This window comes from Mauremys mutica, chromosome 3 (assembly GCF_020497125.1).
Source record: "Mauremys mutica isolate MM-2020 ecotype Southern chromosome 3, ASM2049712v1, whole genome shotgun sequence".
Taxonomy (NCBI): Eukaryota; Metazoa; Chordata; order Testudines; family Geoemydidae; genus Mauremys; species Mauremys mutica.
Window position 1 is genome coordinate 5,853,476 of NC_059074.1, and position 141,654 is coordinate 5,995,129.

Here is a 141,654-nt window from a genome sequence, read left to right on the forward strand (position 1 = left end):
CTCTGTATCCAGAGTGCTCCCAGCTGATCCACCCAGACACCTGAGCAGCTGCTCTCCCCGGTGCTACAGGCGCATTCAACTTCTCCAACAAAGAGCAGCAGCACTGGAAGTAAAACTCCCACGCTGACGCGTGCCCTGGGTTGTGTATCCGGGGAGCCTAGACACGGCTGTTCTCATCTCCCAGGGGCATTGCTTGACACCAGCCTGGCCGCCTCCCTACTGGCACAGCTGGCGGAGCAGAAGAGGATCCTTGCCCTGAGGAACTGCAGGATCCCCTTCCTACCATCCTTTTCTCAGCCAATGTACCTCTAGTCTAGTCTTTACCTTCAGTGGAACCAAACAGGGCAGATCAATGGACTTCAATGGGTGTTAGGTACCTACATGCAAGTTAGACATCTACGTACCTTCAAGGATCTGGGCCATAGTGCCTCTCCAGGGAAGGCACGCAGGTCCTTTAAGAATGAGGCATGCCGGGAGCTGTCTCTCTGGGGTATAAAGCCCAGGCTTTGGTGGAGGAAAGGCTTGAAGTGAGTGGCTGACTTTTTCGTCTCACTTGGGATGCCTTCATCTTCTGTCCTTCACGGGACCTGCCCAGCGGGAATCTCATCTGTGAGACACAGCTGTGTGGGGGTGAGAGCTCAGATGCCATAGTGATGAGGGCCACCGTAGTACCCGGAAGGCAAGAGACTGCCAGGGTGCTGGCATTGCTGCTGGAGAGTTTAAGCCCAGTTCTAGCTAAAGCACGTCCGTGGGAGCGAGGGAGGGTGCTGCTGGGAATCCCTGCCCTGCAAAATAGCATTCGCAGGTGCTCCGGAGTCCTTGAGCCAGACAGCACCCGAGGGCAGGGGTGAGCTGCAGCGGGTTCGCACGGGTTCGCGGGAACCCGTTGTTAAATTTAGCAGCCATTTTAGAACCGCTTGTTAAGGGCTGCTAAATTTAACAAAAGTTCCCGCCCACTCCTCTCCTGCTCCGCCCCCTTCTCCTCCCCCTCCCCTGCTTCCCGCGAATCAGATGTTCGCGGGAAGCCTGAACAAGCAGCATGGAGGCAGCCAGCAGGTAAGCTGGGGCGCGGAGGGGGAGGGGAGGTGCGGCTGGCTCAGCAGCTCCCGGTCCCAGACCGCGGCTCCCTCCAGCCCAGTGCCGGCCCGGGGAGTCGGGCCCCACAGCTGCCGCCGAGCGGCCAGGCCCCGGTGCCGGCCCGGGGAGTCGGGCTGAGCGGCCGGGCCCCGGTGCCGGCCCGGCCCAGGGAGTCGGGCCCCGGTGCCGGCCCGGCCCGGGGAGTCGGGCCCTGTGGCTGGGCCCCGGTGCCGGCCCGGCCCGGGGAGTCGGGCCCCGCGGCGCCGGTCGTGGTCCTGGCAGAGTGGACCCAGTCCCCAGGCAGTGTGGTAAGGGGGCAGGGAGGGGGTGGGTTGTGGGGGGGTGGATAGGGGTCAGGGCAGTCAGAGGGCAGGGAACAGGGGGATTGAATGGGGGCAAGGGTCCCGGGGAGCAGTCAGGAAAGAGCAGGGTTGGATGAGGTGGTGGGGGCACTCAGGGACAGAGAGAAGGGGTAGTTGTATGGGGTAGGGGTTCTGGGGGGCCATTGAGAATTAGAGGAGGGGTTGGGTGGGGCGGCAAGGGGCAGTCAGGGGACAGGGAAGGGGGGGATGGGTCAGGGGTCTCGGAGTGTGTGTGTTAAGGAACATGAGGGGTTGGATGGGGCACGACCCCCCCCCACGGAGGGGGGGAAGGAGGGAACCCGTTGTTAAAATTTTGGAGGGAGGAGGGAACCCGTTGTTAAAAATTTGGCAGCTCATCACTGCCCGAGGGTGATGTTAACGTGACAGTCACAATGGTGGGAAGACCTGGAACATCACCAGCCCTTCCTGGTCCCTGGGGATGTTTTGCAAAGTTCATGTGCTAGCCTGCTGTGCGTGTGAGCTTCCCAAAGAAACATGCTCCTGCTTCTAAAAACGAGACTGCGCATCCTTACAGCATGTGCTTGTGGGCAGAGGCTGTCCTCTACGTTGTCCAGGGTAACGGATGTGCAGCTCGGCCTGCCACATCCAATTGTTTATAAAAGTCAGCCGAGGTTTGGAGCTGAACTGGGATTGTTTAGGTGGAGAGAACTGTGCGCAGGGTTCTGCAGGGCTCCTGGGAGAGGTCCGGGTTGGCATGACACTGAGGCAGAGGGGAGGAAAGGGTTATACTGTAGTTGAAATTACCAAAATGCATTTCAATTGGTTAATGCTAATGGGATGAGCCAGACAGTGCTTCTTGGACATTGCTTATCTGCAGGACACATGGACTGGAAGGAGCGAGCTTCACCCTCACGGACGCCATCCCAGCCTCCCCCGGGATTCACCATGGCACTCTGGGTCATCCTGGTTCTGAAAGGCACCCTGGGAGGGAAGCAGATGACATGCCGCAGGCTCCAGCTAAATCCCAACCCCCTAGGATGCGAGATTTGGGTTCCTGCCGTCAGCCCCTCCCTCGTTTGTTATTTTCCTTCCCGCCTTTTCCCCCGTCTCTCTCTTTTTGCCTTCTGTGTAACAAGAGTCTGGCTCATCCCGCCAAGGCAACTCCACCTTTTGCAACTGCGCTGTGAGCCCGTGACCAGCCGGGCCGCTAAAGGCAATGCCGTAAACAGCCCGAGAGCGGTACACGTTTGCAGGGCCTTGGCGTGGCTGGCGTGATCAGGCCTGTGCCTGTGTTTTTCCAGCAGCGAGATTGCAAGTGAGAGTGACAGACGCTGCATTTTCCCTCTTTGCTTTCCTTTTCTCTCACTCTTTGGGTGCGTTTGTCTTAAGAAAAGCGGCTCAAACTTCAGCAAGAACAGCTTCAGACCATCGCCACTCACTTCTCGTTTTTAACTCACAAAGGAAAGGTAATACCATCGAAAAGGCTGTTAAGCGGGTGACTTTCCCTATGGGTTTTTTTTTTAATTCTCTACGCTAGCAAAGGTGGGCTCCCAAGAAGTGAAACGTTTCCAAAACACGCTGGAGATTTTAAAGGCACGAGGGGAAGCACTGTGACCCCTTTTAGATCTTCTTTTAGATCTTCTCCCCACATTTTCCCCCTTTTAGATCTTCTCCCCACTTGCTGCAAAGCTCCTTTGCTGTGACCTGGGTCAGACAGTTCCCGTGGTGTGGTGCTGTCTCTGCACACAGCTCCTGGGTAACCCTGGTGCTCGTGTGCATCTCCTCAGTGAGCCATTAACATTGTTTGGCCTTGTTACTCTTGCACCTGAAAGGCTGCTTGGGGGTGTTTTCACCCTCACGGCGTGTTTCAGTAACACCTACATAGCCAGCTTCATAACTTCCCAGACGGCGATAGCACATGCAATCCAACGAGGTATTCATGTCCAGCAGACCAAGACTTTTACAATGACAGCTCACAAGACACACTGTGTACAGAACATAACCTAATGACATGACAGTGGTGAATAGTGGGGTGTCAGGGTGTCACAGGCAGGAACTGTCCTTTTCGTGGGTGGCACATGAACCGCCTCTTCGGAGAAGCTGGCCTGCCGGCCTCCTGCCATCCGCCTGAGGCCCTGCCCCTTCCGCCCCCCTTGCTTGCCAGAACCCGGAGCCCCCCACCACGGCAGGAGAAGCTGTGGCCACACCAGCCCAATCCCCGGGCCGCTGTCCGGCCCACCCCAGCTGCGCCAGCCAGCCCAACCCCCGGGTCACCAGCCAGCCACGAGTCACCCCAGCCCGCTGGCCGAGCCCCAGCTCCAGGCCGCTGGCCAGAGCTGAGCCTCCACTGGCTTCAGGGGAGAGAGGCAGCCTTGGGGTGGAGAGTAGGTGGGGCCACACCTGGGTTAGGAGAGGTTTAGCCTCCCTGGCCTTTGATACTCACTGCCCATGGTCCTTTTGTTCTGTGTTTATACAGCTCCTAGCACACCAGGGTCCTGGTCCACAATTGCAGCTCCTTGGCACGAGGGTAATAGGAATAATACCCAATAATAAAAGTGAGCAGAGTCTCACTGCCTGCAAGAAAGGGAAGGAAATAAATCCTGCCAGTCTCGCACATTCACGAATAAAGAAACCTGAGCCCGTATCGCTCCATTTCCTGTTCTCTAAGGCTTGGCAATGAGGCACTAATGCCGCTGCTTGCCTGTCTCTGCAGCCTGGGGAGAGACAGGGCTGACTGACAGGCCAGCGCCACTCACACTGACACAAATGATCACACGGTGCCGTAGAACTGAGCTTTCCTTTTGTATTTTAGAAGACCCTGGGAATTACCAGCTGGGAACAAATCAATGGGCCATCTCGTCTGCTAGCTCCTGGCCTATAATAAAGGTTTCAAAGAAAGTTATTGACCCCCTCACCCTGCCCCATAAAACAAAACTAATTATGGACCGGGAAGGGAAATTTCTTCCTGTCCACCAGCTGTGTTTGCCCTGAAGCATGGGAGTGAAAAGCCCTTGTGAATTTATCCTCACTAGAGTAATTGCAGATGCTGTTTGGGCCTGCTCCACTGGCTGATCCAATGTTTCTATTGATTTCAGCGGACTTTAAATGAGGCCCCGTATGAACGAGAAGAGCAGCCAGTCTCTTATTGTGCTTTGAATTTTACTAATTTAGGTCTGAGGCCTACAACAGGATCCATGCAGAGCCCTGCACCCATGCAGAACCCCAGTGGGGTAGTTCAGAAAGTTGCATTATGGGTAAGTGTTTCTTTTTGGGAGACCACCCAAGAATTAAGTAGCAAAATCACGAGGCTTTAGGTGCAAATGTCCCCTTGCTATGAAGCCCATCCTGGCATTCCTGGTGCCTGGAGGGGATGGTTCTATGGTCTGTCCCTCTGAATTCCCTGGAACTCAAATTCAGCATCCCATCAAGGTCAGCTCAGCTTTTCCTCCGGTCCAGGGACAAGGCATTTCACAGGTAACCGGTCTCCCACATGGCGGAGTAGCAGGGGTTCAACCTGGATCTTTTAGCACAGGCTTCTGCCCCTTGAGCTAAAGGACTAACGCCACTGGCTGGCAGGAGAGTGTTATTCTCCGAGTGCTGCAGCTGCTGGCAGGAGATGTGATAGACACTTGGCCAGTATGTTACACATGCCCTGCATTCCATGTTTATCCCATGGGGTGGGCATTAAGGGTCCAACACAAGGCGTCACACCAGGGTTAGGAGGAAGTAGTACTCTCCCAAGCCCGGCCCACAAACCAAGCCCCATCCACTAGAACATATATTGTGCAGAGCTTCATAATGTTAAGATGAGTTCCTGTCTGCATCCTATAGAACTTGCCCATACCGGTATTGCCCTGGCCTCTTCTTTTGTCATTCAGTGTTGAACACATTCTAAGACAATATGCATTTCCTCACCTTTTGGGGGCGAAGCCAGACTTTAAGGCACCTGCTCCCCTACATGGTGTAAACTTTGTTTGTGCCAATCAGAAACGAACACAAACAGGTTTTGGGCCCCGTCCCCTATGACACTTCTATGATGTCATTGTGAGTACTTTATGGCCTGCCTGCCATGTGCAGGCAGGGAGAGGAGAAAGAAAACGAATCCTGTGTATACCCGTGTATTCTGTGTATACCCGTGTATCCTGTGTATACCTGTAACCGAGCCTGATCACCTCGAAGCCTCTCTCTCAGCTCACGTGTTTCAAATAGAGCTTCTACGTTTGCCGGTCGTTATGCGTTGGTTTGTATTTGTAAGTATCAGTTATTACTAAATGCTGCATCTTTGTTTATAAATATTGTTAGTAGATATTTTAGTCATTGTGTGTTTTAAGTTTCAGTAACTCTATTAGCTAATCATACGCTGCTCCCTTACCCCTTGTAATTATCCCCAATAAAACTTTTAAATTGATTAAGTTTAGTGTGTGTGTGTGTGTCTGCAGTTTGCATCGTGACCCACACTCTCCTTGCATCCCTTACCAATATAGTCTGTTGCCACGTGCAGCCTGGTAAATAACAGGCCTGCATTTTCTTTCGCCCCTGCGAGCCCATGGCAATCCACATGGCGTCACGAACAGGATGCAAGGGAGTTGGGCCATGCCCGTGGCATGCTGCAGACCGCGCAGATTATGAAACTGAACAGTTCCAATATTTGCAGTTTCACCTTTTTACTAGCCAAAATTCGACTAATCCAAAAATAGAATGGATCTGTTCCCTTGGCTCGGGCAAAACTCTAAAAGGCTATACTGTGCCTTTAACCCTGGCAGATACTCTGAGGCTGTTTCCACCGTCCTGTTTAGCATGATATGCAAGGCCCTTGATCTGTGCTCTGTCCTCCACGGGGGCACAATGTTTGCAGCTAAACAGGCAGCCCCAGGCTCTCCTAAAGATGATAATGAGGAGAAGACAGAAAAGGTAGAGCCCATCACTACCGCCCCCCCAAGTCCCTCTCAGAAAATTTTGCCACCCTCATATGAAGCTCCTAAAACTCCTCTGTATCCAGCTCTGCCAATGAATCTAAAACTGTAGCAGAAGCTTTGCCTATTGCGATAACTAACCTCGATGGAGTTAATCTTTCTTGGCTCAGGTCTCCCTACGTTCCTAGGTTGCTCTTCACCCCCTCTTCCCCCCCTCCGCCTCTCCTCACTTCGGCTCTCTCTTTTTGTTTTAAAAGTTAAAAGTTATAGTTTTTACAGAAACCTCCAAAAAATAAAGCAATTGAAAACAGAACAAAACAAGAAACAAAAAGAAAACAAGGTAAAAACTTTAAATACGGTAAATTAATTATTTTAACCCTCCAGGAATGCAACAGCTGGAATTACCTAACTTTCTTGAAGATATGGTTGCCTAGCAACAGAAGTGCACTCTTTGCTTCTTATTCTAACCACTAACTAATATTTGTAACATGGGCTTTTCTTATTTCCATATAGCAGAGTTTTAAAATAATGTTAAATATAAAGTAATGCAAAATTCCTTGTTACCGAATTAATACAATACATTTGGCAAATACTAATATATTTTTATCAAATTTATGCTACAAGTTTTAAATAAGGTAATAATTTGTTTATTCAAATGTTTAACCCTTTTACTTTTTATTTTTGGTTGTGTTATTTTGTATAAATATGAATAGAATTTTGGCGCCATTTGTTTTTAATTGTAAGTTTGTCCTGTATGTCATGTGTGTGTGTTGTGTCTATGTTGTGTGTGTCATGTGACTATTTTTTTTTTCAAAAAATTATTTTTATTTTGTTGCAACAAAAGTCAATTTTATACCCTTTAAAAAATATATATATATATATAAGATGTGGTACCACACTATTTTAAAATCATGGTTGGGGTGTAATCATAGTATATTAACACCAATTTTTTGTGCAAAGTTCAAAAAGGTTTCAGTTACAAATATATGTACATATATTTCTGCCTCAACAAATAATGCAATTGCAAACAAAGAAATTCTCTTTTATCAATCACAGTTTTGTTTTTTAATTTTTTTTTTAATTTGTTATTCAAAAAAAATGTAAGGGGAAACCTCAACATTAAGGTAAAGATAATATTAACAAATGTCAATTTCTTGTTTGGGCTTTTTATAAACTTGTTTGCACTTTTAATTATAGTTATAAGAATGTCATAACCAAAATGTTTTAAAATAACAATTTATGCATAAAGCTAACCAAACAATTTCAACAGGTTTCCACCTTTGGCTCCCAAACATAACAAAAAAGCATCATAAAAGTATACCCTCAAATACCCTCAAAGTATTTGCATGTATCTGTATTTAAAATTTATTTTGGTTTAATTTTATAGTTGGTTTGTATTTGTTATACTGCTCTCCCTCACAACATCCTTGCCCACAGAGCCCTTAGGAGAGGGTGGACTACAAACTTGGTTTGCCGCCTACTGGGTGCAGGAGGTCAGCGGAAACCAGTCCCTGTCAGCGCTGAGTCCAGAAGATTGTCTTGTTTGCTCCACTCAGTTCTCACCTAAATATCCATTACCCTTTCAATTTGTACCAATAGTTTATAATTTTTCTTCATTTAATATATCTAGTGTAAATTGTTCTTCCCCCTATGTGCAGTGGGCTGCTTTTACTGTTTGTAATAATTGTTCTTCACAATTTAATTCTTATGTGTTTCCAGTTCTTAATGCTTCAGGTCAAAGTGATCATAGCTTTCCTTTAATTGAGAGTATTAAAGTTCCAGCATCTCATTGTTGGGTTTTTGTTGGCAATAGTTTAACCCCAGCCCCTACTTAGGTTGGTACTTATTCTAATTGTTCTATGTGGAGTTTCTCTTATGCTAATACCTCCCTAACTTAACCCACTCTTTTTGGACAGCAGCTTCCTTCCTCGCCTCCTCTATTGTTAGTTTTAACCCTGTTGGTTATATGATGTTACGTGATCAAGTGCTGTTTCAATCCCTTGCTATTGAAATGCTTGCTAATACTACAGGCAAGGGCCTCTTCTTAATTAATCAGCACTAAATACATTAATGATTCAATATTTGTTACAATCTTCCTCATTTTGTACTAAATTTGCTGAAGTATATCCCAACTTTGCTGATAAATGCTGCGTTTCTTTGCCTTCTTTTTCTCCTAATTTGTCCTCAATTGTTAAAGACCTGCAAACGTTGAGCTCTACTGTCAGAGAGTCAAGAGAGTCCTTCCAGTTTTGGTCATGGCTCAATTGGCTTGGCCTTGCGCCCTACAAATCCTATTTCCAATCCCTGTTTGTGTCCCTTCTGGTTGGGCTTGCTCTTCTCTGTCTTGGATGTGCCTTCATTAAAGCCTGCATTCACAAGTTTGTTGCCTCGGCCTATATCGCTTCCACCCCCGAAGCGCATCCCCTCGTAGGTGGGAATGAGGAGTCGGACACGGAAGTTTAGGTTTTCGGCCAAACTATTTCGGCCAGGGCACGGGGGCATGTTAAGATGAGTTCCTGTCTGCATCCTGTAAAACTTGCCCATACCGGTATTGCCCTGGCCTCTTCTTTTGTCATTCAGTGTTGAACGCATTCTAAGACAATATGCATTTCCTCACCTTTTGGGGGCGAAGCCAGACTTTAAGGCACCTGCTCCCCTACATGGTGTAAACTTTGTTTGTGTCAATCAGAAACGAACACAAACAGGTTTTGGGCCCCGTCCCCTATGACACTTCTATGATGTCATTGTGGGTACTTTATGGCCTGCCTGCCATGTGCAGGCAGGGAGAGGAGAAAGAAAACGAATCCTGTGTATACCCGTGTATTCTGTGTATACCCGTTTATCCTGTGTATACCCGTGTGTCCTGTGTATACCTGTAACCGAGCCTGATCACCTCGAAGCCTCTCTCTCAGCTCACGTGTTTCAAATAGAGCTTCTACGTTTGCCGGTCGTTATGCGTTGGTTTGTATTTGTAAGTATCAGTTATTACTAAATGCTGCATCTTTGTTTATAAATATTGTTAGTAGATATTTTAGTCATTGTGTGTTTTAAGTTTCAGTAACTCTATTAGCTAATCATACGCTGCTCCCTTACCCCTTGTAATTATCCCCAATAAAACTTTTAAATTGATTAAGTTTAGTGTGTGTGTGTGTGTCTGCAGTTTGCATCGTGACCCACACTCTCCTTGCATCCCTTACCAATATAGTCTGTTGCCACGTGCAGCCTGGTAAATAACAGGCCTGCATTTTCTTTCGCCCCTGCGAGTCCGTGGCAATCCACACATAAGAGGATGGCCCCCTCTTCCTTTTCACAGGCTCTGTGTGCAGTGACATCTGGTTATCATCACCCACTGCTTTCTTGCATGCTTCGACCGGCAGTGACATGCTGACATGAACATGCTCCTCAGACGTTCCTAGATCTTCAGGCCACCAGGGGCCAGTATTCCCAGCCAGTCTGACCTCCTGCAAAGCACGGGCCACAGACCTCGGGCTGTGACTTCTGGACCAAACCCAGAACTTCTGTTTCAGCGAGAGCAGATCCTATAGAAAGACCCGTCCCATCTGGATTGTAAAGACGTTAAATGATGGGGAATTCACCCCATCCCTGGATAAGTTCTTCCATCGGTTAATTATGCAGACTTTAAAAATAATGGCACCTTATTTCTAGTCTGAATTTATCAAACTCCAGCTTCCAGCCCCCGGACCTTGGTCTGTCTTTGGTCACTACCTCCAAGAGCCTTCTCCTATCAGAAATCTTCTCTCCATTTACACTGATCGACTTTAAGGCCAGAAGGGACCAGGTCTAGATATTCCTTAATCTCCACCCCATCCTCAATGCATTGCAGTCCCACTTCTTCTTCTCTTGTTTTCTTTTTATTTATATGGCTACAGAACCTTTTACTATTGGTTTTAATTTCCTTTGCAAGGTCCAACTCTGCGTAGCTTTGGGCAGTTCTCACTTTACGCCTACACTTTTTGAACTCTAAGAGGTAACTTTCCTTGCTGATCCTTCCCGTTTTCCATTCCGTGTAGGCTTTCTGCTTTCTCTTCATCACCTCTTTGAGATGCTTGATCATCCAGTTTGGTCTGCAACACGTCCCTATACATTTAACCCCCTTGCTTGGGATGCAGGTTTCACAGAGCTTCTGTAACTTTGACTTTAAGTAATTCAAAGCCTCCTCCACATTCAGATCCTTGAGTTCTTCAGTCCAGTCCACTTCCCTGACTAGTTCCCTTAATTTTTTTAAGTTTGCCCTTCTGAAATCAAGGACCCTAGCTGCAGATCTATTTTTGTTTATCCTTCCATTAAGTTTTAACTGAATTAGCTCATGATCACTCGAACCAAGGTTGTCCCCTACAACAAGTTTTTCTATGAGGTCCTCACTACTCACCAATACCAAATCTAAAACGGCCTCACCTCTTGTTGGTTCGGTGACTGTCTGGTGAAGAAATCTGTCAGCTTATCACATCTAGGAAAATCTGGATCCTACTATTATTAGTAGCACTTGTCTCCAATCTATAGCTGGGAAATTGAAGTCTCCCATAATCACACAATTCCCAGTAGCATTTCTTTAATTAAAGACATTAAAGAGGTCTCTTTCCATACCCAGATTGGATCCTGGGGGTCTGCAGCAGACCCTCAGCACTGTCCCCGTGCAGCCTCTGGTGGATTTCTTCCCCAAAGTGATTTTGACCCAAACAGATTCTGTTTTATTCATTCCATCACATCTCATTTCTTTGCAGTCTGATGCATCATTAACACACAATGCTGCTGCACCACCTTTACCTGTAGTTCTGTCTTTCCTGAACAGCACGGACCCTTCAATACCTGCACTCCAGTTGTGACTCCAGTTCCACCATGTTTCTGTTATCCCTAAATATCTGGTTTCACTTCCTGCACCAGGAATTCTAGCTCCCCCATTTTGTTACCCAGGCTCCTTGCATTGGTGAGCAGACTTCTCAGTTGTTTCTGCTGGGCTTTGCCCGGACTCCTCCCCGATTAGGTCCAGTCATTCCACTGCCAGTATCTCGCACCAGCCTGTTAGTGTCACTGGTATTGGCACTACCTTTCCTCTTGTCCATTCGCCTACCCTCTGCTGGGCCTTTCCCCACTGCTGGGCCCTCTCTGACTTGATTTGCCTCCTGCTCACTATTAGAATCAGCCGTGGAGATTACACGAGCATCTCCCAACCATCTCCTCCTAGTTCAAAGCTCTTTTAATCAGTTGTGCCAACCTCCATCTCAGAAGTCGATTTCCCCCCCGACTCAGGTGGAGTCCATCCCAAGGGAACAGTTCTCTGTCCGTGACTGCCTCCCCGTAGTCACACATCCCAAACCCCTCCTGATAGCACCACTACCTGAGCCATCTGTTGATCATCTTAATCTTGTCTTGCCTTCATTAGCCTCCTCCAGGGACAGGTAAAATCCCACTGATGATCACCTGAGCCTCCATTTCTTTAAGCATCTTCCCCAGCCTGGCATAGGCTCCCTTGATGCCTTCCAGCGAGAATCTAGCCGTATCGTTTGTTCCCACGTGAAGGACAATCAGTGGATTCTTTCCCACTCCCATTAGGATCCTCTTCAGCCTCAGGTCCACATCTCGTATCTTAGCTCCTGGCAGACAGCACAGCCCTCTGTTCTCCGGGTCAGCTCTGGTGACAGGCCCGTCCATTCTTCTTAGGAGAGTCCTCAGTCACATAGACCTGCCTCTCCCTGGTGGTGGTGCAATTCTCCAGCCTTCTTCCTGTAGTTTTTGGCTGCAAGTCTTCTTATCCTTTGTTCTCCCTTGCCATCTTCTGTGAGTCATCCGCTGTTCTCCTGGGGCTCCGAACTGTGGCTATCTCCATTGACTCTACCCCTCTTCTTACAGGACTGGCCACTCTTCTCTTCTTCCTGGCCCTCACACCTTCCGTTACAGCCTGCTGTGCCCTTTCGTCATTCTCCAGCTCAGCAAACCTGTTCCTGAGCTCTATGCATCCCTCACTGACAGGTCTTGTCCTCTGCCTGGTTCTCGTAGACACATGCTTCCTCTGGCCACTTTCTTCGCCAAGCAGTCCATCTCCCAGTTCTCCAGTCCAGCTTGCAGCTGAGAGTCTTGACTTTTCCCTTTTGCCTCCTCTCATCTTCTCTCCATCATCCGCTCAAATCCCCTTTGAAATTCAGCCTAGTTCCCACTTGCATCTCCAGGCCTCGGATCTTCTCTTCCACCAGCTCTAGCAGGTGGCACTTCATGCAACCGAAGCTCTTTTCAGGTACCCGCTCCAGGCTCATGTACATCTTGTAGATGCCGCATCCGGTCATCTTCCTTGTCTCTTCCATTCCTTGGGTCACTACCACTACTGCCTCTGTATCTGTCATAACCTTCCCACCTAAGCTCCTGTCAGGAAAAACACAGGCTCACACAAAACAAAAACAGAACGCCACACCCTTTCCTCCAAGGTGGTCATTAGACTTCAGAGTTAACAAGCCATCAAGTTGAATGGGGGTTTTCAATCACTCTCAGAGAGAGACTGTCCCCTCTAGCTCTTCAGATAGTGAAGTCCTCAGTGGGAGCTGCGACAAAGATGTACCTGTGCCTGGATTTACAGTAAGTCCAGCACTTCTCTGAAATGAATGGGAGTCTTTCCATTGGCTTCAAGGGTTTTAGATCAGGTCCTGTTGACATCAATGGATAGAATCCTATTTGTTTCACTGAGCCCAGGATCAGTCCCTTTGTTTCTGGTGGGTGAATGACTTACAGCAAGACGGTGTATTTATAGCAGCCAACCCATCAGTTTTTAATTAAAATTCCATTTTCTTGTGCTCCAGATGTCATGAATAATGCTGCTCTCGGTGTTCTGTTTGCTTTTTAAAGAGGCACTAAATGTTCTGGGGGATTTTTTTTCCCTGCGCAACAGGTCGATTCTCTTTATGTGAGTGAGGCATGCGGTGAGTTTTGTTTGGAAAGGAAGAACCCGGAATGTGGCTCTGTTCGTTGCTGACCCCTGGCCCCATCCAGACAACAGCGTGTTCTCACAGGTGTCGCTCGTCCAATCCAAAGAGGAGGAGCACGAAGATTTCAGAGCAGGAAATCAGATCAGAAAACCACGCCATTTCCCAGAGCTAAATCGAGTTGGCTGGAGAGGCCATTGAATTACAGGGCCCGGTGGTGGCCGAAAATAACCAACAGGGGCTGCCGCCTGCATGCTGAGCTGGAACGTGGTTTGAAGTTTGCACCGAGCCTAGGGAATGCTGGGATTGTGGGGGTGGCAGGAAAGAGGAATTCTGAGATGGTGGGGGTCACTCGCTACTTTATTTATTCCTACTGCTACCCCTTGCCGTAGCCGTCTGCTTTGCTCTGTCCGGCTCAGTGGCTATCAACCTTTCCCACACCCACGGACCTGGGAGCTCGCCGGCACCTCCCTCCAATTCAGCAATAGACAGGAACATGGGCATTGCCCCAAGGTCCAGCCAGTCCAGTGTCCTGTTTCCAATGCTAGCCAGACGCTAGTGTTTAGTTATAACCCCACTGGATACTCTTGTCTTCCCACCCGGTCAGCTCCACCCAGTCCCGCTCATCAGTAGCCTTCGCTTGGGATCCGTCACCAGCTTGCTGCCCGCCTGACAAGCCAATCTGAATGCTTCTTCCCAAGATGCTGCCGCCAACACTTCTCTGAAATCCAGATCTGCTGCTGACCCTTCAGCCACGAACGGTGCAGAATCTCTGCCGGGAAATGACCAGGTTTGCCTGGCAGGCTTTGTTCATTATAAACCCACCCCACTGGAAGGGCTCTTTCGGGTTGATCCTCGCTTTCCAACAAGCCCCTAAGGCCTCGCTCATGCTCACATCGGTTTAGTTAAAGCTGCTTTTAAACTGATTTAGTTAAACTCAGAGGTACAAGGTGGGGGAGGTAATATCTGCTATTGGGCCAGCTTCTGTGGGTGCTTTCAAGCTTACCCAGCGCTCTGCTTCCTGTCTGTGTGGCTCAAAGGCTTGTCTATCTCACCCAAAGAAGCTGACCCACCTTGTCTCTGTAATATCCTGGGACCAACACAGCTACAACGACGGGTCACTTGCTGGAAGATTCTCTGCACCTTGAGGTCTTCAAACCACAATTTGAGGACTTCAATAGCTCAGACATAGGTTAGGGGTTTGTTACAGGAGTGGGTGGGTGAGATTCTGTGGCCTGTGCTGTGCAGGAGGTCAGACTAGATGATCATAATGGTCCCTTCTGACCTTAAAGTCTGTGATTCGATGACCAACACTTCAAACATCAATTAGTTAAACTCATGCAGGTCTGTGCTGGATGTTTAGTCCCCTGGTATCTCGGCCCAGACAGACAGTATCTGAGTACCAGGACGTGGGGGTTACTTCTTTTGCAGAATGTGCTATAGGAACATCCCTTTGGATCTTCTCTGAATGACTCTGCTGTGTAACTCTTGCCAAGCAATGCCTCACTAGGGCAGCGTTAAGGACGAGGCCTCATTGTCAGACTTCATTGATGATCTGCAACAGAGAAGCAAGAGCGCTACCGACCCAGTCAAAGGAACTCGTGGGACGGCTTTGAGATTACACCTCAGGCAGTGATGGATAGTGCAGCCTTGTGGTTATGGCACCAGACTTGGACTCAGAAAATCTCTTTTTCACTTTCTCTTAGGGCTTTAGACTGCTGCCCATCACCATCTGGGTGACGTCCATGTAAAATGACTAGCAACAGCAAAGTCCTGAGTGGACTTTGTGGAGTCTCTGGCTCTTCTGCCTCTGCCCCGACTGTCCCTTTAAGGAAAGAGGAATTGGGCTGGATGGGGTCCCAGTTATTCCCTTCCAAGTTGCCCCAACCATACAAAAACTCTGGGGCTAGCAGGGGCAGATGCAGAGAGAGAAGTGGTCCTGGGTTAGAAATGAGTCTCAGCAAGAAGAGGTGACCATTTCTTTAAGACCCCCGGGGCAAGGAACTTTGCAGAGAAGTCTGGGGGGGGGCAGGGGCTCCCCTCCAGTCAGTCCCCCCACCCAATCAGACCAACCCCTGGAGCATACGTAAGCCCCCCTACTCTCACTGAGACGGAAAGGGGTGACCTCGGTTCTTCTGTCCAGGCTGGGAGGTGGAGTCAGAGGCCATCCCACCCAGGAGGAACACGGGGCGGCGGAAGTACCTTTGGTATTCACATAAGAATATAACACAAGAACATCAGAACGGCCACACTGGGTCAGACCAAGGGTCCATCTAGCCCAGTATCCTGTTTGCCGACAGTGGCCAATGCCAGGTGCCCCAGAGGGAGTGAACCTAACAGGTAATGATCAAGTGATCTCTCTCCTGCCATCCATCTCCACCCTCTGACGAACAGAGGCTAGGGACACCATTCCTCACCCATCCTGGCTAATAGCCATTAACGGACTTTACCTCCATGAATTTATCCAGTTCTCTTTTAAACACTGTTATAGTCCAGCCTTCACAACCTCCTCAGGTAAGGAGTTCCACAAGTTGACTGCGCTGTGTGAAGAAGAACTTCCTTTTATTTGTTTTAAACCAGCTGCCCACTCATTTCATTTGGTGACCCCTAGTTCTTGTGTTATGGGAACAAGTAAATAACTTTTACTTATCCACTTTCTCCACATCACTCATGATTTTATATACCTCTATCATATCCCCCCTTTGTCTCCTCTTTTCCAAGCTGAAAAGTCCTAGCCTCTTTAATCTCTCCTCATATGGGACCCGTTCCAAACCCCTAATTATATTAGTTGCCCTTCTCTGAACCTTTTCTAGTGCCAGTATATCTTTTTTGAGGTGAGGAGACCACATCTGTACGCAGTATTCGAGATGTGGGCGTACCATGGATTTATATAAGGGCAATAAGATATTTTCTGTCTTATTCTCTATCCCCTTTTTAATGATTCCTAACAGCCTGTTTGCTTTTTTGACCACCTCTGCACACTGCGTGGACATCTTCAGAGAACCATCCACGATGACTCCTAGATCTTTTTCCTGACTCGTTGTATGTATAGTTGGGGTTATTTTTTCCAATGTGCATTACTTTACATTTATCCACATTAAATTTCATTTGCAATTTTGTTGCCCACTTAGTTTTGTGAGATCTTTTTGAAGTTCTTCACAGTCTGCTTTGGTCTTAACTATCTTGAGCAGTTTAGTATCATCTGCAAACTTTGCTACCTCACTGTTTACCCCTTTCTCCAAATCATTTATGAGTAAGTTGAATAGGATTGGTCCTAGGACTCACCCTTGGGGAACACCACTGGTTACCCCTCTCCATTCTGAGAATTTACCATTTATTCCTACCCTTTGTTCCCTGTCTTTAAACCAGTTCTCAGTCCATGAAAGGACCTTCCCTTTTATCCCATGACAGCTTAATTTATGTAAGAGCCTTTAGTGAGGGACCTTGTCAAAGGCTTTCTGGAAATCTAAGTACACTATGTCCACCGGATCCCCCTTGTCCACGTGTTTGTTGACCCCTTCAAAGAACTCTAATAGATTAGTAAGACACGATCTGTTGTCACTGGGTCGAGCCACATGTCCCGCCCACCGCATTTTGCTGAGCCTGATTTCAACAACAACATCTCTCACTCCAGACCGCTGCCTAATTATTTCATTGGGGATGTGATCGCGGAGCGAAATGCCCAAAAATGTTCATTCCATCGCCTTCTGTGTGACAGACGGTTGATGTTCTTCAGTCTTCACCAGCGACCATGTTTCGCTGCCATATAGCATCGCTGGAAGCACGGTTGAGTTAAAAAGATTCGCACGAGTTGTTTGATCATCAATACTATTTTGAAATATAGGCACAGATACTATGTAAGGAGTTGAGGACGTATACCGAAAATATTCTTCAAGTCTGCATGAAGGTCACCAGCAAAGGTGACAAACAGGTTTTCTGTCACACGGGAGACGTCCATCCATCTACCTGTTTACATGTAAATTGACTATTGTCTGATTCGCCATGCTTGAACTGACTGCAAATGAAGGAGCGTGAGGACTTCAGAAAGAAACTAACAGGATGAGAAAAGCAGCTGGGGGGAAGCCCTTTGTGGAGAGTACGTCAACGGCTTGCTTGAGTATATTTGGGGGGACGAAAGGGAGACCCAGGCAGCCTTCACAGAGGAAGAAAAAAGGGGAGAGATTTTGCTTAATGAAAAAGGGCTCTCAGCCAAGAGAACTGTGGGTGAGATAAGCTTCCTTAGACCAGAGCGTGACTTGTTAGTTAAGTCTGGTGTCTAGAAAGCCTGGTCTGATTTTGTTCACATGCAGCCATTTGTTTCCAATATCCCCATTCACTATCCCTGGGTTCTCCAGTCTTTGATAATACACCTGTTCTTTTCACTCTCAACCTATCTCAGTGCTGTGGTGTGAGGCAACGTGCTGGTGCGGACTTGGCTCTTAGAAGCTGGTGTGTCCGTTTCTGTTGGGATCAGCAGGCCTGGCAGTTCCGTGAGTGTCCAGTGGAGAAGGACTGGGGGCCTGGTGGGTGCCTGTTGCTGCCTGTACAGAGGGTGAGGCCTGGAGGGCAGTGCTTATGCTGCCAGAGGCTCTGGTTTCAGGGAGATAGTCCACAGCAGGCACAGACAAGCCTGCTTCATGTTAAGGGAGGTGACTCCTGGGGAGTGTCACAACCACTTTAACCAATGGGGACTGTGCCTTCAGTAGAAGGTGGAGCCAACGCTGACCAGCTTTTCTCCTCTCCAACCAGCATCATTTCGGTCCTTTCCTGGCTTCTGCTTGAGCCATCTGCTCTTTAGCCAGGAGCCAGTCTCCCCTCGGCAGTCTGACATTTGGGGAGCAGCAGACAGTGAGCCGTCGAGTTGAGTGTCATCAGCATCCTGTGGGCAGGGAAGCCCTTGGCATCTCAGGCTCTCTCCCTGTGGCCTCACATAGACATTGAAGAGCAGCGGGACAGCATGGAGCCACGTGGGGGCTGGTGAGAGCCTTGGGCACGGAGGAGCAGATACCCATCGTCACTCATTGAGTTCTGCTAGAGGGGCCCCTGTAACACTGGGCCACTTACTCCTGCTGTGCCATGGAGGCGGGTTAGCTGGGCCTTGTCGTGTACCGTCAACGGCTGCAGAGAGGCCCAGCAGTGGGAGCAGGGCGATCTCACCTGTGTCCACGGCTGTAAGGAGTTCGGGTTTTAGTGCCACTAGGGCGGTCTCTGCGCTGTGCCCTGGTCTGGCCCCTGGCTGTGAGGCAGGATGTTGGCTGCTGTCACATGTTATTGGCACTTAGTGGTTGCTACTTTCTCAATTATTTTGCACAGGAGTAAGAGGCTTGAGATAGGCCAGTAGTCGGAGAGGTCTTCAGGGAGATCTGGGTTTGATTCCTGGCTCTGCCACAGACTTCCTGGATGACCTTGGGCAAGTCACTTAATCTCTCTGGGCCTCAGTTCCAGGTCTGTAATACAGTGATAATGCTTCCCTACCTCCCAGCAGTGGTGTGAGTTGCTCAGATACTAAGGTGTCTGGGGCCATGCAGGTACCTAGAGAGGAGGCCCGAGGCGGGAGAGAAAACACTTTCTCTATCTTGCCACTCAGATTTCTCTCCAGGGGTCTTGCTACTCAGTTACTCCTCATGGTGCCAGGTGTGCCCAGGTGAAACCGTGCCACTCTGGAGCCAGCTGTGCCACAGAGACTGCGCCTGCTCAGATGCTCACAGTACCAGTTTGCACATGCTGGGCTGCCCGTGCATACGCTGGGCGTGCTGGGCTGCCACAGGTGCTGGGTGCCCACAGACGGAAACCCCCAGGGCTGCGGCCGGCATATCCCCATGAACACCCCATCGATTCCAGCCGCTTCCTCTTCTGCGCCATGGGGAATGCAGAGCCCGTGGCTGCGCTGCTGCCCTGGTGCAGACACAGAACTCCGCCTCCATAATTCCGGGACGAAAGGTCTGTTCTGATCACTATTCTGCCTAAACGCCACCGCGGCCGCCCCCTTTCCGAAGCAGCCTTGTTCTCTTTGCTGGGCCCGCGTCCTGTTTGCAGAGAAACACACGCCTGGCCTGGCGATCCTTGCAGTTTTCTGGCAGGCTCTCTGTGCTCAGCTGTTCCCTGAAAAGACAGCGATGTAAATAGCCCATCCAGGAAACATGAAGCTCCCAGGACCTGCCAACTACCTGGGCATAAAATAGGCAGCTGGCCCTGGCCAGAGATTGAAAATAACCAGCTGCTGTTTTGACTTTCCCTGCTCTAGCCAAAGCTCATAAGCTAAGCAGGGTCAGGCTGGTTCAGAACATGGATGGGAGAGCTCCTGGGGCTTCTGGAAAAGGGGGAGCTGGCCCTCCCAGGGAATGCCGCAGTGTGCAGTGCTATAGGAGGGAAGTCTTTCAAATGCGACCACCTCTGGTCAGTGAGATCCAGATCCTTATGGAGTCACTGGGCGTTAGGTGCACGTATCCCTTGGAACAGTGGTTCTTAACCTTTACTGCAGCCCGCACCCCTTTGGGTCTCAGAAAATGTTCTCACCCCCCTTATCAAAAATTGTTGCTGTAGGTCAGTTCATTACACCTGGATATATCATAACTATAGACTGGAAGAGATGGAATTGTATCTTTATTTTAATTTTGCAGTTAAAATGTACCGCCGTAGTCGTTGAAACATGTATAATGTTAATAAATACATGGGTTTGATTAAACAAAGTAGTTGTACTTACGTGCCTGTGCTTACTTTGTGTTTTCGATGATTTACCTTCTAAAAAAATCTTGCATGTCTCGCACCCCCAGAAAGGGCATCTCGCACCCCCGGGGGGGCGTGATCCCCCCATTAAGAACTGCTGCCTTAGAAGATTTGGGCTCATGGCCCTTTTAATTGGGATAGGGGGTGTTAAATGTGGGGTGCTGGCCACGTTCCAGCTCAGAGAATGACATTCTGCCACTTTCCACACCCCCTGCCGTTCTAACTCCTCACCTCCTGTCCGGCGGCGTTGCTGTGGGCCGTGCAACAGCTGCTGTGTCCCACCCCAGCTGCAGTGGCTGCACCTCGGAGGTGGCTGAGCTGGCCGGGCCGGGTCTGGTGTTGTGAGGCCCTGTGGGCTGAGAAGGGCAGGAGCCGTGCGTGGCACGCCCTTGATGGGGATTGCCCGTCTGCAACGTGGTTATAATGGGGAGATCGTCCTGGTTCACCCCTGAATCAGGCCCCTCTGGATTTCCCAGCCCACTCTCTGGCTCTAGCATGAGTGTCGGGGCCTCAGGACAGGGGCTGCCTTGAACTGTGTTTCCTCGGTGTCTCTCTCGACTCCCCTCCCTCACCGGCCATCGTCACATGGGCGACTCCCCAACCTGCTCTGCCCTGCGGACCCCTCTCCCTCTGGCCAGACCCACCGCCTGGCCTGTCTCCCTGACGTCTCTGCCAGCCTGGCCCACACTGAACTCCTCCACTTCCCTTCCCGGCTGGGAGCCTGGCAAATCCTTGTGCCGCCCCCCAAGCCAGATCCAAATGCTGCCCCATCTTCCTTTGTGACAATGCTAAGATCTGCTCTGCTCTGTTCCATACCCATTGCTATCCCAGCCTCATCAATGTGGTGTCTGGATGCCTTCCTGCCGTGCCCTGAGTGACATGACTGACACTTGTCCTGGGTGGTCCTCTATTGCCCCCACTCCGTCCCCAAGCTGCTGAGAAATAGGGCAGACACACCCCAAAGCTGGTGGGTGTTCTTCTATAAGATATACCCAACCAGCACCAAAAGTAAACTTCTGTCACTGCACTGGCTAACAAGAAGTCAGAAATGCAGCCCCCTTAGGTATTCCAGTCCTGAATTCAACATCCAGACACTAAACCTGATGATGAGGGGTTATTTACAACCAATTTCATCAATCAAAGGGTTCTTCTGATCCCAAAAGACCAGCCACAAAGCCAGGTCAATACATAACTCAGATCTTACCCAATAATCACGCTGTTGCCAATCCTTTAGTATCTAATAACTAAAGGTTTATTTATAAAAAGAAAGAAAGGTGAGAGTTTAAATGAAAAGAATCAAATACACACAATTAATGGCAAAGTTCTTGGATCAGGCTTGAAGCAGCGATGAAATAAACTGCTGGCTTGTTAAATCTCTGGTTGCTTCCAAAGGATCTGGAAGGTCTTCAGGCCCTTGATTAGATGGTCCCATTAGTATAAATCCATAATCCAGAGATCAGAGCAGGAAAGAGGCAAAATGGAGATTTTTCCAGGGCCTTTTATAGCATCTGCCCTGTGGAGGGAAACCCATTGTTCTAGCTTGTGGAAAATTACAGGTAACAAGATGGCGTTTGGGGTCACATGGACTAGTCACATGCCCTTGCATGCTTCGCTGAGCCATATTCTAGTTAGAATGTCCACAGCTCATCAGGTGTGGCCAGGCGTCTTCCGCGGCCCATTGTGAGTTACGTGTTCGTTGATGGGCCATGCAGCTTGAATAGTCCCTTCACAACGTGCTGGCTAAATACCTTGTGGGTGTTACCCAGAAGCAAACGCATTTGAAATCCAGGTATAGAGCCAATCTCCATAACTTTAGATTAAAATGATGCATGCATACCAATAGAATAATCATATTCAGCAAATCATAACTTTCCCATTGACACCTCAGGCCTTGTCTACACTACAGGACTATTTCGAATCTACTTAATTCGAATTTGTGGATTCGACCTTATGAAGTCGAATTTGTGTATCCATACTAAATACACTAATTCGAACTTCTGAGTCCACATTAACGGGGCCGGCGTCGACTTTCGAAGCGCTGCACTGTGGGAAGCTATCCCACAGTTCCCGCAGTCCCCGCTGCCCATTGGAATGCTGGGTAGAGCCCCCAATGCCTGCTGGGGGAAAAAATGTGTCGAGGGTGGTTTTGGGTAACTGTCGTCATTGAACCGTCAATCACGCCCTCACTCCCTCCCTCCCTGAAAGCGCCTGCGGGCAATCTGTTCGTGCACTTTTCTGGTCAGTGACAGCGTGGACGCCACAGCACTGCAAGCATGGAGCCCGCTGCGATCCTCGCCGTTTTCTCCTCCTCGCACTTTATCGTCCACCTCTTCCACATTCAGCTGCTGAGAAATTGGGCTACTTTTCAATGGTTCTGCAAGCACTGGGGGACCATAGGGGACGTTTTACCAACATGAACGTCGTATGGCCGGGCAAGGTTCCTGATGCGTGTGTTCTCAGGAACTGTGGGCTGCTCAGACGCCTGCTGGAAGGTAGTTTCTTCCCGTACCACGAAATAACTGTTGTGGATGTGCATTTGCCTATAGTGATCCTCGGTGACCCAGCCTGCCCGCTAATGCACTTGCTCATGAAGCCCTATACAGGCGCCTGGGACAGCGACAAGGAACTCTTTAAATACCAGCGAGCAGCGTGACCTGTGACTGTTCAGTTTCTTTACAGAGAAGCTGAACCTGCCCCTGTTTCTTTACCCAGTTACTGTTGACTCTCCTCTTCGGTTAAATACCCCGTTCTCCCCGTTTCCTCCACTTCCAAGACACGTGTAAAAATAAAATACATGTCACACTGTTACTGAGGAGAGGTTTCTTTATTCATGACTTTTCGTTAAAGGGTCGAAACTGGAACGCAGACTGCGGTGGGTAGGGTGTGCGCTGATGTAAAGACCGCCTCTAAACTCAAGGAATGACAGGCTCCTGCTCCTACAGCGGTCCGCATTGCCGGACTGCTTGTTTCAACGGAGCCTGCCATCCCTCCTTTTTGGGATTCTGTGTGCGGGCGGCTATGTGGCCTTGTGGCGGAGGAGGACGGATACAGATTCCTCTGCTGCGTGACTCAGCGGTCCACGACAAGGACCGCTGTATAAGATCTGTACCTGCCCTCCCCCGCTAAAAAGTCACATCCCCACCGCCCACACAGAACCTGGAAACCACCTCCCATACCGACCACGGTGCCTGCTGACTGCACTGTGTGTGTTACCCGCTGCTGATCCGGCCCCCGTGTCTGTACCCTGCGAAAGGTGCCTGTCCTATGCAATTAGCAACGCACTTCCCCACGCACCCCATTCAAACACAGTCTTCAGTGAAGAAACATGACGGAAACAGTACTTAACAGCAAAGTATTTTTATTACTTAAGTACACAGTTATGGGATGGGACTGGGATTGGGACTTGTTTGAGTCCGGAAGGGAAGGACTTATGCAAATGTAGGGTAGGAGAGCTTTTGGTTACTTGAGCACTCTGCTGGGGTGCAGTGACAGTATTCACGGCCCAGGGCGGGCATCCTCCTGGTTATTTGAGGTGAGGGGGGAATGTGACTTTGTGGCGGGGGAGGGCAGTTGCAGAGATACTGCCGGGGGCTCTGTCCTGCAGCGGTCCTGCAGAACATACACAAGTCGCCGGAGCGTGTCCGTTTGCTCCCTCAGTAGTACAAGCATTGCTTGAGTCGCCTGCTTGTGTTCCTCACGCCACCTCTCCTCCCATTCACTGTGTGAGCGCTGGTACAGAGAGACTTTCTCCCTCCACTGCCTCTGCTGGTCCGCCTCGGCTAGGTAGCAGCCCACACATTCATCGAAAATCGTGTCCCTTGTCTTTTTCTTTCGCCGCCTAATCTTCGCCAGCCTCTGCGAGGTGGATGCTGTGGCAGGTCTGGAGACAGTGGAAGCTGTGAGATGGGAAACAGTTAGTTAATTCCTTGCAATGATACTTTTTTGCGAACAATTAACTGAGTCTAGGCTGTCTCTGTGAATTTTTTGTTGAGACCCCTGTGCCTGCTGTTGCACAAATCATTTGCGCGGTGGATTCTGGGTACATGTCGCCAGTCATTCCTTCCTCCGGGAAAGCAATGGCAGACAATCATTTCGATCACGTTTTCCATGAAATGCCCTGGCACACGCCATAGCGTGGCAACAATGGACCCTATTTTGCCTTTTGTATATGTCACCGTATGTGTACTGGATGCCGCTGACAGAGGCGGACCAGCAGCGCTACACAGCAGCATGCTTATGCTTTTGCATGACAGCAGCGATGGTTACCAGGCATACTGCACCGTCTACCATACCATGAACTGGTAAGAAGACGGTAATAAGATGGTCATGGTTACCTGTCCTTTTGCACTGCGCCATTTGGTGCTGTCATAAGTGCCCCTGGTCGATCAGCCAGGGCGCAAAAGCAAAATTTGGGAATGACTCCCCGAGTCAATCCCTCCTTTTTGGGTATCTAAAAATAGAATCAGTCCTGCCTAGATTATGGGCAAGTGTACTAGAGAACCACTGTATCATACAACCAGAGACCACAGCTGCTCTCTGTCCAATCCTGCATAAATTTTGAGCTGAACGCTATTCACAGGGTGTGCTCCTGAAACAACCCCAGCTGTTCATTCCGTTCTTCCCCCAGCCTTCCTGGGTTCCAATACCATTGTCCCCCCACTTGTGTGATGAAGTAATATAGAATGCATGAATAAGACACAGGTAGTCGTTTGTGAGAAATGAGTGGAAGGAAGCCTCCAGCTGCAATGATAGTCCAGAGATGACATTAAGGGGTGTGGAGGAGGGAGCCACTCATCCCTCTGCTAGTCCAGGGGCAATTGAATCTTTTCTTTACAATGAAGGGTGGGGGCTGATGGAGCTCAGCCCCCTGTTGCAATGATGAGGACGGTTACCAGCCATACTGCACCATCTACCATGAAAAATTAGCAACAGGCGGCCTTGACCGACCTGTTCCAAGCAAGTTGGTACGGTCGTTATGGTTACCAGTCCTTTTGCACTGCCCCATGTGCCAATAGGCTGATGATGAGGATGGATTTCCATCTTATTGTACCATCAGCCATCCATAGCGTGGGGGGAGCAAGGATGTTGGTGTTGAGTGCTGCACCATCGCGTCTATCTGCAGCATTCAGTACAGATACGGTGACATGTAAAAGAGTCAACAGAGGATTGTTTTCCCTTTAACTTCTGGGGGTCGGGGGGCTGCGTAAATTGCCGAGCTATGCCCCGACCCACCGCGGACACTGTGTTTGACCCTAGAAGCATTTGGAGATCAGCCAAGAATGCAAATGCTTTTCGGAGACAGCAGGAACTGTGGGATACCTTGCGTCCTCGTTCCCCCTCCCTCCATGAGCGTCCATTTGATTCTTTGGCTTTCCGTTACGCTCGTCACGCAGCTGCGTGCTGAGTCTGTGCTATGCCGTCTGTCCGTTTATTTATTAAAAATACTTTGGACCAGGCGTAACGTAACATTTCTTCCCCTACTTAGATGCAGGAGTCTCCGAGCGAGATCACCGTGAGGACGGGCACTGAAGGAGATAGAGAGCGCATGCTGCGTGAAATCTAGCACGAACCACGGACCTATGCAGCCGTGCTCTGGGAGGCAGTGCTCCCTGAATACCGCGTGAAAGCCTCGCGCGGAAAAGTGTGCTACCACGGAGCACCCAATAAGGCAGCTCTCCCCAGGAACCTCCTGCTGATGCTTATCGATTAACGGCAGGAGAGCTTCGTGGCATTCTCCCAGGAGGATTTCTGTTCTATCACCATATATACAGAGACCTCCTTTTCACACACTTCAGATTCCTGTTATATTAAGAATAAAAGTTAACATGGTTAAAGCACTTACCGACAGATCCTACCCCTGATTCAGGATCCGGGTTCCTGGCCGGGGAGGGTTGGTAGGGGATCTCCGTGACGGTGATGAATAGATCCTGGCTGTCAGGGAAACCAGCGTTGTAAGCGCTATCGCCTGCCTCGTCCTCCACAAACCCTTCCTCATCTTCCCCGTCCGTGAACATCGTCGAGGAACTGTCCGTCGACACTGTCCCATCATCAGAGTCCATGGTCACTGGTGGGGCAGTGGTGGCAGGCTCCATAGCGTCCGTTGGCCGCTTTGATTTTTTGGTAGGCTTGTCTGGGGTCCTTGATTTTCACGCGGCGCTGCGTTGCATCCCGGCTGTATCCTCTGTCTGGATCATGGCTTTGGAGACCTTCTCGTAGGTCTTTGCATTCCGTTCGTTGGAGCGCAGCTCCGAAAGCACAGACTCCTCGCCCCACACACCGATCAGATCGAAGAGTTCCCGGTCAGTCTATGCCGGGTCCCTCTTTCTATTCAGAGATTACATGAACTCCTCTGCTGGAGAGCTCTGCATTGCTGCCGGTGCTGCGGAGCTCGCCCCGATGTGCAACCAGAACGTCAGATTCAAACCGCCCAGACAGGAAAATGAATTCAAATTTTCGCGAGTCATTTCCTCTGTGGCTGGGCAGAGAATCCAAGCTCGGGCTGCTGTCCAGAGCGTCAACAGAGTGGTGCACTGTGGGATAGCTCCCGGAGCTACTAAGTTCGATTTCCATCCACACCTAGCCTAATTCGAGCTAGCCATGTCGAATTTAGCGTTACTCCACCTGCCGGGGTGGAGTACCAAATTCGAACTAAAGAGCCCTCTAGTTCGAATTAAATGGCTTCCTGGTGTGGACGGTTGAGCGGTTAGTTCGAATTAACGCTGCTAAATTCGAATTAAAGTCCTAGTGTAGACCAGGCCTCACTTGACACACTTCGAACAAGTCTTGGTGCGAGGGTATAACCGTGGTAGCAACAGTGATCCGCATGGTCATATTTTAACCATATAAAGTCATAGGGGGTTGGCATAACTATACAACCCTCCTGTGTACAGTACTATCAAATCCCTCCTGGCCAGACACACCAAAATCCTTTTACCTGTAAAGGGTTAAGAAGCTCAGGTCACCTGGCTGACACCTGACCCAAAGGACCAATAAGGGGAGAAGATACTTTCAAATCTTGGGGGTGGGGGAGAAGGCTTTTGTTTGTGTTCTTTGTTTTGGGGGTTGTTCGCTCTTGGGAGAAGAGGGACCGGACATCAATCCAAGCTCTCCAAATCTTTCTGAACCAGTCGCTCATATTTCAAACTTGTAAGTAACAGCCAGGCCAGGTGTGTTAGTTTATCTTTGTTTTCTCAACTTGTGAATGTTCCCTTTGCTAGAGGGAGGTTTGTCCTTGTTTTGTTGTAACTTTGAACTAAGGCTAGAGGGGGTTCCTCTGGCTCTTTGAATCTGATTCCCCTGTGACGTTATTTTCCATCCTGATTTTACAGAGATGATTTTTACCTTTTCCTTTTAATAAAATCCTTCTTTTAAGAACCTGACTGATTTTTCCATTGTCCAAAGACTCAGGGGTTTGGGTCTTTGATCACTTTGTAACCAATTGGATATTATTCTCAAGCCTCCCCAGGAAAGGGGGTGTAAGGGCTTGGGGGGATATTTTGGGGGAAGAGGAACTCCAAGTGCTCCTTTCCCTGGTTCTTGTTAAATCACTTGGTGGTGGCAGCGTACCAGGTTTAACCTAAGCTGGTAGAAATAAGCTTAGGGGGCTTTCATGCAGGTCCCCAGATCTGTACCCTAGAGTTCAGAGTGGGGAAGGAACCCTGACAGGGGTTCTTTGGCGCTCTGCATTTTGTCTTGTTTTCCTGGCGGCTGCGCTCTGTGCGATGGACACGCCTGGGGCTCGGAGTGGAAGGTGGGGAGGTCAGGATGGTCCTTAGTTCCTGGGGAAGTTTGTTCCACGGGCTCGGACCAGCCGCCGAGGAAGTTGTGCCCAGCTGAACTTTCCCCAGATGGCAGAAAGCTCCCTGAGGCCTGAGAAGTGGAACTGTCACCCACAGCCGCCTCTGGACGCTCCGGTCTCTTTTCGGTACCCGGAGCATCATCAGAGCCGTCTGCATTCTTGTCCCTAACTGCGCCTCTCCCCCGGCTGCGCCGCCCACCATGTCCGCTCCTCCCTCCGCGCTGCCCCTGGGACACGGAGCGCCACGCCTGCCCTTCTGCCAGTGCCTTGGGGCGACGGCTGCCTTGCAATCGCTGCTCGGCAAATGCTTGGAAACGGGGCATGCATCAAAGGCCATGTTGCCCAGTGGCCGGGGCCCTGGACTAGGGTTCAGGAGCACTGGGTTCTGTTCCTGCCCCTGCAATGATCTCTGACGTGACTCCCCTGTCGGTGCCCGTTTCCCCGCCTACCCTTTGTCTGTGCCGCCCGTGAGTTCCCCAGGACAGCGAGTGTCTCTCAGGATGCGTCTGGGCAGTGCCCAGAACAATGGGGGCCCGTGACTCGGTGGTGCGACTGGGCGACACATAACAATAACAGGGACCCAACCCGAGACACCTGGGGGTTGATTTTTCCCAGGTGCCCAGAGCCAACGATGTCAAACCAAGTCAGCGGGGGCTACGGATGCTCAGAAATCCCAAGACGGGCACTGAGAGGTCCAAACTCCATGGTGCCTTTAAAAGCACCAGGGCTCCGATCCTCAACAGTATAGCGACACCGAACTCCCTCTAAACGATGTACCTTAGCGCCCTGTGTTTGACGTGCAGTGTGGATGACACGAGAGGGATTCATTGCGGCCAGATCTTATAGACTTCCACGTTCCTGCAGCTGCCTGGTAACATTATCCCTCTCTTGAGCAAAACCTAGGGTAACTAGGGGGCCATCTGCTATATTCCAAGAGTCATGGGCTACTTTACTTCTGCCCGCTTGCTTAAGCCAATGTCTTGCAGGGTGCAGGCCTGCGGGTTCCTTGTGTTACTGCTAAGAACAATAAAAGACGAAGCTGGCTCTATGGGCCACAAGTCCCCCCCCCCTCCTGCCCCCCGCCCCCATCCCCCTACCTTGGCACTCCTTGGCCTAGAAACCGCATGAGCAGCTCACAACTGGAGTTCGTGTGGGTGTGTTAAAAGTGGCACCAGCTAACCCGGGCATTCCCGCTGTACACTCTGCTTGCATTTCTGCACACGTCCTGGTGCCTCAGGGACTGTTACTCTAAACACCTGCTCCCCACTTGAGAGGTGTAAGGCCAAGGTCTTCACCACTTGTGCTCATTAAAAACCCCATGGCTCATTTCCTCAGAGCAGTGGTGCATTAACCCCAGTGTCTTGGCTTAATTCCACTGTGACCAATTGCATTCTGCCTCTCTACACTGCACCTGCAGTTTCAGCTGGACACAGGAGTCTTTTTCACTTCCATTCCTGAACTGTTCCTGCTTGCGGTTAAACAGCTGCTGTGTTTCTCCCCAGAGGTGGCTGCATTTCCAGGGGCAAGCAAACTGATTTCTGCCTGTTTGTGGCGAAAAGCACTTTGGCATCTGTTGGGAAGCAATGGAAGCGGATAAGCATCATTAAGGAGTCTTGCGCGTTGCTAATCAGCATGGCCCTTGGTAATGAGAATGGCATTGCCTATTCATGTTCAGTGTGAGTTGTGATTCATGGATTGAAACTGCCTGATGCTGGCACAGCTCACCTGGGATAAAGAGCTTGAGGAACAGTGCAGCAGAGTGGGAGGAAGAGGAACATTTGGGGGGGAATAAATTGCCTTGCTTGAGTGCAAATACATTTGTGGCTTTCAAGCTGCAGCCGTACCTGGATCTGGATTGGGAGCACTGTGCTGGCTGGCACTGCAATTCGGAGGGCTCCCGCACATCAGTCACGCACATCTGGGCTGGGACAGGCAGGTGTTCTGAGCAGGAATGACAGGACGGGGAGACTCTGCAAAGCTCTACGAGCTGCTGTGCAAAATCTTGGGTGGGAACAATGTTTGCAATCACAGCAGATCAAACGCACTTTGTTCCATGGGGGTGGGGCAGGCAGGCTAGGGACTGGGAGGGGAGCTGGTGGCTGGGATTGGGGGTGGATGTAGGTGATGGAGGGGGAAGCTTTCTGAGCAGACCCCTCACTTGCACCCTTCCGCCTGTGTGAACCCCTCCAACCCTGAGCCTACCTGAGCACCTCAGTGGCTGAACCAGCCCCCATCTCCTCTCCCACCCGTTTGGAGCACCAACAGGAGATCGGGACCAGCACCTGGCGCAAACGCCGGCGGGAGATTTTGCTGAGCCCCTGCTCCTTGCTCCCCCTTAACCCAAAATGCTGAGTCGCCGGAGCTCCGTGCCCTGCTCTCTGACCATGGGCCCATGGACACTGACGGGCATTTGGCCCGAGCGGGGAGCTAGAGCGAGGCCCCGGGAGGTAGGTTTTAGAGCTGGGTAAACTGAGGCCCAAGATGGTTGTGGCCACACGGGGACTCAGTGGCAGAGTCGGGCTCAGACTCATGCAGCCCCTGGCTTGACCCCACGCAGGGCACATGCTGGAATTCCTGTCTCGTTCCCTTCCAGGGCTGCCGGGGGGTCGGCGTTTCCCCCTTGCTCTGCCCTGGGCCACAGCCTCCTCTTAGACAGCAACAGGAGCAGGGACCCCCCAGCCCTGCAAGGTGTAAACCAGATCAGCTGCTCCTGGCTCTCCACAGCTGGGTCCCCTGATTGCACTGACGGCGTCTGCAGTCCTAAGGCCTCAGCCAGTCCCACCAGGCAGGAAAAGGGGAGGTGTTGGCAGAGCTGTAGGGGGCGGGGGAAGCCCAGGACTGGGATAGCAGGGGGCTGTGGGTCAGGATTGGGGGGCGTTGGCAGAGCTGTAGGCGGTGGGGGAAGCCCAGGACTGGGGCAGCAGGGGGCTGTGGGTCAGGATTGGGGGGCGTTGGCAGAGCTGTAGGGGGTGGGGGAAGCCCAGGGCTGGGATAGCTGGGGGCTGTGGGTCAGGGTTGGGGGGCGTTGGCAGAGCTGTAGGTGGTGGGGGAAGCCCAGGACTGGGATAGCAGGGGGCTGTGGGTCAGGGTTGGGAGGCATTGGCAGAGCTGTGGGGGGCGGGGGAAGCCCAGGACTGGGGCAGCAGGGGCTGTGGGTCAGGATAGGGGGGCGTTGGCAGAGCTGTAGGGGGCGGGGGAAGCCCAGGACTGGGGCAGCCGGGGGCTGTGGGTCAGGGCAGAGCTGTAGGCGGTGGGGGAAGCCCAGGACTGGGGCAGCAGGGGGCTGTGGGTCAGGATTGGGGGGCGTTGGCAGAGCTGTAGGGGGCGGGGGAAGCCCAGGACTGGGAAAGCAGGGGGCTGTGGGTCAGGATAGGGGGGCGTTGGCAGAGCTGTAGGGGGCGGGGGAAGCCCAGGACTGGGGCAGCAGGGGGCTGTGGGTCAGGATAGGGGGGCGTTGGCAGAGCTGTAGGGGGCGGGGGAAGCCCAGGACTGGGGCAGCAGGGGGCTGTGGGTCAGGATTCGGGGGCGTTGGCAGAGCTGTAGGCGGTGGGGGAAGCCCAAGACTGGGGCAGCAGGGGGCTGTGGGTCAGGATTGGGGGGCGTTGGCAGAGCTGTAGGGGGCGGGGGAAGCCCAGGACTGGGAAAGCAGGGGGCTGTGGGTCAGGATAGGGGGCGTTGGCAGAGCTGTAGGGGGCGGGGGAAGCCCAGGACTGGGGCAGCAGGGGGCTGTGGGTCAGGATTGGGGGGCGTTGGCAGAGCTGTAGGGGGCGGGGGAAGCCAGGGACTGGGATAGCAGCAGCTGTGGGTCAGGATTGGGGGGCGTCGGCAGAGCTGTAGGGGGTGGGGGAAGCCCAGGACTGGGATAGCAGGAGCTGTGGGTCAGGCTGGGGGGGGGTTGGCAGAGCTGTAGGGGGTGGGGGAAGCCCAGGACTGGGATAGCAGCAGCTGTGGGTCAGGATTGGGGGGCGTTGGCAGAGCTGTAGGGGGCGGGGGAAGCCTGGGACTGGGATAGCAGCAGCTGTGGGTCAGGATTGGGGGGCGTTGGCAGAGCGGTAGGGGGTGGGGGAAGCCCAGGGCTGGGATAGCAGGGGGCTGTGGGTCAGGATTGGGGGGCGTTGGCAGAGCTGTGGGGGCGGGGGAAGCCCACGACTGGGGCAGCAGGGGGCTGTGGGTCAGGATTGGGGGGCGATGGCAGAGCTGTAGGGGGCGGGGGAAGCCCAGGACTGGGGCAACAGGGGGCTGTGGGTCGGGATTGGGGGGTGTCGGCAGAGCTGTAGGGGGCGGGGGAAGCCCAGGACTGGGGCAGCAGGGGGCTGTGGGTCAGGGTTGGGGGGCGTTGGCAGAGCTGTAGGGGGCGGGGGAAGCCCAGGGCTGGGATAGCAGGGGGCTGTGGGTCAGGGTTGGGGGGCGTTGGCAGAGCGGTAGGGGGCGGGGGAAGCCCAGGACTGGGATAGCAGGGGGCTGTGGGTCAGGGTTGGGGGGCGTTGGCAGAGCTGTAGGGGGCGGGGGAAGCCCAGGACTGGGGCAGCAGTGGCTGTGGGTCAGGATTCGGGGGCGTTGGCAGAGCAGTAGGGGGCGGGGGAAGCCCAGGGCTGGGGCAGCAGGGGGGCTGTGGGTCAGGGTTGGGGGGCGTTGGCAGAGCTGTAGGGGGCGGGGGAAGCCCAGGACTGGGATAGCAGGGGGCTGTGGGTCAGGGTTGGGGGGCGTTGGCAGAGCTGTAGGGGGCGGGGGAAGCCCAGGGCTGGGATAGCAGGGGGCTGTGGGTCAGGATTGGGGGGCCTCGGCAGAGCTGTAGGGGGCGGGGGAAGCCCAGGGCTGGGATAGCAGGGGGCTGTGGGTCAGGGTTGGGGGGCATAGGCAGAGCTGTAGGGGGCGGGGGAAGCCCAGGACTGGGGCAGCAGGGGGCTGTGGGTCAGGGTTGGGGGGCGTTGGCAGAGCTGTAGGGGGTGGGGGAAGCCCAGGGCTGGGATAGCAGGGGGCTGTGGGTCAGGGTTGGGGGGCGTTGGCAGAGCTGTAGGGGGCGGGGGAAGCCCAGGGCTGGGATAGCAGGGGGCTGTGGGTCAGGGTGGGGGGGCGTTGGCAGAGCTGTAGGGGGCGGGGGAAGCCCAGGGCTGGGATAGCAGGGGGCTGTGGGTCAGGGTTGGGGGGCGTTGGCAGAGCTGTAGGGGGCGGGGGAAGCCCAGGACTGGGATAGCAGGGGGCTGTGGGTCCGGTTTGGGGGGCGTTGGCAGAGCTGTAGGGGGCGGGGGAAGCCCAGGGCTGGGATAGCAGGGGGCTGTGGGTCAGGGTGGGGGGGCGTTGGCAGAGCTGTAGGGGGCGGGGGAAGCCCAGGGCTGGGATAGCAGGGGGCTGTGGGTCAGGGTTGGGGGGCGTTGGCAGAGCTGTAGGGGGCGGGGGAAGCCCAGGGCTGGGGCAGCAGGGGGGCTGGGGGGCTGTGGGTCAGACCTGAGTTGTGTCATGCAGAAGCCTGGCTTGATGGCGTCTAAGCCCCATCAGGTTCTGATTTAGCTCGTGAAGAGACTATTTGCCGCGAACACGAGGCTGGACTCCCTCCGCTCACGGGGCTGAGACGTCCCAGCAGCGGCCTTGCACTGGCCATTCATTACATGGTGCCCGAGGAACAGAACCCAGCAGAGCCTGAGGTCGGCCTGCCCAGCACCATAACTCTGCCTGTGGGCTTGCGCTGCCTTGTGCCGTATGGAGCAGGATCCTAAACACCTGCATCCTGACCCACCCTGAGGATGGGCCCGGTCTGAAGAAACATAGAGATCTCAATATGCCGAGGACCATGGAAGTACCTAGATGGAGAGAGAAATAGATTAAACGCAGGCAGTGTCTGTTCAAAATATCAGACCCGGTTCTGACATTTGGGATAGTTCATTTCCTTGTTTCATTGCAGCAGCTACATCTACAAAATTATTTCAGTCTGAAAGAGAGAGACCAAGGCAGAAGGTATTTAGGTGACTAACTCCTCGTATCTACATACTTTTGAGAATCTGGGTCAAACTGGCTCCTGGTGACAATGCTTAGTGTCTAATCAGAACTGCACCACAGCTGACAATAAGCATCTCTCCAAGATCTAGCATCTACACAGTCAGATAAATAACAGTGTCTGTAATAGCATTACCTTGTGACTCCCGGTAATGTTACACCACTGTGCTCAGAAGATAAGAAATTACCATCAGCTCCAGCTGTTCACTCAGCTTTAGCGCCCTGCAATAAGAATAGGAGCTTGCATGCCTTATGTTTATGAGTACTTTCTATCCCAAAGGAACTCTAGACTGGGACTCAGGAGACCTGGGTTTGATCCCTGACTCAGCCACTGGCCTGCTGTGTGAGCTCAGGCAAGTCACTTTACCACTCTGTGCCTCAGTTTCCCCATCTGCAAAATGGGGATATTATTCTGACCTCCTTTGTAGAGTGCTTTGAGCTCTATGGATGTACAGTGCTGTGTAAGAGCTAGATGCTATTCATGCAGCTCACACTCAAATGAGCAGTCGTACCTATGTGTGCCTCAGTTTCCCCTCTATGCTGCATTGTTACCCAGTGGGTGGGAAAGGACTGTTTGCTTTCAGGGCAGGCTAAGACAGGTGTGACTGGCACGTAGCTGTCTGGGACTAAGGGGGGTCATTGGAAAAGGACAGCTGAGGCCGACCCCACAGCAATGGAGAATCCATGAAGATGAGGGCAAGTCCAATCACCAAGCAACCAATGGCCATAGATTGCTCCACCTGTCTGCAGGAAGCCGAGCAGCGTGTCCCCAGCTGGAGAACAAAGGACTGGGAAGGCGGGAGGTGGGGGGAGAAGCGTTGGCTGCTGGAAAGAGTCAGGGCTCCCACCTTGCATGTGGTCAGGAGGTCAGATGGACGGAGAGATGGAGCTCGAACCAGGGGGTTCCCGGCAGCTTGGCTGGGTCTGGGTCACCAGCACAGACAAGGCTTTGGCCGTCAGTTCTCTGACTACCCAAAGCACTGCCTGGGCTGCGTGCCAGTTAACGGACAGTCCCTGAGGAGCAGACATGGCTCCGTCAGGGCTCTGCCTCAGTGGGGGACGTACAGCGGAGCTCACGGGGTGAAGCAGGGGTGCTGAAGGGCCCGAGGTCCCACCTAAGGAGGCGGTGAAGCCACGTGCTTAGCCTGGAGGAAGAGAGAGACCCCTGGAGTCTGCCAGGCTGGAGACGTTCCTCCTCTGAGCCTGCAGCTCCCCTGCGTCCCCCCGTGGGTTCCCCTGATGGAGACTTGGCCGCTCTGCAGGGACTAACGCACCTCGCCCCGCATTTGCAGTGCCCCTCGCCCTGCATGGTCCACGCAGCCAGGTATGTTTGCTATGGGGACAGCCGCGTGGCTTCCTGCAGAGAGGTGGCTGGGGCGTGCCAGGGAGCCGGGCGTGCCAGGAAGTGGGTTTGGGCAGCGTGGGCGCGGAGGCAGAGAGCGGAGGTGGCCTTAGCTGTTGGTTTCCTTGGCCCAGTTCTGCTCTCACTTGCCGCGGTGTAAATCAGCCGCGGTTCCCTCCAACTAACTCCAGATGTACCGTGCTGTGGCTCAGAGCCGAATCTGGCCCCTTGGGTTTTGGTGACTGTGCTGGTGACACTGAGCATCTGAGCAATCCTAACTCTAAGCTAGCAACCTGGGGGGGATTTCCCAGGCAGAGGTGACTGGGGGGCAAGCAGGGTCTCGTGCCCCCCCCACCCCAGATTTCTCCCAGGGTTTTTGTTTTTATTTATTTATTTATTTTTGCAGAGAGTTTCGCCCGCAGAACCTTGAAATTGCCTCTGGCCCCACGTGTTTGGCTACGTACCTGCATGGACCCTGGTCATTATTCACTTGGCCAGTGACCATCACTGATCAGCACGACCCTCCCCATGCCCTCGAAGAGCCCCCAGCCCCGGCCCCCTACAGAGCTGCCCCTCAATCTCCCAGTGCCCCTCATTCATAGCCCACCCTGCCCCCAAATTCTCCACCCTGCTGTGCCCTTCTCCCCAAGGCTCAGCATCATCCCCTCCCACATGCCCGTTCCTGCCCCCTCAGCCCCACAGCTCAGCCCCGTTCCCTGCACCTCCACATCCCGCTATGCCCCCTCCCCCGTGGGCTCCCTGGAGCGCTGCTGCCTGATGCACCAGCCGCAGCACTGGGCCTTCCCCCACAATCCTCCATCCGTCCCCAGTGACCCCACACAGACCCCCTCCCCCACTGCCCAGTCACCCCCACTGGTCTCCTCTGTCAGTGGTTTCTCTGACACGGCTAGGGAGGGGGAAAACACCTGGCAGAAAATGCAAGTGGCCACGAACCCCCGTTCCCCATCGTGCCCCGACTGGCTCCTCCCAGCCTCCCCCCGGGGCCTCGGGCAGCTTGGCACAAGGTAGAGCAGCCTGCAGGCGACCCTGATTTGCACCATGTGGCAGAGTCGGCCCTGGGCTGCCGGCAGAAGAGCATTGAGGCAGCTCCAAGCCCCTGTCCCTGGCTTGCCGGACCCAGCAGGGTGTGGGGAGGGGAAATTCAATCCTTAAAGTGAGACACCAGGATTTTTGGAGCTGCTTCAAGGGCACCCGTTGCTATGGAGCCGCTACCAGCCCCTCCGTCGGCTCCCTGAGATGGGCCTGGCTCCCGGCCAAGTGTCTCTGCCATCGGCACCACCCCAGCCCGCTCCGCTCTGCTCTGCGCAGAGAGCCAGCCTGCTCCTGGCGGGGCCGTGACAGATGGGCCGCGAGGAGCTTAAGGCCGGGCCGGGAGTGGGTTTAATGCTGTTACAGGGCTGCTGACGATCGCACGGGAGAGGCCTGATCCCTCTCTCCCTGGCAGGCTCAGCTGGCCTGGAAGTGTGTCCCCCCACGTGCCCCGAACCCCGGCCTGGCACAGGGGCCTCGGCCTTAGCCCGCAGGAGCTGGGAGGTGGCCCCCAGGTCTATATGCAGCTCTTCTGCCCAGTGCAGTTGGCAGCAGCAAGGGCCGGGTTCAAATCTCATGGGGATCCCCTTAAATGTTGCAAGCACGCTGGTTCGAGCCCCAACCCAGAAACCGGGGAAAGACCTAGACACCTCTTCTGGGGTCAGGGCTTCCCCTCTGCCACACACACCGTGTCTGGCCAGGAAACAATGGCACCTCAGTAAGGGGGAAAGGGACACTGCCCTAACTTGGGAAAACTCAGCACCAATAAAACCGCCAGTGACCCCCCCATGCCTCAGTTTCCCCAGCTGTGGGTGTGAATGTCTGATGGACAAATATCCCTTTAACACCCCACTCCCCCCACCCCACCCACTGCACTCATGGGGCATGCTGGGGCATGCTGCGTGGCTTCCATGAACAGCCCCCGGCTGCCACCTCTGTCCTGCCCCTCGCCACACTGCTGCCCCTCCCCATAAGAACATAAGAACGGCTGTACCGGGTCAGACCAAAGGTCCATCTAGCCCAATCCTGCCTACCGACAGTGGCCAATGCCAGGTGCCCCAGAGGGAGTGAACCTAACAGGTAATGATCAAGTGATCTCTCTCCTGCCATCCATCTCCATCCTCTGACAAACAGAGGCTAGGGACACCATTCTTACCCATCCTGGCTAATAGCCATTTATGGTCTTAGCCACCATGAATTTATCCAGTTCTCTTTTAAACATTGATGCCAGGTGGGTGATTTCAGCTCTGGCACTGCCAGGCGAAGGGTCCGCAGCCCCAGGTCTCTAGCCCCATTGTCACACTCTAGGGAGAACAGCATTGGGTGACCCCTGTGCTTACACAAAACCTAACCAGAGAGTCCACACTGGGACCATGCCTTTGAAACATGCAAACCAGGTCTGAGTCTTTCTGTCTCTCCCTCCAGTTCACCAATAGACAGCGGCAGAAAGCGCCCTTGTCATGCGTGCCCCTCGATGTAGGGAGCAGATCAGGGGCATGGCCAGTGTGTGCTGCACTGCAGCTGTTCTCTGCTTCTCAGTGGCTGTGAGAGGCAGAGCGTACATTAGAGCAGCTGTGAGGCTGCTCTAAAATACACCAGGGGCCAAGCAGGGTCTTGAATTGTTCTAGAGTACAGAGACAGCCAGGATGACTCATAATAATACCTAGCTCTGATACAGCACTTTTCATCTGTAGATCTCAGAGGGAGGTTGGTATCATTACTGCCAATTTACAAATAGGGAAACTGAGGCACAGGAAGGGATGTGACTTGCTGAAGGTCACCCAGCAGCAGAGGTGGGAATAGATCACAGGAGGGTGGTTATTTGGCCTCTGTTTTTGGCACTGGTGCAACTGCTGCTGGAATCCTGTGTCAGTGCCGGTGCCCCACCGCTCAAGAAGGATGTTGATACATTGGAGAGGGGTCAGAGAAGAGCCATGAGAATGATTAAAGGATTAGAGACCTGCCTTGTAGTGACAGACTCATGGAGCTCAACCCTTTTAGCTTTACATGAAGAAGGTGGAGTGGTGGCTTGATCCCAGTTTATCTGCACCTACGAACACATGATAATAAAGCGCTGTTCAATCCAGCAGACAAAGATCTAACAAGCTCCAATAGCTGGAAGTTGAAGCTAGACAAATTCAGACTGAAAATTAGCCAGGCTGGGCAGGGATGGTGTCTCGAGCCTCTGTTTGCCAGAAGCTGGGAATGGGCGACAGGGGATGGATCACTTGATGATTCCCTGTTCTGTTCATTCCCTCTGGGGCACCTGGCATTAGCCACTGTCGGTAGACAGGATACTGGTCTAGATGGACCCTTGAGCAGACCCAGTGTGTCCGTTCTTAAAATAAGGGGCAAATATTTAACAGGGAGGATAATTAACCATTGGAGCAATTTACCAAGGGACATGGTGGATCCTCCATCCCCGAAACTTTTTAAATAAAGACGGGATGTTTTTTTCTAAAAGATCTGCTCTGGTTCAAACTGGAATTAATTCCAGGGCAGCCCATGGCCCTGGTTCAGACTAAATGATCAAAGTGGTCTCTTCTGGCTTTATCTACAAATCTATGGGGGAAACGGTTTCCTCTGTCCCTGAGACAGAGGATACCGTTTTCCCCATAGATTTGTAGATAGCCCACTATCCACTAGGCCACACTGCCTCCAGGTGGCTTAAAGCCACCTCCCAGCCTGCCCCTGTTGCCAGCGTAGGAGCAGGGTAACGGCACATCAGGCCCACGTATTCTCCTAGCAGAGACTCCCACTGAACTCAAGGAGAGTTCTGCTGAGGGGAGGACCCAGGTTGTGGTTTGGGCTCCTGGCTGCTTGTGCCGGTGGCAGCTGGCAGGGACAGATTGTGTTGCGTTCTGCTCTGTAACGCTGCCTGGCTCCGTCTGGCACACAGCAAGGTGTTCGTGGTAAGCAAAAACAGAGCGATGTGGTGCCAAAACCTGCTCTGAGCCGAGCTCCTGAGTGAACAGCAACGAGCAGCTTAACCACCTTGCTGGGGACCCAGCCTCCAGGCCCGAGATCATCCCCACACCCTGGCCCCGGGAGCAATTGGCTATTCTCCCAGACCCGGCCGGGACCCACTCTCGGCCTGGCACGCCACTTCCTCTCCCGCCACGGCTTTCACTCAGTCCTCACCTGGGCAAAACTCCAGTCACGCGGTGATGGTTTTGGCAAAGTAGGAAACGGGTGAGGACCTCGGGACTCACGATGGGTGTTACGACAGTGAGGTAAAGGCCCCAGCGGAGATCAGCTCCAAAAATCCCGGTGTCTCGCTTTAAGGATTGAATTCGCCCTCCCCACACCCTGCTGGGTCCAGCAAGCCGGGGACAGGGGCTTGGAGCCGCCTCAATGCTCTTCTGCCAGCAGCCCGGGGCCGACTCTGCCACATGGTGCAAATCAGGGTCGCCTGCAGGCTGCTCTACCTTGTGCCAAGCTGCCCGAGGCCCTGCGGGGAGGCTGGGAGGAGCCGGCCAGGGCACGACGGGGAACGGGGGTTTGTGGCCACTTGCATTTTCTGCCATGTGTTTTTCCCGTCTCTAGCTGTGTCAGAGAAACCACTGAAAAAGGAGCCCTCAGGCAGCCAGTGGGGTGACTGGGCAGCGGGGGGAGGGGGTCTGTGTGGGGTCACTGGGAACAGATACACAGACAGAGACGATCCTTTTCCCAACGCATTCGCCATCTGGCTAGAAGAGGCCCAGAAACTCACCTGAGGTTAGTGCTGGAGCCGGGATTCGAACCCACTGATTCAATGGGCCGCCCTTGATGACAAAAGCAACGTGCCCAGAGCGGTACATTTACATGGGCTTGCTCAGGTGCGGGGCTCAGTCCTACATCCACCCAAGTCAACAGCCACTTGGCCAGCGGCTCGACCGGCGAGATCCTGGGCTTGTCGCGCTTGCAGAGCTCCAAGCGTGACTCAGAGCAGCCCCGAGGCTGCTCACCCCGTTCCCATTGCCCAGCCCCCGGGGCTGGGTTTGTACCACTGCAGTTTGACCTGAGGAGTCGCAGCCAAAGGGCCCGATTCAGAGGGGAGGCTAAATTGGGGGCAACATACATCTGCTTCCTCGGCCAGCAGCCTCCAGCCCCACAGCACCACAGACCCCTTACGCAGGGCCTAGCTCTCCGCCTTCCATGGCCCACTGGCTCTGAGCTGGTGTGACTGACTCAGCGGGGGGCTGTGAATGGAGGGGGCGGAGGAAAGGTCCTAACCGGAGACCGTGGGAAGGCGGGTGTTAAATCTGGGCATGCCCTGCGGGAGCCTGCCCTGCTCACACACCCGCCTCTTGCCCTTGGCCTGAGTTATGCCCACAAACGTCCTCAGCAGGCTCAGATGGTGCCCGCGCCAGGCCAGCCTGGTGACCCACGGGGCAGCGCTCTGAGGTGCCAGCAGGGGGCGCTGTCTTTGCTGTTTGATGGGATCACCCGGCCCCGTTGCTAAGCAGTGGGGGAGGGGTGGAGTGGATGCAGGGTAGCAGCTCCCAAAAGGCAAGGATGCCCTGGCTGGGCCTCAGATACGTTAGTTCAGAGGTTCCCAGCCCTGGCCAGGGCTGCGTACCCCTCAAGCCAGCCCTGGGCATCATGCAGGACTAGCCTAGGAGAATGCTGGCTTCTGCCCCCCTGAGACTTGCGAGCCCAGGGATACCGAGGGTCCCAGCAGGCATGTGACTGCCCCAAGCACCTGCTTGCTGGGCTGATGCCTGGAGCCGGCCTTGAATGGTGGGCACCAGAACTGGACACTGGATTCCAGCAGCGGTCGCACCAGTGCCAAATAGTGAGGTCAAATAACCTCTCTGCTCCTACTCCAGATTCCCCTGTTTATACATCCCAGGGTCACACTAACCCATGGGGAGCTCATCTTCGGCTGATTATCCACAACGCCCTGCAAATCTTTGGCAGAGTCCCTGCTGCCCAGGATTGAGTCCCTCACCCTGTCAGTGCGGCCTGCAGTCTTTGTTCCCAGATGTACACGTTTACATTTAGCCATATTAAAATGTCTGATGCACTGGGCTCGTGATGAACCCTCTCTACAGGGGCAAATTTCAACTCAGCTAGACACAGCGCAGGCAGAGGCAGGCACCTCTAGTGCAGCCCTGATCGTAACCGGCCTCTTCTGCTGCCCCCCAGAGTCAGTAGCTGGATGGCCAGGGAGCTCACTGAGATAGCTAGAAGCTGGGGAGTGGCCGAGAAGAGAATCCCTTTCTGTTGCATTCAGATTTATTCCATTGATTAAATATTAATAGTCAATTATTGCCGCATTTCACAGTTTCAATACGTCCCTCAGGCTGTAACAGGTACATCTGCGGCTCACTTCCTAGAGTATGCATAGCCCTCATTAGTGCTAACGAAGGCTGGCTTCCTTGATCCATTGATGTTAGGAGTCTGGCAGCCATGCAGAAGCACCATAATTGCTCACCTGTGTGTCATAGCTCCTGTACCGGCAGCAGCCTGGGGGAGAGTCTCCTGTCGGGCAAGCGGGTGGCAGCAGCGTGTGCTTTTGGAGCAGGAGGACCCAGATCCTATCCCCGCTGGCAATGGGGAAGCCCTGAGCGATTGCAGTGTGCAGCGTGGCGACGGCTCAGAACTCCTGGGTCACTGCAGGATTGCGTTCCCGCAGTGTTTCCGTAGCAAGAGCAGGCTCTGGTCGCAATCGTGCCTGATAATTCCCAGTGGCTGGCAGCCACAGCCCGATGAATTAAGGTGGGGAATAAGGTGCGAATGTTTAACTATGAGGGTGATTAACCTTTGGAACGGCTCAGTATGTGGGGGCGGTGGTAGGGCCCTGTCAGCTCACAGCTGGAGGAGGTGCTAAAAGATACATTCTAGATTGAAGTGGGATGGCATGGAAGCAAACCAGGGCGGCGTGTTGGTCCCGGACTCCAGATGTCTGGGGATGGATCTGGTTTCCCCCGGACATGGGAGGAGTTTGGTAAGTCTCCAGCCTGGATTTCTGTCCATCTCAGAACGCGGTGACCCTGAGGCAGCACTGAGGGTGACACTGCCTACGGGGCATTAGAGCTGCCGTCCTCTGCAGCGCTGGCCCATGCTGTGTGCCAGTCACCCCCTGGCACCGAGTGGGGGCAAATCCCACCCACAGGGCATTCACCTTGGTCCATGCTGGGTATCTCTGCAGGCCTCTGTGCCAGGCTGCTCAGCAGAGGTGCTATGGCTGACAAACCAGTACCAGGAGGCTCAGGGGACCCTCAGCTAGGCTCGGATCTCTCTTACACAGGGGTCAGTGACGTTGCGCCATATTTACACCAGTGTCCATGAGATCAGGATCTGGCCTTAGGGGGCAGGGAGGTGGCTGGCTGCAGGGGAGCTCTGCGGCTGTTTCAGGGCTGGGAATCCATTCGAGTCGATTTGGTTCCGGTGCCGCCTAACAGAGGCCAGAGCCCCAACTGGGGTAAATCGGCAGCGCTCCGTCAGCACCAGTGCTGCTACACCGCTCTATGCCAGCTGGGGAGCCGGCCAGGCGTGCCTGGATCATGTCAAACGAGTGGATTTTACATGTCAAAAAATAAATATATATTTTTTAAAGTGAGATGTAAAAGCTAATTGTCCCCTCTGCAGGCCAGGGAAGCTCCCCAAGGAGGGACGGTTCCCTTGTTACAGCACTGCTGTGTAGCATACCCGCTGGTGCCCTGTTCTGGTCCAGGAGCGACTGTGGCATTAAATCAGTCTCCTGCTTTCCCATCCCCGTGAGCCCGGGTGGCATCTGTTCAGGAGCATTTTCACACTCGGCATTATTTGCATTCAAACCATGTTCAAGCAGTGTTTAAATGTGGTTTAAAAGGGAGCTGCTTGGCTGGGTGTGGAGAGAAGCCAGGATGCCTGGGTTCTATTCCCAATATTTCCCCAGACTTTGGACTCTGTGGGTGACAATGCTAGTCTGAGTTACATATGTTCAGGTGTTTAAAGTATTGCTATTTGCAAGCTGTACAATTGTAATTAATGTGTGGTGTTGGCAGCTGATTGCCTATGTGCTTAGGCCCAATATTTATAATTTATCCTTTTCTTTGTTCACGGTGTTTGGCTGCTAATACAATTCCTTCCAGTTTTAACAAAGGATGTTTTCATTTCAGATCATGAGATGTTGTTGAGAATACCAAGCAGCTCGTCTGCCTTATGATGAAGAGACACCGACACCGGAGCTGTCTTAGACCTGGCTATTGATGTATAGAAATGACACACACAAACCCCAACAGTAAGAGAACATTCAGGTTGCAAAGTCAAGCACTCAAAAGTTGGGAAAGGCCGGAATTAAGGTGTCCCCCCCCGCCACTCACTGATCTGATCTCAGTTTCCTCCACTACCAGCTGATTCCCAGTCCCCTCCCCAGCTTCCAGTCTTAGCCTCCATCCCTAGCCCCAGTCTCCTTGCCCTACAAGTTGCACCCCAAACCCTGGCTCACCAGCCCAGTTTACCTTTTCCTTCCCTCATTCCACTCTCACCTAGGGTGACCAGATGAGATGAAGAAAATATCAGGACAAATGGTGGGGTGGGGTCCCCCGGTGGAGCAAAAAAACCCAAAACCAGTGCTGCTGGCAGAGCGAAATATCGGGACCGATTGCGTCCCAACCAAAGATCAGTCAGGACGCAGGACATATTTTATCGGGACGTCTGGTCACCCTACTCTCAGCAGGCCCCTTGTCCCATCTATTCCTTTCCCTCCCACCCCTAGGCTGGCTCTTTTCCTCTCTGCATTCAGCTCGGGTGACTTCCACCTCCCCACTGCCTGGACACCAGGGAGCGGGGAGTGGACCTGGGAGCACTGGAGAGAGCTCCTGGGCTGGATCGTGCTCAGTCACCCTAGGAGGATGGCACGTGCACAGTGTCCTGGGCACTAGGGCTGTGAGAGGATGGAGCGTGCTCAGTGAAAACAGAATCGCCAGAGATGTTAGCGGTGAAAATCCAGGACGTCTCTTCTTAGCATGTGTGAAGTTGCAATTTTCCGGAGGCTTAGATTGCTCTGATTCTGGTGGATTTTCACAGGGATGGCACAAGGCACATTCCTGACACAAAGGCCAAATGTCAAGTCCCTGCTCCAGAGGAGGGGGGCGTTACCGCATTTTAAAGAGAAGGTGGCCGCTACATTTTTCTTAACGGCACAATAGCGTGTTGTGTTGCAGCCCTTGTTCTCAGAAGCAACTGATTCATTTTGGCAGAAAAATTCCAGAAGAATTCAGCCCGAGGCAGGTACCCAGCCTGGCAAATTTCAGCCCAGCTAAAGTTTGGCAAAATTACAGTATAAGCAACACAAGGTGTTAAGCTGGGAAGAGTTGAACAACCGTAATTCTAGGTACTGCTACCAGATCCTACTATAAGAACCAGATTTGTTTTAGCCGAGCTCTGGAGCTACATTGGTTTACACCAGCTGGGAATTAGGGTCAGATCTGTTAGCGTAATCCCAACAATGTCTATTTTTTGTTTCAGAGAAGGCTGCCCTCTACCAGTAACTCAGATCCAAATACTCTTCGCACTCCGGAAGATTTCTGATCCTGATCCGGTTCTGGACTTTTCAAGATGTGCCCATTTCCCAGTCTAAACAGGCCTAAATGATTGCTGTTTGCTTGCCAGGGACAATGTGTGTGGTGCTGTACACGGAACAGATCTGAAAGACATGTAGAGTCCCGAAGAATTTACAATCTGTAGCCTGGTCTGTGCTAGCAGAACTCCGGGCTGCCGAGAACGGGGGTCAGCGAGCCCTACGCTGAGTGCAAGAGTAGAGAGCCAGACTGATCTGCACCAGTTCCGGACCTGTGTGCGACATGAGAGACCTGCTCCGGAGGGGGTGTGAAAAGAGCCCAGCCCAGCAGCCCTCGCTCTTACAAAAACCCAGCAAAGTCAGTGGGAGCTCAGCGTGAGAGAGGACTGGGGACCGGCTTCTGCTCTCACTTTAGCTGCTGTCAAACTATGATTCCAGTTTTCTATCCACGTAGGTGCTTGTCTGGCCCCCTTACCGCAGTATCTGAGCCCCCTCCTGTCTTTAATGTATGTATCCTGACAACACCCCTGCAAGGCAGGGCCCTGCCGCTATCACCATTCTACAGATGGGAAACTGAGGCACGGTCCGTGGCTGAGCCAGAAACAGAGCCCAGATCCCCAAGCCAGTGCCCTGTGCGTTAGTCCCTTCCCCCCACCCCTGCTGCTTCAGTGAATCTGACCCAGAGCTTCCCGGCCAGAGCCCAGGAATCAAACTGCTTCCAAACCAAATCTGTGCCGGCAGCCAGAGTGTTACAAAGAGCCGGCGGGATCTCTGCCAGGCCCCTCCCCAGAGCAGCTCCCGCTGCCCTCACCCCGTTCTCTGGCTCTCCCCGTCCTGCCCCCTTCCCTCCTCCACAGCCTCCTGGCTGCACGGTGACTGGAGTCACACTCCCCTGGGGGGCTCTGCAACCAGTGACAGCCAGGGCCCCACACCCCACCCAGGCCAGAGGCAGTGTGTGTGTGTTGGGGCGGGGGGAGGAGGCTGGGATGTTACATGCAATAGACACTCAGCTGTCTCCCTTGGCATCCCCCTCTACCCCCCCCATGTGTGTGCCCTTGTGTGTGTGTGATCTCCCCCCCGTGTGTGTCCTTGTGTGTCTTTGATCTCCCCCATGTGTGATCCTGTGTGTGTGTGATCTCCCCATTCTGTGGGTGCGTCTCTCCCTGTCTGTGTGTGTGCGCGTCTGTGTGTGTGTCTGTGTCTCTGTGTGTGTGTGATCTCCCCACTGTCTGTGTGTGTCTCTCCCTGCTCAGTGTGTGTGTATCTGTGTGTGTGATCTCCCCCTCGCTGTGTGTGTCTGTGTGTGTGTTCTCTCCTTGCTCTGTGTGTGTGTGTCTGTGTGTGTGTGTGTGATCTTCCCACTCTGTGTGTGTGTCTGTGTGTGATCTCCCTGCTGTGTGTGTGTGTCTCTCAGTGTGTGTCCTCTCCCCGCTCTCTGTGTAGTGATCTCCCTGCTCTGGGTCTGTGATCTGCCTGCTTTGTGTGTGTGTGTGTGTGTGTGTGTGTTCTCTCCTCACTCTGTATGTGTGTATCTCTCCCCACTCCCTCTGTGTGTATCTCTCCCAACTCCCTCTGTGTGTGTCTCTCCCCGCTTCTGTGTGTGTGTGTTCTCGCCTCTCTCTCTGTGCCTCTCCCTGCTCTGTGTGTATGTGCCTCTCCCTGCTCTCTCTGTGTGTGTCTGTGTGTGTGTCTCTCCCCATTGTGTGTGTGTGTGTGTTCTCTCCCTGCTCGGTGTGTGTGTGTCTCCTTGCTCTGTGTGTGTGTGTGTCTGTGTGTGTTCTCTCCCCGCTCTGTTTGTGTGTTCTCTCCCTGCTCAGTGTGTATGTGTCTGTGTCCCTCTGTGTGTGTGATCTCCCTGCTCTGTGTGTGTCTCCTCGCTCTGTGTGTGTGTATCTGTGTTCTCTCTCTGCTCTGTGTGTGTGTCTCCTCGCTCTGTGTGTGTCTCCTCGCTCTGTGTGTGTGTGTCTGTGTTCTCTCTCTGCTCTGTGTGTGTGTCTCCTCGCTCTGTGTGTGTGTGTCTGTGTTCTCTCTCTGCTCTGTGTGTGTCTCCTCGCTCTGTGTGTGTGTGTGTCTGTGCGTGTGTCTCTCCCCCTCTCTGTGTGTGATCTCCATGCTCTGTGTGTGTGTCTGTGTGTGTCTCTCCCCACTCTGTTTGTGTGTGTGTGTGCATATTGTTCTCTGCTCTGTGTGTGTCTCCCCCCTCTGTGTGTGTCTGTTGTGTGTCTCTCCCCTGTGTGTGTGTCTGTGTCTGTGTGTGTTCTCTCCCTGCTCTGTCTCAGTGTGTCTCTCCCCGCTCGCTGTGTGTGTGTCTCTCTCTCTCCCCGCTCGCTGTGTGTGTGTGTGACTCTCCCTGCTTGGTGTGTGTATGTATGTCTGTGTGTGTGTGTGTCTCTTCCCGCTCACGGTGTGTGTGTGTCCCTGCTGGCTGTGTGTCTGTGTGTGTGTCTCTCCCCGCTCGCTGTGTGTGTCTGTGTCTCTTCCCACTCACTGTGTCTCTGTGTGTGTCTCTCTACCCGCTTGCTGTGTGTCTGTGTGTGTGTCTCCCTGCTTGCTGTGTCTGTGTCTCACCCCGCTCTGTGTGTGTCTGTCTCTGTGTGTGTCTGTCTCTGTGTGTGTCTGTCTCCCTGCTCACTGTGTGTGTGTGTGTCTCCTCGCTCACTGTGTGTGTGTGTCTCTCCCCGCTTGCTGTGTCTGTGTGTGTGTCTCTCTCCCGCTCGCTGTGTGTGTGTCTGTGTGTGTCTCCCCGCTCGCTGTGTGTGTGTCTGTGTGTCTCTCCCCACTCGCTGTGTGTGTGTGTCTCTCCCCACTCGCTGTGTGTGTGTGTGTCTTCCCGCTGGCTGTGTGTGTGGGTCTGTGTCTCCCCGCTCGTTGTGTGTCTGTGTCTCCCCGCTCGCTGTGTGTCTCTGTGTGTGTCTCTCCCCGCTCTCGCTGTGTGTGTCTCCCCGCTCGCTGTGTGTGTCTCTCCCCGCTCGCTGTGTGTGTCTCTCCCCGCTCGCTGTGTGTCTCCTCGCTCGCTGTGTGTGTGTGTCTCTCCCCGCTCGCTGTGTGTGTGTGTGTCTCTCCCCGCTCGCTGTATGTGTCCTTCCCCGCTCGCTGTGTGTGTGTGTCTCTCCCCGCTCGCTGTGTCTGTGTGTGTGTGTGTCTCTCCCCGCTCGCTGTGTCTCTCCCCGCTCGCTGTGTGTGTGTGTCTCTCCCCGCTCGCTGTGTCTCTGTGTGTGTGTGTCTCTCCCCGCTCGCTCTGTGTGTCTCTCTCCCCGCTCGCTGTGTGTCTGTGTGTGTGTGTCTCCCCGCGTGTCCCTGCCCTTATAAGGCCGGCCGGCAGCCGAGCGGGCTCCCCTGGGGGTGGTGCTGAACGAACAGCTCCCCGCGGCTCCCGCCCACCCCGCGCCAGTCGGCGGCGAGCTCAGCCCGGGCCCCAGCGCCGCGGCTCGGCTCGGGGGGTGTCTCGGCGCAGCCATGACCCAGGCCAGCTCCGCTCCAGCCGCCGCCGCCGCCGGACCCCCGCCGGCCGCCCGCCGCGCCCCGGCCCCGGCCGCACCATGAAGCGGCAGAACGTGCGGACCTTGGCCCTCATCATCTGCACCTTCACCTACCTGCTGGTGGGCGCCGCCGTCTTCGACGCGCTGGAGTCGGAGCAGGAGACCTCGGAGCGGCGGCGGCTGGAGGAGAAGCAGCTGGAGCTGAAGAGCAAATACAACCTGAGCAGCGCCGGCTACAAGGAGCTGGAGTGGGTGGTGCTCAAGCTGAAGCCCCACAAGGCCGGCGTGCAGTGGAAATTCGCCGGCTCCTTCTACTTCGCCATCACCGTCATCACCACCATCGGTAAGGCCGCCGCGCCCATCCCCGTGGCGTCTGGGCGGGCGAGCGGCCGGGGCGGGCGCGGGTTCTCCCCCCCTCCCGGCGGCTTTTATGGAGGGAGGGGTGAGGTTAGTCGCTGGAGAAAGGAGGCTGTTACCGCTCCTTCGTGGTGGGACCCCCTGTGACACCCCCTCCCTCCCCTTTTAATTCGCTTTGCACCGGCGGTCGGGAATGATGGGACCGCTCCGGAGTCAGCCCCAATCCCGGGCTCCTTCCAAACGCCCGGGGGTCTCCCCTGCCGCCCCCGGCAAAGGGCCCGGCGGCTGGCCCGGAGCGGGAGCTGTGGAGCTGCGGGGCAGGCGAGTTGATTGCAGGGCAGGCGACGCGGGGTTTGGTGGATCTGGGTAACTAACGGGGGTCGGGGGCGCTTGGCGGGAAGAACTGGGGAGCGCCTGGCAGCCGGACTCGCTTGTGGGGTGCGCTGGCTTAGAGGGTAACGGGGTAATGGAATTTTCCTCCCCAAGAAGCTGTCGGGGGTCGGGGACCCCCTGGGAAACTCCCCGCTGTGTTTTGCCCTGGGGCTGGTTTTTCTGCACCGTGACAACACACATACACACACACACGCACACTCATACACACGCGCACACATGCACATGCACATACACACACGCACATACACACACACGCGCACACATGCACATACACACACGCACACACATACACACGCGCACACATGCACATACACACACGCACACACATACACACGCGCACACACGCACACACATACACACGCGCACACATGCACATACACACGCGCACACATGCACATGCACATACACACACGCACATACACACACGCGCGCACACATGCACATACACACGCGCGCACATGCACATACACACACGCGCGCACACATGCACATACACGCACACACATACACACGCGCACACACGCACATACACCCACACGCACTTGCGAATCATTGTTTTGCAATTTGCAAGCGTGCAAAGGGGGGGGCGGATTGTTTGCAAATCAGCCACTTGTTTTGCAATTCTCCAAGGCATGAAAACAAAGGGGGGGGGATTCCACTCCCCGGGGCTTTGCTTTTGTTGTTGTTGCTGGGGCTGCGGAGGGTTCCTCCCTCGTGGGTATTTTTAAAAGGTGTCATGTGGAAGCAGAAGCGATTCCCAAAGTGAGACCTCGCGCCCTCCCCCACCCGGGCAGGGCTCTTTCCAGCCGGCGAAGTTAGCAGGCAACACCCCCAAGCCCACTCAGCACTAATTTGGCCCAGTTGCTGCCGGACGGGTTTAAATCTGATCTCACGCCTCTTTTAGGCGCCTGTCGCGCCTACTGACTCCGGGGCAGTTACTCCTGATGTACCTCAGCGTCAGTCGGAACAGAATCAGGTGCAGCCCCGCTACTGAACCAGATTCAAATGGGTGCAGTTTGATGCAGCGAGGAAGGGCCAATTTCAGCGCCCTGATTCATTTCTGACCCCCATTTTTACACCGGCGTGACTCCAGTCGAGCCACTCCTGATTTACACCGCTGCACTAACTGGAGTAGAATCAGGTGCGAGGTGCCTGGGGTGTTAGTGAGCAAACCGGATCCAGAGCAGGTAGCAAGTCCCTCTCTGGCTTCCAAATTCGGTTGGTGCATCCCAGGGCTAGTGTAGTCTAACCAGCGCCTTTGCAAAGACTCCATTGGCAGCTCTTTGTGATTTCCTGTGTGGAAGCAAATCTCCCTGTTGTGGGGTTTAGGACATCCACCCCTATGGCCGAGGACGCTGTGTCCGCCCTGGCTATCTCAGTGGCAGAACCTCACTGAGCGCCATCTGAAACTGGCCTCACATTCTCTGCATGTGCCTTGTTCCGCCGTGGGGGAAATATCTGCAAAAAAGCTCCAAGGAGTTGGAAGATGAGCATCCCTGAGAATAAAGCCACCTTGGCTGTCACTCGCACAATGGGCTTGTTTCGCTACAAAGCCCCGTAAAAAACCCCAGCAAAACAAATCCAAACCCACTTCTGATGTTTTCCCTCCTACTGATGTGGTCTTCGATCTTCCTTTGGCCCCAGGAAAGGGAGGGATTCGTGGCAGATGCAGTGGCCCCGTCCGCACTAGGGAACTTGCCTGAGCTACCCCCACCAAACTCCACCAGCATTAGCAGCCCCTGGTGTAGACAGGAGGCTGGTGTTTCCAAGCCTCTATCATGGAATCCGGCTCAGAGCAGGATTCATCGGTGTGGTGTTAAACCCCCCGGAGGTGGCTGGTGGCTCCTAGCTCTGCTGACACCGGAGGAGGGGGGCTGGCATGAAGCCACAGTGCAGACCGGGACAGTGAGGTCAGACAGGGACAGTGAGGTCAGACGGGGGCAGGCCTCAATCAGGAGCTGGAATAGCACCTGCTCTGGCTCCAAAACAACCTGCCAGGACACCTCAACCCTTAGCTGCAGCGCCCCCTGCTGGCCCAGTGCCACCCCGCTGCGCCAATGCCCTGCAGCCCTGACCCACAGCCCCCCACTCTTCCAGTCCTGTACCCCTCCGCGCACACGCCCTGCCGAGGCCCCCTAGCCCTGCCCCAGCCTGCGGAGCGGGCAGCCAGGTGTCCCGAATCCTGCCAAGCCCTGCAGGGTTCTCCTCTGGAGCCTGAGCTGATGGGGGTGGGCTCACGCCAATTACCCGCCCGGCGTCTGGGCTCCACACTGCGGCTGCCTACGCTGGTTCTTACCCTCCCCCACTCCTCTTTCCCCCCTGCCAGCCCCTTCCCTGCCCTCTGCTTCCCCCTCCACTAACACACATGCTCCCTGGGGGCCCTTTCCATCCGGGCTGTGCAGGGCTGCGGGGCAGGTGGCAAGCCAGGCTGGCTGAGCTGTGGCTCAGCAGATAGACTGACCCCACCACGCTGAAGTGCAGCAGCCGTGGGGTGGCTGGTGGCTTAGGGTGCCAGAGTGGCTCTGTTCGATCCATGGGGTGGGGACAGGATCCCTCCTGCAGCAAGCCTGGCTATTCAGGGCTGGGTTCCATGTCCACTCTAGACACCTTTCCCCCTAGCGGTTTCCATCGTTGCAGTATCTGGGGCACCCCAAGCCAAGGACTTCAATGCACAGACCCCTCAGGGCCATGGCTTCCATCCACGCACCTGCTCCTGCCTTCCGGAGGGCAACGGGAGCCAGGGCGCCCAGCATTGTGCAGGAGGCAGCTGGCAGCTTGCAGCATGAGGCCTGTCATTTGCATTAAACAGAGCAGGTTGCAGCTGGCCTCCTCTTGGATACGTAGGTGCAGGCCGCAGCATGCACAGCATCGCCTGGATCCGAGTGGCCAGGCGTGTCTCGGCTCCCTATGGAGCAATGCGTGCTGGGAACCATAGTCTTCGCCGGCTGCACATCTGTGTGGTTAACACCCAGGAGCTGTGTCTAGCTGCCCGTTGGCCTCCTCCTCTCCAGCCCATCCTGAAGATCCGGTGTCCTGCCATCCTCTCCTCTCACCCTCGGGACAGTCTCTGACAAACCTGCCCATCTTCCCCCCAGCTGCCTCATGTTCTGCTTTCCTCTCTGGCCAGCTGGGAATACGCTCCAGCAGCCTTTGACTGTTAGCAGGAGTCATCTGTGCAGCTGGGCGCTGCATTCCTTCCCTCCTCCTCTAATTGCCCTTTTCAATTGCTTACGTTTATTACCGGCACTGATCTTGCAGTCCGTTTCTCCCTACCAGGGACACTTTCCATAAACCCCTGCGGACAGCGCCTCTTCCTTCCTACTGTAGATCTTTTCGCCTGACACATTTCCCTCTGGACCAGCATTTCATGTCCCTTGGAAATCAGCTTCCTGAAAGAATCAGCAGTAACTTGTGTGGCTTTGATAGGAACCGTCAGATGGGAGCAGATCCCAGGTCCCTCTGTGCCATGCCCTGTGCAGCATTCGGTGGTTCAGAGGAAGATGCAAAGATCTCTGCAGTGGGTTGTTAGGGAGTAGGGTGACCAGATGTCCCGATTTTATAGGGACAGTCCCCATTTTGGGGTCTTTTTCTTATATAGGTTCCTATTACCCCTCCACCCCCGTCCCGATTTTTCACACTTGCTGTCTGGCCACCCTATTTGGGAATAACCACTGGGAAAGTTTCTTCCTGACACACAACAGGGAGAGGTCCCAGTTTATGCCCTGAAGCGGGGCGGTTGATAACTAACCCTTCCACATTCTTGGTTGTGTCTGAATTCTTCTAACTCGAGATGTTCTCAGTACCCATATAAATGCCCAATCCCTTGTTTGAATCCTGCTCCGCATTTGGCCTTAATGCTGTCCTGTGGCAGTGCGTTCCACAGGCCAGCTCAGTGTGGTGCAAAAGTGTTTCCTTTGCTCTGTGTTGAACGGGCCACAGTTTGGTTACTTTGAGAGGCCCTTGGTTTTGTGTAATGAGCCAAGGCACCTGGCAGTATTCATTCACTTCTCCTGTCCCATTCATTATTTGGTATATATCATGTCTCCTCTTGTTCATCTCAGGTAAGATTTTTGCTCACCCACCACTGAAATGCAGCCACCTCTGGGGTGCGGCGCAGCAGCTGTTCAACAGTCACACAGCTGTGCCGCACAGCGATCACTTGCCACCACTGAAATGCAGTCACCTCGGGTGGAGCACAGCAGTTTTTTTTAAGGGCTAAAACCAGCATTATTTATACACCTAGAGCTCCTATTGAAGCCAGTGGGAGCTTTGTGTGTGCCTGGAATACAGGCTAAGCTCTAAATAATAGCACACCATTGTGGTAGCCACACTATTGTTGAGGTTGAGTTGGTTCAAAACTGTTTGTGTGGCCCAATGGGTCTGACAAAAGACTGGGAGTCTAGAGAACAAAGCGTTGTTTGGCTCTGCCACTGACTTACTCTGTGTCCTTCAGCAAGTCACTTTCCCCTTTCTGTGCCTCAGTTTCCCCACTTGTAATGTGGGGGTAATGACACTGAATAGAGCTGGTTGGAGGTCAGATGTTCTGCCATTTTGAAATTTGTTTTCTTTCCAAACTGGAACAAAACCAAAACATTTCAAAATTTCCCACAAAATGGAATTTTCGGAAAAAGAATTCATGTCAGGATAACTGACACATTCTGTTCTGTAAAAATCAAACAGCTTTGTTCTGATTATGACATTTAAGAATTGTATTATAATTTATAAACTAAAATCAAGTTTTAAATAAAAACTAGGTGCGATGTTCCATTCTGATCAGCTTGAAACAGCACTGAAACATTCTTTTTCCATTATTTTTTTTTCAAAATGAAACACACCCATTCCCCTGGAAAGTTTTGGCTGCAATGAAATGGCATTGCCTGATGGAAAAACTTCTATCAGAAAAATTCCAGCCAGCTCCAACGCTTACCCTTCTTTGAAAAACACTTTGAGATCAAGGGATGAAAACTGTAGATGCTAAATTCTAGCCAAGTGCCGTCCATTTACAATGTCCTCAAAGAGTTAAGTGTTGCATACTGGGACTTGTAGTCTCAGACCTTTAAGAATAATCATCGCCATCAATGACCTTTGCAGCGGAAAATTCTCATGAAGTTTGGAACTAGCCAGCTGGTGCTTTTGAGTTACGTCCTTTTTCAGAATGAGGAGTTTTCAGTTGTTGAGGGATCTCATTCCCACGTGTTTTGTGCTATGCTGATTACAGAACAAATTCTGACCTTCTTTAGTACGTGTTCTTTCGGTCCTGCAGGGAAAGAATGTTTGGCCTTGATTAAAGAAATCTGGCTTTCAAAGAACACATTTTTTTTTAATACCTCATATGCTGCTCATGCCTAGTGTGTGATGATTTAACATGGCTCTGTGGTGCGATGCTTATACCAGACCACATGGGGCATCCTGTGCTTCGAGACAGGCCTTGGTTTTTGCCAGTGTAGATCTCTGACTGTAACCTCTGGAGATGGATGAAAGGAGTCGGGGACTCGGCAGCGTTTCAGACCTAGAGATCTGGATTTGTCTTACCACACGATTCTAGCCCCTTTAAGGAACCTGGTGCCTGTTCGAAGAGAGCACTACCCAACACCCTTTCTCCGCAAGTAATGCCCCTCCTTGCCTCGCCTTGTAGCATTGGAAAACGGAAGATCTAGCAAAATCAAGCAGAAGGGGAATCATTCCATCCTGGAGCAGAAAGAATAGCGCCTTTCTAGTAGGTTGCAATTGACAAAGCAGTAGGTAGATAAGTAGCTGTGACTGTGAGAAAGATTTGGGGGACATGGTGGATAATCAACTGAACCCGGGCTCCCAGTATGATGCTGTGGCCAAAAATGTTAACAGAACAGGGGATGCCTAAGCCAGGGAATCTCAAGTAGGAGCAGAGAGGTTATTTGACGTCTTTATTTGGCATTGGTGCAACCGCTGCTGGAATCCTGGGTCCAGTGCTGGGGCCCACAATTCAAGAAGGAGGTTGAGAAATTGGAGACAGTTCAGAGAAGAGCCGTGAGAATGATTGAAAGATTAGCAAACGGACCGTATAGTGACAGGCTCATGGAGCTCACTCTATTTAGCTTAACGAGGAGAAGGTTAAGGGGTGACCTGATCACAGTTTTTAGGTACCTACATGGGGAATCAATATTTAATCCTGGGCTCTTCAGTCTAGCAGAGGAAGGTCTAACAGGATCTAGTGGCTGGAAGCTGAAGCTAGACAGATTCAGGAAATAAGGCGTCCACTCTTAACAGCGAGAGCAATTAACCATGGGGACAATTCACCAAGGGCCGTGGTGGATTCTCCATCACTGCCGATGTTTAACTCCAGACCGGCTGTTTATCTGAAAGCTCTGCTCTAGGAATTGCTGTGGGGCAGGTTGCTGGCCTGCGTTATACAGCAGGTCAGACCAGATGATCACAATGGTCCCTTCCAGCCTTGGAATCTATTAACCTAGTGCAGAGTACTGCACTTGTGCCTCTGCTGTTTTTAAAAGGACGCCATGCTGAGCCAGCTCCGCATTTGGTTGGAAGACTCCAAAGGAATAATTTAGGATCGGTCTTTTGTGCATCTCTCAGACAAAGCTGGCATCTCCTAGGGTAGGCGAGGGGCAGCTGCTGGCGTTGGATATCGACGGCTCTCATTCAGTGAATGCTTTGTTGAGATGATGGAATCGGGACCCCCATCACATTGATGCTCTGGGCTTTGCAGCTTGTACTGCTCTGTGCAATACTCCACTCCTGCCAACAGAGGTGGCTGGGCCGACGCTTGTATTTTCAGTGGGTTATGGCTTGTAACCGTCTCCAGCCATTGCTCACTGGGGTGCGTTTTAGCCATTTGGGCTACAGAGGTGCCATTTTCCTGGTGGCTTTAATTCAAGAATATGGAGAGGAGGCAAAATGTAAATGAAACACGAGGGGTTATGAAGACTTAGAACATAAAACCGTAGGAACGGCCAGACTGGGTCAGACCCATGGTCCATCTAGCCCAGTATCCTGTCTTCCGCCAGTGGCCAGTGCCAGGTGCCTCAGAGGGAATGAACAGACAGGGCATTTTATCAAGTGATCCAGCCCCTGTCCTCCACTCCCAGTTCTGCTAATAAGAGCTTTAGGGACACCAAGAGGGTGAAGTTGCATCCCTGCCCATCCTGGCTAATAGCCATTGACGGGCCCGTCCTCCGTGAACTGGTCTAGTTTGTGTTTGAATCCAGTTATGCTTTCACAACATCCCCTGGCAACAAGTTCCCTGGCTTGACTGTGCGTGGTGTGAAGAAATAATCCCTTCTGTTTGTTTGAAACCTGCTGCCTGTTCGATTCCCCGGGTGACCCCGGTTCTTGTGTTATGGGAAGGGATAAATAACACTTCCTTGTTCCCTTTCTCCCCACCAGTCATTATTTTATGGACCTACCTATCCCCTCTTAGCGTCTCTTTTCCAAGCTGATAAGTCCCAGTCTTATTAATCCCTCCTCATACGGAAGCCGTTCCATGCCCCTAATCATTTTTGTTGCCCTTTTCTGAACCTTTTCCAATTCCAATAGATCTGTTTAGAGACATGGCAGCAAGAACTGCCCGCAGTATTCAAGATGTGGTTGTACCACGGATTTACATCGAGACAATATATTTTCTGTCTTATCATCTATCCCTTTCCTAATGATTCTCAACGTTTTGTTTACTCTTTTGACTGCTGCTGCACATTGAGTTGATGTTTTCAGAGAACTGTCCACAATGCCTCCAAGATCTTTCTTGAGTGGTGTAAACGGGTCGGACTCACCCCTGCGGCGCCTCCTGCTGGTGACTCTGGGGAATTAGCTCTTTCCAGCGTTCGGAGCGCCCTCTGCAGGCCAGTGATCCACCTGTTTTCTCCTGGCCCCGTGTCCCTCCCAGGACCCGAGTGCCCCTTTGACCTTTAACTGGGTTTCCCCTTCCCAGGGGAACCCCCACCCTGCTATCCCCACTTCGCCTCAGTAGTGGCTACTGCCCAGTCTCTATCTAGCCCCCGTTGGCTGGGGCAGACTGCAGTAGCCAGCACTCATCATCGGCAAAGCTGGTTTGGACCTGCTGCCTTGGCCTACCCCTAGGTTGCCCCCTGCAACCCCCAGTACCTTTGGCCCTTTGCTAGGCCGCAGCCTGGGGTTTTCTAGGCTGGAGCTTCCCCAGCTCCTCAGCCTTTCCCCAGCCCTGCTTCACCCTAGGTACCTTGTCTCAGTTCCCTGCAGCCAGGCCCATCTCCCTCTAGAAACAGAGAGAGACTGACTGGGTTCCTGGCTCACAGCCTCTTATAGGGGCCAGCTGTGGCCTGATTGGGGTGTGGTCCTGCTGCGGCTACTTCCCCAATCAGCCCAGCCTTGAGACCAGCAGCTCTCAAGCCCTGCCAGGCCGCTTTTAAACCCCTTAAAACCCGGAGCAGGGATCCACCCTGCTACAAGTGGTAACAGCTAATTTAGACCCCATCATTTTATACCTATAGCTGGGATTATGTTTTCCAACGTTCATGCCTTTGCATTTGTCAACATTGAAGTTCATCTGCCATTTTGCTGCCCAGTCACCCAGTTTTGTGAGATCCCTTTGTAACTCTTCGCAGTTTGCTTTGGACTTAACTATCTTGAGTGATTCTTTACCATCTGCAAATTTTGCCTCCTCACTGTTCACCCCTTTTTCCAGATCATTGATGAATATGTTGTGCAGTACTGGGCCCAGACCCCTGGGAAACTCCACGGTGAAAACTGATCATTTATTCCTACTCTTTGTTTCCTGTCTTTTAACCAGTAACTGATCCATGAGAGGACCCTCCCTCTTACCCCAGGATGAGCTGTTGAGAGGGGATCAGGTGGGTAGTATAAATGGGCTGAACCACAGTAAACCTGGATTGGGCCAGCCAGCGTAGAAAAGCTTTCCCGTTGATCTGACAACCTGGACTCTAAAGTCCCTGATCATCCTGCCATTAGCACCGCCAAGCCGGGAGGCAGAAAAAATGGAGCAAGCAGGGTTAAAAACACACCTTGTCTTCGAGAGGAAGCGAAAGCAGCTATAAATGTATATAACAAATGGAAAGAAAAAGAAGTTGATAGCAATTGTCCCGGACTGGCAGGACTCGTGCTCTCTCCTGGCTCTGTCCGGTCCCTGGGAGGAACCCCCTTCGGGGCGACAGCCCTTCTTCGGGGTCCACTCTGTCTCGGGGGTTAAGCTGTAGGCCCCTCTGTCTCCTGGAACCACACCTCTCTGAGCCTTCAGCTCGCCTGTCTCTCGCCGTGGGCCCTCGCTGTGGCCCCCCGGGCCCTCCACGCCCATAGGGAATAATGCAACCCCCATCTCTAGCCCGGAGTGACTCTCAGCCAGCGTAACACAGGAGGGTTTATTGAACCCAGCACAGGAAACTCTCAGGGCCTCAGGCCAGGCCTCCCTCAGCACAGCACATCCCAGTCTCTCCAGCATCCGAGTGGGCTCTGGCTGCTCTCCCCTGCCAGCCCAGACCCCCCCTGCTTCCAGTTGGGCATCTGATATCACTGTCCCCCAAGCCCCACCTCTGTCCTTTGTCTTCTGTCCCAGGTAAACAGGCCACCTGGGCCTCCTCCCCTCTCCTCCACCCTTTGTTTTCCCTCTGGCTGGAACGGGCTGTTCAGGTCATGGGATCATCTCTCCACAGCCCATTGTCCTCCCACTGGCCAGAACCGGCTGTGACTCCTGAGCTGGGCCTCCCAGTCACCAGGGCACCGGTCACTGGGCCTCCCAGTCACCAGGGCACCGGTCACTGGGGTACATTCTCCAGGCCGTTCGCTGGCCCTCTGTAACAACAAACTCCCTCTCCCACCACCTCGTAAAACCAGTAACACACAGGGAAACAGTCCCACGCGCTCCGCATGCAAACCGTTGTAAACAGCAAGAAAGCCCCCTGCTTCGTCACAGCAATGAATACGCATTAGAAGCTAGGAACTGCAGAAAATTGATCAGGGAAGCAAAAAGACACAATGAGAAATGAATGGCCACCAGAGTTAAGGACGACAAGGAGTTTTTAAAAGTATATTAGGAATAAAAGAAATCCCAACAATGGTATTAGTCCATGACTAGAAGGAAATGGTAGAATTGTTGATAATAATGCAGAAGAGGCAGAAGTGGTCACTAACTATTTCTGTCCTGTATTTGGGGGGAAAGGACGATGTATTCAGAGCATATGATGATGAAATATTTTCCATTACAACAGTAATTCAGGAGGATGTTAACAAGCAGCTACTACAGTTAGACATTTTTTAATCAGCAGCTCCAGACAACTTATACTGGAGAGTTTTAGAAGAGCTGGAGATCTCTGGGCAGTTCGTGCTGATTTACAATCAGTCTTGGAGCACCGGGGAAGTTTCAGAAGACTGGAAGAAAGCGAATGTCGTGCTAATGTTTTAAAAGAGTATCTGGGATGACCCAGGTAACTCTAGGCTTTGTCAGCTTGATGTCAATCCTGGGCAAAACACTGATGCGGGGCTCAATAAAGAATTAAAATCGGGTACTATAGTTAATGCCAATCAACATGGGTTTATAGAAAATAGATCTTGTCAAACTAACTTGCTCTTTCCTGGATGAGATGACGAGTTTGGTTGCTCAAGGTAGCAGTGCTGATGTGATATGCTTAGACTTCTGTAAGGCATTTGACTTGGTGCCACACGACATTTTGATTAAGAAGCTAGAACAATACACAGTCAACATGGTACATTTAAATGGATTAAAAGGTGCCTGACCGATAGGTCTCAAAACGGAACTGTAAACTGGGACTCATTGTTGAATGAGTGTGTTTCTAGAGCGGGCCCACGTGGGTCAGTTCTTGGCCGTAGGCTGTTTAACATTTTTATCAAAAATCCTCACTGATAAAGTTTGCAGATGCCCCAAAGGGTTGGGGGATGGTAAATAATGCCGAGGGCAGGTCACGGATACAGAGCAATCTGCTAAACCGGGGGCAAGCAAACCACATGGGTTTGAATACGGCGAAATGTAGAGTCATGCAGCTCAGAACAAAGCCTGGAGCCGTGCTCACAGGATGGGGGACTATCCTGGAAAGCAGGGACAGTGCCACGGATTTGGGGCTGGGGGTGGATAATCAGGTGAACATGAGCTCCCACTGCGACGCTGCAGTCAAGGGGGTTAATGCCATCCTGGGATGAACAGAAGAATATTGAGCGGGAGTAGAGAGGTTATCGTAACAGGGCAGCCTGCCCCTTTAAGAGCCCAGAGGCCTTGGGCAGCCGTCTCTGTTCACCTAGCCCTGGTTGTGTCATAATTAACTGCTTCTCAGCCTGATGGGCCAGGTGTTAGCATGGCAAACCTCTGGGCCTCCTAACAGAGCTTGGAAGGTCCCAGGTAGGAGGAGGAAGCTGTGGCAGAAGCTCTGGAGAGCAGACGGCTCCTGCAGGGAGAGGGAACAGGGAGGGTCACTAACCATTGGAAGAATTTCCCAAGAACTGTGATGGATTCTCCCCCAGTGACAATTTTAAATTCAAGGCTGGGTATTTTGCTGAGAGATCGGCTCTTGTTCCACAAGGAATTAATTCAGAGAAGGTCTCTGGCCTCGGTCATGCCGGAGGTCAGCGCAGATGCTCACCGTGGTCCCTTCTGGCCATGGAATCTAGGGAACATAAGAGCGGCCAGACTGGGTCAGACCAAAGGTCCATCTAGCCCAGTATCCTGTCTGCCGACAGTGGCCAATGCCAGGTGCTCCAGAGGGAATGAACGGAACGGAATCATCAAATGATCCATCCCCTGTCGCCCATTCCCAGCTTCTGGCAAACAGAACCTAAGGACACTCACAGCATGGTGGGGCAGCCCTGCCCATCTTGGCTAATAGCCATTGATGGACCTATCCTCCATGATAGTTCTGTGATTTCACATTTGAGTTCCTTCAGAACCCTTGGGTGATACCATCTGGTCCTGGTGACTTATTGCTGTTTAGTTTATCAGTTTGTTCCAAAACCTCTTCTAATGACACCTCAGTCTGGGGCAGTTCCTCACATTTGTCACCTAAAAAGACTGGCTCGGGGTTGCGGAATTTCCCTCACATCCTCAGCTGTGAAGACTGATGCAAAGAATTCATTTAGTTTCTCTGCAATGGCCTTATCGTCCTTGAGTGCTCCTTTAGCACCTCCATCGTCCAGTGGCCCACCGGTTGTTTAGCAGAATTCCTGCTTCGGATGTACTTAAAAAAAATTTTTTTTTTGCTGTTACTTTTTGAGTCTCTGGCTAGCTGGTCTTCAAATTCGTTTTTGGCCTTCCTAATTGTGCGTTTACACTTCCTTTGCCAGAGTTTATGCTCCTTTCTCTTTTCCCCCATAGGATTTAACCTCCACTTTTTAAAGGACGTCCCTTTTTGCCGCTAATGATGAAAATGGTGCAATTTACGCCCCAAAAGGTAGCAACAGGCCCAGCCTGGAAAGCTGGCAGACTCTGGTGTGACAGATTTATGTTACCAATCTGCCTGAGGCATCAGGTCATCAGGGTGAGGCCGCAGGATCGTTAGGGGAGGAGAAGAAGGAGACATTAAGGGACATTAAAGCAGGAAACGACCCCGGTGTCTGTCCCGTTCATCTCCATGGGTTGGTGCTTGCTTGCCTGGGTGCAGAGCCCCAGTGCCTCGATCCTTGGGTGTGTTTTGATCCAGGCTCCAGGGCAGCACTGCTCTTAAGCTCTGTTTTCTCCAGCTCCTTTCTCACTTGTGTGCCCTGGGGAGGTGCCTCTCTCCTCCTTCAAACCTGTCGTGGGGCTAAGCCAGTCCCTGGCAAACCCCGGGACCAGTCCATTGGCCCAGCAGGTGAGAGACCCAACACGAGCAATTCTCCGTTGGCCCTCTTGATCGCTACAGAATTTAAAACCAACCGCACGTCTCTTCTGAGAGCATTGCCCGGTGCCTGGAGCCGCCTGCGTATTGCCAGCTCCATCCCGAGTGTAACCCTCTGGCTCCAGCGGAGTTCCACCACACGTTCACTTGGCCACAGACGCCATCACTCTGAAGCACATCAACCGCCGCACTCATCTCAAATGCTGTTAGCTCTGAGCCCGAATGGCGAAACACCTGTTCAAATGTCTTTGCTCTTTCACTGGCTGCACTGGGATGGCAGCTGGAGCTGCGTAAAATATCCCTGCTCCATCCTTTCCCTGATCCAGCTGCTGCTCCATACTCTGTTCAGATGGGTGCTTAAGTTAACTGCATGGGGCCAGATCCCCAGCTGGTGCCAAGTGACTTCCCTTCAGTGATGTTGATTTAGGTCAGCCGAGGATCTGGCCGGTAAAGTCCAAGAAAGTTTAACAGAGCTGAAGTGCTCAGACATCATCTCCGAAGCGCTTGCTGGTCTGCTGATTCTCTCCCTCCTGCGCACACTTGGAGGCGGTATTGTCTTCACGCTCTCATTTCCCTGTCTACACGACATGGGCCTGATGCTGACCTCATGCTGGTTTTAGGCAGGTGGTACTGTACTGACATGCATTGACGCCCCCGCTGAGTCCGCCCCAGGGGCTTTGGGGCATGGATCTGGGGTACCGTCACTTGTTCACACACCTCTGCGCCTTTGCCCAGTGCCAGCCGGGGGGCTTGGTGAAGCCACGCCGCGCTAGCAGCTATTTGTCTGACCGCGCTGCGAGGCAGGGAGGGAAGGTTAGCACAGCACTGGGTGCTGAGCCTCTGGTGCCCTGTGCAGAATGTACGGCATTCCTGGTGTCCCTGCGCCTGGCATTAGCATAGCAGCTCTGCTCACTGCTGGCAATTACCCCGACCGAAGTCCTGGCTTTCCCGCGGGGCCACTCGTATCTCTGGAACCACTTCCTAATCTACGTCTCCAGGGGCCCTGGAGATCTCTATAATAGCTTCTAAGGGGCACCTTATTACCCGGCTCATGTTGGCTCCGAGCCCTGTCTGAACTGCCAGCGAACGCAGCATCGGTCCTGTGACAGTGGCTCTGTCCCAAGGGCTTTGTTTCCTGCTCCTGGAAGTTCAGCCATCTGAGCTGGAGGCTTCATGCCCACACTCAAGTGACAGGAGCTCGGATTTCCTCATTTGGATTGGTGCAGAGCACAGACTTGCCGGGTGTTTTCCAGCCAATCAGAGGAAGGCTGTTGATCTTAAAGGCAGTGTTACCTAGTGATCAGAGCGGGGGGGGGGTCGTGGATTCAGGACTCCTGGGTTCTGTGCTGACATTTCTGTGCCTCGGTTTCCCCATCTATAAAACAGGGATAATAACAGAGGAATTACCGAAATCCCTTAGCGAGGCTGGGCCAGCGGGGCTTAGGGAGAGCAAAGGGCTCCACTTGGAAAGCTCTTTGAATGAGGAAAAGGGCTAAAAACAATGGAAGATGAGGCCCTTTGCTGCATTTTAAAAGCCCCCCTCCTCCCCCGGGATTATTCGGACATTCCCAATCTGCGGGTGAATAGCCTCCCAGCTGTGCCTCTCCCCATGCGAAACCGATGCTTTGCCCGCAGTCAACGGATGCTCTTCCAAATCAGCGTCACGTGAAACTTCTCAGGTGAGTCACTTGTGGGATGAGCCGCAGCGAACCCGCCTGCGATGAATTTTAAAACCGAGATTCGACCTGGTTTCTCCCGAGTCCTGCATCCGAACACGGGTCTGCTGGAATTGCCTTGAATTTGGACACAACTTTCTCTGCTGGCAACAAGCCCTGGGTGCAAAATGGCTTTGTTTGGGTGGTTCACAGGCTGCCTTAAAATGGAAATCAAGAGCCTGTGCCCTTACTGCGTCACTGCAACCGAACACCAATGCAACAGTGCTGAAATCAGTGGAATGATGCCAGCGTGCGACTGGTCTGATCCAGGGATGAATCCCGGCCCGGTCCTTGACCTTCACCCCGCAGATGGGGCTTGTGGAACGTTCGCGTGATTGCCAAGCCCGGGTGTCCAAAAATCATGAATCAGACCCTCCCCCCAAAAAACCCTCGTGAGAACATCTTAAAAAAACGTCCTGTTAAAAATAGCACATCACAAGTTCGTCGTATTGATCTCCTGGCCTGGTGCAGCTCAGGAGTCAGATTCCCAAGCTTTGCTCTGCAGCCCTGGCTTCTTTGAACATGGAAGCTGAGATTTTCACCTACTCCCGAGTCCTGGAGCTGGGACTGTAAGGAAAACAGTGAAGTGCATGAGCTGTGCAATAATACCGAGAGATCTGGCAGCACTGAGCCGCATCACAACCTGGCCACCACGAATGGTGTCCATGTAGCTGGCAGTCAATAGAATAGGGAGTTTTGCTGGCAGGTTTTGGAAGAGGGAATCTCTTCCTTCAGCCGCGTATTATTCAAGTGCTTTCGCAGCCAGGCTTCTTTCTGTCCAGCTAACGGCTTGTTTTCAATGTATTTATTACATTGAACTTTGCTCCATTATTAAGGGGCAAGTGACTGTCACCCTTGCTCCAGCTGGGCAGGAAATCAGACCTGCGCACTGTGTATCCAGTGGAAGGGGATTTAATTCATGGGTTGGCTGTTTGAACTGTGCAGTTGGGCTGCTTGCAGTGGGTTTTCCCGGGCTCTGTAAGGACAGACTTCCAGTTGGAATGGGGCGGGGGGGGGTAAATGGGCAGCAGAGAGTGGCGATGGGGCTGCTGTATGTTTAGTATCCCCCCCCCACACCCATCGTGCTTCACATGCTCAATTTGCAAGATGCGCCTGGCCAGCTTTCGCTGCCTTTACACCCAGTGAAAGCGGGACTGGGTTACCTGTTCAGGTATAGTTAACATTGAACCAGATTCTGGTCTCATTTAATCTGGTGTCAGTCCTGAGCAATCTTGTGAAAGTCCACGGAGCTGGGCAAGCCACTTGTGGGTGCCGCTGAGCGTCCCTGCACGGAAAAGGAAGAATGGCCAAGTGGTTAGAGTGCTAGGATGGGCGAAGGGAGACCTAGGCTCAGCTCCCAGCTCTGCCTCAGACTGATCCTGGGCAAGTCACTTAGCCTCACGGTGCCTCAGTTTCCCCTCCTGTGCAATGGGGATGGCAGCCAGGATAAATACAGGAAAGCCTGCGAGGTGCTCAGACGCGACAGCGGTGGGGACAGGTGATGCCGAAGGGTCCCTGAGCAGCCTTGGGAGGGAGGGCTAAGAGAGAACCTAGGCTGGTTATCCCCCCCTCCCCCCAGCTTGCAGTGGGGCAGAGGGGCTTTACCTGCCTAATAGCTCTGGGCTCCAGCCCTGAGAGAAGGGGAGTTTCTTGCCTCTGCCACCTTCCCCCTGCAACTGCACCCTCCCCCCCACCCATCTTCTCTGCTGCACAGAGGCAGAATCGCCCTTTGTCCCAGCTCTGGTTCTCCACAGGGCCTAGCGTGCTGGAGAGCTGGGATCCTCCCTGCCGCTGGACCAGATCGACGGGGTCCACGTCCCCTCCTCCCCTGAATGCACAGAGGCAGCAGAGCCCCTGTCCCTTGGAGGCAGAGAGCTGCCTGCAGCTGTCTGCCAGGTGCCAGGTGCCCCTGCCGAGCCGGAGCATCCGGAAGGCACGGGCTGAATCAGACAGATGGCGCAGGGCTGAGCGCTTAGGGAGAAATTGGCTTGGCAGGAGACTGTCCCAAGAACCCACGACTTGGGGGAAACCCTCCCCCACCCCTAGCCAGGAGGGGCGAGGGAGGCAGGTTATTCATGAATTACTGAGAGGCTGTCGCACCTCGTGCCTCTGAAGCAGCTGATGCTGGTCAGTGTCCAAGACGAGCCGCTGGGCTGCACGGGCCCTGCTCCCGTCCCGCCTGGCAGCTCCCTGTGAGCTCAGGCTTGGGATCGCAGCGCTGCAGACCGCTCCCAGCGGCTGAGTTTCCCTGCCGGGCTCTTCTTTGGGGCAGGTGGCATGGGGCTCCCGGCCTGTGGCAGGAGCAGGCAGTGGATGCTAACGGCAGCGTCACCATCTGTCGTGTCCTTCCCCAGCCAGTGGGTTCCTTACTGCCCTAGTCACTGCTTGCAGGGGCCCGGGCTGCCTCCTCCGCCAGTCCTGGGCCACGGGGCTGCGTTCGGAGCAAAGGAATTAACTCCCCGTGGATCAGCCTGCGGGGGGAGGGCTAGCTCAGTGGTTGGAGCAGGGGGTTGCCCTGAGATTCTATGATTCTGTGCTGGCCTGTGGTTTGATCTGGGTCGTGGCTAAGAGAAGGAGCTTTCTGAGACCCCCTATGGGCCAGACCCCAATGGGTAACGGCCCTTTGCTAGTTACAAAGCTCTGCCTCAGGCTCCTGCATCTCCAGGAGATGTGCAGGTCCATGGCGGGGGCATGTGCATATACAGAGGGGTTATGTGCACTCGAGGGCACCATCTCCCTCCGTGTGCAGGCATGTGAGTTTACAGGTGCACGCGCCAGGGCATGAATGCACAAGTGTGTGCAAAGCAGCACGTGCCTGGGGCATGACAGCATGGCAGCGTCTGAACCCGGAACTGACCGTGGGTGCTGCCGTGGGCCACGTCCCACGTCTGTGCAGCCCCACGTGAAGGGGTGTGATGGTGCCTGTGGAGGAGAGTGCTGGGGGCGTGTGCCCAGGGAACAGCCTTGTGAGCACAGCACCCGCCCACCACGGACTCCCTGCGGCTGGCTCCGGGGGGGCTGGGTGACACTCTGGCTGCATGGGGCTGGTGGCCCCCCGTGCCGCTGCAGCTGGGAGATGGGTGGGGAGAGCAGGGCCTCCAGCTACAGACAGAGCAACCGCGAAGGGCACGAGATCCTCTTCTGCGGGTGGATCCCTCCCAGCCCCTGCAGCGATGTTCCCCTTTCCCTCCCCGGAGGCTCCTTCACACGGGAGATCCCTTTGCCTCTGGGCACTTCATGGGACGTGCCCCCCACGCCTGTCCATACTCTGCTTCCTCTTGCCACACCTCCAAAATGGCCCATCTAGCCCACCCCGGCTCCCATCCTCCCCCACCCCAGGTGGCTTCCCCTGCGTAGCTCAGTCAGAGGCGGGGTCCCCTGGCTCCGCGCACGGTTTGGGAGCGGCCAGGTCCCTGCCCCAAGGTGCTTGCAGTCGGACCCGCTGGTGCCTGGGGGGGAAATCGGCGGTTGTGTGGGTCGGAGCCTGCCCGGGACCCAGCCGTTGGTCGCTCTCTGCCCTGGCTGGCCACCGGCTCTTTCTCTCTGCCTGGTTCTCCGCAGACACTCAGGAGCCAGGTTCCCTGGCCAGGAGGACGCGGGACCCGCACAAACGGGCCCGGGTGGAAACCTGGCTTGTGGGGATCCGGCCCGGAAGAGCTGGCCAGGCTGGGTGGAAGGCGAGTCCCCGCGAGCTGGCTCTGCCGAGTAACCTCTGCTGAAGGGGATTTGGGAGCAGCTGTCCTCTCTGCATCACGCCAGTGTTTATCATTCCAGGCCTGCTATTTGAGCCGGGCCACATGCCTGGATCTCGCTGGCCGAGCGTCATCAGTCCTTAATATCCCCGGCCTTGGGTCATCTCCAGCCACAGCCACATGTTCCTCTTTCCTGACTGCTTCCGAGCCCTGAGGGGCCAGCAGCTCCCTGGTGTCTCCCCCGGGGTCACACGCCCCCTTTTCTACCTCCCCCGCCAGCAGAGCTACCCTGGGTTACACCCGCTGGGGATCCGGCCCGTTAGCCGAGGGGCGGGTCCGACCCGCGACGCCTGCAGCGAGATCGCAAAGCTGCGGAAGCTGCACAGCTGAGGTTTCGGTTCCGGCCCGTCGTTACTGGCCTTGCTTGCAAAGCACACGGCACGACACCCATTGCACCCGACGGAAAGCACCCGCTTGGGGCGAGTCCTTCCAGGCCTAGATCCGCCCCCCCCGCAGTCACTGAGGCTGTTCGGCGGCAGGTCTGATGTTCTTAGACCCCTACAGACTGGAGATGGAAAGCAGCCATGGTTCATCTCCTTGCCCGTACCCCTCCCCTGGGCAGCCGGGCAGCACTGTTCCCTACGCCAATCCGTGGAGCTGTAAGGGGGAGGGGCCAGGTGAGGGCCGCACGGCGCAGGGAGATCACTGGATGGCGTGTGTATGGAGTCTCTTCACCTGAGCAGGGGGTCAAGGGGGAAGGGTGTGGAGGGGTCTCCGTCTCACGTCCAGAGCATCTGTCATGTTGCAGATGTGACACAATCGCCTGCCAGCTATGTAGTGCTGTGTGCTCTGAGCGCCCTCTGCCCCCCAGAGGGACTTGCTGGCTGCGGGGAGCCTCCCACACTCAGCCGGCAACCCGAACGCCCCTCTCTGCTTCGCCAAATTTCCCTTTGCCAGGTTTGCTCCGGGCTTGACAGGTTAGTCACTCAAACAGGGCTTCCACACATTTGCACTGCACTATTTGTGTTTGTTTCCTGCATGGCTCTGCTGTGTTTCATAGTCACTATACTGAGCAGATATGATGGGGATTCTCCTTTTGCTCAGCTGGCAGGAGCCTGTGCTGTTTGCAACAGGAGGAGCTAAATTCCATCCCTGCTGCAGTATGAGGGTAGCTGCAAAGTCCTAGGTAATAATATAGTTTCTGGCACTGTTTATGTGGGACCCATCATGGTGGTATCTGGTCATGCTCCGTACAGATCAGAGCAGTGCCAAGCAATGGGAGTTGTGACTTCATGTCCCTAAGGGGCAAAGGCCAAAAAGGGGGGCGTGGGGGGAATCTAGAGCAGTCTGGGGAAGGGGGTGTTAGCAGTGAGCTGTTCTTCACTCTGCTTTGGACAAGTCCCTTCTCTGGATGCGTCTCGCACAGGGGCACTGGCGGGTGCCGCGCAGTAAAGCACTTGGCAGCCGTCGATGCGAGGAGCTAGCAGAGGGCAGCGTTTCACGGGGGCATCCAAGGGTCAGGAATAAAAACGTGCCAAGGGAACTGGAGGTGGCACCTCAGGAGGTGTTTTCGGCTGCATGGGGGAAGAGGCGCCGAGGTGTAGGGTGGGAACCCCACCACTTGGGACTGGCCCCCGCCCGGGAAAATGCAGCGTAGGGAGCGGTGCTGCCCTGATGCCCAGGTGAGGGGCTTGGGCAAGGAGACGAACAATAGCTCCTTTCCATCTCCAGGCATCTCAGAACATCAGCCCCACCCAGCTGCCCTGAGACACGCCCCCACCCCCTCCCTCCAGGGGCTCCTGCTTCTTCCACCAGCCTCTTCCCTCTCTCAGTACCCCGGGGCCCAGAGCCAGAGGGAGGATGTTGCAAGGCCAAGGCTCAGTGTGTCTGCAGCTGCCTTGCTGTTTGACCTCGGGGCACGGCTGTCCCACCGCGGTGCCTCCGGACAGGACCCTAAATTCACATTCAGGTTCCTAAACAGAGGACCTGATGTCCAGAGGTGCTCCCGGCTCCCACAGTGTGACCTTGCGTGACTGCCTGTGCCTCAGTTTCCCCATCTGGGGGAAGGGGCTCACAATGCTACCTAGGAGGCGTGAGGCTGAATTCCTGACTGTCTCCAGTGGGCTTTGAACTTGGTGGGTGAAGGGTCTAGGTTAGTTGCTAATTATGGAGGGCAGGGAGGTCGAAGCGGGTCTAACTGGGGGGCCAGGAGATTGGCGCCGAGACGTGTGAGGCCGTGGAACTGTGTCCCAAGGGACCAGGCTAAAGCCACATCGCGTGGGCCAGTTTAAAGCCGCCTGGGCTAAGCCCTGCAGAACAGACTGGAGGGAATGATCCCGCGCTGGCCCCGGGGGCTGGATGAGATGGGACCTGGCAGATCTTTCTGGTTATTCCGATGCTCCCGGCCGGTTGGGTCGAGGTTCATGTTCAAGGCTGCGTCCTGCATAGGCAGCAGAGAGGCTGAGAAATCCAGCACAGCCAGAGATCCCAGCCAAACATAGGTTCCTTTAGCGTCTCGGTCCTGATTCCTGGCTGGGTTCGCGCTAGCGGCTGGGATGCCCTGGCGCTCAGTAAATGAGCCTTAGCGAGCAGCCGAGAGGCAGCCGAGCTGTGTGAGGAAAGGCGGCTGCTATGGATTTGGCTTGTCTCCACCAGGCAGGGCAGGAACGGCCTTGCCTTGCGAAGGGGCTGAACCGACCCCCGGCCCAGCCTGGGTAACAATCCCCCGACCTCAGGGCAGGTTCTAAACCTGGAGCCATACTCCCCAGCTGGTACCTGCCCCGCTGTGAGAGCTCCCTGAGCAGCGAGCGTCAGGACCTTTGAAATCAAGCCCTCGGCGTGAACAGGGGCCTTCCTCGTCGCAGCTGGGAGGGGCTGTAAGGGAGGCGGGTTGTCCCCGACCCCCAAGAGACAGCAATGGCAGAACCAGTGCCGTTCAGATCTGCCTTCTGCCAGCTGTGCGCACACACACAGAGAGACATTCACACGCATCCCACGTGTGTACACACACATTCACCCAGCTGTGCTCGCACCCCCATATAGACCTGGGGTGCATGCATCCCGTTCCCTCCATACCCATGTGTCCTGCGGCAAACTGACCCTAACTCCAGCTACTCCCACGTGCAGCAGAGCAGCAATTCTGGGACAGACTCAGGTAATTGGAAAAGCTGGAGGGGGTTTTATTAAGTTAAATATGAAAATGAATAATACACTCGGCACAGCTCCCCTTGCGCAATTTATTTTACTCTTCAATTTCATTTATTTTACCCCTGCTCCTGCATTTTTCATCTGCCACTGACTTTTGTATGGACAGCACAGAGCTGCGTTGTAGCAGCTGGCAGGGGAGCAGCCGGTGCATTCTGGTAGCTTTGTTAAGGGGCAGTGGGGCCAAGCAGCCTCAGATCGGGGGATAAAAGTGGAGGCTGGCTGCTTCCACTGAAATGTTCAGCAGTGAAAGAGTGAACACTGGTGCCATTTAGCAGGACATCATTAGGTTTCAGAGTCAACGCCCTCCTGAGATGAACAGGGCAATTCAGACCTTTCTGAGCGACTGTTCCAGTCTGGCTGCAGTCTCAGTAATTTACATTTGGTGCGTGGCTTTTAGGAGATTCTTCCTGCTCTTAGAGGCTGAAAACAGCCTTTATATTTGTGAAATGAAAGCTTGGACTCTGCAGCCTAATTCTGTGGCCAAGGCCCCAGAAACAGATGTGTGGTATGCACAGCATCCCGGGCAGTTAGGTGTGGGAGCAGCCCTCTGAGTCTGTTACAGGCTAAGCAGGGACCGTGTGAGGTCAGCCTTCGGCTGGTGCTTCGGGAAGTGGTAGAAGTGATTCCCTAGGTTGGGCTCTCCTTGGGAAGTCAGGCCTGAACCGATGTCAGAGGAGCTGTGTTCCCCTCAGCTGTGAGACCGGAGCTCTGATTTCCTGGCGGCACTGAGCTCCTGTTGCATGAAGAGGATTCAGGTCACGTCTGACTGGTGGTAATTGCCTTGTGCACCCCCCGCCCCCCCAACCACAATTCCCCTTGCCAGGGGGCCCTTCACTTCCAGAACTATGGGGTGCCCATTGCTGGGCCTGTTACGCAGCTGCCATGCTCGCCCCAGAGGTGGCTGCATTTCAGAGGCAGGGGAGGCGACCTTAGGTTTCCCTGTGGACTTTGGGCTCCTTGGCGAGGAAGGGAACCATGGCAACATAGGTTATTATTTACACAGCAAGGCCTAGCGGCCTCAGCGGAGAGCGGGGCCCAGTGGTTCTAGGCGCTTTCCCTGCAAGCTAAAGAGACAAAGGAAGCCCCGTGATGCCCACGTTACCGGGGGGGGGGTCTGAGGCACTGAGAGGTTAAGTGCTTTGCCCTGGGGTTAAGCTGTGAGTCTGGGACAGGACAGGGACCAGCGCTCAGTGTTCCTGTGGCCCGGCCCAGCCCAGCCTCCCGGCTTGGTGCTGCTAAGCTGGGTATTAAACAGGAGCGCTGTTGGCTGCCGTAGGACCCCAAGCAATGCAGTGCCCCGCTGGCTACCTCTCTGCCTGCAGCTCTGCGCAGACGCACACGGATGCAGACTGGACCATGCACACATGCCAGAATGCACACGGATGCAGACTGGACCATGCACCCACATGCCGGAACGCACACGGATGCAGACTGGACCATGCACCCACATGCCGGAACGCACAGGGATGCAGACTGGACCATGCACACACATGCCAGAATGCACATGGATGCAGACTGGACCATGCACACACATGCTGGAACGCACAGGGATGCAGACTGGACCATGCACACACATGCCAGAATGCACACGGATGCAGACTGGACCATGCACCCACATGTTGGAATGCACACGGATGCAGACTGGACCATGCACACACATGCTGGAACGCACAGGGATGCAGACTGGACCATGCACACACATGCCAGAATGCACACGGATGCAGACTGGACCACGCACACACATGCCAGAATGCACACGGATGCAGACTGGACCATGCACACACATGCCAGAATGCACACGGATGCAGACTGGACCATGCACACACATGCCGGAACGCACAGGGATGCAGACTGGACCATGCACACACATGCCGGAACGCACAGGGATGCAGACTGGACCATGCACACACATGCCGGAACGCACAGGGATGCAGACTGGACCATGCACACACATGCCGGAACGCACACGGATGCTCCCTCACTGCTGCAGGCAGCTGTCCCGTCCCGCTCAGCCACGCCAGACAGCTTGAGCTCTCAATCCCCCCAGCCCCGAGTGCTGATCTCCCTCCGTGGTGGCAGCCCCTGGCCTTGCCCCAGCGCCATTCCAGGTGCCTAGCAGCAGCCTCCGGTGAGGGGAAGACTCCTGCCCTCCCTCCCCAGGGTGGACGGTGTGGCAGGTCCCCGTCCCGTGCCATCCCCAGCGGGCACGTTCCCTGGCCTCGGGGTGCTTCTGCACCCGTCAGCCGGAACCGGGGCTGGAATCGCAGGGATCGGGTCTCTCGCTGCCCCGCTGCCCAGGCTTGGCACGTTTTCTCTCCAGCTCACGTCAAGCCCTTGGCATGGGGCGTGAAGGGGGGCGCTGCCCAGGGCAGTAGAAAGGTGGCCCACACATCTGAGGATGGCCCAGGAAAGCTGCGGGGGGAGGGGTGTCATCCCTGCGATACCCCATCACAAGCCGCTTCTGTCAGGCTTTCCCGTGCAGAGCCGGGCGCTGGGAAACCCTCCGAGTGCAGCCTGGCCCTGAGCCACGGCCGAGTGTCACAGGCCCCTGGAGACGGGACTTCAGGGGAGGCTGCAGAGGGAGCAGGCAGGGAGCTAGAGGAGATGGGTGCAGAGGTGCAGGCCTGGACTGGGGGCAGGGAGCTCCACCTCGACAAACCTTTGCTTTGTTCGGGGCTTAGCTCCCAGCTGCAGGGCTCGCAACCCCTCTGAATTTGGGGCGAGGGGGTTTCAGATCTGCCTTTGGCGTGAAGCTGTGACGGTGCTGCCCGTGGGAGCCGGCTGAGGTCACTCAATCAGGGTGAACTGCAAACCGAACGGGGCAGACAAACCCCAAACGCTGGCGGTTATTCCAGTACTTAGATTTCCCAACCAGCACAGAACAGCTTCTGCAGCACCTCACTGGCTACTCAGACGTCCAAACCCCGCAGTTCCCTTAAAGTGCCCAGCCTCAGCAGGGCCGGCTCCAGGCACCAGCCCAGCAAGCAGGATCGGGGCGACGTTCGGCTCTTTGGTGGCAATTCGGCAGCGGGTCCCTCACTCCCTCTCGGAGCGAAGGACCAGCCGCCGAACTGCCGCCGAAGACTGAAGTGGCAGTGGGAGACCTGATCGCCATCATGGGTTTTGGTTTTTTTAGAGCCAGTTCTTATTAACTAAGCTAAAATTTATTTAAAAAGAAAAGAGCGAGAGTGTTGGTTAAAAGATCAATATACAGACAGACTCGAATTCAATTCTTGAGGTTCAGATGCATAGCAGAGATGAGCTTGTAGTTGCCAAAAGTCCTTTTAGAAATAGTCCACAGGTTATAGTCCAATGTCCATATTCAGGGTGACTCCAGTCAGTGACCGGGGATCTCAATCCTTGTGGCTTAAGGTTTCCCCCTCTTGAAACCCAAAGCAGATCGGAGATGAAGCAGGATCGTGTCCCAGGGTTTTTATACATTTCCAGCAGCCTTTTGGCCTGAGAAAACAATAAGCTTAACTCCTTCTCTCAACCATCCTGGCAATTAGCACAGGGTAATTTATCCATTAAACAATAAGTTCAGATACAGGTTACCACAACCTTCAAAGAGACAGAGAGACAATAATACTATTTCCCTCAAGTGTCTTCCTAAATGTTAACAATCCTTTTTTTTTTTTTGATCTTTGAATCAAAGCTCTAGCAATAGACAAGACTTGTTTGCTTACATCCCAAGACCTGCAAACAGCTCCCCTTGGATCTCTAACAATGCCGGCTGCATTTCAAAGCTCTCTTCATTTACAGATCTTCCTAACCAGCCCTTAAGGTTCACCCCTGGGTCAGGTCAGTCTGGGAGGTAATTAACTCTTTCTGCCCTGTCAGCTTTCAATGAGATATTATATCACACTCATAACGTCACAGAAGCCAGCACTCCCCTTCCCCCCGCCCCGCTCACTCGTGCCCTGATCCTGGCTATTGCCGGCTTGCAGGCTGGGGAAGTCCAGGCTCCCTGCACCAGGCCGGGCCCCGGATCCACGCTCCAATGCAGCCCCACCCCCATGCAGCCAGTGTGAACGCAGCCCTGGGGTGCATGCGCCGGGACAGGCAATGGGGACCGAAGACTGAAAAGAGGTGAGGGGGAGACATGAAGGGCAAGAGAAGGAGTTATTGCATTAACTCTTTTGGCCACCACTGGGAGCTCCTGTTCAGCTGATTATCCACCACGACCCCCACAGCTTTGTCAGCGTTTACCATGGGGTCGCGGCCTGGAAAAGCACGAGGACTGCTGCCACACTGGGAGTAACTGCCAAAGCAGGTACCCATGCTGGGATCAGGCCCGCACACCAGGCCTGTCATCTCTGCTCTTGTGACATTTGCCCTGGGATCTTTAATGAGCCAAGCCGAGGTTTCCATCCCTTCTGCCCAGCCTGGAACACAGTCACACCCTGCTATGAAGGGGTTCCGTCCGTCTCAGGTGTACACATCCCCCCATTAGTGCCTGAGCACCTCACAACCTTTACTGTATTCACTCTCACAATCCTACTGTGAGGCAGGGCCAGGCTATGATCCCCACTGTACAGGTGGGAAACTGAGGCACAGAGTGGCTAAGTGACTTGCCCAAGGTCACATAGGAAGCCTGTAGCAGAGCTGGGATTTGCCCTCATGTCTCTGGCTAGCGTCCTGACGGCTAGGCCACCCTTCCTCTCATGGGTTGAGGGAGCTGCGGTGACCGTGGGGTGCTCGGATGATGCAGCGTGTGGGGCTGCCCCGTTCGCCTGGAGTCTCTTGTGGTTAACACACATCTGAACCAACGGGGCTTTGGAAGGACTTTTCCCTGTGGATGGGTTATTCCATAACAGCGGATGTGCAGCTGCTTTGGAGAACTGCAGGGCCCCTGCACGGCGACCTGGCTATTGGGGTGTTTTTTTAGGTTAAATAACCAGGGTAGCTGGGAAAACAAGCAGGAAGAGGAGACAATGGCGCAAGACAACCCCTGGATGGCGATTACTTAAGGGCCGTTACAGGACAATGGCGGAGTCACTGGCTCAGGAGTCTGGCTCGACCGCCTGTGGAGCCGACCGAATTGGTCTGGACTAGCAGGGCTGGAGCCGGGGAACGGACAGGGACAAAGGCCCTTTGGCTGGATGGAGAGACCCTCTCTCTCCAGACCCTCCAGTCTCTGGGCAGTCGGTGAGCTCAGCAGGGCCGCCCGGGGGACCACTCTGCCTGACTGGGCGGGCGTCAGCCAGCCTGATCGGGAGCCCATCGATAGCAACTGAGCTCTGGATGCTCACGGTTCACACCCGCAGCTGGGCTTGCTCCTAGACCTGCCCTGCTCATACCCACCTCCAGCCCTGCTCCCTACCCTGCTCCAGCCCTGTCCCAGCCCTGCTCCTGCCTTTCTCCAGCCCTGCTTGCTACCCTGTCCCAGCCCTGCTCCTGCCTTTCTCCAGACTGACAGGCGGTGACCGTCCTCTGCCCCAATGCAGCATCTTCAGCCCAAGGATCCCAAAGCATTAGAAACATTCAAGCCTCATAAACCTCCTGAGAGGGTCAGGCTACAGATGGGGAAACTGAGGCACGGGAACGCAAAGTGACTTGCCCAAGGTCATCCACCAGGTCAGTGTCAGAGCTGGGAGGGCTTGTGATGCCTCTAACCACTAAGCCATGCTACCACCGTATAATTCCAAGCAGATGGCTTGTAGATCTCACTAACAAAAGGGAGGGGGGAGGGGCTAACGGGGGTCCCAAGGAGCAAAGGCAGCCTCTGTGCCGGGGGAGCGGAGGCAGGGTTGGCGCGGCTCATGAATAATGAAAAGAGCGCGGCTCTACAGGAGAAAGATCAGGAGCACAGCGTGTGTGCGTGTGCCTGGCTCGCTCTGTGTACGGAATCCCTCCAGGGACCTGTCTGAGTCTCCCAGTGCTTCTGTGCACCTCCGCCCTGCAGTATCAGGGATCCTGCCTCTCTCCTCCGGGCAGGCCTTTATCCCATTCTTCCCCCCCCCCCGCATGGTGTCTGCGTCCCCTACAGACACCCCCAGTAGCCTCATAGCAGCTGATACATGCTCCTTCAATCCTCCTTCTGCAGGTTGCATCACTCCGGGAGCTCGATGGGGGCTTCTCGTCACCCCTGAACTTCATGCCCCCACAGTCAGAGCCGCACCCACCCCACAGCAGATGTGGTCGGGGTTCGAAGGGTTTGCCATGGTCCCTGCCTGCTCCCCCTGGTGGCAACTTCCAGCCGACACTCCGGCTGGTGACTTCCACCAGCCCCCACAGCCCCGGAAAGGACGCGTTGCTGGGCCGTGACTGGTCATGCAGCTCACCCGAGGCCACCCCACCCCATGGCTCCCTCTCAGTGCCTGGCGTGCACCTCGTTAGCGGCTCCATCAGGGTGACTGGTTCCGAGCAGGCCCAGGGCTGTTTGCTTTTCATGGATGCTACAGCCCTGTGCTACGCAGGAGATCAGATTAGATTATCACATTGGTCCATTCCTCCGGAGCATCTTTGCCACATCTCTGTGCCTCCTCTAACACCAAACCTCCCCTGGTGACACGGCCCTGGCTGCGCCCCCCAGGCTGGGATCCGCTTTGCAGGAAAAACCCTTCCCGAAACAAAAGCCTCCAGGATTCGCTTTGAAACCTGTCAGCGTTCCGGGCTTGTCCTGCCTGGTCTATAAAATTTCTCCTCCTCTGTGTCCCAAAGAGATAACACCCATTAATAACAACAGAGACTCCAGCCTCCCGCCCGCCTTGGCTTTGCAGCCTCTGCCTCGTTAAACTCGCCAGGGAAAGACTGACTAAGTGCAACGCATAAACAGCACATGCCCAGGGAACAGAAACACCAAGGGCGGGGGGTGATTTATTCACCGATGTCAACTAAAAAAACACGGGTCACTACGGATTCACAGGGCTCTCGCGGGCGGGGCTGGCAGTGGGAACACCCGGTGCATTCCGGCGTGGCGATCGCTCCCCGCTCCTCCCGCGCCCTGATTTATGCAGCCGATTAAATATTTATCAAGCAGCTTTCATGCTGAGCTGATGGCAGCTCACTGGCTTTACAGCGGGCGCTGGCTTCTTGAATAAATCCCCGCCTGCCTCATGGGAAGTTTAATGGCACAAACGGCAGATGAGAGCGTTCATTTTCTTTCCTGGGTTTGAATAAAAATTGAGTGTGAGGGGGGGAGAGGGGAGGAGTCTGTTGTGAAGGAGAAAAAGAACATGGCCCATCTTGCTGACCAATATCGTTTCCTTGTCCTCGCCCCTCTGTCTGTCACTATCCGTCGTCTCTTGTCTGATACTTCGATTCTCAGTTCTTCGGCGTCATTTTGCGCTGAGTTTGTGCAGCACCTAGCACGCCGGAGGCCTGATCCAGGACTGGGCCTCTGGGGGCTGCAGTGATGCAAAGCACAATGACAGTAATGATAGACTGTCACCGAAGTATTCGTAACAGCTGAGATCAGAGTGTGTTTGTGCTAGATACTGTGGAGAAGGCAAATCCTAAGAGACAGTCCTTGCCCTTGAGAACTCAGCATCTACATAGATAGCACAAGCCCAGGGTGGGTGAAAGAAAGGATTATTATTCCCATTTCTCAGATGGTGAAACTGAGGCAATCAAAAAATTTAAGGGGCAGATTCACAAAGGCACCCATGGGGGCGACCCCCTTTGAAAATCTCTGCCCTGTCTCCCTGGCCCATGGCGCAGCCAAGAACTGGTTCCCAGTTCTCCTGTGTCCCAGTCCACAGCCTTCCTAAGACACTGACCAAGGGAGAGGTGTGAGGAGGGCTGCCGATCACAGACCTGGGAGACGGAACACCTGCGTTCGCTCCCTGGCATTGCCACCGACTTGCTGTGGGACCGCAGGCAGGTCATTTCCTCTCTCCGTGCCTAAGGCTACGTCCGCGCTGGAAACAGTGCAGCGGCTGGAGCAGCACTGTAGTGCTTAGTGGAGACCGGTCCTCTCATCTGCCACCTATAATATGGGGACCATGATAACCACCGTCTATAAAGTGCTTTGAACCTCCTTGATGGTAGCCTCTGGGTAAGTCCCAGAAAATATTCTGTTTATTTAGCAGCAGTAAAATACAGGTTGGCAAGAGTCACTTACCCAGCTCTCAGGGAATAAATTAATTAACGAGGGGTGTAAAACAATTGGAAACGCTGCAGATTGTTATTTTCTCTTCCCTTCTGTAACAGGAGTGATCATTTCGACCTGGTTGACCTACGTGCATTGTAGAGTGAGAGACTTACAGAGCTCAATCTATTTATCTCATCAAAGAGAAGGTTGGGGGGCACAATTTGCTCTGGGTTTATAAGTGCCCACGTGGAGGAGAGGGCTCTTCAGTCTAGCAGACAAAGGCAGAGCAAGAGCCAATGGCTGGAAAATGAAATGAGACAATTTCAGGCTGGAAATAAGGTGCCATTTGTTATCAGGGTAATTAACCGTTGGCACAGCTCAGCATGAAGCCTTTAAATCATGACTGGCTGCCTTACTAAAAGGTGCCCGCTAGTTCAGCCAGCTGTTACTGGGCTAGATATGGGAATAAATGAAATGTCATGCCCAGTGTTATGCTGGAGGTCAAACTAGATGATTGTAAAGGTCCCTTTCTCTGCCCTTAAAGCCTAGGGATAATATATGATAGGGGATGTTTGAAGTTCTTAATCTGAGGGCTGTGGCAGGCTTGTGCTCCTGGGACACAAACAGGAAATTAAAAAGTAACCAATTCATAAATAGATAAATGAGATTCATGTAGTATGTTAACTTGGGGAACTCATTGCTACATGATATAACTTAGCAATATTGTCTTAAAGGGTTGGGTCAGTTGACTGAATGAGAGCAGACTCTCCAGAGGATAAAACTGCAAAGGCTGAAAATCCTTATTCTTCAGGGCACAAACAGGTCACCAACTGGGGTCAGGAAGTAAATTGATCTTATTGGTGCTGCATGATGGGGGTGTCACACTTTCCTCTGAGGCAGCTGACATGGGTGACTCTTGGGGATAAGCTTTGAGACTACGGGTTTGTTCTGGAACCGGAAGGGTGATTATCCTGTCTTCAGTTATTATTTCAGTTGCAGTAGCATGCAGAACTCCCAACCAGAGCTGTGTGCATAATGGATTGTTCCATTCGCTGGCAATGCCAAAAAAATTGGGGAGGAGGATGGGAATCATTTCAGGTTGAACCAAAACCAAAATGTTCCAAAATTTTCCATGAATTGAAAAGTAAATATATAGAGAGAGAGTTGAACAAAACATTTTGTTCGGCGCAAAATGAAACATTTCCTTTTGATTTTGAGCATTTTTGAGGGATTTTTAAAAATCAAACTGAAATGGAAATTTGTTCTGAACTGAAAAATCCGAACGTTTTGACTTTTTTGGAATGTGGGCCCGTGTGGTTTTTTACACTAACAATTTGGTGAAGGGAACACCCGTCTGCAAAATGTTTCCACGGCAGTGAATCTGCAGGGGTTTTTTTGCCCCTCAAAAAAGTTTCAAGCTGAAAAAATTCTTCCATCTCTACGCTCAGTCGAGACCAGTGTGCTGGGTGCTGTACGAACGCATCCATCCAGCCCTGACCAGAAAACAGACAGTCTAACTAGACAAGATAGACACAGGGCAGAAGGGGAAACAGAGTCGCAGAGCAAAGCGATGACTTCACGGAGGTTGTACAGCAGAGCCAGCAATAGAACTCAGGTGTCCTGAATCCCGGGTGAGTGTCCTTGGCACCAGACTCTGCTGCCTGCCTGGAAAGTCAATGAAATAACCAGCCTGCTGATAGAGTCTGTGTCGTTGTGTCAGCGGGGCCATATGCTCCCCTGGCATGGCTGTTCTCCTGAAACGCCCAGGTCTCCGTCGCTGGCTGGAAGTCCGTAATGGGCTTGTAAAAGGCAAGTGCTAAACACTGTGTCTTTATTACCATTCTAGCCTGGCTTCAGAGCAGGAGAGAGAGCTGCACAGAGCAGACAAGAACTGTGTCAATCTGCGCTCCGGGAATGTAAACAGACATCCAGCTCCAGGGGAGTGTGGGTGAGAAGGGCCAGGAACGTAGTGGGGGCAGGAAGGGGAGCACAGAGCAGAGGAGGCTGATCAGAGACCCAACCTGTGCGGTTACATCCCTCTCCTTCCCCTGAATCCGCCATCAATTAAAGCCCTCCAGCCATCCGGGGGTTCTTCCCGGGGCTTCCGAGACTCCCCAGAGCCCTGGGATGACAGTTAATAGACCAGCACCTTCCATCCCTGCAGCCTGGCGCTGGGGGAACAATCGAAAAACGGGATTTCTGTCCTGCGGGAGGTTCCCGTATTTCGACCTGAAATCTTGAAACTTCTTGTGGAATGAAAACATCTGAAAAATTGTGATCGTTTCGCTTTGACGTGAATCTCTGCATCCCGCTGAGCCGCCGTGGTGCCTCATGGGAGTTGTATTTCTGGGTTCCTCATGACCCCATTCTCTTCTAGGGGCTCAGCTCCCTGGCCGGACTACATCTCCCATGAGGCACCGTGGTTTCTCCCTGCCCCAGGATGTCCAGCCCTGACTAAGGCAGATGCAGAAATTCATGTCAACCTGAAACGAAATGCTTTGTGCCACTTGTCCTGTGGAAAGTTTAGATTTTGACCAAATCTTGGGGAAATGTTTCATTCAGAGTGTTTCTACTGGTCCTAGACAAATCAGAAGTGAACTCACTCTAAATATATGGGCACTAGCAGCTGGGCCATTTGCAACTAAAGAGCTAACAGAGATGAAAGAGAGATAGAGAAATTGCTACGGGGCATCACACATGGGGCCCATCTAGCCTGGTATCCCATCTCTGACAGTGGCCAGCTTCAGAGGAAGGTACAAAAACCTCTGCCTCAGGCAAGTCTGGAATAGTCTGGCTAAAGAGCAATTTCTTCCTGACCCCCACTCCCCATTTTTAGAGGTTAGTTGTGCCCTGACACAGGAGGATTTATAACCCTTCCTGTGTATTTTCTATCTAATGGAGCTGTAACTGTTCTCATTAGTCATGTAATGTCCAATCCTTTGTTATCACCTTGGTATCTTGTGGCAATGAGTTCCACAGGCTCATTTGCAGTCAGCTCTCCAGTTCAGCATATCCTCCATTGGATTGTGTTACCCCAAAGAGCTGGGCATAAGCTCCTTCTTGACTAGGAGAGGTCTACAGGAGGGGTCTATGTTCATGAAGGTCCTTTGAAAGATGGTCTCAGATTTGACCTCTGGCCTTGTCACTCTCCTAAACGAGCTGTGGTGAGTCACAGCCTTTATTATTAGAATCAGGTTGTGTTCAGGGCCTAGCCTCTTATTCTGAGTGCTCCATTGTTTAGTTTGCAGTTAGGCCCTGATTCTGTCTGCCCTGGCTTCTGCAAGGAGCCCTGACCCAGGAGAGGAAGCCCATTAATTTCAGTGGGACAGTCAGGCTCTGCCTGGCTTCACAGTCTGGTTTTTAAAGCCCTCACTGGTTTACTGGGTCTGCTTTGAGACCCAAACCGCTTTAGCATTTACAAAGGGCTTTCCAGACCCCAGTTACTGTCAATGGGAGTCACTGTGAAAAGTGTTTATCCACAGGTGATGGGGTGTTTTTGTCGTTTATCATTTTTCTTTGAGTTCATTCAAGGATGTAGTGATTGTCGGGTTCCATCCACATCATTGTTGGGGCATTTGATGCATTGGGTGAGGTACACCACATGTTGGGATAGGCATGTGTAGGACTCATGGATCTTGAAAGGTGTGTGTGTGGGAAAGGGTGTTGATCATTGTAGCAGTGGAGATATGTCTGCACATTTGCATCTGTTCTGCCAGGGTTTGGTGCTGCTTTGAGTTGGTATGTCCTGGACTATGGGGAGCTTGCTTCGGACAATGAGCTTGGTGAGGTTTGGGGGTTGTCTGAAGGCCAGAAGAGGGGGTTCAGGAAAGATTTCTTTCAAGATGTGTTCCCCATCAAGTATGGGTTGTAATTGTTTGCTGACTCCCCATACGGGCTCCGGTGTGGGGTAGTAGGTATGAGCTAGGGTTGTGTGGTTGCTGGGATTTTTTTTACAGTGTTGAAGCAGGTTCTCTTAGGCTTCCTGATGTGATATACTTCTCTGGTGGAGGATCCTAGGTTAGTGAAGATAGTTCTAAGTGAGTTAAAGTGCATTTCCCTGATTTGCTCCTCGGATCATATTCTGTGGTATCTGAGTCCCTCGTAGGTAACAGATTTCTTGGTGTGTTTGGGGTGGTGACTGGATCTATTAAGGTAGGGGTGATGATCCATGGGTTTATTGTTTATGGTTGTCTGTAGGGTTCCATTGTTGAAGCTGATCATGGGGTCCAGGAAGTTGATGCTGGTGTAGGAGTGTTCCAGAGAGAGTTTGATGGATGGAGGGTGGTGGTGGTTGAAGTTTTGGGTGGAAATCTATGAGAGAGTTTAGGTCGTCTGTCCAAAGGATGAAAATACCATCGATGTATCTCAGGTGTTTCACTGGTTTTATGGTGCATTTGTCCAGAAATTCTTTCTCAAGGTGACCCATGAAGAGGTTGGTATATTGGGGAGCCATTGTAATACCCATGGCTGGTCCCATGGTTTGGACACACTGCTTGTTGTTAAATGTAAAGTTGTTGTGGGTGAGGATGGATTGGATGAATCTGGTGATGTATTTGAGGTGGATTTCTGAGTGTTGTCCATTATCTTATCATGGAATCATCGAAGTATAAGACTGGAAGGGACCTCAGTAGGGCATCTAGCCCAGTCCCCTGCACTCAAGGCTGAACTACATAATAACTAGACCATCCCCAACAGGTGTTTGTCCAACCTGTTCTTAAAAACCTCCAATGATGGAGAATCCACAACCTTCCTAGGCAATTTATTCCAGTGCTTAACCACCCGGCCAGTTAGGAAGTTTTTCCTAATGTCCAATCTAAACCTTCCTTGCTTCAATTTAAGCCCATTGCTTTTTGTCCTATCCTCAGAGATTAAGAAGAACAATTTTTCTTCCTCCTCCTTGTAACAACCTTTTATGTACTTGAAAACTGTTATCATATCCCCGGTTCAGTCTTCTCTTCTCCCGACTTGTAGATATTGGAGGCAGGCAGCGATGTCATCATGGTGAGGGATGCTGGTATATAGGGAGGTGACATACATGGTGATGAGGATGGTGTTCTGAGGGAGGTTGTTAATGTTTTAGAGTTTCTGGAGGAAGTCAGTTGTGTCCTGGAGGAAACTGGCCCTTCGTGTGGTGAGTGATTTGAGGATGGTTTCTGTGAGTCCTGGTATTCCTTCAGTAAGAGTGCTATGGTCAGATAGGATGGGTCAGTCTGGGTTCCCTGGCTTGTGTCTCTTGGGAGCATGTAGAAGGTCCATGGGGTGGGTTTGTGGGGGATGAGACTGTAGAGTTTCTTGTGGAGTTCTTTGGTGCAATCCTTACATTTCTATGTGGACTGTGGCACGGGGTCTTCTTTGCATTCTGTGGAATAGGTGTTGTCAGAGAGTTGTCAGTTGGCCTCATTGATGCAGTCACTACAGTTGAGGACTATGAAGGTTCTTCTTTTGTCTGCTATTTTGATCACTCTGTGGAGGTTGGATTTCAGGGACCATATGGCTGTCCTCTTGCTATTGGAGAGATTGAGTGGATGTGACATTTGTTAAGGATTTCCGAGTCAATATTTTTCCTGAAGCAATCAGTGTAATGGTTAAGTGGGTGGTTTTGGCTGCTGTGGGGTGTCCAGTCAGATGGATCTCTTTTCTTATGACTATTGGTGGAGACGGGGTAGTTGTGGGTGGTGTCATCTTTGTTCTGAACAAATTCTTTGAGAAAGATCAACGAAAGAATTCTTCTAATTCTCCACCTGTTAGCACAGTATCAGGTTCTGTGGTGGAGCAGACGTTCCATCCCTTGGAGAGGACAGATAATTCAGTCCAGTAGGGGGGTACTCTTGACAGGTTGATGACGTTGTGTAGTGTCCATGTGGTGGGTCTGGGTGCCCTAGTTTCTTCTGGAGCTGGTGCTCTGTGGCGTTCTTATAGCTGGTTCCACTTTTTGTCTTTGTCTTGGATGGGTGTCATCAGGTTTTTTTGATTCTTGTTTTGGGTTTCTTGCATCATCTCCAGGTAGGGTGGCCAGATAGCAAGTGTGAAAAATCGAGACACTTTTTTTCGGGGTGCGGGGAGGAGCGGGGGGAAATAGTAGCATATACAAAACAAAGCCCCTAATATCGGGTTGGTACCGATAATATCGAGACATCTGGTCACCCTATCTCCAGGTTGGTTTCCTGATTTTTTTTTCCCTTACAGTGGGTGGGAGCATATGATGATTTCTTGTTTGAAGTAATTATCTAATCCAGGGGTCGGCAACCTTTCGGAAGTGCTGTGCCGAGTCTTAGTTTATTCACTCTCATTTAAGGTTTCGCGTGCCAGTAATACATTTTAACGTTTTTAGAAGGTCTCTTTCTATAAGTCTATAATATAGAATTAAACTATTGTTCTAAACTATTGTTGTATGTAAAGTAAACAAGATTTTAAAAATATTTAAGAAGCTTCATTTAAAATTAAATTAAAATGCAGAGCCCCCCGGACCGGTGGCCAGGACCTGGGCAGTGTGAGTGCCACTGAAAATCAGCTCGCGAGCTGCCTTTGGCATACGTACCATAGGTTGCCTACCCCTGATCTAATCTAATCTATCTGTGTGTCTATCTATCCCTATACACCCCTTCTATCTATCTATCTATCTATCTATCTATCTATCTATCTATCTATCTATCTTCATACACACACACACCCTCTCTGTGTCTGTCTACCCATGCTCCTTAGGGAATGGGGACAGCCCTGGGAAGGCTTGTGAATTGAGCCAGCCTACCAGCTGGGCTATGCAGGGGGAGCGGGGCAGGGGGTGCAGGTCTCCCGGTGGCCATGGGGAGGGAGTTCCAGCATGGAAGGAGGCGTGAAGATGAGAGCGGGAGGAGACAGGAGGAGCAGCTGCCTGGGTGCGAGGTGTTCGTGACCAGGTCACAAGGTGCAACCCTGACTCCTGGCCTGCAGGGTGCCAGGGGGTGAGCAGAAAGCGGTGTGCCCAGGTGTGAATGCACAATAATAAAGAGCAGCTACCAGCCCTGCTCAGGCCGCACAGCTCTGCCCACGTCCCTGACTCAGTAGCTCAGAAACAGGAGACGATCAGACAGCAGAAGGCAGTTTGTGGGGCTGAGGAGGTTTAGGTGCTTTTGTGTCTTGGGCAGGAGTTTGGATTGCTGTTCGCGTAGCCAGAACAGGCCAAACTCTGGGTAGGAGAGTGCTGGGTCCCAGGGCTGAAATAGGGCAATTTGGGGCCCTTGGCACAATTCTCATCCCCATGTTGTGCCTCACCCCTTTTTGGAGTGGTGGGAAGTTTCAGGATCACTAGAAATGGGGCCACTCACACTTCTCAGAGCTCTTGTTTCAGGCTCTCTGCAGACTCAGGCAGACATTGGTTACCCTAGTGAAGTTTCCAAGCTTTTCTTTGCATCCATGATGGCTAGAAACAGAATCTTTTAAAAGGGAAGTTAAGATTCTGACCTTGTCTCACTCCAGGAGCTGGCACCCAAGGTGTGGGGCTAGGAGCCCTTTGTTTTACTCCAGCCCTGTGTGCCACCTATTTGAATCATCTGCTTCCAGCTTCCAAGATCCAGAGAGCCCATCTCCGAGATGGGGGCGTGTCTCCGAGATGCTGCTGGATACTGAAAGAGATAGGAGGCATCACAGTAAACTGGGAGAGTGACAGAAGGAGACCTGGGTTCTCTCCTTAGGTTCACCACTGAGCTGCTTGCTCAAGTCAGGTCCCGGCTCTGTGCCTCAGTTTCCCCATCTGTAAAGCGGGGGTCATGCTGTGCTCGGGGATGTCTGGCTGGAAAGGGCTCTCTCACTGTTGATGGGAGGCAGGCTGGTGTGGTACCTGCATAGCTGGAGGAGAAGGATCGCTTGGCTCCCCCATCCCAGGGGGTGTAGAACCCCAGGTGACACTCTTAGAGAAAAGCACCCGTGTCCTCGGTGTGACATCTCAGCCCCCTGAGTATGACGCCAGCTCCCTTTCAGCCATCCTGGAACTGGGCCGCGGAGCTAGTCTGTGTCGCCACCTGTGAACCAGCCTGGCCCGGGGATTAAACAGGAAACGCCTGGCTCCCAGACCTGAGACGCACTCTCCTGCCCTGGATCGCCCTTCCATGCCTTCGTCAGTGCTCCCCGGCAGGCTGGCACAGCCTGGTTAATTAGCAGATAATTAGGTTGCTCACCAACTGCTCGTGTAAATAAGCAGCAGGAGGTCTATGACGAATGGCAGTTTCCGAGTTGCTTGTGTGAGAAAGCAGCATATTGGGCCCCAATTCTTCACTCACTTCCCCGAGGAGAACTCCCCTCCGGGCGAGGGGAAAAGCAGCTGCCAGCAACCAAACCTGGGACTCCCAGAGCTAAGAGCAGGAACCACTTGTGCTAAAGGCCTGGTCCTCCTTCCTGGCCACTGTCCCAGACCAGGGACGTGACACTCGCTGCGCGGTGAGCTACCCGGCTCGTGGCCCAGAGCGTTTTGGACGGGGCCACTTTCACGAAAGCACTGGGGGCTCCCAGTCCAACGCTACCCCTGTTTCAGCGGGGTAGGATCTGTTCTCGGCCCTAAGCTGTTGCTTGTGCGGGTAGACAGCTGCCTCGTTGCAGCTCAGAGGTGGCTGCATGTCAGTGAGGGGTGAGTTTGCACCGGGTGTGGTTCGCTTGCTCCTCTCTCGGGATGAAAGGGGCTGTGTGATGTACTGTTGGCTGCCGAGGCGCCCGCTGCCCCCTGCCTTGCAAAGCTGCTTTCAGTCCCTCGGGGGTCGCCTGGATTTTCCCCATCCCCGGAGCTCTGCTCCAGGGTCAGGACTGGAGACACCGCCCGGCCCCTGTGTCAGCCAGAGGAGCCAGGCGGTGATGAGCTGCATTACACAATGAGATGCCGCCAGGCGCCCGCCCGGTCGGGGGAGAGGGCCCCTGAGGGTGTGAAGGGGTGGATAACCGAGGGGCACAGAGGGGATGCTGCCAGGAGGGCTGGGGGTGGGGGACCGACTCAGAGGTGATGTAGGGAGCGGGAGATGCAGCTCAGGGTGCTGCTGCTGGGGTTTCTGGGGTGGGGGGTGGGGCAGGGAGACAGATCTGGCCCCAGGGTCAGGGGCCTGGAGTGAGGGGGGGGCTGTTTTGGGAATGGGGGTTCAGCCACAGCTGGGGATGTCTTTAAATTGGGGGGGGCTGCAGTAGGGCCAGCAGGTTCTATCCGTCGAAAGGTGGCCACTCCCATCAGCACAGCGCCCCCGCTGGCCGGGCAAGGGGAGAGCGTGCACCCACTTCCCGCAGCACCCGGGGGTGTCACTGGTGGTCTCCCACCCAAGCACTCTCCCTGCTTCGCTCCTTTCTGGGCCCCTGGCGCCCTCTAGCTCAGTCTCCCCGGCGTGAGCACCCCCTAGCTTTACGGGGCCTCCAGCTCTGGCCCCTTCGGCCGGGCCATGATGTCGGCTGCTGGCCAGGAGCCCTTTCGGCCAGCGACCACGGGCCAGAGCTGGCCTGAGCGCAAGTGTCCTCAGCTGCTGGGTTAGTCATGATCTCCGCCGTGGCTTAGCTGAGCCACGCGGGCTGTCACCCAATCCCGTCAAAATCCTCCCGGGGCGGGCGAGGCGAGGGTGGATTGTCACGGTTTCTATTAGGTAACCCACCGTCCCTGTCAGCTGGAGGGGGGGCTGGTGGCAGGTTCGGGGCAAACGGCTGCGCACCCAGACGCGGGAACCTGCACCTGTGCAAATGCACGTACGTGCAAACCTGGGTGGGGGGCAGGGCTCCACAGCCTCCAGGATCCCTTCTGGGCAGGGCTTAAATTCTTAAAGATTATTCCCCAGAGGGCCCCCCACCCAGTTCAGGGCTCTGGGCTTCAGCCCTGTGACACCTGCTGGGACTCGGGACTGAAGTCTCATAGCAAGTGCTGGGGCTGAATCCCCGAGTCCCGGCGCCTCCCGAGTCCCAGCGTCTCCCTAGAATCTCATGCTTCAGGGTTTCAGCTCATTACTGGCAGAGGTCAGGAAGGTCTCTCCTCCCCGCTCCCCCAAGCATTGTGTTTGTTTGTTTTTCTCCTTCTGACGCATCAGGGATGTCCCTGTCTGGAGACAGGACATTGGCCAGGGTGGGCCAGGGCTGGGAGGTGGCACGGAGCCTTCTCTTGCTCAGGGGCTCAGCTGGCTGGTTCTTGCTCACAAGCTCAGGGTCTAACTCAGGGGTAGGCAACCTATGGCACGTGTGCCAAAGGCGGCACGCGAGCTGATTTTCAGCGGCACTCACACTGCCTGGGTCCTGGCCACCGGTCTGGGGGGCTCTGCATTTTAATTTAATTTTAAATGAAGCTGCTTAAACATTTTAAAAACCTTATTTACTTTACATACAACAATAGTTTAGTTCTATATTATCGACCTATAGAAAGAGACCTTCTAAAAGGGTTTAAATGTATTACTGGCACGTGAAACCTTACATTAGATTGAATAAATGAAGACTCGGCACACCATTTCTGAAAGGCTGCCGACCCCTGCTCTAGCTGATCCCCGTGTGTGGAGTCAGGAAGGAATTTTCCCCCAGCTCAGATGGGCAGCGACCTTGGGGTGTTTTCAGCTTCTTCTGCAGCATGTAGTGTGGGTCGCTTGCTGGGATCAGCTAGGTGGATCTCATGCCATTTCCCTGCTATCACGGGGCCTCGGGCACTGCTGCGCCCTCCTGTTCTCCCCTGGGGCACGTCACGGTCGAGTCTCTGGTGGGCCTTGGGCAGCGAGGCCAGCTCGCCCCCCCCGTCTGAGCCCTGCCCGGCTTTGGTCTCACTGGCGTCTTTGGGCTCCAGTGTGGGGCATCTGCCTGTGCTAGCCAGGAGGTCAGGCCGGGGGGTCTCACGACATCTTCTAGCTTTAAACTCTGGGGACAGATGTTCTAACCCTGAAGGGGGAGGGAGGAATCTGAGCATGTGGGACAGAGGGAAGAATGGCAGAGCCTCTTGTGGGGGCAGGGGGGTAAGGAGTAAAAGCCACCCTGGGCCTGGGAGACAGGCAGCTTGGTGTGGGGGTTCGAGGCCGCTGACTCGCCACCCTTTTCTCATCTCATTGGCTGCGTTTCCAATGTGCACAGCCCCACGGTCTCCAGCCGAGCCCGTTAGTAACCCAGAGCCCCCATGGTGCTCTCCACCCAGCTCCCCTTTGGGGCTGAGGTCCCTGTCCGGGCACTGCCTGGCTCCTGGTGGCTGAGCAGAGCGAGCCGGCTGGGGGGAGAGCCCTGGTCGCAGTGACCCCGCTGCATTAACAAGAGGGGGAGGCACCCGGCGAGCGAGGGGAGGGGTGTGTGAGGAATGTCTGCCTGGAGCTGGGGGGAAGGGCTTGGAACGAGACCCGCACAGGACGGGCCTGGCCAGGCTCCCACACAAAGCGAAAAATTGCCAGTTTCTGTCAGCACAAACACTCCCCTTGGCTGCCGCTGGGATTTTCCATGACACCGGCCGCTCCCGTGTTTGCTTGGCTGGCCCCCAGCTCGCCGAGGGCTCCATCCCCCTAGCACCGCGGGGCCGGGGGCTTGGAGCGGCCAGACAACGGCTCTGAGCTGACAGCGGGCGCGGGGCTGCAGGAGGAACAGGGCGGGCGGGTGGAGAAGAGAATGAGGAGGAGGCTGGGAAGGAGCATCCCTGTGGACATGCACGGACGCAGCCTGGTGTCGGGGGCAAGGCTGGGCCCGGGGAACCGATCCACCCACCCACACATGAGACAAGGATCTGCCCGCACCTCTCACGCTGCCGGGTTCGCTGTCCGCAGATCCCACCCGGACACCCGCCCCGGGCCATCCACGCAGCTCGCTGCGGCCGGTTGGTTCCCTTCCTGCCCGGTCTAGCTCGCTCGCTGGCCAGACCCCTGGCTACGCGGGAAGCAGGTGGGCTGGGCCCTGGCCATGGGGGGCGTGCCAAGCAATTGAAATGGAAAGTGCCAGTCCACACCTGTGTTCCCCTCGGCCCTTCCCAAGGCCATTGAATAACACTGAGTTCCTGTAGCTAAAGAGCCTCCTTTCATGTAGGACTGGCGGGATTTTAGGGCTTCCACATTTCTGGGCGCTGGGATCTTGCCAAATCTCCTAAGCGAAGCATGGTCAGGCCTGGTAGCGTTTGGCTAGGAGAGACGCAGGCCAGTGCAGTGAGTGGGCAGGATCTACAGGGGGCGCTCTCCAGGGCTTAATTTGTAATGAAAGAGGTGCCGGGGCTCAAGCAATTTTTTTTTACATTCATAACTGATGTGGCAAGCTCAGCGGTGCCAGGGCTCTGAACTGCCAGGCCCAGAGGTGCTGGGCTCTGAACTGCCAGGCCCGGAGGTGCTGGGCTCTGAACTGCCAGGCCCGGAGGTGCCAGGGCTCTGAACCGCCAGGCTCGGAGATGCCCAGGGCTCTGAACTGCCAGGCCCGGAGATGCCCAGGGCTCTGAACTGCCAGGCCCGGAGATGCCCAGGGCTCTGAACTGCCAGGCCCGGAGGTGCCTGGGGCTCTGAACTGCCAATTCCAGAGGTGCCAGGCTCTGAACCGCCAGGCCCAGAGGTGCCGGGGCTCTGAACCGCCAGGCCCGGAGGTGCCGGGGCTCTGAACCGCCAGGCCCGGAGGTGCCGGGACTCTAAACTGCCAGGCCCGGAGGTGCCGGGCTCTGAACTGCCAATTCCAGAGGTGCCAGGCTCTGAACTGCCAATTCCAGAGGTGCCGGGCTCTGAACCACCAGGCCCGGAGGCGTTGAGGCTCTGAACCGCCAGGCCCGGAGGTGCTGGGACTCTAAACTGCCAGGCCCGGAGGTGCCGGGGCTACGAACTGCCAGGCCCAGAGGTGCCGGGGCTCTGAACTGCCAGGCCCAGAGGTGCCGGGGTTCTGAACTGCCCGCCCGGAGGTGCCAGGGTCTGAACTTCCCAGCCCGGAGGTGCCAGGGCTCAGCCCTGGCAAGCCGTGGCACAAATGAAGCACTGGCAGTCTCCCCTCACAGTCAGCACTGCCCCTAATGCAGCACAAATGGGCCCAGTGTTTCAGGGAGTACGGTGGGTGACTCGATGGCATGTGCACTTCCATTGAAGTCAGTGTGGACTCGGCTTCCCCAGCACCACGCTAAGGGGTGCTGTGCTGCCGATGGGTCACGCCATGGGGGGCGCTCTCCCCTCGGAGCCTGATGCCCCCTAGGGGGCGCTGTGCTGCAGAGTGGAATCTTTCCAGCGAGGTGGAAAAATGCGTCCCTGACCGTTTGTGGCCCTCTCCCGAGAGTCAGCGCGTTAGGCCCCAGCGTCTCGGGCAAATTCCTACAAGGAGAATTACCTCCTGCCTGACAAGGGCTCCTGTCCTTCCTTTCCTACACCATTGTGCTAGGTCGCCATGGTGTTCCACCCCAGAGGTGGCTGCCTTTTGTGTGGCCAGTCTGTGGAGCCCTCTGGGGCGGGAGACCTTGTCCAAATGTCAGCTCGTTATCGTTGCTATCCCCAGCTCCGTGCGTTGCGTGTGGGGCAGCTCCTGGGGTCCTGGGAGGCGAGTGCAGAGGGCAGAATGGGGAAGGGCAGGCTGCTGCTGGGTAGCTCTCCAGGGGCTAGCTGGGAATGTCTCTGCCTCCCAAGTCGACCCCCCTTCCCCCTCCCCATGTGTTATGAACTCAGCCCTCAGGCATGCACTGAGACCAGCTGCTGGCCACGGCGTGGGCCTGTGTGAAGGAGAGCCTGGAGCACCCCCAAATCCCTCCAATGAGAGCCCTGGCGTCCTGCCAACACCTCGCAGGGAAATGGGGGGATTACTGGGGAATCAGGCATTCCAGGACTGGAGGATTATGAACGTTTCCAATTCCACTCCCAGCCGCCACTCCACAGACCAGGTCAGCTCCCAGACTGCTGCACTGATGGTGGCTAGATTGTCAGGCTCAATGGGTAGTGATCAATGGCTCGATGTCTAGTTGGCAGCTGGTATCAGGCAGAGTGTCCCAGGGGTCGGTCCTGGGACCAGTTTTGTTCATCATCTTCATTAATAATCTGGATGATGGGATGGATAGCACCCTCAGCAAATTGGACACTTAGCTGAGGGGGAGAGGTAGATATGCTGAAGGATAGGGATCATAGAATCATAGAATCTCAGGGTTGGAAGAGACTTCAGGAGGTGTCTAGTCCAACCCCCTGCTCAAAGCAGGACCAGTCCCCAGCTAAATCATCCCAGCCAGGGCTTTTCTAGCCTGACCGTAAAGACCTCTAAAGAAGGAGATTCCACCACCTCCCTAGGTAACCCATTCCAGTGCTTCACCACCCGCCTAGTGAAATAGTGTTTCCTAATATCCAACCTAGACCTGCCCCACTGATGATTTAGTTGGTGACTAGATCCCTCCTGAGGTCTCTTCCAACCCTAGTATTCCATGATTCCATGATGAGAACATAAGGGCATGATGGCTTCTAGCCTGCGTGCTCCTGCCCGTCAGGGGGCTGGGTCCAGGGAGCGGACTGGCGGCAGGGAGGTTTATAGAGGGAACGAGCCAGACAGGGCAAAGGTGTTAGTGCTAGAGGGGAGCCATGGGACCGACCTATCCGCCAGGAGCCAGCATCGCAGCCCTGGGGGCTGAATGCCCCTGTGCCCAGAGCAGCAGGGCGTGCGTCTTTACCCTGGGGGGAGGGGAGCTCTGCCAGCCTTCGGCCTCTCCACTGAGGCCACCCATGAGAGGGGGCTCATGACAGCCGAGGGCGAGTCGCTCTGATGAGGTGCACCCTTGTCCCACTGGCAACTGGGCTGAGATCCCCCTCCCCCCCGTCATTTCACCCAGGCCACCAAACAAAAGTGAATACTTCTGGGCTGGAGCTGGGCCAGCTGACAGGCCTCTATGGGCCCCATTCCCTCTTTGCCCCAAGGCCCAGCTCAGCTCGCTGCAAAGAGCACCCGAGTCACTGGCCATGCTGCAGTGATTAGCTGTCTAGTGTTATGTTTATCGAGATTGACCCCTCGTTGCGCCGGGTGCTGTACATATGCTGAGATGGCCACTGCCCGGAGAGGCACTTCAGTAGCCTGCATTTGCAGCTGGGGAACAGCGAGGCGAAGGGATTGGGCCAAGGCCACCCAAGGAGTTGGTGGCAGAGTTGAGGGCGGAACGCAGCCCTCCAGGATGGGCTCTGTCACCAGCCCAGCACCCATTACATGCAGGGCATTACAGTGGGCAACCAGCCCCTGCGTCCTCTCCGCCTCGAGCCCTGCTCAGCACATAGGACGCAGAGGAGACAAACTCCCTTGACCGTGCATCTTCTCTCCAGAGGGCAGATAAATCGGAGTTTGATCTTCGTTTCCTCAGATAAACGGCTGCGTCTCAGTTCAGAGCGAGCGTCTCCCTTTCATCTCGGGTCCCGCCGCGCCTTCGATTGCATTCAATCTTGTAAAGGACATTGTTTGTATGAAAGAGACAGAAACCTGGCAGGAGCCAGGCCGGTTCCTCATGAGTTCGTTCCGAAGACGTGTGCTGCATGACGTTCAGCGCTTAACCCTCCGAGTGTCTAATCGGGGCTCTGCAGGGAGCCAGCTGGCTACATGGGGCTCACACCGCTAACGTATCTCCCCCAATCCCTCCTTTCCCCCCATCTTAGATCCTCACCCCAGACAGACTTCGCCTCCCAGCCTCACCCCAGAGCCTGCTTCCACTCCTAGTCATTCATCTCCCCTTCCAAGCCCAGGCTAGGTCTAGCTAGAGCAGTGTCGGAAGTGGCAGACAGTGTGGTGCTGGCTAGGGTTGGCTCTAGAGCTAGGTGGATGCATGGGATTAAATTAGCTAACTGGCATTTTTACTGCCTGATCAATGATTCTCCTCCCTCCCTTCCCTGGCCAGCTGCTCAGAGCGGTGATTAAGTGACCCTAACAAAGGCCACCCCTGCTGGATGTCCGAGCACCCTGACCACAGCAGTGGCTGCTGGGTCCCTCTGCATACAGGGCTGTCCCGCGGGTGTGTAGTCTGGGAGGGTGGGAGGCGCTCGGCCGTACCATCAGCAGCGCTCAGAAATGCCAAGCTCAGCACGGCGAACGTGCCGGCACAAAAGGAATCTCAAGGTTACTCTGCAAGGCTTGGGCTTATTTTAGCCTTTGGGTTTTTGCCGGGGCCCAGCTGTGCTTCACAGCTGGCTGCAGATCCGGAGACCGTCCTTGCCTTCCCTAGGACGCTGGAGCAGAGCTGGCCCCAGATGGCTGTGGCATGAGGGGTGAGATGGGACAGCAGAGTCACTGGACCAAAAGGGCCATTATAGGAAGTGGTTGGCCATGCTCACCTGGCTGCTTGCTGGCCTTGTTTCACACAGGAGATTGCAGAGACAGACTTGGGTTAGAGATGGGCAGTGAGATGGAGTCAAGACCTGAAGCACCATCCGTCGCGTGGAAAGAGACTGAAAAGCCCTGGTTGGTTCGGTTCACAGAAGAGGCGAATAACAAGGGACGTGACAGTGACACACAAGAGTGAATGGTGGAGAGAAGGCCCAGGGGCTGCTCCTGTTTGCACTCTCACCATCACTAAGCCAGGGGTTGGCCAATGGAACACTGCAAGTGGTAAAAGGAAATGCTTTTCTTACTCAGTGCATAAGGAGCCTGTGGAACTCATTGCCACAAGACAGCGTTGGGACTAAGAGCTTAGCAGGATTCCAAAAAGGACAGGACATTGACAGAGGGAGCATCCAAAGTTCTGTTAGAGGAATCGACCTGCGTGCTTTTAGCTATGGTCTTTAGCCCCAGCACTGAAGTAGCTTGTGAGACCCTGTTGGACAGATGGGGAACTGAAGCACATCAAGTCTAAGTAACTTGCCCAAGGTCACAGAGAACATCTGTAGCGGAGCAGGAAATTGAGCCCACATCTCCTGAGTCCAAGGTGAGTGTTGTAGCTAATGGACCATCTTGCTGCCACTTCAGGGAATTGACCAACCTCTACCTGGTAGGGGTTAGAAGGAAACTCTGTCACCGCAGGGTTTCTTTCACTTTCCTTTGCAGCAGCCGTCAGAGGCACGGGGCTTGGGTAGATGGCCCATGGCCTGGCCATTCCTTTACTAAAGCCGAGCAGAGTTTGACGTGGGTCACGTTGCCATTTCTAAAAGACCTCCCCACCCCCCACCCCAACCCCCAGCCGTTCATTTTTAGTATCACTCATTCTGACGAGCTGTTTTTCCTCTCTATTTAGTATTAAGTGACACCAAAACCTGACAACTTAGAGGGGAAAAAATAGCCCATATGCTATTAATAGTCAGCCGAGGAAATGTACCATGTGTTAAAGATACCACTGAACAGAATCTGGTTATGTATTATTCAGCAGAGGCAGAATTTATAACCCAGAGCAGCATTTAATTCTGCTTTGCTGCCTGGCACGAGACGTTCATGATTCTGCTGGGTTGGATGGTTGGTTTTAATTTTTGCACAGAAAATCAATGCCACTAAATGGGCAGCTCACTGAAATAGCAGCTGGGTGGCTCAAAATGCATCCTGCAGGCCAGAGACAGCCTACGCGGCTGGTCTCACTTTTCAATAGGCACCTGCCGGCACTGAAGAGCTGAGCATGCAATGCACCAGCTTCCCCTAAGGAACCAACGGCCCCCCAACTCCTATTCAGAGCGAGAATTCCTGCAGCTGCCCTTAGGACAGTGCTCACCGCACTGGGCTTCGTCCCATAGCTACCTGAACTGCAGAAGCACAGAGACCCCCATGGAGGTCAGGACCCCATTGCGCGAGGCACTGTTGGCGAGAGACAGCCCCTGGCCCAGTGAGCTCAGAATCGAAACCGAGAAGACAGACAGGCAAAGGGAACGAGAAACGACGCAGACAGGAAGGGGAGGCAGTGCCTGACTTCCCTGCAGGGGCCGTGTTTCTCTGCTTTCCCTTAGCTCCTCATTCCCAATGTCTCATCCCGCTCCCCCGGATCCAGTACTCCCTGTCAGTGCCGCAGGCCTGTCGTGTGCCATGCATGGCACGTTTCACGAAGAGGCCGGCCATGCTGAAAGGTGCAGCCCGTGCGAGCGGGGCTGGCACGGATCAGCCCCAGCACGTTGTGCCCATCTTTGGTGGCAGTGCCCAAAGCTGGCAGCGGCTGCCGTTGGCAGAAGGACACCCTCGCCCATGCTGCTGATGCGGGTTGAATTAACACCCATTAGCTCTGCAGCTCTGCCAATTTCAGGCCGACGGTCACTGGGACATAATGCCACTGCCATATGATATGAAGCCTTTTGGCTACAAGGCTAAACTGGCTCCTAATTCCCCACTGGGCACTGAGCTCGCTGCACGGACCATCACTAGCCCATCACTAGCCCGAATCAGCATCTCGCGTCGGCCTCCCCTCGCAAAATGTGAGTGGTAGGATTCTGGCTGGAGCTCAGGGATTTCTACTCACCCTGCCCCTGGGGCTTCTGGGAGAGAGACAGCCTGGTCTCAGCCTGGGCACGGCCGCTAACACCTCTGGAGCCCCCAACCCACCTCCCAGCTGACCCACTGCCACTGAGAGTCTGTCTTCTCCATCCCCCCGGGTCGGCCCGAGTCAGGATCCTCAGCATGGCTCAATGCACTGCCAAGACTCAGTGGGTCATTACCAACAGGATGGGAGATGGAAGAGACCTATTTAGTCACTGGGACATCAACCCTACCATCTATTTTCCAGGCCTTTGCCCAGCCTGGCTTAATAACAGCTCAAGCAATGGGGTTTCCACCATGTCTGCCAGAAGAATGACACAGGCATCAGATTCTCTGGTCAATAGCTTCACAGGGTCCTTCTTCCTTGACAGAGGGAGTTGGGTTGCAGAATCCCAGAGGTCCCTTCTAACCTGACAGCTAGGACATTAGCCAAATCAATGTTAGCCACCAGCTCCCACAGAACAAAGAGCCAATTTCTAAGCAGGTCCCAAAAAGGAGACAAGACCAATGCCTCATTTAGCTTGTGGGGCATGTAGCTATGCAGTCTGTATATTCTTGCTTTGTGTCCTGCCCCTTTAAATTTCTCAGGGTGCACGGAGACGGCTGCCATGTTGTGAGGCAGAGCATGTGAAGGAGGAGATGCACACACTGTGCTCTCGCCCAGTGACTTTACTTGTGTTCTTTGCTGTTTTCCTGTGATCCTATAAGAAAGCCCCCGGTTGCTCTGAATAGGAAGATATGACAAGTTAGTGTAAGAAGCGAATGCTGGATGCGTCAAAGGACGACATAAACCACACATCATGCATCTAACTGGATGGTACTATCCCCTGGGAAGAAATTCTTTCCTGACCCCCAGCTGGCGAGCAGTTTATGCCCTGGTACTTGAGTGCTGACAGCCCTTAAAACTGGTATTCTAGCTAGTGTTCCTGCCAGTATTGTTATTCTTCAGACGAGTTTGTCAGGGAAGCGATGACTCCAGACTTGTGGCCATTTGTTGGGTACTGAAGCCTGACATCTCATCAGCTGCTAATTATGAATCCGGAAGTCAAGACTGAACATTGAGGGCCAGGTTTCAGGGCCTGCTGTTCACAGGCTCCACAACTGGAGCCGGGTTTGCCAAAGATCTCTCCAGCAGGCATTCAAAGGATCTGCCCCCCCCAGTGTACATCCAACGTGCTGAGTTGCCCTGCAAAATGCAAAGCTGACCCCACTTGTGAGCCCGGGGGGCCTCTGGCCTTCATGCCACCCCCGAAGCAGCAGGCGCTTGGGGAGGTAGATGGAGAGGAAGGACGACAGAGCATAGGAGTGCGAACAGCAGCTAGAGAACAGGCTGGGGGTAACGCCGGGCATGCTGGGAAGTTAGCTCAGCATGGCTGAAGCGTAGCCGTGGGAAGTAGGCAGAGTGGAGAAACACGTGGAGGTCAGGGGTCTCTGGGCAGCGAGTGCGTTCCAGGCTCTGCACACAGAACGAGAGCCCTGTCGTCAAAAGGGAAAACGCGGGCCAAAGAGTCTGACCTGAGGAATGCAGCCTGGCCAAGGGAGCTGTGAATCTATCAGGGGGATTCAGCTATAAATCAGGCCACGGATGAAGCAAATCCGTCTGTTTGGCTTGGCAGGGGAGGCGGCTTTCTCACATTCCCAGTAACTTCCCAGGAGCATGGAGGGGCCCCGCAGGATGCAGCCAGCCTCTCCGTCACATCCCCAAAGCCATGTCGACTTTTTGAGAGTGGCCGGCTCTCCCCCTCCTCCAGCCCATAATAACCTCTGGACGCAATCACTCTTCGGGACAGCTGCACACAGCCGGGCTGTGCCAGGCCCACTGACTCCCGCAGGGACTTCTCTTCTGAGATGACACCTGGACGTCACGCCGGGCCTGCCCTGTGCTAGCAACAGTCTCTTGTCGCACTCCTTGGGTGCAGGAGAGGCAGGACTGGGCTGCACTGACTCTAAAGGGGATTCGGGAGGGAGGCTGCCAGACACAGATCGACCCTGTGGTTCTCTCGAGCTCCCAAGCTGATTAACCCAGCACGAGGGTCCAAAGGTAGAAGGTAGCTGGAATCTGACCCATACTGACGCCCCCTATTCTGCAAAAAGTGCCAGCGATGCACAAGCGGGCAGGGTCCAGTAGAAGAGAAAGAAGAGTCTGCAGAAGAGAAGAGTGAGGGGGGATTTGATAGCTGCTTTCAACTACCTGAAGGGGGTTCCAAAGAGGATGGAGCTCGGCTGTTCTCAGTGGTGGCAGATGACAGAACAAGGAGCAATGGTCTCAAGTTGCAGTGGGGGAGGTCTAGGCTGGATATTAGGAAACACTATTTCACTAGGAGGGTGGTGAAGCACTGGAATGGGTTACCAAGGGAGGTGGTCGAATCTCCATCCTTAGAGGTTTTTAAGGCCTGGCTTGACAAAGCCCTGGCTGGGATGATTTAGTTGGGATTGGTCATGCTCTGAGCAGGGGGTTGGACTAGATACCTCCTGAGGTCCCTTCCAACCCTGAGATTCTATGATTCTATGAGAGGTGACACCGGGCTAGGGACTGACTCGGGCCAGGGAACTGCCACTTCCTGCAGGCCCCTGGATTTTCCCCTCCAGGACGGAGCTGACCTGCCCCACCCCTGCTCTGCTAGTGCAATCCCAGGGGCTGGTAGCTGCTCAGCTGTTCCCACCGCAGCAGTGGATCTGGCTTGGCATTAAGGAAAGCTGTCAGCTCCCTCTCACTGCCCAGAGGAGCTCCGTGCACAGGAGCGGACAGCGCAGCCCTGACGTTGTCCTGGCCAGCTGGGGCCAGGCAGGCAGACTGTGCCTTGGGGATGCACAATGGGCCACCGAGCAGCGCGCTGCTACATTGATCATTTGCCCAGGAGCAGGGAGCCAGTCCAGTCCGGCACCTCTGCACGTGGCCTGCTGGCTTCAGCCTGGTGTTCCACCCCAGCCCATCTCTCCAGGCCGCCTATCAGATAACATCAGTGCGGCTGGTGCAATGGACAGGCAGTTGCTTGGCCACACTTTGGTTCATTCTGACGTATGCTCAAGAGACCAAATAGCCAATAACACTATGGTGCAGAAAAGCGGTTCTGTCCGGTACCGTCTGCGGGAAGCAGGCCTGTGCAGCGTGGTTATGTGCACCCTACACTGCCTGTGTGCGCCCAGCGTCACCCGTCGGCTAGGAGGAGTGACAGGATGATTTCACAAGCTACACAACCCTTTGCACATCAAATCCAACCCATCAGTTCATCCCAGTTCCTTAACTTGCTGTTCTGTGCCTTGTTTGGGGCACTGTACTAGCATTTCGGGGACTGGTCCAGGAAGGTCCCTCCCTAGCTTGTACTAAGACACAGAACAAATGGATCTCAGTTTTGACAAGTTTCCGATCGGCTTGTGCCGGCTGCCGAGTTGTAGAATCGCAGGGTATTGTGGGATGGAGTTTAGCAGGAGTGAACAGCACTCGGGGAAAACCCTAGGCCAGTTCGGTTCTCATCACGGCCAGGCGTTGGTATAACGCGCTCTGTACTAGCCGAACAATGAACCCCACTTTACATCGTGCACTTAGTATATCGGAGGAACAGAGCAGGGGACAAAGTCCCGGACGCCTGGGTTCTGTCTGTTCGTACATGTGGCAGCGACTTGATGTGTGAGCTTGGTTGAGCCCTTCAGGCCAAGTGTTTCAAACTGCTGAGGTGCCTAAACTTGCCTTGAATTTAGGTACCGTAGTCCATATTTAGGTGCTTGAAGAATCTTATGTCGGTGACTGAATATGTTCCTTGGTGGTAAGCCCCAGAGGGGGCGCTATGCCCAGCCAGCCTGATCTCCCTTATAGCACAGGGCAGGGACTTCACCTGAGTGATTCCTGCACCCAGGTCAGCACGTCCAGTTGAGCTAGAGTGTCTCTTTACAAAAGAGCCGCCCAACCCTGATTTAAAGCCCCCAGGTGATGGAGAAGCTGCTCCACACCCCGGGAATCGGTTCCAGGGGTTAACTTTCCCAAAGGATTTTGTTGCTTTTCTTTCAAGCCACTTTTTGGCCTTAGCTGCTCTGTGCCTCGGTTTACCCACCTGCACAGTGGGGATAATGCTCCTTACTCCCCAGGCGACCTATTTGTAGAGTCCTGTTAGGTGGCAGAAGAGGTCCCTGTGCCGAAGTGGGAATGTTCTTGCTGTGTTCTGTGAATGCTGAGTGGGGAGTATGGATCTGGGAAGGTTGCAGGGGTGTTTGGCTGGGACTGTCTGCACTGGGGAAGGGAGGACACCTGAGTATGTAACCTGAGAACCCAGGAGGGGGGTTGGAGGCCAGGTGACACCTCTGCCCGGGACACTGGACAAAGGACACAAAGGCTGGGGGAGGAGCCGGGGGGGAGGTGAGTGAGTCGGCTGGAGGGAGTTTCAGTTTGGAGCTGGCTGGGAAATGGAGAGGGGAGCCCCGACCAACAGGGCTGTGGCCTCCCTGGGGCCCCCAGATGGACCTAACTAGAGGGGGTCCTGTTGTCTGTACCGGCAAGGCCTGTCTTGGGCTGTGATCCTGTCGTCCAAATAAACCTTCTGCTTTACTGGCTGGCTGAGAGTCACGCTGAATCGCAGGGAGCCGGGGGTGCCAGGCCCTGACTCCCCCACACTCCATGACAGTCCCTAACTGAAATGGGAGATGCCCCAACAGACAGTCCTGGGGAGAGCAGACTGCAGGCAACAACCTGGCATTGGCTGACTGTCCGACCGATGCCCTAGTGGGACTTTTCCACGCGCCAGGAGCTGCAGATGGAAGGAGCAGCCTGTCAGGCTGGCTCTCGTTCCAGCCCCAGCACAGAGCGGTACTGGCCCTTTAACAAGCCCAGCTGAACTCAGCAGTAGTCGTTTCCTGCTCCCCACGCGCCTCTTTCCCATAAATAAGCCGGGCATGCGGGCATCAGGGGGAGTTGGTGGGGGGGAGGGGATTAATTTAGACTCCTCGTCTATAAGAAATAAGTTGATGCGGGGGGGAGCTGCTCCCTCTTCTGAGCTTCTCCTGTTGGCCTCTGGCTCAGGATTTACGATGCTACAGCGCCCGGGTGCATGAGCACAGTCTATTAAGAGGCTTAAGAATTCGGGAAGGAAAGCAGGCCCTTGGCTGCAGATTAAAGGCCCCGCCGCGGTCCCAGCTGGGGGCTCGGGGCATTCCAGCAGCGGCCGCCAGCCGCGTCCCATCCCCAGCAGCCTGACGAGTTTTTGCTGGCAGGGTACTGAGGAGAGCGGGCAGGCTGAGACCAGGAGGCGACTGGCCAGCGTGGCTGCAGAATATTTCAGACCCAGGGGCCTGGTTCCCTCTCTGCGCCCGGCTGCGAGGGAGCCAGAGAGATCTGTGCAAACGCTAAGCAGCCGGCTCCTGGCCTGATTGCTGCAGCCAGACCCGCGCTGGCCAGTCACTTAGGTTGCAGCTCCTCAAAGGTATTTAGCCTCCTAACTCCCATTGAGTTCAATGGAAGTGAGGCCCCTCACTGCCGCTGAGTCTCTGTACTTCAGTTTCCCCATCTGTAAAAGAGGGGTAATAACCCTTCCCTTCTCCCAGCCATTGTCCGTCCTTCCCCAGCTCCGGCCTCGACACTCGCAGACCGACAGCCCTGGCGAGGCAAATGCCCGTGAATGCTAACGAGCCGGATCCACAGCACTTTGGCTCAGACTTACAGACGCGATTAGTGATTTTGGGGGCCTCCGGGGCTTTCCGCTGGCTTCGGATTAGGCCGGATGGCGGGCGGCAGGCTCGGTGGGCGGGGCACTGAACTGGGCCTGGATTCACGAGAGGATCAGGTGTTCATAGGCACTGTGAGAACACCCACGATGGTGTGAGCCAGGATCAGAATTCAGAAGGTGACTCTTACCTCAGGCCGGGGGCTGGGGAGAGCCTTCCCCCTGCTACAGCCGCCCACGGTGGGGCTTTTCCAGTGTCCTCAGCAGAGCCAGGACAGGGAGTGGATGATGCCCTGGTCTGATGCCCTCTGGCAATGCCCAGGTTCCTCTGCACAGGGCCGGCTGCAGCCGGGTTAGAGATTCAAGGGCAGTGGAGGTCATCTGTCCATTGATTCTGGGCTACCTTCGCCAAGAAAAAGGCTGAAGACTTAATTTTAACTGGAAGCTGAGATTTGTCTCCTGGGGGCCCTAGTAACGAGGCTTGCATGCCTCAGGGCTTTGGATCAGTCTACGTGGGTAGCAGTTTGCCTAGTGGTTAGAGCACCGGACAGCCATTTGGCAGATCTGGGATCTATTCCCAGATCTGGCCTGCTGGGTGACCTTGGGCAAGTCACCTCACCACTCTGTGCCTCGGTTTCCCCCCTCTGTGCCTCGGTTCCCCCCCCTGGGTTTCCTACCTGCTCAGGAGGCGGGTTGGAGTCCAAGTCCCGCTGTGACTCCGGTCCGAAGCCTGTCAGTTTGAAGTGTGGACAGACTCAAGCCGGAAGGTCTGCATAGTGCAATGTGGACGCATGAGCCCGGCTGTGAGTCCTGGAGCCCGCAATTGTAAGCCCAGGTTTACAAGGCAGTGTGGACACTCAAACGTGGGCTTGGATGGGCTCCCACGGACCCACATTTACAATGCAGTGTAGATGCATCCGTTGAGGCTGCCGGCTTTACAGAGCAAGGGTGATTCAAAGCAGAGAAACGAGCATTGTCCCCTGGGTGTGTCCATTGAGGAAGGAAAGCCTACAGGTTAGGATGCTAACTTAGGACTTGAGAGAGCTGGGCTCAATTTGCTACTCTGCAACAAATGTTCTGGGTGCCCCTGGGCAAGTCACTCAGCCACTCTGTGCCTCAGTGTCCCATCTGTGCAATGGGCATAACCGCCCTGCCCTGCCCCACAGGGCTGCTAGGAGGATAAACACACTGAAGACTGGGAGGTGCTCAGATACTGCGGCAACGGAGGCCGTCCAAGTACCTAAGATAGACTGGCCAGCTAGGAAACGGGACCTCTTCCAGGCTGGGCCCCCACGCTAGCTCCTCCCAGAGAGCTGGGGAGGAGGATCTGATCCCGAGTCAGAGTCAATCCTCGGCACTCAGGAAAGACTCTAGTGCACCTCATTCACCCCAAGGCAGGCTGGGCCTTAGGGGTGGGAAGGGCTGGGGCAGCGGAAGCTGCCCCCTCGAGTGGCCCCTGGGCGGATGTTGCCAGCCAAGCAGGGGATGTGTTTGTGGGAGCCCCAGGCAAGGGCCGGGCAGTCACCTCCGCAGAAAGGGGAGCGGGAAGCTGCTGGCGGCCTGCCTCAGTCGCCTGCCTCTCCCTGGGGTCGGGCGCGCCGCTGCCCCCGGGCGCTGGGGTCTGTGACACCGTCTCGGCGGCCGGAGGGTTCGTAGCCAGGGATCAGGGGCAGGGAGCGGCTGCCGGAGGGCTCTCGCCAGGGTGTTTGCAAAGGCTGCGTCTGCGAAGCTGCACGGTTCTCCGTGGGGCTCGGCAGGGCTTCGGAACGGGGACTTGTCAACACGGGCGTAAGCCTCACGCCGCCGCGAGCCGGGTGGGCAGGGACAGGGCTGGCAGAGCAGCAGCCACAGCGACGGGGACAGCGGGCACTGGGGCCCGAGACTGGGCCGGGCACAAGCCAGAAAACTGGCCGTGGGCAAGTGGAGATGACTGGAGTGGCCGAGGAGAGGGGGTGCCCCTAGGTCCGTGGCACTAGGCCACCTCCTTGCCTGAGGGGGTCATGCCCATGGCGCGGTACTTGCCAGCCCCCCCTTAGCCTCCCAGCAGAAGGGCTGGAAATTCAGTGCTGCCTGGGGAACAGTCTGTCCCCCTCTGGCACAGACTGGCTGGGACCTGGGGGGGCTCTGCCCTGAAATGGCTCCTCTCCCCTTCCCCCCCAGAGCTGGCAGCACAGCGATCCCCCCAGCCACTGCTGCGGGCTCAGTGCCAAGCAGCTCTTGCCTCGCAGCCCGTCTCTCATTAGAGCGAGGGGGATTAAGGGAGGAGAGAGTGACCCCAAGGCAGAGGACCAGCCGGGGGCCGAGCTGCTCCTGGAAGTGCAGCCCCCTCCCCGGACGGGGCGGAAGGGAGGACACCGCCCTTGGATTTCTGCTGGCCTGGATGAGAGGGGTGCGCCCCTAAAGCAAGCTGGCACCTCCTGCCCCTTCCCCACCCCCGTCTCCTCCCGCCCCTGGTCTCCAGCACACAGAGTAGGGCTCACCTCCCAGCACCGCTCAGGTCCCATCTATACCAGCTCCCCGGGGCTAGTGCAGCATGGGGCCCTGTTCTCCAGGGCTCTGGCCAGTCTGGGTAGAAACGTCCCTGCAGTTCCCCAGCTGAGGAGACGATTCCACAGCCTCGGAGCTCTCGCTGGCCGGCGGCTTTTTGTGACTCTGTCCCATCCCTCAACCCCGGCTGGCAGGCTGGTCTCCAGGGCCCATCCCACCTTTGACCTGTCTGCTGAGGCTGGCCCATCAGTGCTGGTCCTGGTTGGCCGGGTCACCAGGGGTTAGGTGATGTGGGCACCAGCCCATTAGGAAATGGACAGAGCCCCCCCCCACCATCCCCACCCCCGAGCAGTGCCCAGGACAGACACACCTGCTGGGTGCTACTACTCACCTGGGCTAGATTTGCACGGGCCCCCACCCGATTGAATCCGGTGGAGCACAAGGGTGTACAACAGGCGGTCATGGATTGTGTTCTACAGGGGGTCAGACCAGATCTACTGGTCCCTTCTGGCCTTGGACTCAAGGAATCTACCTGTGACCTCGCTAAGTCAGAGAACTTCAGGAGTCCTGGACCCCACAATTCTTGCTGAAATTGGCAGGCCAGGCAGTGCAGTCCCCTTTCCTGAGTGTCTCAAGGGCAGGTTGGTTTTATGGCTAAAGCAAGAGACCCGAGGGTCCTATTCTTGGCCCTGCCACCAACTCCCTGGACAACCTTAGACAAGTCACTTACGTCCAGAGTCACCATGATATTTAGGTGCCTGACTCCCACATTGATTTCAGGCTCTTTAGGTGATTTAGGTGCCTTAATTGCTCCCTGCCTCAGTTTCCCCATATGCAAAATGGGGATTTCAGCTTGTTTGGGTCTGATTCTTTAACCTTTTCAAAGACCTGCAAGATGTGCAGAGTATTGTCAAAACTGGGCAGCCGGGACGATCGTAGGTTTCCTCCCGTTTCTTTTATGGTGCCCGAGAGCGAGCGAGAGTGCAGCTCTTTCGGGGTTAAATAAGATGACACAATAGACTGGGGAATATGGAAACCAGATAGACGGGGGTGGGGGAGTTACCTGTGCAGATTACAGTTCAAAAACAAGAGGCTGCTAAATTATCTCAGGGCCCTTGCAAATAACGATGTCACGTCAAAATGTTTTTCACACGTAGGTGAACGCGACTTCATCTTTGATTCCGAACATATTTGTCGAAGTATTTAATAATTGAGCAACTCAGCACTATAAATATAGTGGCAGGAAGCACGCCAGACTGCATTCTCCGCTAACAGCTCACACAGGAATTGCCAGAGCCCTGCACAGCTGCAAGCGCTCTGGGGAGGAACCGTTCCCCCGGCCAGGCAGCGGGGGAACTGGCCGAGGTGTGGGTGGGGTGGAGAAGATGCATTCAATATTGGGCAGGCTGGGGATTGGGGCTGGCCCAAAGTCAGAGAGCTGGTCAGTGGTGGGGATGGAACCCAGGTCGCAGGAAAGCGAATCTGGTGTTTTAGCCACTGGACAATGCCACCTGTTAGTTGCATGGTGTATTCTGTATTGTATCTTATAGCTCCTAGAGGGCCCAGTGGCGATCAGAATCTTTGTGCTACATGCTGTACATACATAAAATAGGCGAGAGTCCCTGCCCCAAAGAATTTACAATCTAATGATCTTAGAGTCCAAATTTCTTAGAGTCCAAGGCCAGAAGGAACCACTGTGATCATCTAGTCAGACCTTTATAGCATAGGCCAGAGACATGCCCCACAATCATTCTAGAGCAGATCTTGTAGAAAAAGAGCTGACCTTGAATTAAAGGTAGCCAGTGATGGCGAATCCACCACAGCCCTTGGTAAATGCAAGTCACGGGCAGTGATAGTACCCCTCTGCTCGGCACTGGTCAGGCCTCAGCTGGAGTACTGTGTCCAGTTTTGGTCACCAATGTGGAGAAAGGATGGAGAGAAACTGGAAAGGATCCAGAGGCGAGCAGCAGAGATGATCCAAGGGATGCAATGCAAGGCATGTGAGCAAAGGCTGAAGGAACTGGGTATGTTTAGCTTGGAGAAGAGGAGATTAAGGAGGGACGTGATAGCAGTCTTCAGATACCTGAAAGTTGCCATAAAAAAGATGGAGAAAAGTTGTTCTTTCCTGCCACAGAGGGCAGGGCGAGGCAGTGGGGTCAAACTCCAGCAGAGCCGATTTAAATTAAATCTCAAGAAAAACTCCCTCACTGTGAGACCAGCAGGACAATGGAGCAGACGCCTGGGGAGGTTGTGGAAGCTTCTTCGCTGGAGGGTTTCAAAAGGAGGCTGGAGAGCATCTGCCTTGGATGCTTTAGACCCAACAAATCCTGCGTCTTGGCAGGGTTAGACTTGCGGTCCCTGCTAACCCTCTGATAAATTGTTCCATAGATTCATTATCCTCCCTCTTACAAACCTAGCCCTTATTTCCAGCCTGAATTTGTCTAGCTACAATTTATTGGATCCTGTTAGACCTGTGCTAGATTGAAGAGCCGATTATCAAATATTTGTTCCGCTCGTAGGTACTTAGAGGCTGATCAAGTCACCCCTTAAACTTCCCTTTGTTAAGCTAACGCGTTCCCTGCTTCTCTGCAGTTAGCAAACTGACAGAGCTCCCTGCAGACTGGGGGCTAATGAGGACAAGCTGCCTATGGGAGGGGGAGGCGAGCACTGGCATTCGCATCCCCTCCCTCCCCACTGCTTCCCAGCTCGCAGGGTGATGCATCAGGCCATGGCAGCTGGGAAGGGGGATGGGGAGTGCTGCGTGTGTCGGGCAGCTGGCTTTGCAGAGTCTCCCTCCTGCAGGCCTGAGACACAAGTGTCTGCTGGGGACCCCCGGGCTGCACCGTGGGCATCCTGAGCTGAATCAGACCCGAGAGCTGTGCCGGAGGGGACACCTGCAGAGCTCTCCCAGAGCCAGCTGGGCCATGCTGCGATGGGGGGTGTTCGTGTGTCTAACTCAGGCCTCCCTGGTGGTCTTACAAGCCACTGCCATGGGGTGGGGGCATGCAGGGAGGAGGGCCAAGGGGTCTGCCCACAGAGTGCTGAGGACGGCAGATGCAGCATCTGTTCCCCACGCGCACAAGGCTCCTGCCACCTTCCCGTATAAGGATGGGGCAGGGTGGTGGCCACCCACCCTCTGGCCGGCTGCACCCCAAGATGGCCCTCACACTCCAACAAGAGGTGCAAGGAACAGGATTCAGTCAAAGGAGATTGAGAGGTGACCTGGTCAGTGGAGAAGGGCCTGCTGGGAAGAAAATGCTGGTTATAAAAAGGCTCTTTAGCCGAGCGGAGACAGGCAGAACAAAGGGCCAAAGCTGGACATTAAAGCAAGACATTCGAATTAGGCACAAATTTTTACCATGCAGGCGATTAGCCATGGGAACAAGGTGCTGTGGAAGCCAGGAAATAATTAACAAGGATTTGAAAGGATCTTAATGCATGTTAGTTAGTTAGCATGAGTTAGGCTAGCTGTGACCCTAATGACGTGAGATTTGTAGAAGCAAGATAATGTAAGACAGAGTGAACTGTGTGAAAGTTATTACGACCTTGCAATTCAGATAACCAACAGTCTGTTGGGCTGGACGAAGGGGTGACATTTGGTGAAATGTAATAGGTGCAGGTGATCAGACTAGATGAGCGACTGGTCCTTCCCTGCCTAAGGATCTAGGACCCAATAGACAATGGTGGGATCTGGATTTAGAGCAGAACTTGAAACTTTGGAGGTTCTAGCTCCTTTTGGCTCTAGGGAAATTGGGGCAGGGGGGGCGGCAGTTCAGGGCTGGGGCAGATGCCAGGCTGTCGATTTCACTTGAGGGCCAACCACTCACAGCAGCTCGGAGGTTGGCTTGGGTTCCACGCTGCTGCCTTAAAGCCCTGGCACGAAGGGCTCTCAGGCTGGAATCACAAAGCTCAGGAAAAGCAGCTTCTCCATTTGTTTGCCCTCCGGTTCACACATCATGCTCGAGCTGGGCCCGAGTCTAGAACCTCCCACCCGAACTCCAGAGCTTGGGCAACAAAGTGAAGCCCAGCTACAAGCCAGCTCTTGCTTTGGTTCCGCACACCCACATCCCTCTCTGCCCAGATTGGGGGGGGAGTGCGTCACCAAACCCCGTAGTTTGCAAAGATACAACTTTTTAGACGTTGCACAGAACTGGAGAGTCGGCTGCACCCTCCCCATCCCTGATCGTTTATAGTCCTGATCCAGAGAGGGGCTGAGCTGCCCACGCACCTCGTTCAGGTCAACAGGACCTGTGGGTGCTCAGCCCCTCTCTGGATCAGGGCCCGGGAGTGACTGAATGCCCAGCCATGACAAATCTCCTGCTGATTTCAACCACAGTAGACTCAGAGCCCCAGGAGCTGCGGAAGCAGGAGGGGGTTATTTTAGCCCTGGCCTAGATCTGCTGTAATGGATACACAATTCCGTCCCCACACGTGGGGGGTCGTTATTCTCAGCACCGCAGGACCTTGCCCGATGCCCTGACACATCACTGCCTGTCGTGAGTTTGGTGTGCTTCCACTGCTGGGAGAGAAGGGAAAATGAGTCCCTCCCTTCCCCTCCTGGGCTGCTGCCATGGGGTAGCCGTTGGGATCTGTGGCGATGCATTACTGGTGGGTGTTCCGAAAGGTTTCCACGCGGAGGTATTTACGGAAGCGAAGGGGAATGGCCTTTTGATCTGGCTATCAAAGCTCCGTCTGCAGTTCCCGGAGCTTTGCAATAAAAACGAAGTTTTGAAGAGAGAAATCAGCGCGAGACAGGGTCTCGCTGCAAGGCTCATTTAGGCTTCAGGAGCCAGATCCTCCGCTGGCGGATCTCAGCACAGCTCCGCTGAAGCCACGGGAGCGACACCCCCTAGATGTCAGCCGAGGTTCCGGGCCTCAGACCAGACAAACCAGATCAGACTATCTGGTATCCCGCCCCTTGCAAAACTGCCTCAGATCATTGGCCCAGCCCATCCAGTCTTCTGGCATACTGGATCAGATGATCTGTCACATCAGATCCGATCACGGTCCCATCTAGTCTGGTATTCGGTCTTTGGTAGTGACAGGGCTGCGTGGGAGATACCAGTAAGGAGGGCAGCCCTGTCAGAGTGCGGAGAAGTTCTTCCTGATCTGAACTGGTTGCGATCTTATGCCCTGAGGCAGGTGAGCTGTAACCTGCCACCATTGGACTGTTCTGTTAATGACACTTTAAAGGCACCTAGGGCCTGATTTTCAAACCAGTCCCGATTCCACAGTTTCAATGGGAGTTTGGGAGCTCAGCACCTCTGATAATTCGCCCCATAGAACCTTCCATCTCCACACCACTCCGGAGCTACATATGCACTGCACCACTGAAATGCAGCCAACTCTGGGGTGGGAGACAACCACTAGCCAACGGTAAACGAGTCCACTCACCGCTAGCCACCCCCTCATGGCCAGGCATGGCATGGCAGCTCTGTCCCTTCTGTAGGGCCACCCAGTGGACGGTGCCTCTGGTGCTGTGACTTCTGCTGACTCAGCCCCCTCAGTTGGGTCACCATCTCATGTCCTCCCCTTCAGGATCACCCTCTACTCTGGGTCCCTCTACTGAACAGCTGGCTCCACTCTTCCATCCTTTGCGGATGACAAGAAGCTGGTGGGAGAGGTGGATACACTGGAGGGTAGGGATAGGGTCCAAAGTGACCTAGACAAATAGGAGGATTGGGCCAAAAGAAACCTCATGAGGTTCAACAAGGACAAGTGCAGAGTCCTGCACTTAGGACAGAAGAATCCCATGCACTGCTACAGACTAGGGACCGAGTGGCTAGGCAGCAGTTCTGCAGAAAAGGACCTAGGGGTTACAGTGGACGAGAAGCTGGATCTGAGTCAGCAGTGTGCCCTTATTTCCAAGAAGGCTAACAGCATATTGGGCTGTATTAGTAGGAGCATTGCCAGCAGATCGAGTGACATGATCATTCCCCTCTATTCGGCACTGGTGAGGCCACATCTGGAGTACTGTGTCCAGTTTTGGGCCCCACACTACAGAAAGGATGTGGACAAATTGGAGAGAGTCCAGCAGAGGGCAACGAAAATGATTAGGGGGCTGGAGCACATGACTTACAAGGAGAGGCTGAGGGAACTGGGGTTATGGAGTCTGCAGAAGAGAAGAGTGAGGTGGGATTTGATAGCTGCTTTCAACTACCTGAAGGCAGGTTCCAAAGAGGATGGAGCTTGGCTGTTCTTAGTGGTAGCAGATGACAGAAAAAGGACTAATGGTCTCAAGTTGCAGTGTGGGAGGTCTAGGTTGGATATTAGGAAACACTATTTCACTAGGAGGGTGGTGAAGCACTGGAATGGGTTCCCTAGGGAGGTGGTGGAATCTCCTTCCTTAGAGGTTTTTAAGGCCCGGCCTGACAAAGCCCTGGCTGGGATGATTTAGTTGGGGTTGGTCCTGCTTTGAGCAGGGGGTTGGACTAGATACCTCCCGAGGTCTCTTCCAACTGTAATCGTCTATTCTTCTATGATTCTTCCACCTGTTCTGCAGTTCGCCCAGGCACCTCTCTACCCAGACTCTCAGCTTCTTCTTCCTTCTCCTCCTTGCTTAGTCAGGGTCTCTCCCAGGGCTCTCTGCCTGGAGACCTTGTCCTCACTCAGCTTGGAGTCACCCTCCCCACCCCAGCTTTCATTCTTGGGCTGAGCTTCTGCCTGGATAAGAACCTCCCTCCTGGGCCTCATCACCTCTCCCTCATTAGTGCAGCCACCTGCTTCTCTTAATGGCCAAGTGCCCGATTCCCCTCAGGGTGGGGGGCTCATTCTGGACTCAGCTTGGCCTAGCCCCAGGCTGTCCAGCCCATGGGACAAGCCACCTTGTGGTTCCAAGAGTTCAAACCTGCAGCTCAGACCCCTGAGCCACCCCCTCCGTCCTGCCCTTGCTAGCTCTGATGTAATGAGAAAGCCGAAAGGCCCTCAGGCGCAGGAAACCCTTGTTCAATTGCAGCTCCCTCTCTGTGTGCCTGGTGTCCAGGCTGTTTGGGAGTATTATAAACAGGGGGAGTGGGTCTATCATGGGCTTCTGCAGAGACCAGTAACCAGGGTATCCAGTCAGGAAGAAACAGGCTGTTACCAGGTTTCTTTGATCCCTGCTAACTCTGTGAGTCAAGCGCATTTCCCACAAGGGCTTCCCACAGGCTCCATTAGATACAGATAATCAGGTGGCAGACATAAGGAATAAGGCCTTTTACCAGAATTTGGCACGTGGTTTGTACTGTGCAGAAAACAGATTAATTGAAATCCAGATGGATTCGGGGCTTTGCTTGAATGTTCTATCCCTGGGGGCACTGCACGGGTGCCCCCGACTGCTCCAGATTCTCACTGAGGCAGTGCCCAGGAACCCCAGACAGGAGCAGCGCTCCCATGCGTTAGAGGCTGTCTGGGCACTAACAAAGGTGCCAGTCCCTGCTCCAGAGAGCTCGCTGTCAGAGGAACTGATGGGCATTTCAAGGGAGCCAGGATGCAGGCAGGAGAAGGGGGGATGGAGAGACACCCGTGCTGAGCTAATGGAGTTTTTCCCCACCCTTGTCTTACTCCATGGTTAGAGTCAAGGACTCATAGACTTTAAGGTCAGAGGGGACCATCATGATTATCAGAAGTGACCATTGGCTGTCTCCTGCCTTCATCAGTTTAACCTTCTCTCTGGCTTTCCTGCCTGGCCACCCACCCTGCTGGTGCCTTTCTCACCCTGCTACAGCCCTGACTCTTCGTCTCCAGCTCTTCAGCCTCACCTTGAAGACACCCCTCCCCCTCCCACTCTACGTCACCCGTCTCATTTCCTCCTGCTCCTGCCCTTGCTGGGTCTGCACGTCGCCATCCCTTCCTCTCACACACACTCTCACGCCTTCACTCATGCCTGGGGGAAGCGTCCCTTTTCCATCGCGCTTGCCTTCAAACTCCACCTCCTCTACTAGCCCTCCTCCCACCTCCTCAGAAACAGGCATCTCAATGGCCCGCTCACTTCTTGGCTTTGTTCTGCCATAACTTACGGGCGTTGTAAGAATCTGGGGGTGACAGTGGATCATAAACTGAACATGCGCCAACCATGTGATGCAGGTGTGAAAAAGGCTCCATCTGGGGTGTATTAACGGGAGTGTCGTACGTTAGACGAAGGCAGTAAGTGTCCCGCCCTACTCAGCACTGGGGAGGGCTCAGCTGGAGCACTGTGTCCCGTTCTGGGTGCCGCACTTTGGGAAACTGGAGAGAGTCCAGAGGTGAGCAACAAAACTGATCCAAGGTTTAGCAAACCTGACCTCTGAGGAAAGGTTAAAAACACTGGGCCTGATTAGTCCTGAGAAAAGAGGGTTGGGGGGACCTGAGAACAGTCCTCACATGTTCTGGGCTGTTATAGAGAGGATGGGGATTGATTGTTCTCCATGTCCACTGAAGGTAGGACAAGAAGTACATTAGAATGGCCATATTGGGGCAGACCTATGGCCCCTCTAGCCCAGTATCCTGTCTTCTGAAAGTGGCTAGTGCCAGGTGCTATGGGGGCAATGAACAGAACAGGGTAACTAGTGAGTGAGCCATCCCCAGTCATCCGGATGGGCCCTTCTCCAGCTTTTGGGGGGACGTTTAGATCCAGGGGTTCAGTTCAGTGTTAGTAAAGGGGTGAAATGCCAAGTTCAGACCCAAATCTGGATCCAAACTCCTGCTCGTCTTCACTAGATAATGAGGTCATGACCTTCCAAAGTCATGTTACCTAAGAGGTTAAATATGACTTTGTTGTCAGTGTAGACAGGCACCGTGATGTTTAACACTGTGTCAGCTGCTCATGGGTAAAGCCTACTAAAACCATAGAGTTAACCTGACCACCACGCACTGACATGATGTTAAATGCCCCGGCACCCATCCACACTGAGTGCCAGTCGTGTGGGTGAAATTCTGGCCCTACTGAAGTCAGTGGGAGTTCTGCCTTTGACTTCAACCAGGCCAGTGCTTCACCCCAGGTTAGAATCATAGAACCATAGGGTTAGAAGGGACCACAAGAGTCATCTAGTCTAACCCCCTGCCGAGATGCAAGATGTGTTGTGTCTAAAGTTAGTTGACATGATTTCTCAAGGTTGTGTTCTAAAACAAGCTAGTATTCAAACAAAGGGTAAGGGATGGTGAGCTTCGAGGGTTTGGTCTTGGCCCGTATCTCGGATCAGGGCAACTGATTACTAGCAAGTCTTCTCCTTCAAGCCAGAGGCGGCAGTATAGTCCCTAGAGGCCAGTGAAACTCTCAGAGCCCAGGTCTTGTGATCCTCTGCTGGCTTTTTGATCATGTCATAGGCATTATATGTTCTTTCTTTTTCTTTTCTTTTTTCTTTTTTGAGGTCATGCTATCCTCTTAGTCTGTAAAGCCATCTGTAATTATTCCTTGTAACTGCAGGATGAAGATAAAGCTGATCAGCTGCAGGTTTTTATTGCTGTTGGACTCAGTTGACAAGCAATTTCTAATCATCCCTTGAAGAAGCTGCAAGTACCGCAGCAGCAGATGTCCTGGGCGCTGAGCATTCGTCTTTTCTCCCACCCTTTGTCTTGTCCATGTAGATTGTAATCTCTATGGGAGAGGCACTGCCTCTTTCTGTGTAACTGTGCAGTGCCCAGCACAATGGGGTCCTGATCTGGTTGGGGTCTCTAGGAGCTATCATAATCAAGATAAATAATAGTAATATCCTGCAGAAAGGATTCATAGAGTCACAGAGTTTAAGACCAGAAGGGACTGTTAGATCCTCTAGCCTGAGCTGTATATCAAGTCCAGAGAATTTCACCCAGTTATGTCTTCATTGAGCCCAGTATCTTGTGTTTGACTTACAGCATCTTCCAAAAAGGCAGCCAGGAAGGCATCAAGAGATGGAGAATCCACCACTTCTATTGGTAGTTTGCTCCAATGCATTTAGGGGAACCCATTGGTATGGCCAATCTGGACACCCCTGAACAATAGCTAAGGAAGGGAAGATGGGAAGAGAGTAGTGTTTGGAGTGTACTAACCAGGCAATGTGCTTTGTATTTATGCTCCGTAGGGTACGGCCATGCGGCCCCAAGCACGGATGGTGGGAAAGTCTTCTGCATGTTCTACGCTGTGCTGGGGATCCCACTCACACTCGTCATGTTCCAGAGCCTGGGTGAGAGGATCAACACCTTTGTCAAATACCTTCTGCACCGCATCAAGAAGTGCCTTGGCATGAGACGGGCAGAGGTGTCCATGGCCAACATGGTCATCATTGGGTTCTTCTCCTGCATCAGCACCCTATGCATTGGGGCCGCGGCATTTTCCTACTACGAGCACTGGAGCTTCTTCCACGCCTACTACTACTGTTTCATTACCCTCACCACCATCGGCTTTGGGGACTACGTGGCACTCCAGAAGGATGAGGCGCTGCAGACCAAACCCGAGTATGTGGCCTTCAGCTTCGTCTACATCCTGACAGGGCTGACCGTCATTGGGGCCTTCCTCAACCTGGTGGTGCTGCGCTTCATGACCATGAATGCTGAGGACGAGAAGCGGGATGCTGAGCACCGAGCGCTGCTCACCCACAACGGACAGGCCAGCAGCGTGCACACTACAGACACCACCTCGTCTACCACCGCGGTGGGCGGGTGCGGCGGGGGAGGGGGCGGGGGCGGATTCCGCAGCGTCTACGCGGAGGTGCTCCACTTCCAGTCCATGTGCTCGTGTCTGTGGTACAAGAGCCGGGAGAAGCTGCAGTACTCCATCCCTATGATCATCCCCAGGGACCTGTCCACCTCGGACACCTGCGTGGAGCAGAGTCACTCCTCGCCTAGCCGCTACCCCGACACCCCATCCAACAGATGCTTCTGCAACGCCCAGCGCTCGGCCATCAGCTCCGTCTCCACGGGACTCCACAGCCTCTCGGCTTTGCAGGGCTTCATGAAGCGCCGCAGCTCTGTGTAACTTCCCCCACCAATGCACACACAACACTGAGGACCCTTCTTTTTTTAATATAGAGAGGAAACTTATGGAGACCAGCAAAACCAGATGAAGAAAAACCTTCAGATTTTATTCACATTCAACAGACAAATACCAAAAGGGACAGCCCGATAGACTGGGAGTATGTTGGATGCACAAATGTACGTGCAGCCGAGTATGTCTGTGCATGGGTATATGGACATATAGAGAGAGAGAGATACATGTGTGTAAGCTGGTAAGCTGTCTCTAATGCTCCTTTCACTGAGAAACTCTTTTGCATCATTTTGCAACAACTCCATGAAATGTGAAACTTGAAGTGAATACACAGATAGCTTTTTCAACAGCCGACGGAGAGGTGAGCACCTGAATGGCTCTGGTGCAGGCAGAGCCTTCTCCGTTTGCATCTCTCTATTTATACCTCTCTGGACTGACAGGTGGACCTAGTGTCCTCTTAGCACATCGCCCTGCCCACACCCTGCCCTAGATAAATACATGGGCTGTGCACCCCGCTGTGCTTGTAACCTCCCCACTTCACTGTCCTGGTAAGCCAGATGCGCCGGGACGTCAGACACGTTGGGATTAGCTTTGCAGCTGCAATGGAGGTTAAGAGGAGCTTGTAAGAGTGTGGACGTGCGTGTGTATTTGTGCACACTCCCAACTTTGTACCTTCCATGCAGGTCAGTCAGTTACACACACAAAAGATTCCCAGCCAAAGAAGCAAGCAGAACTCAAGATATGTCCTTGGGGGCCTTGGACAGGGGTCTTCTTCGCGTTTCCATCGCCTCCTCCCCAGGATCTTCGCCGTGTTTCTCTAAAAGATGCACTTCCAGTTTCCTAGCATTGGCCGCCTACCGGCTCACAAAGTAATGTCTGCCGCTTCACATCACGCCATGACGTTGGCGCTTGGCTGCATCGTTGTTACATGTCATGACGTCAATGGCGTTGTGACGTGACGCCCAACATAATCCTTCTGTAATCCCATGGGCTGGTCTCAAATCCCATGGGACGCCGGACTCTGCTGCAATCTGCGGGGAGGTCTGGTAACATCCGTCTGCGCCAGGGACGAGTCCCTGCTCTTAGGCCAGCTGGAAAGGATTGTATGTTTTCTACTGGTGGATCAAAGTCAGAGGTGATAGAAACACTGGTACCATTGACACATTGATAAGGCAGAGTGGGTCGTAACTTACATGCCATAGGGGGAGACTTAGTTGATTCGATGTTTCCAACTAGAATGGCTGTTTTTCTGGCTGCCACCCTTCCACCCTATCCCGGGTAAGTCACATCAACTCACTCCCACTTCTTGATGGTTCCCACCTCTGACTTTCGGATCTAAGAGCATTAGTGGCCAAGGCCCATCTGCTCATTCTTTCTCCAACATTGTTCCTGCCCCTCGACATCATTTGCTAACATCAATTCAGAAAAAAAAAAGGGGGGGGGATTCCAGGGCAGCAAAGCATCCTGGTTAAAAGTCGCAGCTGCATCACCAAGCAAATCAGGCTAAGAGGGTCTTAGGCAGAAGCTTTTTAGATTCCTATGCACGTGATCCTGCCACCGCGTCTGAGACAACAAGCTGGGTGTCACGTAGGCAGCTCTCCGATTCAGGCAGGGCTGGGATGGAAATCAGATCTGGGCCAGGAGGGCTCCTTTTTTAACTGTTTCTTATTCATCAAACCACGGGTTTGTGGCTTCATCTAGATCACAGCTGAGAGGAGGTTGAAAGCTACAACAGCTCCTTGAAGATGAGGAGATAGGTACCTCCTCTTGCATTTGGGTCAGCACCCCCTAAACCAAACCAGTGCATCCATCCATGTCAGGAAAGCTTAGAGACTCCCTAGCCAGTGCAAGACTCGCCTGGGAAATAAAAGCCACTGACCCCGTCTGTTTATTATTTAATATAAACCTGTTGTGTTCTGAACAAGGGTGTGTCTGCTCCGTCGCTGACCGTGTCTGAGTCTCTTCCATGGTAAGCAATAATGAAATGGGAGTGGGTGTTGTGGACAAGTTTCTGTATCTAGCCATTTACTCATGGGCGGCTAATGAAACCATCCATCTTGCTGAGTCTTAGCCACAAAGGGATGTGAATTGCACATCGCTGGGCTGGGGAGAATTCCCCCCTAAGATGCTCCGAAGAAGCTGCTGCCGTGGCCTCCCCTTACATTTGGTTCTGCTCTGAAAAGGGACCGTCCGAAAGCGCTCACTTTGCCAACTGCAGTGCTGCTTCTCCTAATGGGATTCAGGGCATTTGAGAGGCAAGCTGGGTTCTTTCCTTCTCCCACATCAACTGCCGTTATAGGAACTTCAGTCGTTCGGTTCATGGTGAAAGAACAAATTCCAGCCCCCTCCTCTATAGCTGTATTAGCTCTGCTGGGTTCATGGGAATAAAACATACATTTGCCGCCATATACAGCAGATAGGACTCTGGGCTACCCCGGTGGGGCAAATCTGATGGGTAAGAAGGGGCTGTTTCTATAGAGCTATGCTCCTTTTCATGACCACAACTGCACTCTCTTATGAAAGCTGAGCAAGGGATCAGCAGGGAAGATGTGCTGCTGCTTTGTGGTTGGCGGGGAAGAGTCGGGACTAGCGTGGATGGGGCACCGCATTGCACAACCATCCCACAGAGGGTTGCCACGCCCCCTTTTCTCCTCCCACACCCCCATCTGGAGAGTACCCCCCCAGTGCCTTTTTCGGTACATCGCCTCTCAATACGCAACTTGTGTGGGGAAGCCAAGCGGCTGCTGCTGGGGTGAGGCTGGGGCAGGCAGGGCTCTGCTAATTGTTTGTGGGCACCCAATGGCATTGGGTGCCTTTCCTCCCCTTTCACCAGAAGAAGAGTTGATTATAAATTCTGGACCTAGATCATTTCTTCAGTTCAGTTGCTGATCTCCTGTTCAGCTTCTGTCCCCGTTGCTGCATCTGTCGGTGGCAACGTGAGATGTCTGGGTAGGGGAGACAGCAATGGACAAACGCAGCACAGAGCATGTGAAGTGGGAACCAGAGATGGCTCCCAAACATGACCCCCAAATCTGAGCCCCCCAGCGGATGGAAGGCTCCATCCAAGTGCCAAGGAGTGCGATGGTGGGGCTGGGCGGGGTGAAGACGGAGGACTGATTTGGTTACTGCCCATGTCCTGTGGCTAAGGGGTTAATTAAAGACACCCTGGCTTTGGGGATAACCAGGCAGGTTCGCCCACCCTTCCCTCTCCTTTCTGCACTGTGATCTCGGTTGCATCTTCAGCATAACCCAGGAGAGCTCTTAGCCTCAGGTGTAGGCCCTGCTGGGCGGGGGAGAGCCCAGAGCACGCTGAGAGGTACCCCGCAGGCGGGAGAGGGGAATCGTAATGTTCAGTCCTTACCAGGGACAGATTCTGGCATGGGATCAAAGGCCCCTGGCGGGCCAGGAAGCTGTGGGGATGCCAGGAGCAGCCCGCAGCCTCGCCCAGGATTTACCACCCTCCTGCAGATCTCAAAGCAAGGTGAGGGCTGCGGTGACACCTCGCCCCTCCCAGTGAGCCGAGGGCTTAAAGAGGCAGCAGTAAAGACAGATGGGCCCAAAATTTGACCTGCCTTTCCCCCTTCCCCTTATTTGTTTCTCTCTTTGAGGACCTCAAAGAACTTCACAGACGTTAAGGGGCTGAGCCTGCCAGCCCCACTCCAGGGCGGGGAAGGGTCATTCGCCCCCTTTGACAGACGGGAAACGCGAGGGGCAGAGCGAGGTTATGTGGCTTGCCCATGGCAGCAAGAGAAGTCAAGTGACAATGTGGAAACATATCCCAGCAGGCCCGAACAGCTGGTTCCCTGCCTAACCACGGCCCAGCACCCGTCCATGGGCCCTCTGCCCACTGAGCGCCCATTAACATCTCTGTGTCAGCAGTGACGCTGGCTCAGGGGCGGAGGGAAGGTGGCTCCCGCTCTCCCAGTCCTGGGGCAGGCTGGGACAGCGCTGAGGGTGTGCTACCCTGTGTCCCTCCCTCAATGGCTCCTGTCGCTCACAAAATACCCACGACATAAGAATCCCCAGGCCAAACCTCCGCTTGCATCTGTCCGCCCCCTGCTGAGATGCTCCGATCCTGGGGCTCCCATGGAGGTGATGTAGAGATGGTGGAACCGGCTCTGCACTGGGCATGGAGACCACTTGCATGGGGAATTCCCTGGGAGGCAGCTTGCCCCAGGCCTCCAGCCCCTTTGTGCCAGCCTAGCTGTTGGGCAGGTGTGACTGCCGCCTCCAGGGTGCTGAGAACATGCAGGTCCCATGGCTTGTTTTGCCAGATCCGGGGAATTCCTTCTTCCAGTTCCATCGCTCAGCTTTTCACTAACGAAAACTGTGCCATAGACACGTCAAATTAGAGAAAGTGTTGGCTCCAGATAGGCCATTTTTGATATGTTGCACAAATGAGAAACTTTATTTTCCTCAATAAAAAAATAATAAGGTTCGGCAATACAAACGATCAGCCCTCTCCCTCCCCCACCCCGAGTTAGGGGCAAGAGACTGCCCACGAGATTCATTTCAAAACACCATCAAATAATGTGTCCCCAAAAGTTCCAGGGTGAAATCCTGGCCCTCCTGACATCAGTGGGCGTTTTGCCGTTGATTTCAATGGTGCCAGCATTTTACCACACATGGGGCCAGTCTTCATCTCTTCTTCTTTCGACACAGATGCTTCCACTGAGGTTTCATCCCAGTGTGTGACTGCTTGTCCTATGTACTGCAACATGGGAGGCCAAAAGCAAAACAAATTCCCTGAGTCATATGAAGGGGAGAAAGGCAAAGAGAAATCTGTCTCGGATCTCTGCCGGGTGCTGCCCCAGTCACTGCTGCATCACAGAGACGTCTCTGTCCAGGACGTGCATTAAAGACCTATCAAGCCACGCTTCAGTGCGCTTGCTAAACTAAAATTGACAACAAGGAGCCAAGTCTCAGAAACCCTACGTCTGCAAACAAACGTGCACAGCCCAGCACTCCCATGCAACTCCAGTCTAAATGAGTGTGCACGGCCCAGAGCTCAGGAGCAGCCCTGCAATAACAAGCCAGATGGAGGGAAACAATCCTGCAAGGAAACAGGCGTCCGTTTCGTGCTCCCTGTGCCGATGCATTATCCATGCATCTTGCTGCAGCGAAAAGGCCGGGGGAGACCAGAGTTGAGGGTGGATTTAGACCTGAGGGGTGGTTCAGCCCATTCTAAACTTAGAGTTCAAGCACAAAGTTCAGCCCCAGCTCCCAGGGCCGTTAGGATCCCAGGTTTGGGTCCAGCTCATTATAGCAATGGGGGTGGCCTTTCAGGGTATGTCTATACTGCAATGTAAGCCCAGGCTTGAGCCCCGGCTCCAGGCTAAGCCCCTTTGGGTCTACGCTGCAACTGTGCTAACCCAGGGCTCAGCCCCAGGGTCCCAGGGCTGGAGGGTCCGAGCTCAATTCAAGCCAGGACCCAGAGTCCAGACCCTTTTGCTTTTCCCAGCGAGCTGATGGCTGCACTGCTGGGCGCGCTCTTCCAGCACAGCCAGGGCCTCCACATGCCTGCCCAGCTGCCTTCGCCCACATAGGCGCCAACTCCCTCTGGTGGGTGCTGAGCACCCACCGGCAGTCCTCTCCCCATAGTGCCTCCTGGCCCGCCGGTGGGCCCCGCCCTGCGCCTCCCGCCTGCCACGGAGCAGCTCTTTCGCAGCGTCTGGAGGCTCTGGGGAGGAGGAGCAGGGGCACAGTGTGCTCGGGAGAGGAGGCAGAATTGGGCAGGGAAGGGGCAGGGAAGAGGCGGAGTGGGGGTGGGGCCTTGGGGGAAGGGCTGGAGGAGGGGCGGGGCCTGGGCAGAGCCAGGGGTAGCACCACCCGGCAGACTGGAAACTCAGTGCCGACCCTGCGTGCCCAGGAGCCCTGCAGCCCGCCCGGGTGATTTTAAAGGGCCCAGAGCTCCTGCAGCCAAGGGCCCCTAGGCCCTTTTAAATCCCCCGAGCCCCGGGGCAATTACCCCCCATTGGCAGGCCTGGTTAACATACAGTGTAGCTACTCAAGCCCAGGGTCCCCTCACATGGGTCAGCTGGCCCTGGACTTACCAAGTGTTTTGCAAAGCAAAAGCAAAACCTCTCGTCCCTCTCACCTTCCCTTACCCCTTCTTCCCAATCGGTAGACTCCCGAGTTCCGTCCCTCCACGGCTCCATGCACACCGACACCAAAGCCATGAGCGGAGATCATATTCGGGACCTTCTGCATCCAAAGCATAGCGCAAAAGGCATCACTCCGCTAGCTGCGAGGCTGTAGCAGGCTCTTATAGCTGTTGGAACCACCGGGGGGGGGGGGGGGGGACACGGTAACACACGCTAAGCAGTGGATTCTCCACCAAAGTCCACAATGGTGATTTTCTAACCCACCCAAAGCTTGATTCATTTGGGTTAGCGGTGACAGATGATGGAACACAACTGTTCCCAGAGCAGCATTTTCAAAGCACGAGCCAAACCTGTGTCTCACCTTTTAATGAATGAAAACATGTTTCTAATACTTGATGACATGTACATACTGTTAGATATGAGAAGATATTTATTATAGATGAAGGTATATTCATCATATCTCTATAAATATATAAATATCGATTGTAAAGGAGCATTTGGGGGGAATTTGGAACAGGGTTTTGATGACTCTGGGACGTTTTCTCTTATCATCTTTCTCATCTTTAGACATGGAGAGAGTTAAACACCGTCAGACCAAGGTTATCTGTTTCTCATGCCAAAGCATATTTGTACTGCTGTTTTACTTTCATTCTAGAGAGAAATAAAGTCTGATTCAAAGCTCAGAGTTGCCTCCACCTTTTCTTCTCAAGGGACGATTTGGAATATATTCAGATTACTTATGATTCTTTGCACTATTGTCACAGACCTAATTGAGATCACAGCCTCATTGTGCTAGGTCAGGGTGGGCAAACTTTTTTGCCCGAGGGCCACATCTGGGTATGGAAATTGTATGGTGGGCCATGAAGGCTCATTAAATTGGGGGTTGGGGTGCGGGAGGGGGTGAGGGCTCTGGCAGGGGGTGTGGGCTCTGGGGTGGGGCCAGAAATGAGGAGTTCAGTGTGTGGGAGGGGGCTTTGGGTTGGGGCAGGCAGGGGTGTAGGGGATGAGGGCTCCAGCTGGGGGTGTGGGCTCTGGGGTGGGCCCAGGGATGAGGGGATGAGGGGTTGGGGGTGCAGGAAGTTGCTCCAGGCTGGGACAGAGGGGTTCGGAGGGTGGGAGAGGGATCAGGGCTTGGGCTGTGGCAGGGGGTTGGGGCACAGGAGAGGGCCGGGGGGCAGGCTTGTGGCGGCACTTCCCTCAAGCAGCTCCCAGAAGCAACGGCATGTCCCCGCTTCGACTCCTATGCGGAGGCACAGCCAGACGGCTCTGCACACTGCCCTGTCTGCAGGCGCCACCCCTGCAGCTCCCGTTAACCATGGTTCCCAGCCAATGGGAGCTTTGGGGTCAGCGCTTGGGGTGGGGGCAGCATGTGGAGCCCCCTGGCTGCCCCATGTATAGGAGCTGGAGGGAGGACATGCTGCTGCATCTGGGAGCCATGTGGAGCGGGGCAAACCCCTGACCCCACTCCCCAGTTGGAGCACCAGAGCAGGGCAAGCCCCAGACCCTACTACCCGGCGGGAGCTCAGGGGCCAGATTAAAATGTCTGGAGGGCCGGATGCAGCCCCCGGGCTGTAGTTTACCCACCCTGTGCTAGGTGCTCTGTACATGCCTGTAGCGAGCGATAGCCCTTACCCCAAAGAGCTAAATAGACAAGGAAGAGAGGGGAAGGGACTTGCCCAAGGTCACTGGCAGACATGGGACTAGAAACCAGGAGTCCTGAGGCCCATGGCCTGCCTACTGGACCACACTGCTTCTCAGGTTCAAGCGGGAGCAGAATTTTATCTTCACAGTAGGCAGATAAGTCTATGAGAAATATTTGCTATAGGCAACCAAGCTGCAAGATGCCGGCCTGGTCCCCTCCCTGAACTCCCTTCTGCAGTACTGCACCCTGATTTGTAATTAACTGTTTCCTTCCTGAAATCATTTCCTTCACTGTGCACATGCTGGCTTGTTGTTGCAGAGTTGCCTGCGAGCGATGGGCTGCACACGCTGCATGGGAGCAGAAACAAGGGCCAGGAGATATGGGAATTCAAGGAGAGACTGGGAGCAGCTGGGTAAAGAAACTGGTGCAAAGAGAATGAATTGGGAGACAACGGGGACCCAGGACAGGGGCGGCTCTACCTTTTTGGCCGCCCCAGTCATGCGCGGGAGGCGCCCCGGAGCCGCAGGAGCAGCGGGCCTCCCGCGGGCATGACTGCGGAGGGTCCGCTGGTCGCGCGGCTCGGCTGGACCTCCCGCAGCTGCAGACGGTTCGCAGGTCCGGCGGCTCCGCTTGAGCTGCCGCAGTCATGCCTGCGGGAGGTCCAGCGAGCCACGGGACGAGCGCCCCCTCCGCAGTCATGCCTGCGGCAGGTCCGGTCGTCCCGGGGCTCCGGTGGACCTCCCGCAGGCGTGACTGCGGCAGGTCTGCCGGCCCAGCCTGCCGCCCCCCCCGGGAAAGGGCCGCCCCACGCGCGTGCTTGCCGCGCTGGGGTCTGGAGCCGGCCCTGACCCAGGAGCAGCACCACTGGGGAGAGGGGAAGTCGGCAGAGCCAGGGGCCCCTCAGCAGTTAGAGAGAGGTCTGAGAGCAGAGAAAGAACCCTAGGAAAGAGATGGTGAACAAAGGGGATGGGAGCAGAGGGGACTAAGGGTGTGGGAATGAAGCAAGCAAGGAGTGTGGGGGCCTGGGAACCTAGATCTCAGAGACCAGGGATCTAATCCTAAACCATCTGTCTGCCAGTGGGGTCCATGGCATCAGCCATTTCTTTGCACTTGTATTTATATTTGCATCTGTGAAATGTGAAGGTTTATTAATTGGAAAAGCATGTTTTCCTGCCTCCTGACATTTCCCATGGAAAAAACTGCAGCGTTGTGTTTTTCCAGGACTTCTACCTCATTTGATCAGCCACTGGATCTTGTCACTCTGATCACATCCCTCTAAGGAGCTGAGATCTAGCTAGCTAATGTCTTCTACTGGTGTCCATCAGTGGAGTATGTCAGCACTCAGAAGCAGATGAGAAATACCAGAATTTGCCAGATAAATTTGATCTCATCTTTCCTCCCTGTCTCTACTTTTATTATTATTATTTGTCTTACCATAGTGCCTTGGAATCATGAGCCAGGACTCCATTGTGTCCAGTGCTGTACAAACAGAACAATAAGGCAATCGGGATTGGCTCTTATTCTGTGTTAATAGCACAGCCTAGCTATCTACCTATCTTCAGTACCTATACAGCACTTATTACCATAGTTTCTGAGCACCTCATGGTCTTTATTGTGTTTATCCTGATAACTGCTGGGAAGCGGGGCAGTGCTATACTCCCCATTGTGCAGATGGGAAACTGAGGCACAGGGTGGATTACTGACTAGCTCAGGTTCATGCAGGGGGCAGAACAGGGAACTGAACCCTCGCTAGTGCTGTAATAACTCAGTCATCCTGGTCCTGACTTGGGCTTCTGCATCTGATTGTAGCATGATTATTAATAAAGCACAATAGTATCTGAGGGGCTGATCCAAAACCGACTGAAGTCGATGGAAAGGTGCCAAGGACCAGCTAAGTTCTCACTCCTGCTTCCTGGCAAAGATGCTGCAAGGTGCAGTGCCAGTGTCCCTGGACCTTCCAGCTACTGGGCTCCAGCTCAGATCCCATCATCTCCAAATCTACCAGAGAAAGCTAAAGACGGGCTGGAGCCCACCAAACAAGGACCAACGAAGCTTAGGGCAGTGGCAGGCATCACTGAGGCAGGGAGAGAGTCTCTTGAGCACATGGCTGGCAAAATGGGTCCAAGAGCCTTTTGGGGAGGAGAGGGAATACCTGGGGATGGGCTGTCCTACAGCACTGCATGTGCTCCTCCACCAGGGCCACCTTGTGGGGAGGGTATGGGGGATTCTCCAACAAGCCGCCAGATGGAGAATCCCTGCTCCTGCCCCTCGTCCAACATTTCCTCTTCTGGACCGTGCGGGGCCCCCGTCAGCTGGGTCAACTTAGAGGGGAAAGAGGTGTCCACTTGCAGAGCAAAGCTCTAAGAACTTCTCACCCACCTTCTTCCTGCGGCCACCCGCCTAACGCAGCTGAGCTGCCCCGTTCTCACCCCACCTTCCATGTCTGATCAATCCAAAGGAACTGATTCAGTAAATCAATAACTTCCACAGCTCCTTTGATTCAACAGCCTTCCACTGACAGCCCCTCAGCCACCCCCCAACTGCCATGGAACCTTCAGAGCCCCAACGTTCCACTGACAGCCCCTCAGCCACCCACCAAATGCTATGGAACCTTCAGAGCCCCATCATTCCACTGAAAGCCCCTCAGCCACCCCCTAACTGCCACGATACCTTCAGAGCCCCATCGTTCCACTGACAGAACCTCAGCCCCGCCCCATCCCAACTGCCATGGAACCTTCACAGCCCCAACGTTCCACTGACAGCCCCTCAGCCACCACCCCCCCACCAAATGCTATGGAACCTTCAGAGCCCCATCATTCCACTGAAAGCCCCTCAGCCACCCCCTAACTGCCACGATACCTTCACAGCCCCATCGTTCCACTGACAGCCCCTCAGCCACTCCCAACTACCACCAAACCTTCAGAGCCCCATTGTTCCACTGACAGCCCCTCAGCCCTGCCCCATCCCAACTGCCAAGGAACCTTCACAGCCCCATCGTTCCACTGACAGCCCCTCAGCCACCCCCCAACTGCCAGGGAACCTTCAGAGCCCCAACATTCCACTGACAGCCCCTCAGCCCTGCCCCATCCCAACTGCCATGGAACCTTCACAGCCCCATCATTCCACTGACAGCCCCTCAGCCACCCCACAACTGCCAGGGAACCTTCAGAGCCCCATCGTTCCACTGACAGCCCCTCAGCCACCCCCCAACTGCCAGGGAACCTTCAGAGCCCCAACATTCCACTGACAGCCCCTCAGCCACCCCCCAACTGCCACGGAACCTTCAGAGCCCCAATATTCCACTGACAGCCCCCCAGCCACCACCACCCCGACTGCCAGGGCACCTTCAGAGCCCCAACATTCCACTGACAGCCCCCCAGCCACCCCCCAACTGCCACGGCACCTTCAGAGCCCCAACATTCCACTGACAGCCCCTCAGCCCTGCCCCATCCCAACTGCCAAGGAACCTTCAGAGCCCCAATGTTCTTCCCCGCTCTCATGGATCCTTTGGGGCCCCTGCATTCCACCAGACAGACCCACAAACAGCCTCAGCTGCCAAGAACCTTGTGGGAAGGTCAGGGGGATCCCAGGCCTGTTGCGGGGGAGGGGGGGGGCGAGGACATGTGCCCCTGCCCATGCTGTGCCTTTTCTGTGGCTGAAACAGACTGAACTTCTTTCAGAGGATATTGTGCACAGGACCTCAGCAGGTCCACACGGGGAGAAGTTAGCAGCAGCAAAGTCTCCTTGCTCCATGCCCTAATAGGTGCAGCTGCTGGATTTTTTGAGCCCACCCACAAGAATTCATTTTCCAACATGAAGTAACATTAGGAGATGGATATTTTTGCTTCAGTACCCGATCCCTGCTTAGCAGGCATCCAGCTGTCAATTGGGAAGGTATGGAGGTGTTGCCACCCTGTTTCCGGCGTGGAGAGGGATACACATTAGGGGCAAGAAATCAAACGCATCCTGGGAGTGGGGGTGATTTTAATCTCTGTATTCCAAAGCAGGGGAGGGGAAGGAAAAGAAGGGAATTGCCTGCAATGGGATTTGGCCAAGACCCAAAGCCTAGCACCTCTGCTTGGAGAGCAAATAGGATTAGCTCTGTAACGACCGTGTGTGGTCCAGAGCTCAGTTTTACATTGCATCTGAAAGGGAGCACCCCAGGAGTCATGTGCCCTATTGACGGAGCAGCAGCTGCACATCCCACAGCATCCTGGGAGGTCTCCCACTCCAATACTGGCCAAGTCCCATCCTGTTTAACTCATGAGCCCTGATGGGTTCCCAGTCCATGGGGCCTGCCCACTGACTCTTCCCTTAGCCAGGTTGCGGAGTGTGCTGAGCCACACACCAACACAGCTGGCAATAATCTTTCAAATAATTGCCCTTTTCTGCCAGTTTCTCAACAGCTTTTCTTTAAGTGTATAATACGTGCTCAGTTCACACCAAGTCAATAGCAGCCCTGAGACACCATCTAATCTAATAACATTAAACCCTGAAAGGAAGAAATCTGCCTTGGGCTTACCCCAAGAGCTGCTTATCTCATGAGACACCCCATCACCAGTGCATACAGGAGTAAGACGCTACCAGGCTCTAGTATCGAGGAGGGAGAGATAGCTCAGTGGTTTGAGCATTAGCTTGCTGAATTTAGGGTCATGAGCTGGAGCCATTTGGGGCAAAAATCTTTTTCTGGGGATTGGTCCTGCTTTAAGTAGGGGGTTGGACTAGATGACCTCCTGAGGCAGGGGTGGCTCCAGGCACCAGCACACCAAGTGCGTGCCTGGGGTGGCAAGCTACGGGGGCTCTCTGCCAGTTGCCGCAAGGGCGGCAGGTAGGCTGCCTGCGGAGGGTCTGCTGGTCCTGCAGCTTCGGCGGACCTCCCGCAGGCTGCCGCCAAATTTGCAGGACCGGGGACCTCCCACAGGCAAGCCATCGAAGGCAGCCTGCCTGCCGCGCTTGGGGCGGCAAAATACCTAGAGCCGCCCCTGTCCTGAGGTCCCTTCCAACCCTGAGATTCTATGATCAGACACTCCCTGAAAGTTATATGCCAGCAAAGGATTGTTCTCCCTTGTTGCTCTCTGAATTGTAGCAACCCACCATCCCCTCTACCACAACACATTCAGAGTAGGACACTGGAGGTCAACATTAGCTATTGACTTCAGGGCTGCTCCTTTTGCCCACCACAGTAGCTCCTTTATGCAACAGAACCTTGGATCCCAAGGTCCCAGCTCTCCTCTGAGCTGCCAAAGCCATAGCGCTCCTGTGACACTGGCAGACCAGGTGCCAGCTCATGCCAAGGTCCCCAGGTCTCCACGGGACACTGACAGATACCTAGCTAGACTCTGTCTAGCTCCCATGTGTGTTAGTGCTGTTGAAGTGGGTATCAGAGTTATCAAAAGGTGTTTAGTGTTCAGACTTGGTTGAATACTTGGTGAGTTGCTCCATCTCACTTATTGACATCCCACCTTGCAAGGGCAGATCTGAACAGGTGCATTGTGAGCCCAGACAGGAGAGAGATGTTAACTAGCAGGAAGGGTTGATCTTCAGCAGAAGGTGTTACGCCCTTCCCAAAAGGAAAGGTCCATTGATACCAGATGAACTATTGTGGATATTGCAACTGGAATTTCTCTACATACCATCAACAAGAGGACAACAGACTTTTTTGTTGTTATTCTGCCTCCTCCCATGATGATGCATCATGCAGGGGATTGCTCCCATCAGCCAGAAGAGAATAAAACCCCTAAGAAGGAATTGCTGAGCTCGCTGCTGCTTGGACTCCATGGGGCAACGTTTTCTAGGCATCAATAAGAGATCTCTAGAAGCTTGGCCTGGGTTAGCCCTAAAGGACATAGAGAGCTTGCTTATTATAGAAGCTTCTGTTACCTTTTAAAACTTAAGAGTATAACTCATTTGTGTGTCTAGTTTTACCTGCTTTAACCTTGTAAATAACTCCCTGGTTTTCTTTTCAATCAATCTTTATATAGTTGATTACAGGATTGGCTACAAGCCTTGTCTTTGGTGTGAGATCTAAGGTGCAATTGACCTGGGGTAAGTGACTGGTCGTAACCTGAATATTGCTGTGATTCTTGGCGTAAGGGACCATCTATCACAAAGGCAGGCTCACCTGGGTGGCAAGACAGGTTGGTGTACCCAAGGGGACTGTCTGGGACTCCATGTTAGGGCTTTTATAGTGTCTGGGGGAGTTTACACTTGACTGCTGGTTGGTGGGATCTAAGTATAGAACTCACAGCCAATGTGGGGTTTGTGCCCTGGTTCCTACCTGTCTGACCTGAGGTAGGCAATCATGCTTTTGAGTCACTGCAGGCAGTGTCACCAGTGCGTCTCGTCTATCTCTCTCTACAGCATCTTTCCATCCTAGATCACTTTATAAACTCAATACATTGCAATTAAATATCCATGGCTGGCCCGGGTCAACTGACTCAGACGTGTGAGGCTCAGACTATGGGGCTGTTTGTGATGTAGGTGCGTGGGCTTAGGCCGGGGCCTGGGCTGTAGGAGGCGGGTCCCAGCGCACAGGCTCCAGCCCGAGTCCGAACGTCTACAATTAAATAGCCCCGTAGCCTGAGTCAGCTGACACGGGCCAGCAACCAGGGTTTAATTGCAGGGCAGACATACCCTAAGACACTGTTGTGGTGAACACAGGTCTCGCCCCTCTCCAGCGCATTTCCTACCAGCTAGCTTAGGCAACTCCCCACTCAGCTTGCTGGCTTCTGCAAAGCCCTTGGGCCTGTCTACACTTGGAAAGCTTCAGCCACAGGGCTACAGCTGTAGTGCTTCAGTGTAGACACTACCTACGCCAAGGGGAGGGGTTCACCTGTAGGCAATCCACCTCCCAAGACGGGGTAACTAGGTCGATAGAAGAATTCCTCTGTCAACCTAGCACTGTCTACACCGGAGGCTAGGTTGGCTTAGCTACACTGCTCAGGGAGGTGGAGCTTTTATATCCCTGAGTGACATAGCTTTTGAAGGTAGACCAGGCCTCCGGCACCGAGCTCTTCCATACAACACATGGGGAGCCAAGGCTGAGGATTCCAAACCAACCCAGTCCTGTTTTCTGGAGCAAGAGCACTGGTTTCTGATGCTCTTCCCACTCCGACGTCACAGCAGGAAATCCAGCACAAGATCTAGGCATCCACTAAGTCCTATTTCAACCCTACGGGCCAAAGTGGCACTTTAATGCTGCCTACGCATCATATTCAGTCCCGGGACAGGGATAAATTTCACCCTGCGAGCGCTCCAATTTCCTTGTATATCACTGTACAAATATTTACAATCCACTGTAACTATTTAAAATTCTTCCCTGTGATTAGGGAGCACGGCAGACCTTCCTGCAGCACATTAGCTGCCTTATAGGAGAATTAATGGTTATTTATGCCACTGACTTAATTTGGGAATACGATGCAAATGATCCCAAGGAAATAAGTGAGGAGAATTGTCATCCACCTCTCCTGCTGGGGTAGTTATCTGGTTGTCATCACCAGCTCTCCGTGCAAAAGAAAATGCTGCTGAGAAACCTATGATGGCAACGAATCTAATGGTGAATTGTTAACCAGAGACTCACAGATGCAAGGGAGGGGGTGAGGAATGTGAGTCACCTACTATGGACTCCTGCAGTGTGGCTATGTCTTTATGCCTTGTAAACCTGGGCTCAGACTCAAGATCGAGCCCAACACCCCCTACCATCCCCACACAAATCTGTTTGACTCAGGTCAGCAAGCACTCAGGACCTGGGTCCTAAGACCAAGCCCAAGCCCTGTTGTGACTTGGAAGTGTGCCATGGCATTTTGCAGTGTGGACACAGCTCAAGCCACAGACCCGAGTCAGAAGGGTAGTGCCGTATGGACATGTTAGGAAGGCTGTGAGGCCCATGTCCAGCAATGTGTAAACCCAGGTTTACAACGCAGTGTGGCCAATCAAGTGCAAGCCCACGAGCCCATTCAAGTCCATAAGCACGGGTCCCACAGACCCAGGCTTACAATGCAGTGAAGATATACCCTGTAATGCTAATCGCGTCTAGCTATGGGACTTCCCAAATATTTGCCACTTCGGAATCTAAGTCCTGGCTCTCCACTGAGAGAGAAAAGGTTGTCTAGTGACTACTGCACTGAACTGGGACACGGGAGAGCTGTGTTCAGTTCCTGATTTAGCCACAGGCTCCTTGTCTGCCCTTCGGCCACTCACTTCATTGGGTCCCTGTCTGAAAAGGAGAGAACAACCTAACTTTGTCTCTCTAGATTGCGAGGTAGAGACTCTCTCCCACTATGCGTCTCTGCAGCACCTAGGCATTCTGCAGCTTCTGCCTTCGGGCAGTGCAATTAGACTGGGTCACTTCCCCTTTCAGTTTTAATGGAGTTGCTCAAAAAACACCAAATACGGTTTGTGGGAAATTCAGGGGGGATATTTGTTTATTTTTTAATTTCCGGGGGGGGGAGCAGGTTTTTTTTAATGAAAAAACAGATGTGAAAACCAAACATTCAAAGCAATTTCCAGTAAATATTTTAGGGTTTGGGTTTTTTTAAAAGGCTTTTAATTGAAACTTTTGACCAAAACATTTTTGTCGAAAAGCCACTTTTTTGTTGAAAAAAATGATTTGATGAAAACATTTCTCCCAGTTCTGGTCAATTTCATTGTCAGCTTCTCTTGCATTGTTACACTCTGGCGGAAATTCCGATTTCTTAAAACCTACTTTTGTTTTGGGGGGAAGGGGGTTAACACTCCTGGAAATCATGGAATCATAGAAATGTAGGGCTGGAAGAGACCTTAGGAGATCATGTCGTCTGACCCGCTGTGCTGAGATAGGACCAAGTAAACCTAGACCATCCCTGGCAAGTGTGTTTGGCCAACCTGCTCTTGAAAAGCTCCAGTGATGGGATTCCACAACCTCCATTCAAAGCCTATTCCAGAGTTTAACTCCCCTCAGAGTTAATAAGCTTTTCCTAATATCTAATCTAAATCTCCCTTGCTGGCGATTAAGCCCATTACTTCTCCTCCTACCTTCAGCGGACATGGAGAACAACGGATCCCCATTCTCTTTATAACAGCCCTTGACACATCTGAAGACTCTTCTCAGGTCCCTCAGGTGTTTTGTTTTGTTTTTTTCAAAACTAAACATGTCCAGTGTTTCTACTGATCCTGAGTTTTGTAAAAGCAACATCAAATTGCAACTATCTCAGCAACAAGATTTGAACTTGGAAACGTCCCCACTACACAACAGACCACTACTATCCAAGGCTAAGGAAAAAGCTGTAATAGGCTGTTGTGTGTTGGGCCCTTAAAGGGCCAACACACAACATTGCCAAAAACAGTGGCTCTTTCATTAAAACTGTTGAAAATTTGCTTGATTGTGGCATTGTCCCTTTAAGAAACATACTGGCGGTAGAGAGAGACATGTTCTGGTCTTGTTCCCTAGGCTGTCTTGTAAGTTCATATTTGGTATATGATAATTAAAATATCAAATACATTTAATTAGGGGAGTTAATTGACTCTAAATCCTTCTACGTGGCTGCAGAGAAGCCATCGCAGGAGGGGTCATTGACCAAGTTTGTTTTTAACAGGATGTGTTCATAAGGCTTCGCTAATAGAGAGAGGGTGACGTGAGTGAGGCCTGTGTGTTTTGGATGCCGCAGTCTCTCTGCCTGCAAACATTAATCTTTCATGGAGCCTTCGCTTTGCTGCTTTCGGCACGGCTGCTTATATATTGTGACATGTTTCGAAGCACTGCTCCGCTGGTGCACTTCCACAGCCTCTGCATCACAGAAATTCCTTTCAGACAGCCAATTCCTTCACACTCCTGATCAGCTCTTGTCCATTCCTCTCTCTCTCTCTCTCTCTCTCTCTTTCACACACACACACACACACACACACACACTCTCTCTCTAGGTCGCAGCTGGTGCTTTCAGTACGTTTTCACCTATTGATGCACAAACAAGCATGGGATTTTTGCAACTTTAAAAATGGCTGATTATTTAGGGTGCCCCGTACCACAGGAATTCCGACACTAAATGAATTTACATGTTCCTAGGAATATCTACCCTGGACCCTGACCTGACCTCTCACTTTTCAGGATGACAGGACTTTGGAAGCAGAATTTAGAGAGAGTGGAAAATTCATCTTTCCACAGTTTCAGATTAATCTCTCGAGACGGTACCGTGTCTTCATAATAAAAGCAACATAGCCCTTAAGATGAGAACCTACTCTCAGAGCTGAGGAATGACATCATCTGTTCCCATCTCCCTGTCTCTCTTCCTTCAGTCTGTTTCTGGCCCTAATTCAGGTCATCTTCCCTTTAGATTGTAAGCTCGGTATGTCTTGTACTTGTTAGCAATATAGGGCTTATGACACACACTACAGGGGTTCTGATTCCAAGCACTAGAGGGCAGTGGTGTCTTTCCCCCCTCCCCTCTCTCTCATACATACACCACCACCCCCCAGTTCATTACAATCCCTTGCACTTCTGTAGCGCCTTCCATCCCAGGATCTCAAAGCACTTTACAAGACCAAAGAAATTAGCTTTGCAATGAACCTATGCGATAGGGCTCATTAGCATCAGTTTATAGATGAGCAAAGAGAAGAGGCTAAGTGATTCCTCCAAAGTCAGACAGGATATCAGCGGCAGAGGTGGGAAACGAAACCCCATTTCCTGACACCCTCTCCTATGTCTTAATCACAAAGGCCATAATTCTGCCTGCCTGATTTTTCTCCTCCAGATGAAGGCTTCAGAGACTGCAGCTTAACAGTTTGTGCCAGTGCAAAGTGATCTAGATGTTAGTGTCTGAAGTAGCAGCCTCCCAGTCCCGGTTTCCTAACCACAAATCTCCCATCTCCTTTTGAAGAGTCCTGAGAGCTGTTTGCAAAGCTCTCTGCACGCGCAGCCAACCCGCGGTGCATCATGCCGGAAGCATCAGCTACAGAGATGTCGTGGTGATGCGGGCTAATTGCTAATTGTGCCCAGGAAACAGCAGCCTGCCTCCATCCACATTGTCGCCCATCCCAGAGAGCAGAAGTGATCCTCTGCCAGGCAGGTGGGCCTGGGGACTGAACGCGTTTGCACAAGCAGAGTAGACAGGGTAGCTCAGCTTTCCCAGATATGGAAACCGGAGGGTGGGAGCAGTCAGCAGGTGAGAAGCCAGCTTGCAATGCGACACGGCAGCGACAAGAAAAGCGAATGGTCCCGACTCAGCCATTGAAGTCAGTGGAGACGAATTGGGCCCAGTGCGTTTTGGGCTACCTAGAGCAGGGAAGTAATAGTCTCTCTACTGCCATCCAGTGGCTGGAGGCTGAAGCTAGACACATTCAGCCTAGAAGCCAGGCACGGGTTTTTTACACCGAGGGTAATTAATCACTGGCACAATTTACTTAGGGACAGGATGGATTTTCCATCACTTGGAGTCTTTAAATCAGGACTGGGTGTCTCTCTCTAATGGAGCTGCTCTAGGGCAACCACAAGATCTGGGTTTGATGCAGGAATCACAGGGTGACCTCTCCTGCCGGAGCTAAGCCGGAGATCAGGCTTAGTAGTACAGTGGAGGGTAAACACAGGTAAACAGTTTACTCATTTGGGGAATATGGCATTTTACCCACCTCTCCGTCAAGGAATACAGCGGTTACTCATTCCCACTCTGCTGTGAGAAGCAACTCCTAGCTGCACAACCCCCGCAACTGACGTGCATGTTACCTACTGGCTGGTTACACTCAGCCAGAAAGATATTTTAATGGAACGTCTGGTTTTCGCCCCTGATGTCATCCTAGCCTAAACCCAATTCAGCATAAAGGCATTGCTGCACAATCTCCTTGCCTACTGTGCCACTGAAACACCCCTGAAACACCTAAAAGGTTAGTTTGCCCTCTTCTTTGTTTACCGCTACAGCCCTGCTCAGACTGGGTGGGCATGACAGTCCCTTCTGGCCTTAACATCCATGGATCTGCTGAAGGCTCCAGTGAAACCAACTCTGCAGTCGTACCTGTGTGTTAGGGGCAGAAACACACACGGGAGGGAAATCAGAGACAGAGAAGAGAAACAAAAAGAAGGAAGGAGGCGGCAGATAGTTCAGTGAGATGTTCATTGGGCAAAAAAGTCACATGGTATTTTTTTTCTATTCACTGATTGGATGAGCAAAGTATGGTTCCAGTGTGATGGTTCTCAGAGTACTCCAGACCATGAGTCACCTTGTTATCCCCGGTGTACACCAGGAGAGAATTTGGCTTGGGTTTAGCTAGCTGTCAGCTTCCTAACACCCCCAGCCTGTCAGCCACCCACGCGTTCTCCTCTGGGCTATGCCAGTCCTTACTCCGCCTTGCAGGTTAACAGTAGGTGCACCCCAATCCCGAGTCCCTTTGAAATGTTCAATATCCAGCCTCAACATTGGCTACTCGCAAAACTACCAGGTCTGCTTTTCCCAAAGGAACAGGACACGCCAGTTTGTAAGAGTCAGGTCAGGACCAGCACTTTGCTGGACACCACAGCACTGAGGTATATTGATAGTGACCAGGGGCAGCTCTAGATATTTCACCACCCCAAGCACGGTGGCATGCCACGGGGGGCGCTCTGCCGGTCGCCAGTCCCGTGGCTCCGATGGACCCTCCGCAAGCACGCCTGCGGGAGGTCCACCGGAGCCCTGCCTCCGCCCTCCCGGCGACCAGCAGAGCGCCCCCCGCGGCATGCTGCCCCAAGCGTGCTGGGGCCTGGAGCCGCCCCTGATACTGACGTTTATTACCAAGGACTAGAGATTCAGGAGATAGTGAGTGAGGATATTGGAAACAAAGAGTTACATAGTGAAAAAAAAAATCCCAACACGCTTTCTAGAGACTAAACTTAACTACCAGGTTAACCTCCTGTAGAAAGAAGTTTCTCTCATGCAGCAAGGTTGGGTCACGAATGTAAACGCATTGTCTGTTTTCTTCCTAGGTGCAGGATGCGGGGAGTCTTCTTTACCTCAATTTACCTTTGGCAGCTTGCCTGCAGGAGGTCCCCCGTCCCGCAGATTCGGCAGCATGCCTGCAGGAGGTCCACCGAAGCCGCGGGACCCGCGGACCCTCCGCAGGCATGCCGCTGAAGGCAACCTGCCTGCTGCCCTCGCGGCAACCAGCAGAGCGCCCCCCGTGGCTTGCTGCCCCAAGCACATGCTTGGCGTGCTGGTGCCTGGAGCCGCCCCCAATCATAGACTCATACAATATCAGGGTTGGAAGGGACCTCAGGAGGTATCTAGTCCAACCCCCTGCTCAAAGCAGGACCAATCCCCAACTAAATCATCCTAGCCAGGGCTTTGGGTGGTGTTGGTGGCCCGTGATCTACAGGAGGTCAGACAAGATGTCCTAATGGTCCCTTCAGGCCTTAAACTCCATGACACACAGATGGGGACTATGGGACCCAGGACGATTAAATAACTTGCTTAAGGACACACAAGAAGTGTGTAGCAGAGCTGAGAACTGCCACCAGCTTTCCCAAGTCTCCCTTCAGTCCCATAAAATCAAGCCCATCATCTGTCCAATGGAACCCTACTAATTAGAGTGGAGTTAATCCTGATTCATCCTGAGGCATGTGAGTGGATAGTCAAGCCACGGTGCTTGCATCCGACGAAGTGGGTATTCACCCACGAAAGCTCATGCTGCAAAACGTCTGTTAGTCTATAAGGTGCCACAGGATTCTTTGGTCACCTCCCAGAGTCACCTCCCAGAGTCCTTGCTCTCAAAACATCCCTTCTTGAGACCTGCAGGGTTGTCCTGCTTGGAGGGGCGCTGTGGGAATGTCCTACTTCAGAGGCAGCTGTGAGAAAGGAGGGACCTTGTGACGGACAGGGCAATTCCCTGCAATATCCTAGAAACAACCTTATCAAATTACATCTGTGTGTGGCCAGAGTCCACTGTATTCAATGCAATGGTCATGTACGATGGTGGGTCTGGATGGTGAAAGGACTGTATTGACCAATGTGGTGAACAAGAACGGTCTTATGGGATAACACGTGTGAAGTGGATTTCTTGGGAAATATCTAGTGGGAGAAACAACGAGGAGTCCTTGTTAGTCTCTAAGGTGCCACAAGGACTCCTCGTTGTTTTTGCTGATACAGACTAGCACGGCTACCCCTCTGAAATCTAGTGGGAGGCGAATGCAAATCCCACTCCCACCCACAGCAATGCAAAACCCCAGCCTTTTGAAGCTATGCCCTGAGGAAGGCACCACTGTCTGCTGATTACCTGTTCCCAGAATCTGAAGATCAAAAGCCCAGGCTGTATAAAGGAAACACTGAGCTATTTATGGGGGTCTGTTATGGGCTTGTAACGACAGCAAAAGCCCCTTGGTGGGATTGGAAGGCCCGACTCCTCCTAGAACCCTTGTTGGAGCTGGGATGCTCTCTGGTAAGCCTGTTAGCAGGCAGTGTAGGTTCTTTTATTGTTTTAAAGATGTTTTCTCTTTCATGCTTTCACCTTAAGAATAAATGTGCTTGCTTAGAAAGGGCTGGGTGGTAATTGACAACTGCTGGCAAGTGCAGTTGTTCACAGCCTTTGGAGAGAGCAAAGCACAGATGCTAGCCTGTTTAGGCAGTATGGCTTGCTGGGGATATCGCAGTGTAGACCAGGAAGTGGGAAGCCTGGGCAAAGCCCAGTGAGGAGGGAGAGAGATGCAGGTCTCTACCCAAGAGAGGTGGTGGCAGAGGACCCTGGGATATAGTGTAGGGACCCTGGGTGGATCATGAGGAATACAGATGCAGTTACCCTGAGCAGTGACAGATTAGGCCATGTAGGGTCTCTGGGATTGCTCAGCCCTGAGGTACCTATAACATGACCACTGGGACTTGCATGGATCTTCTGCTCTGAAGGACTCTGTAGAAATCTTCTACCTCCAGATGAGCCGCTGGAAAACTGCTGAGCAGTCAGGGAATGAACCGCATAAGGGACCCATTGGCCCAGCAGGGAGGCTGTGAATTGAGGGGGCCTGGGGCATTACTCCCCATAGAATGAACCACTGGGACCTTGTGGGATGTTCTGCTGTGAAGGACCCATGGGAGCGAAGGGAAGCTCCATACACGGGCCCCATAGGAATTGCAAGAACACACTGAAGTGGGAGGTCTCCAGGGGCCGCCCAGCACCACGGGGACCTGCAGGAAAGCTTTGCAAGTTTGCAGCTGTCTCTGGAGTATAATCAGATGATTTTAAGCAACCGGAATCGAGCCAGTTTTGACATCTGCGGAAAAACCTCCCTTGATCTCCTGCCGCGTTTCTCCTCTCGGGCAGGGTAACAGGATGGATTTGAGTCCATTTGTCAGACGAGGACTCTGGCTTGTCAGGAGAGATAAATGTCCAGCTTGACCCACAAGCTGCATACACGGGGAGGAGCCTGGACTGGAAAGGGCCCTGTTATTGCTAAGGCAGCTGTGTAACATTTCCAAGTAACAGCTGGAATCTGGGCCCGGTCTCTGTATGGCGAAAAGATCGCTAGGAACTGGCACCTATAAAACTCTGGGTGCAAGTCACCCCTGTGCAGAGGGCTGGCAGTGCAGCTTAATCAGTGCCTGGGGTGAATTTCACCCTCTGTGACCCACCGCAATAACAACACATGCTTCATCTAATCCAACCGCAAATCTAGTGAGCTTCACGGCAAACTCCTTCCAGGCACCTACATCTGCCCACGTGCTGCCCTCACCCTCAGCCGCCCTTGGGCAATGATTGGCAATTAGACAAACTGGGCCAGGCCGTGCACCCCTCTCTTAATGGCAAAACATGTGCTGGGTGCACTGGTTTGTTATTGTAGGACTGCTCGTGAGCACTGGGCTAAGCACACCGCTTAGTTCTTGTAAGGTTGTTCACTGAAGGTGGGTTGGTTTGTTACTGTAGGCTTGCTCAGCTGGGACAACCTCCATACAGGGGATTGTTATTGTAGGGTCTGAGTGCATGGATTTGTTACAGGTTTGCTTATTTAGAGTGGGCCCAAGTCACCAATTTGCTATTATAGGGTTGTTCAATTAAAGTGGGCTGCGTACATTGGTGTGTTATTGTAGAGTGGCTCAGTTGGGGGGACTACATACGTTGGTTTGTTATTGTAGGGCTGCCTGTGAACTCTGGCCTGCATGCACATGAGTTCTATTGGTGTGATTTCATTTTTTGTCTTTTTTTTTTAAGAAATAAGCATTGATGCATTAAGGGAATGGGAATCAAAGAAATTGCACAGACTTTGCAAACAGACCGAAAATATGGAGGTGATATTCTGAGCCTTCCAACCTTGACTAAGATCTGGACCTTTAATTTACTACTTGTTTTGCTGCTTCAGACAAGAACCAGAAAATGCTGGCTTCATGTCTCCCTGGTTCTCCATCACCCAACACAACTAGCAACTTTTAATTCATGTCGTGTCTTGGGGTGAGCCTGTGCAGAGCTGCAAGCTAAGGAAAAGATCCAGCATGTGAATGATCATGGAAACACCAGATTCTTTACCTAGTCTCCTCCCCCGAGGGTAGCAATGACAAAACTGCCATTCATACAATGCCCATTTACAGACAAACAGCTGCACATGCAGCCACCTCTGGGGTGGAACACAGCAGTGTAGAGCAGCATGTAGAACGATTCTCTCTCCAGCGGACAATGTGAAGGGAATTGTAGCTAGGCAGTCTTATTACCCAAATGTGACTCTGGTCAGGATACCGGAGTTAACACCCCCTACTCAGGAGATCTTTCAGCAGACCAGACGGGGTCAGGACTTGGGTTTTAGTTGCCCTATGGGCATCGCCAGCTAGCACCATCCTAGAGTTTGAGTTCATTGCTGACCCAGATTGGTTCATGGCTCAGTCCCTGCAGCGGTCTGCTGCGTTCCCCGTAGCCGTCTCTCATCCACACACTAATCAACCTGACCCTGCTTCGCGTGACAGACCAGGATGCTGTAGCCTGACGTGGTCAGAGGCAGACCATTGCCCCCCGGTGACCCTGCGGAGGTTAGACAGGCAGCTTTCGGACTCTGCTGCTATCCCGTGCCCTGGCTCAGAGCCGCCCTTTCTGCTGATCAGGTCCAGGGAAGAGCGGCTGTTGGCGTCCTCGAAAGAGATGCTGACAGGCAAACAACGGAGCGATTCTGAAGAGTGAGCCTGATGCACTTATGAACAGCATTCTGTGCCTGCAATAGCAGGGGACTGGGTCTGATGATCTAGGAGGTGCCGTCTGGTGCAAGGCTCATGGTCCCCAGCTGATCCCCTTCCCCTTCATGAGGCCAACATGCTTTCCAAGCTGGGAGCTGGGTTTTTCAGCCCCATCAATGCATGGGTTCGGATGTTTGTAGGTTGGAGTCTGCCCCGCTGTGACCATGCAGCTCTGCCTCCTTGGCCTGTGTCCATCTCAGGGTCAAAACAACTGACTCTACGGACCAAAACAAGAGCTCGCTACCTTCTAGGCCTGCTGGCCCTGTGTAGCTCGGGGAGAGCAAGCCAGATTTCACTCTGGCCTGTGCATCAGCAACAGATTCCCTAGCCGAACTGCAAACGCAGAGCCAGATGGTGCCCTCAGTTACACCGCTGTGATTGAAACCAAGGGGCTTGCCCGGGTATTATGGAAACCGATGGCTTCACAGGGCAGCACTGGACCTGAAAAATCTCTATGACTGGGATGAGGCCTGAGAAGGAAAAAACCCAGCTTGACTCTCAGCCAGATCCTCGGCTGGGGCTGCGGCGTCTCCATCTCCTCCCCGTCCTTTTACTGGTAAATCGAGTGAATTTGCTGTGGAGTCACTGACAGAAAATAAACAGCGCTCTTTCGGAGACCAGAGAGCCCGTGCCACGGGCTGGGGCTGGAGCTGCTTGCACTCAGGAGGAAAAGGAAGCTACGTAACCCAGTTCAATCCTCCTCATTAAGCTAACTCCACTTAGGATGAGGACAAATGGGAGGGGATTCAACCCCCAGCTCTGGCTGGCGATTTGGCCAGTCTCTGGTCAGAAGGAGCATGGTGATCCTTGTGGCTCGTCTGGTGCTACCCTCCATTGAGGAGATCGGCTCTTCCCAGCCAGGGCTCAGCCCCCTCGCGCGGGGCTGCCACTCATCGCCAGAGAGGGCCTGAGTCTGGGGGAGGGAAGGACACCTGTTAGCTGGGCCCCCGTCCATTGCCCACTCCCCTGGCCCCCAGAACACCCATGGCCGGCATCACACCTTGGCCTGACGGGTGGGCCTCGCCTTTGGGGCTCCCGCCCGCCCGCTGAGGGCTGTGCACATTGTGTTAGCACCACACCTTGGGGTGGGACG

General features: G+C 53.8%; 1 protein-coding gene and 1 long non-coding RNA gene across 3 annotated transcripts; one reads left to right on the top strand and one right to left on the bottom strand.

Annotated features, from left to right (window-relative positions):
* The first annotated feature begins 48,047 nt into the window (after positions 1 to 48,047).
* Positions 48,048 to 117,817, top strand: KCNK3 (potassium two pore domain channel subfamily K member 3). The gene is made up of 2 exons (XM_045011218.1): positions 48,048 to 48,462; positions 114,776 to 117,817. Exons 1-2 carry the CDS (start codon positions 48,180 to 48,182, stop codon positions 115,666 to 115,668), a joined length of 1,176 nt encoding a protein of 391 aa, XP_044867153.1. The 5' UTR covers positions 48,048 to 48,179; the 3' UTR covers positions 115,669 to 117,817.
* A 3,697-nt stretch (positions 117,818 to 121,514) lies between these two features.
* LOC123367151 lies at positions 121,515 to 126,136 on the bottom strand. 2 transcript variants are annotated; one of them, XR_006578324.1, is made up of 3 exons: positions 126,094 to 126,136; positions 124,858 to 124,902; positions 121,515 to 121,948 (listed from the first exon to the last, which is right to left on the bottom strand). It is a non-coding gene; the product is annotated as an uncharacterized LOC123367151 (long non-coding RNA). The 2 variants fall into 2 exon arrangements; XR_006578323.1 differs by lacking the exon at positions 126,094 to 126,136 and adding an exon at positions 125,576 to 125,980.
* Positions 126,137 to 141,654: the final 15,518 nt, after the last annotated feature.

Bases quoted from the DNA above. Each gene is read 5' to 3' on its own strand.
- KCNK3 (XM_045011218.1), top strand. From the start codon at position 48,180: ATGAAGCGGCAGAACGTGCGGACCTTGGCCCTCATCATCTGCACCTTC. The intron at 48,463-114,775 runs GTAAGGCCGCCG...TATGCTCCGTAG, and splicing joins CACCGTCATCACCACCATCG to GGTACGGCCATGCGGCCCCA.